Source organism: Bos indicus x Bos taurus, chromosome 11, assembly GCF_003369695.1.
Source record: "Bos indicus x Bos taurus breed Angus x Brahman F1 hybrid chromosome 11, Bos_hybrid_MaternalHap_v2.0, whole genome shotgun sequence".
Lineage (NCBI taxonomy): Eukaryota > Metazoa > Chordata > Mammalia > Artiodactyla > Bovidae > Bos > Bos indicus x Bos taurus.
Window position 1 is genome coordinate 103,029,820 of NC_040086.1, and position 127,183 is coordinate 103,157,002.

Consider the following 127,183-nt stretch of genomic DNA (forward strand, 5'->3'; position numbering starts at 1 on the left):
GGACGGAGGCGGTGGACGGAGGCGGAGGACGGAGGCGGTGGACGGAGGCGGAGGACGGAGGCGTGGACGGAGGCGTGGGCGGAGGCGGAGGACGGAGGCGGTGGACGGAGGCGTGGGCGGAGGCGGAGGACGGAGGCGGAGGACGGAGGCGTGTACGGAGGCGGAGGACGGAGGCGGTGGACGGAGGCGTGGGCGGAGGCGGAGGAGGTGGACCGAGGCGGAGGACCGAGGCGGAGGACGGAGGCGGTGGACCGAGGCGGAGGACCGAGGCGGAGGACGGAGGCGGAGGACGGAGGCGGAGGACGGAGGCGGTGGACCGAGGCGGTGGACCGAGGCGGAGGACGGAGGCGTGGACGGAGGCGTGGGCGGAGGCGGAGGACGGAGGCGGTGGACCGAGGCGGAGGACGGAGGCGTGGACGGAGGCGTGGACGGAGGCGGAGGACGGAGGCGGTGGGCGGAGGACGGAGGCGGTGGGCGGAGGACGGAGGCGGTGGACGGAGGCGGAGGACGGAGGCGGTGGACCGAGGCGGAGGACGGAGGCGTGGACGGAGGCGTGGGCGGAGGCGGAGGCGGAGGACGGAGGCGGTGGACCGAGGCGGAGGACGGAGGCGGAGGACGGAGGCGTGGACGGAGGCGGAGGACAGAGGCGGTGGACCGAGGCGTGGACGGAGGCGTGGGCGGAGGCGGAGGACGGAGGCGGTGGACCGAGGCGGAGGACCGAGGCGGAGGACGGAGGCGGAGGACGGAGGCGTGGACGGAGGCGGAGGACGGAGGCGGAGGACGGAGGCGGAGGACGGAGGCGGTGGACGGAGGCGGTGGACGGAGGCGGAGGACGGAGGCGGTGGACGGAGGCGGAGGACGGAGGCGGTGGACGGAGGCGGAGGACGGAGGCGGAGGACGGAGGCGGTGGACGGAGGCGGTGGACGGAGGCGGTGGACGGAGGCGTGGACGGAGGCGGTGGACCGAGGCGGAGGACGGAGGCGGAGGACGGAGGCGTGGACGGAGGCGGAGGACGGAGGCGTGGACGGAGGCGGAGGACGGAGGCGGAGGACGGAGGCGGAGGACGGAGGCGGTGGACGGAGGCGGAGGACGGAGGCGGAGGACGGAGGCGTGGACGGAGGCGGTGGACCGAGGCGGAGGACGGAGGCGGAGGACGGAGGCGGAGGACGGAGGCGGAGGACGGAGGCGGAGGACGGAGGCGGTGGACGGAGGCGGAGGACCGAGGCGTGGCCGGAGGCGGAGGACGGAGGCTGTGCATGGAGGCGGAGGCGGGAGCCAGGTTGTCCTGTCGCTTTGTGTGCGGTAGTGACGGTGGCCTCTGCCACCAGACTGCGCCCTCCAGGGTGGCTGGTGCAAACCAGGGTGGGCTCCAGGTGCAGAGTCCATGCCTCGGCGCCAAGAAGCGAACTGGCTCAGTGGCAGCCTTACTTGTTGAAATGAAAATACGTTGGACATACTGGGTTAAATAAAATACACTATTCAAATTTATTTCACATTTCCTTTTAATGTAGCTGCCAGGAAATTTAAAATCTCACCTTTGGCTGGCATTACGTTTCCTTTGGACAGTGCTGGTCTAGCAGTTGAGCACATTGTCAGGGGGTCAAGGGCCCCCCTCAGTATCCCCTGATGACCAGCCTACCAGGCAGACCTCACAGGGGCCCTTGGGCAGCCGTCTCAGGTGGTCCGTGGCCAGGAGCCTGTGCCCCTCTCTCTGCTCGGGGCATCAGGTGTGACCCGTGGGTTTTTGTAGGGCAGGCCAGTTGCTCTGCTCCAGCCCTGACCACACCCTCAGTCCTGGATGCTGCGGCTGAGGGCGTGGGAGGTGGCCTGCCCGGCTCGGCCTGGGAGAAGGGGCGACCTCTGTGAGACGGGGCTGGCTGGGTGGTCCAGGCAGAAAGCGTATCAGGGCCTCAGAGGTGGGAAGAGTTGCAGGGAGGGGTTCCAGAGAGGGATGGGGCTGAGGCAGACTGAGCGATTGGAGAGGAAGGGGTGGCAGCCGGTTCCTCGGGGAGGAGGTGGGTCCAGAGGCGGTGGCTGCGCCTGTCAGTTTGTTCTGTGGCACCTGGGTGTCGGGCAGCTGTCGGGGTGCCTGCAGGTTGGTTACTGGTGTGTGGCCTGGCCAAAGGTGAGACGTGGGAGACATCTCCTTGAGGCGTAAGGCCAGCACCATTAGAACCCTGCCAGAGCCCTGGAGGGCCTCGCAGGAGAATGTTCCGCACCCAGGCCAAGCCCCGACCCAGCCAGGCTTGGTGAATGTCAGCACAAGTGTCACTGTGGCCTGAACGTAGCTCTGTCTCTCACCCCCAGCATCTGGAAACGCATCTGGCACCTCGTAGGTCTCAGAGAACTTCTTTCATAAGAGCCAAGTACTAAGCATATAATGTTGTTCAGTCACTCAGTCCTGTCTGACGTTTTGAGATCCCATGGACTGTAGCCCATCAGCCTCCTCTGTCCATGGGAATTCCTGGCAAGAATCCTAGAGTGGATTGCCATTTCCTCCTCCAGGCGATCTTCCTGACCCAGGGATCAAATCCGAGTCTCCCACATCTGCATTGGAGGCGGATTCTTTCTTGCTGAACCCCCGGGGAAGCAATAAGGGTGAAGTAGAGAACACAGATTGGAGAAGGAAACGGCAACCCACTCCAGTGTTCTTGCCCGGAGAATCCCCGGGACGGGGGAGCCTGGTGGGCTGCCGTCTACGGGGTTGCAGAGTCAGACACGACTGAAGCGACTTAGCAGCAGCAGCAGCAGAGAACACAGGAAAATGCTGATCCCATGGGAGCCACAGGAAAATCTGCGTTGTGTTCTTAGCTGCAGTGGGAACCCGGAAATCCTGGGACCCCTCTGTCTCAGAGCTGAACACAGATGTTTGCCGGGCTCTCACCGAGCCCCGGGCACCCGGAGGAGCTGAGGCTGCGGCCGTGGGGCAGACCAGCGTGGCTTCTGCCCCTGGGGAGCTGGACACAGGGCAGCTGTGAATGTGCTCAGGGCAGGCGGGGGCACCTGGCAAGGCCTGGATCCCACCTGCTGGGGGGTGGGAAAGGAGAAGCATTTGTGGCAGAAGTGAAAAGAAGCTTCTGGAGGGGCAAAGGGCAGACCCAGAAGGCGGGCAATGGTGTGGGAGCCAGTGGGTGTGCATTGCGTACGGCTTTGCAGGCCCCGTGAGGGGATTCACGCTTGTTTTCTGAAAGCAAGGGAAGCCTTCAGGGACTTTCCAGCCAGGCGTGACATCATCTCTTTAACCTCCCCCGGGTTGTGTAGCGGAGCAGTAGCCAGAGCCAGGAGCCCAGGGTCCCCTAGGGACATGGCAAGGCTGCAGGGGCCAGGCTGGTGGGGAGAGTCGAACCTCAGATGACCTCCCAGGGCGGGACGTGGCTCTCTGGCTACCAGCTGCATCTGCACCCTCTCGGCACAGCACACGATTCACACACATCAGCCAAGGGAACAGATAGGACAGGAGGGCAAGACCCCGAGCATCAGCATTATGGTGACCTAAGTCACAGGCGTGCACCTGGAGGCCGGGGGGACTGGGGATCCCGATTGGAGCGGGCCTAGGGCGGAGCCTGGAGGAACTCCTACACCTGCGGGTTGCCAAGTGCCAGGCTGGCTGTGGCCTTGACTCCTGGCAACATGAGCTTGGCACACCCCTCCCTGAGCACGGGCTTCTCTGTCCGAACAGTGATGAATGAGCGAGGGAGGCTCTCCAGGCCTCCAAAGGGAGGTGGCCCCTCGAGGGGTTGAGAGGACAGTGCCTGGGGAGTCACACGCTCTGGCCTGAGTGGGCGAACTCAGGGGAGTGATCTTCCTCTTTGAACCTCAACTTCCTCATCTGTAAAATGGGACAACAGCACCGTCGCAGGCGATGGCCCTGAGCATCAGGTGAGGTGCAGACATATACACGGTAAATAGCCAAGACTCACTGGCCCTCACCAGGCCCTCCAGAGGTGTCCCTGGGGGTCATCTGCTCTGGAAATGGGACCCTGGCAGAGCATTGCCAGCAGGGGGAGCCAAAGTGCCGCCTGTGAGTGGGCTGTCTGGGCCCCGCAAAGCCACCGCCCTGCTGGATCTGGGCTCTGGATGCTGGCATGGCCCAGGCTCATTCAGGATCCAGCTTCGGGGCAGCCAGAGGAAAGAGTTTGCGTCAGGCCCAGACTGCAGCCGTCTCTGGAGGGTATTCACTGCTGGACGCCGCTAGGGTGGTGGGGTCTGTAGCCCCCAATACCTGCTCCATCAATCCTCCCGGGGTTGAGCTTAATCGACACCAGAGAACGTGGCTCTTTCGAGCTCTGTGCTCAGTGGTTGAATCCTCACAGCCACGCGGGCTGGACCCAGGTTCGGCACCCGCGGGCACCCACTAGGTCACTGGTTGCTTGGCAGGTCCTGAGCCCAGTGTGGCGGGAAGGACGTCGCCTGGGGCAGTAAGCTTCTCTTTCTTTCCTTTTGGTGGGGAATAACTAACCTCCTTAAGGTCACACACTCTTCTAAGGCTTGTTTTGTTGTTGTTTGTATTCGGCACGGCTTGTGGGACCTTTTCATACTGTTCATGGGGTTCTCAAGGCAAGAATACTTGGAGTGGTTTGCCATTCTCCTCTCTGGTGGACCACATTCTGTCAGAACTCTCCACCACGACTCGTCCATGTTGGGTGGCCCTACACAGCATGGCTCATGGTTTCCTTCAACTCACATGCTAGCAAAGTAATGCTGAACATTCTCCGAGTGAGGCTTCAGTAATACATGAGTCAAGAACTTCCAGATATTCAAGCTGGATTGAGAAAAGGCAGAGGAACCAGAGATCAAATTGCCAACATCCGGTGGATCATAGAAAAAGCAAGAGTGTTCCAGAAAAACATCTGCTTTATTGACTGCACCAAAGCCTTTGACTGTGTGGATCACAGCAAACTGTGGAAAATTCTTAAAGAGATGGGAATACTAGACCACCTTACCTGCTCCTGAGACGTCTGTATGCAGGTCAAGAAGCAACAGTTAGGACCACACATGGAATATGGACATGTTACGTCCATGAATCAAGGTAGATTGGAAGTGCTCCAACAGGAGAGGGCAAGAGTGAACATCGACATTCTAGGAATCAGCGACTAAAATGGATGGGAAGGGGTGAATTTAACTCAAATGACCATTATATCTACTACTGCAGGCAGGAATCCCTTAGAAGAAATGGAGTAGCCATCATGGTCAACAAAAGAGTTTGAAATTTAGTACTTGGGTACAATCTCAAAAATGACAGAATGATCTCTGTTCATTTCCAAAGCGTACCATTCAATATCACAGTGATCCAAGTCTATGCCCCAAACAGTAACGCTGAAGGAGCTGAAGTTGAAAGATTCTATGAAGACCTACAAGACCTTCTAGAACTAACACCCAAAAAAGATGTCCTTTTTATCATAGAGGACTGGAATACAAAAGTAGGAAGTCAAGACACACCTGGAGTAACAGGCAAATTTGGCCTTGGAATATGGAATCAAGCAGGGCAAAGGCTAATAGAGTTCTGCCGAGAGAACGCACTGGTCATAGCAAACACCCTCTTCCAACAACACAAGAGAAGACTCTACATGTGGACATCACCAGATGGTCAACAATGAAATCAGATTGATTATATTCTTTGCAGCCAAAGGGGGAGAAGCTCTAAACAGTCAGCAAAAACAAGACTGGGAGCTGACTGTGGCTCAGACCATGAAGTCCTTATTGCCAAATTCAGACTTAAATGGAAGAAAGTAGGGAAAACCACCAGACCATTCAGGTATGACCTAAATCAAATCCCTTATGATTGTACAGTGGAAGTGACAAATAGATTCAAGGGATTAGATCTGATAGACAGAGCGCCTGAAGAACTATAGACAGAAGTTCGTGACATTGTACAGGAAGCAGTGATCAAGACCATCCCCACAAAAAAGAAATGCAAAAAGGCAAAATGGTTGTCTGAGGAGGCCTTACAAATAGCTGAGAAAAGAAGAGAAGCAAAAGGCAAAGGAGAAAAGGAAAGATTTACCTGTCTGAATGCAGAGTTCCAAAGAATAGCAAGGAGAGATAAGAAAGTTTTCCTCGGCGATCAATGCAAAGAAATAGAGGAAAACAAGAATGGGAAAGACTAGAGATCTCTTCAAGAAAATTAGAGATACCAAGGGAACTTTTCATGCAAAGATGGGCACAATAAAGGACAGAAAAGCTATGGACCTAACAGAAGCAGAAGATATTAAGAAGAGGTGGCAAGAATACACAGAAGAACTGTACAAAAAAGGTCTTCATGACCCAGATAATCACGATGGTGTGATCATTCACCTAGAGCCAGACATCCTGGAATGTGAAGTCAAGTGGGCCTTAGGAAGCATCACTATGAACAAAGCTAGTAGAAGCGAATTCCAGTTGAGCTATTTCAAATCCTAAAAGATGATGCTGTGAAAGTGCTGCACTCAATATGCCAGCAATTTGGGAAATTCAGAAGTGGCCACAGGACTGGAAAAGGTCAGTTTTCATTCCAATCCCAAAGAAAGGCAATGCCAAAGAATGTTCAAACTACCGCACAATTGCACTCATCTCACACGCTAGTAAAGTAATGCTCAAAATTCTCCAAGCCAGGCTTCAACAGTACATGAACCAAGAACTTCCAGATATTCAAGCTGGATTTAGAAAAGGCAGAGGAACCAGTGATCAAATTGCCAACATCCACTGGATCATAGAAAAAGCAAGAGTGTTCCAGAAAAACACCTACTTCTGCTTTATTGAGTAGGCCAAAGCCTTTGACTGTGTGGATCACGACAAACTGTGGAAAATTCTTAAAGAGATGGGAATGCCAGACCACCTGACCTGCCTCCTGAGAAATCTGTATAGCGGTCAAAGCAACAGTTGGAACTGGACATGGAACAACAGACTGGTTCCAAATCAGGAAAGGAGTACATCAAGGCTGTATATTGTCACCCTGCTTATTTAACTTATATGCAGAGTACATCATGCTGCATCAACTTATATGCAGAGTACATCAAGCTGGAATCAAGATTGCCGGGAGAAATATCAATAACCTCAGATATCCAGATGACACCACCCTTATGGCAGAAAGAGAAGAGGAACTAAAGAGCTTCTTGATGAAAGTGAAAGAGCAAAGTTAAAAAGCTGGCTTAAAAGTTAACATTCAAAAAACAAAGATCATGGCATCTGGTCCCATCACTTCATGGGAAATAGATGGGGAAACAATGGAAACCGTGACAGACTTTATTTTCTTGGGCTCTAAAATCACTGCAGATGATGACTGCAGCCATGAAATTAAAAGACGCTTGCTCCTAGGAAGAAAAGCTATGACCAATCTAGACAGCATATTAAAAAGCAGAGACATTACTTTGCCAACAAAAGTCCGTCTAGTCAAAGCTATGGTTTTTCCAATAGTCATGTATGGATGTGAGAGTTGGACTGTGAAGAAAGCTGAGCTCCTAAGAATTGATGTCTTTGAACTGTGGTGTTGGAGAAGACTCTTGAGAGTCCCTTGGACTGCAAGGAGATCCAACCAGTCCATCCTAAAGGAGGTCAGTCCTGGGTGTTCATTGGAAGGACTGATGTTGAAGCTGAAGCTCCAATACTTTGGTCACCTAATGTGAAGAACTGACTCCTTGGAAAAGACCCTGATGCTGGAAAAGATTGAAGGCAGGAGGAGAAGTGGCTGACAGAGGATGAGATGGTTGGATGGCCTCACCAACCCGATGGACATGAGTTGGAGTAAGCTCCGGGGTTGGTGATGGACAGGGAGGCCTGGTGTGCTGCAGTCCATGGGGTCGCAAAGAATCTGAGCGACTGAACTGAATTGTGTGTGGATCCTTGGTTGAATCTGTGCCCTCGGCAGTGAAAATTCGTAACCGCTGGACCCCCCGGGAGTTCCCAAGGCTCTTTTTTTGAAAACGCAGAGATCAGAAACAGGGTGGCAACAGCTCTGGTATAAGGCTGCCTCACTCTGTTACACTTCACAGATACTGCGTTGTTTTTTTTTTAATTGAAGATTTGTGGCAAACTTGCGTGAAACGTCTGTCAGAGTCGTTTTCCAACAGCATTTGCTCACTTCCTGTCTGTCACATTTTGGTAATTTTTACCATATTTCAAACTTTTCATTATTATTATATTTGTTACAATACCCGTGGACAGTGATCTTTGATGTTATTGGTGGTAGTGCTGGTTTAGTCGCTAAGTCTTGTCCGATTCTTGCGACCCCATGAACTGGAGCCCTCCAGGCTCCTCTGTCCTTGGGATTTCCCAGGCAGGAATACTGGAGTGTGTTGCCCTTTCCTTCTCTATTGAATTTATTACTATTATACAACTCACTGAAGGCTCAGAGGATGGTTAGCATTTTTTAGCAATAAAGTGGTTTTTCATTAAGATGTATACATTTTTTTTTCCGGAGATAACGCTATTGCACACCTTATAGACTACAGTCTAACGGAAACATAACTTTTACATGCACTGAGAAACCGAAACACTCACGTGACTTCTGTTCACACTTCATTCACACTAACTTCCTGTGACATTCATTTGATTGCAGCCAAGTGCGTTGGAACCAAACGCATCCTATCTCTGAAGTGCGCCTGCATAGAGATTTGCAGTGAATACCGTGAATCTACACACAAGTACGAATTCAACTGCGGATGTGATCGATAAAACATCATCTGCCGTGTCGTTCAAGGGTGTGAGAAGACAGTAAAGAGTGTAGCCCCGAGGTCCTTCACACGTGGTGTCTGTCGTGTTACCTAGAAACAACGCTTCTGGAGCTCAGAGCATCACTGCGTCCAGCCTGGGTTTCTCGGTCCTAATCGGGATGGTGGCGTGTCCACAGAAAGTGGCTGCTGCCTGGCCCGCGCATGCGCATGGGTCCCCAGAGGCAGAACCGAGAACGCAGCTGTAGGACTCGATGCCATTTCTGAGTCCTGACCTCGTGCCACGAGCTTTGTGCCAGGGACCTGACAATTGCAGCCCCATCGCCAGCCCAGGAGGCTGGGTCGAAGCAGTTTCCACTTTACCCTGAGGTACTGAGTCTCCAAGACGGCACACCACCTCCCTGCGGTCCTCCGACTGTGACCGGGAAGGCGGAAACACAAGCAACACAAATCAGGAAGCTCAGGAGCAGCCGGCCTGGCCCCTTCGATGATCCTTAGGACGGAGTCACGTGGAGCAGCGCCTCCAGGCCCGGTGCAGCCCGCTCTGCACTGGCTTCTGCAGCAACGGTGAGTCGTTTGGGAGCCAGTGCACACGCGCTCCCTCCCGGAGATGCACGGTGCACACCGGCATTTCAGGGCCCAACAGGTCCCGAGGAAAAGGATCCCCTGACCCAGGGCCGCTTCCCAAACCCATCAAATACCCTCTGGGACACAGCGCTCTGGGTCTCTCGATTCTCCCCGGGGTCAAGCTGAACTACACCGTGCAGGTTCCTGATTGAAATACTTTGACGGAATAATCCTTTGCTGTTATGCCTGGGACCCCATCATGACAGTGAGCGTACGAAGGTCTCCACCCACTGTCTGCTGACAGCTCTGCCCCTCCAGCAGCGCTCCTGGGCACGGTTCCCGAATCTGGGCTGGCCCGCAAAGGATTCGTCATTGGCTGTGATGGGATATGAAGCCGCCGCAGAGTGGTCCTCCGCGCCGAGGCTAAGCACAGCCTCTGGAAGCGAGCCTTTCTCAGTGAAGAGAATGGCAGCTGCGGGCAGCCCCCCGAGTAGCACCAAGGCCTGAGACGCTCTGCTCACTTCTTGGCGTGTGTAGCCCTGCGGGTCTGTTTATTTGTGGGCCCTGAGGTTGTCCTTCCTGGCTCCCAGATCCCGTCTCCGCTCTGGCCAGAGGGGCGCAGAGCCACCTCTGGGGCTCGCTCTGGGACAAGGTGGAGCAGAACCTTGGGTTTTCCTGCAGGGCTGAGGGGCCGACAGCCATCCTGACCGCCTAATCCACACCGCCCAACGTGGTGGCCATGCACACGTGTGGCGGTCAAGTACCTGGGCTGTGGCCGGTCCAAACTGAGGTGCGCCGTAAGCCTGGAACACCCATGAGCTTTTAAAGACAGTCCCCCTCCTACCCCAAAAGAAGCTAAAAGATCCCATTAACTTTGTGTCAGTTACATGCTGAGGTGACAGTATTTTGGGTCTGTTGGATTAACTAAGATATATTACTAAATAAACTTCACCCATTTCTTTTTGCATTTAACGTGGCTGCTAAAATATTTGAAATTGCACACATGGCTTGCATTGCCTTTCTGGCAGACAGCGCTGCTCTAAATCACCCTGGAGGCCTCAGGGAAGGTGCCCCCCCAACCCCACCCCTGACGATGAGCAGCCGGGAGAGGAGGGCACGGCAGGAGGGTGGACTGGCCACTCCGTGTTGACCTCACGAGTTTTGCGTGTTGAAAAGCACAAGTCTCCAGACCCCTGGGGTAGGACACCCCGAGGAGGGGAGGGGACCAGGGCTGACAGCTGGGCCAGCTGGCCGTGGCCGTGGCAGCTGTGGGCATGCACGTGGCACTGGAATGCCTGGGATATATATCTGCTAGGGCTTCCAGAACAAGTGCCACACGGCATTCCCTGGTGCTCCAGTGGTCAGGACCCAGAGCTTTCACTTCCAGGGCCCGGGTTTGATCCCTGGTCAGGAAACTAAGATTCCATGGCTAAAAAACATAAGTGCCACAGGCCAGTGGCTTCACAGAAATTTCACTTGTCACAGTTCTGGGTGCCAGAAGACCGAGACCAAGCTGTTGGTGAGGCGGATTTCCTGAGGCCTCTGTCCTGGGCTGGGAGGTGACCGCCTTCTCCCGGGTCTCACGTTTCCCTCTGTGCGAGTCTGTGTCCCGATTGCTTCTTTTTTGAGGACCCCAGTCACATTGGCTTGGGGCCCCCCGCACTGACCTCACTTTCCCTAAATTACCCCTTTAAAGCCCAGTCTCCAGAGACAGCTATTCTGAGGTCCTGGGAGCTGGGGCTTCCACATACGAATTTGGGAGGACCAGAGCCCCAAGCCAGAACAAGCCAGACCCCCAAGCCAGGGCTGTCTTGGCTGAGTACAGCCCTGAGGGAGAGGCTGTGTCCTTTTCCTTGTGGGAGGTGCACCGTGGCCTGGGAGGTGTCCTTTCAATGCACGGCTGGTGGAGCAGGCCAGCTCAGACTGTGTGTCCAGGATGAGAACGGTGAACAGCAGAAATGCTGGTGGGCAGTGGAGCTGAGGCCGTGGGAGCAGGTTCAGGCCCCAGTGGGCAGGTCTCGGGCGGTCTTTCAGCCTGCAGTGGGCACCCTGGGGCCGGGGGAATCCATGCCGATGCTTTTGAGCCCGAGCACAGCTGGGGGTTGCGTCCCCTGGGCATCAGGGGAGGTTCAGGCAGGGGAGGGCAGAGCCCTCAGCCTGTGGCTGTGATTGGTCTGCCCCCAGGAACTCGCCCGCAAGGCGATGGGCAGGGCCAGGTTCTGGGCATGCCGAGTTTAAACCTGACATGGCATCGCTCTCCTTGTTGCTGGGGGCCCAAGGGTTTGGGGGAGCAGTGAGGTCCCCTGAGGCCCGTCCTGCTGCCTCTGTGGGAATCCCACAACCACCAGGAACTTCTTGGGAGGACAAACACTGCTAGGAGTTCTTTCTTTAAAAAAAATAATTCAGGTAAAATTCATAGAGCATGAAATTAACCATTTTACAGCGAATTCAATGGCATTTACCATGTTAAAAATGTGCAACCACCGCCTCTGTCAGCTTCCAAGACATTTCATCTCTGGAAGTAATGCCCCAGACCCACTGGGCATTCACTGCCCATTGCCCACAGCTCCCAGCCCTGGGAACCACTCATCTGCTTTCCGCCTCTCTGGGTTTATTTACTCTGAATGTTTCATACAAACGGAAGCACACAGCCTTTGCTGTCTGGCTTCTTTCACTCAGCGTGATCTTTCTGCATTTTGACTGAGCTGTAACTTGTGTTGGTAACTTCATTCCTTTTTATGGCTGAAAATAGTCCGTCCTGGAGGAGCAAATGGCAAACCACTCCAGTATCCTTGCCTGGAGAATTCTATGGACAGAGGAGCCTTGTGGGCTACAGTCTGTGGGATCGCAAAGAGTCAAACACGACTGAGTGACTAGCACACACACAATAGTCCATCACGTGTGTGTTTAGTCTGGGTTCTCCAGAGAAACAGAGCCAACAGGATGCTGTTGTTGTTGTTCAATCGCTCAGTCATGTCCAACCCTTTGCAACCCCATGGACTGCAGCACGCCAGGCTTCCCTTTCCCTCACTATCTCCTGGAGTTTGCACAAGTTTGTGTCCATTGAGTCCGTGAGACTATCCAACCATCTCATCCTCTGTCACCCCCTTCTCCTTCTGTCTTCAATCTTTCCCAGCATTGGTGTCTTTTCCCAGTGAGTCAACTATTCTCATCAGGTGGCCAAAATATTGGAGCTTCATCTTCAGCATCAGTCCTTCCAATCAGTATTCAGGGTTGATTTCCTTTAGGATGGACTGGTTTGGTCTCCTTACTGTCCAAGGGACTCTGGAGAGTCTTCTCCAGCACCACAATTTGAAAGCATCAGTTCTTCAGTGCTCAACCTTGTTTATGGTCCAACTCTCAACAGGGTGTATCAATACATAAAGAAATTTATTACAAGGAACTGACTCATATTATTATGGAGACTCCGAAGGCAGGAAGAGACAGATACCCCAACTCCAGTAGTCGGGCCCCAGGACGTCCCTCTTCCTCAGCCTTTCTGTTCTATTCATATCTTCTTCACCTGATTGGGTGAGACCCACCTGCATGGGGGCAGGGGAGGGGGCATCTGCTTTACTCAGCCCAGATTGCAATGCTAATCTCATCCCTCACGTGTGGCCAAATCTGAGCACCGCCCCCCCCCGCCCCGCCCCGCACCGCCAGCCACGGTGACATATAAAATTAGCCATCACAGTGTGGACCTACCCCACCTGGTTCACCAGTCGGCAGCTGATGGGCATTTGGGTTGTTCCCACCTCTTGGCTGCTGTGAGCACATGTGTATATGGACCGGTTATAGAGCCCGTTTTCACTTCTCTTGGTGTACACCTAGGAGTGTAATTTAGGGGTGCTGGGAGTTTTTTGGGCAGAATTCAGGCTGAGAGCCTCCTCCAAGATGAAAGTTCAGCCATTTGCCATATTCCATTTCCCAGTACCTCTTGTCCCAGAAACGAAGCATCTGCACTCAGTGAGGAAATCTTGGGTTCACCCTTGTGCCCAGATGGGCCACGCCAGGGACAGGTGGCACTTTGCAGCGGAAGGTGGTCAGTTCAGTTCAGTTCAGTCACTCAGTTGTGTCTGACTCTTTGCAACCCCATGCACACCAGGCCTCCCTGTCCATCACCAACTCCTGGAGTTTACTCAAACTCATGTCCATTGAATTGGTGATGCCATCCAACCATCTCATCCTCTGTCATTCCCTTCTCCTCCTGCCTTCAATCTTTTCCAGCATCAGGGTCTTTTTCCAGTGAGTCAGCTCTTCGCATGAGGTGGCAAAAGTATTGGAGTTTCAGCTTCAGCATCAGTCCTTCCAGTGAACACCCAGGACTGATTTCCTTTAGGATGGACGGGTTGGATCTCCTTGCAGTCCAAGGGACTCTCGAGAGTCGTCTCCAACACCACAGCGCAAAAGGTCAGTGGACTGTTAATCTGTTTTGAAGCCACTGGCGTGGAGGCGGGACCAGGTAGAGAAAGGGAGGAGCCAGGTAGAGAGAAGAGGAGCCAAGTAGAGAAGGGGTAAGGTCCAGTGGAGAAGGGGCGGAGTCAGATAGAGAAGGGGCAGGAGCGGGCCAGGCAGAGAAGAGGCGGGGCCAGGCAGAGAAGAGGCGGGGCCAGGTGGAGAAGGGGTGGAGTCATGAGAAGGGGTGGGGCAGGCAGAGAAGGGGCGGGGCCAGGTGGAGAAGGGGCGGAGTCATAAGGGGTGGGACAGGCAGAGAAGGGGCGGGGGCAGGTAGGGAGGAAGGCATAGGGAGGAGGGAGGAAGATCCGAGCCCTGTGCTTGACGGCCCAGTTTGGGATTCCTGAGACAGTGGTTCTGCCCAGCCTGCACCCCTTGGGGGTCACAGAACTTACCCCACTCACTATGTCACCAGCCCCGCCCTGCAAAGTTCCCCTGCTCAGATGTTCCTGTGGCTCTCTCTGCCCCACGCCAGGGCCTGGACTCTTCCCTGTGCCCCTCCTGTCTGCAGTGGTGGGCCCCAGGCTAGTAAGTGGTGCCTCACCCTCCGTGACCCAGACAGTTGAGAGACAGCTGAGAGCCTGGTTTTCGGGTTCTGTGTGCCCTGCTCCCTGTGGGGTCTCTGCCCCGCTGCACAGGGCCTGGCAGGGTAGATGGACACTGGATATCTGACCCGACAAAGTGACCCTGGCACCCAGGAGCCTGGGCTGGCATTCCCTCTCTATCGCTCTCCCTCCCTCTCAGAAAGCAAGCCAAGACCACAGTCGAGTTTAGCAAAATCTGGACGACCATCGGAATCATTTTTATTGCAATGTTAACAAAAAAGATGAAAAAAAATACATCATTTTAATCACCTACAGTTTTGTAGGTAGATAACTTTTTTAAAAAGTTTTCTTTTTATGTAAACTATACTCTATCTTATAAAACACAAAAAGAAACCACATCTTAGGAAGAGTCTGATCGTGCCCACTAGGGGTGGCCCCACAGCACGCCCGGCGAGGCTGGGACAGCAGACTCAGTGCGGTGGGCCGCGGGACCCCCCGGCTTTGCTCTCAGGAGCTACGGTTCGGCAGCTGCAGGTCGTGGGGCCTGGGTTCTGACATCCCTTATCAGCACGACCCTGACAGATTTGTCCAATCAGATTTCTTAAACAAAATCACCCTTTAAAAATGTATTTACAGATATGTATCTGCCACAGGCTTATACTTGATAACGTAAAAATCTGCTCTACCCTGGGCACACACCCACCCCCTGAACTGGGAGGGGTGGCCCGCGAGCAGGCTCCTGGTGACCCGAGCACCCCAGGGCACACCAGGCCCTGGCACCAGGGTCTCTGAGCACTGAGGCTGGACACACTCACATTTTTCCAAGTCTCCTATAAAAACCGGGCGCGTCGGCACTGGGCCCCAGGGGCGCCAGTTCATCTTCCGCTGAACCTGGGAGATGCAGTTCAAGTTGAGATGCCTCCAACAGGGCGGCCCGGCAGTGTCTTTCCCCAGGAAGGGGGAGGCCTCCCCAACGTGGGGTCCAAGGTGAGCACCACATGGCCACACCTCCGACTTCTCACATGATGCTAAACATCAGCAGGGGCGAGGGGCAGGGGAGACTCCAGAAAGAACAAGAACTCACAATGCCAAAGAACAGCTACGTAATACTGCACCTGAAACAAAGATTCATGATTGGTACCATGAGATGTACCCTGGGCATACCCCAAGAACACGTTCTGAGAGACATAGCTTTAAAAAGTTTAAAAGTACACCGAAATGCATGAACCACATCATTTTACACTTTACTTTCCTACTTCAGGTACAAAGTAACCCACGTGCCAGAGGAAAGGGCTTGCTTTTCTTTCTCTAGACGCATCTTTTCATAAGATGCAGGCAGTCCTGGGAGGAGGGCGGTCCGGGTTTGGAGGTGGGGGTGAGGGGATGTCTGGGGAAATCAAAGCAGGCCCCGGGCACCCCTGGAGCTTTCTAAACAATGCTGGCTCAGACCACCCTTGTCTGACATCATTTCTTTTGGGATTCAAAAAAGAGGAACTCAATAAATAAATGGCATTTGCACATCATGAATCTTTGTTTATATTTTACAAATACCTAGGAGTCTTTATCCTAAGTAGGAAAATCATGACTGAGAACTAGTTTATTTTCTTTGAGCAGATAAAAGTTTCTACCTGATGCCATACAAAACAGTACATATAAATAAAAAGGCAGTGTTTCCATGTAAAATAAAAGTACATAAATAAATACTAAAAAAAAAAATTTAAAAACCCTTGTCCTCTTATTTTGTATAAAAACACATTTGTTGAAAAAAAGCTCCTTTGGTCGGCCCCGGCATCCATGGAGCGCACGCACACGCCCCAGCAGGGCTTGGGAAAGGAAGCGCAGGGTCCTGGGGGCAGCCGGCTGTTTACTTGAATGCCTCCGGGACGTGGGCGATCTGGGACGGCACGCTGGTGGGCGGGCTGGAGATGCCCTCGGACCAATCCGAGATGTTGGAATGTGGCGAGGAGCTGGACCACTGGTCGGGGGACTCCGGGGACGGGGTGAGGAAGGGGTGCTCGGGCACCTGTAGCTGGTGGCTGGGGGTGTTGTCCACGGGGGAGGACGAGTAGCTGTGCTGGGAGGGGGGCGTCAGGAACTGGGCGGTGGTCATGGGCGGGGCCATCGTGGGCGGGGCCAGCGTGGACGGCAGCGATGTGGGCAGGACCTGGCCGTCCTGCGGCAGGACGGTGTGCGCCGCCAGGTTGCCGGGCCCCAGCGGCTGCATGTCCGCCTGGCTCAGCTCCCCTCCCAGGAAGCTCCGGCCCAGGTGGCCGCTGGCGGCCGAGCTTACGCCGAGGTGCGGCTGCAGGTTTGGCTGCGGCGGCATGCTCGGCGGCTGCATCTGTAAGTTCTGCTGCGGCTGCACCAGGTGAGGCTGGGAGGCCAGCCGCGTGCTGGGCAGGGCCTGGTAGGTCATCACCTGGGACAGGGCGGGGGCGTGCAGCGGGCCCACCGTGCCATGCTGGAGGCCGGCAGCCTGCGTGCTCAGGGTGCCCGGCGTCACGCCCCCTCGCAGCGGGTTGTACTGGTTGGGCACCAGGCCGTTCTGCAGCCGGGACAGCCACTCGCACTGGCCATTCAAGCCCGCAGCTCCACCCACGGTGAAATTCACAGCCCCACTGCCCCCACTGCCGCCCGAACCCAGGATCGTGCTGGTGCTGGAGGCCACGGGCAGGTGGGAGAGGCGTGGTGGCCCTGCCTCGAAGGCCAGCCGGCTGCCCCCGCTCAGCACCGCCATCTCGGGCTTGGCCGCCACGCTCAGGTGGCTGACGCCCAGGTGGGTCTCGGGCATCCCGGGCAGGTGGTTGAGGGGCACGGAGGGAGACGGCTGGAAAGGGGAGGGCAGGAGGGGTGGGGAGGCCACGTCTGACAGGTAGCCGTGGGGGGACTCGAGGGAGTCCACGGGCGACATCACGCTCCCGCTGTCCAGCAGACAGCCCTTGCCATCTTGGGACTTCTTCCTCCGAGCCTTGAGGTCCTTGGGCTCCTTGCCGCCGCAGGCCAGGCCCTTGGTGCTGGGCTTGCGGGCCTTCTTGCCCTGCATGGGGGGCTTGAGGTTGCCCAGGTAGCCGTTGGGCGAGCAGAGCGGGGGCGACAGGGTGGGCGTGCCGCCCAGGGTGGCGCCATGCAGCGGGGGGCTGCGCACCAGGCTGTACTCGTCCAGCAGCCGCACGATGTCGTGGTGCATACGCTCCTGCGCGATGTCGCGAGGCAGGCGGTCCATGTGGTCTGTGATGTCCCGGTTGGCAAAATGGTCCAGCAGCACCTTGGCGGTCTCGTAGCTGCCCTCCCGGGCGGCCAGGAACAAGGGCGTCTCCTCCTGGGGGGAGCAGACGGGGGCAGGTGCAGGGGTCACCAGTCACCAGATGGACCAGCAGTCAGCCCCGCCTCCGCCCTGCTGCGGAGGGGAGGCACCTCATCTCAACCCTCCCCCTAGAGTCCTACCATCACTGTTACGTCTTACAAACAAAAACACCTTAAACGCATCTTCTAAGACCCAGAGGACCTGTGGGATCCTATATTCTAAACCAGTGGGGATCCACCTTCATGGGGTCAGAGACCCCACAGGAAATCTAACAGACTGTGCCCCCCCTTCCCCTCCTCCAAAACCACACAGATGGAGACCCTGCCACGATTTCAGGGGCTTCAGGGTCACTAAAGTGTGTCTGTGGGCACCAGTTGGTCCCCGAGGAACCCTGACATCTTAGCTCTGTCCCCAGGGCGTGGTTTTCTCATCTGTACAGCGGACATGCCACGTATGCCCCATGAGGCTGCTGTGTGGGCTGAGGCCGGATGGTGTCTGCCTGGCATACATGTGGCCTTGGCCGCAGCTGCTGCCCTGCCACGGCAGTCCTGTCACCCCAGTCACGCCAGTCACCCTGTCTCCCCAGAAGGAGGTGGGATGATGCCTCTGCCCCATGGCAGACTCAGAAGTGACCGGGCCCAACAGCATCCCCTGCGTCCCTCCCCCAGGACAGGAGATCCCTTCAGGGGTCAGTGAAGGAAGGGGCGGGTTCGGGGACACAGGAGCCCAAAGACAAGTGCAGGAGACGCAGGGCCAGGCTGGGGTTGGGCAGGAAGGAAAGAGCACACTTTGACTGCAGGGACAGACTGCGGCGAGGCTGAGGGAGGCCGGAGGCGGTCCACGTGTAGAAGGTGGACACCCACCGTTCCATCTGGGGGCCTGGCAATGCAGAGCCCCCCACCTAGCCCACCGGCCTCTTGGCTCAGCATGCACCATCTGGGTCAACCCGCCCTGGCCGGTGACAGCCAAGGACAGAGGTGAGGTCGCAGGTCACAGTGACATGGGGGCGGGGGGACAGCTGCAGCTGCCCATGCCCTGGGCCCGGGAGGGGACTGATAATGTGGCCAGAGGGAGGCAGGGAGCGCCGACCACACGGGCACCCACTACGGGGTCCACGTCTCTGTTTCCCCGGGGCTTCTCCTGGGACTTTACGGGTTAGGGAGCCGAGGCCCAGAAGCTGAAGTCGTGGCTCGGGGTCCCCCGGTCGGGAAGGAGTGGCAGAGGGGAAGTGTCGCGCCAGCCAGCCCACCTTGTTGTTCTGCATGTCCTTGTTGGCCCCGTTCTTCAGCAGCACGACAGCAGCCTCCACGTTGTTCACCGCGGCTGCCCAGTGCAGGGCGGACTTGCCTGCGAGGGGAGCAGAGGGCGGGTCAGGAGTCGGCAAGCAGGTCCGAGGTCGGCAGGCGGGTAGGGGTGGGCAGGTGGCCGTGGTGTGCCCCGTCCCTCGGGCTGGCCCAGCCGGACTCACCCAGGTCATCCACAGCGTTGACGTCGGCGTGAGAGTTGATGAGGTCCTCCAGCATGCCCTCCACGGCCAGGCGGGCAGCGAGGATCAGCGGGGTCGTGCCGTCGTGCATGCGGGCATCCAGGTCGGTGGCTCGGTTCCGGATCAGGATCTGGACCACAGGGAAAGTCTCGGGCTCAGCAAGTGTGAGCGTGAGGCCCCCGCCCGCTCCGGGACACGTGCTTGGGACTCAACCCGATTCGAATGCAGCCCTCCTGGGGTCGGGTGGCCCCAGGGAGCCCGGACACACGTGGCATGGGAGCCTGGGGAGTGGGCAGAACTCCACCAGGCTCTGCCGGAGGGGTGGGGCTGGAGCATGAGAGAGAAGGATGGTCATTGTTCGCAGGCGGGAGGGGGGGACGAAAGGAGCTGGGGAGGAGCTGTGTGTGGACCGGCATCACCCCGAGAAGCGCCCAAGGGAATGTCTCTACGTGCCACAGAGACCGCCTGGGCAAACTCGGCCAGGGCCTGCCTCCAGGGGCTCGTTTAATTGTCCCCAATCTCTCATTTCCATAAAAGACAACATGTCGGAAATCATTAGACTTTTGTGACACCCCCCATTTGTGCCCCATTTACCTGCTCGTCTGTGCAGAGCAGCATGGCCCGGGGCCTGGGGGTTTGTGGCCAGGGGACCGGCTGGCAGCTTTCAAAAGCTGCTTCTGCCAGGGATGCTCCCCAGAGACCCAGGCACCCATGTCCCTAATCCATCCTCATCCTGGAAGCCCAGCAAGGCCAGAGCCGCCCCCCCACTGCTGCTTGCAGGCAGCAATCAGCAGCCTCTAGCCCTTCTCCCCATCGCCAGAAGCGATCGATGCCTGCAGCCAAAGCGGGGAGGGCTTGGGGGCCGGGAGGGGCAGGCGCAGGGGATGGGCCTGTCTTGGGTGACAGTGAGGAGGTCCTGCCCCTGTAGGTCCCTGTGGCCTCTCCTGCTTTAGCACCACCAGCCTGGCTGCCCCGAGGGGATGCCACAGAGGATTTGACACCCTCCCTGGCCTCACGCCCCCTCCAGGGTACAAAGGTTTGGGGTGCGGGGGGAACCCCAGCTGTCCCTGCTCTGGCCAGGCTTGGAATCAGGGCTCTGGGCCCAGACCAGGAAGGAGGGAAGGCAGGCGAGGGCACGCAGAAGGGCGCGTGATGGCTGCCCACCTGGAAAACGCCCTGTGCGTCGGCAGACACGGCCGCGTGCAGCGGGGTGCGCCCCATGTTGTCCTGTATGTTGGCGTCCGCGCTGGCCTCCAGCAGGCGCTTGGCCGCGTCGGAGCGCGAGTAGCGGGCGGCCAGGTGCAGGGCGGTCTCGCCGGTGCGGTCCGTCTGGTTGTGCAGGCTGGCGCCCTGGTAGATGAAGTCCGAGATGACCGCGGGCGCGTCCTCCTCCTCCTCGCTGTTGCCAGTCTCTAGGCCCCCTCCGCTGCAGGAGGCGATCATGAGGGGCGTGAAGCCGTCTGCAGCGGGGCAGGACAGGGACGGGGCCAGGTCAGGAAGGCTGGCCCCTGGCAGCTGCTCCCGGGGGTAACAGACCTCAGCGGGGGCGCAGCCCACAGAGGCCCAGTGCACACGGCCACACTGCCCAGCACCAGTGCAATCCGTCTAAGCTCCCCGAGGGCAGAACCAAGTCCAGCTGCCAGGTAGCTGGTGGGCTCCACGTCCTGACCTGCCCGAGACCTTCACCCACAGCCCCGTCCAGGAGACAGAGGAGGCAAGCTAACAGGCACTCTGGGTGTCTCAAAAGATGCATTTTGAAAGAAGAAATCAACTCTGAGGGCAAAGCACACTTTGAGACCTGTACTCCTAGAGGGGAGGCAGCAAGGAGGCTGACCAACTCCTGGGGGTCCTCACCCCCTCCAAGGCCTGGGGAGTTTTCAGGTACCGACCCTGAGGCTTGGGACAGGGGGGTGGGCGGGTCACCAGGTCAGGGAAGCGCGGGCTGCCCAATGCCACCAGGTGCCTGGGGGTGGAGCCCCGGGTGGGGGGCGGCGTGTCTGGCCAGCCACCTACCCGGCCCGCGGACGTTCACGTCCATGCAGTCGGCATCCGCCTCGCCCTGGGGAGGCGTGGGGGCCATGGCAGACACGCGCAGGTCGGCGGCGTCCAGGTGCTGCTGGGTCCACTGCCGGTGGTCCGTCTGGTCGTCCAGGTCAGGGAGGACCACGGGCTCCTCGAACTAAGGAAGGGCGTGGAGCAGAGGGTCACGCCGTGGCGCGGGGCGGGGTGGGGCAGGGACCCTGGAGCCCCGACTCACCCGGAACTTCTTGGCCTCCAGGCCCTCGTCGCCCCACTCGTTCTGGTTGTCGTCCATGAGGGCGCCGTCCGAGGAGTTCTTCAGGGGCCTGGGGGTGACGGGGCCGAGGGGAGGTGCGACTAAGCGGGGAGCGGGGGTCCAGGGAGATTCCCTCCCCTTCCAGGCCCCGCCCATGCCCGGGGCCGAGGCCGGCGCCGCGGAGGAGGGGAGGGGCAGCCCCGCCTCCCGCAAGCCCGGCCCCACCCAGACGCCCCGCCGCGCCCACTGACTTGAGGCCCACGGAGTCCTCGCCGAGGGGCTCGCGCCGCTTCTTCTTGCTGGCCTCCGACACCTTGAAGCCCTCAGGGAACCAGAGCTGGCCATGCTGCCGCCGGCGCTTCCGCGACAGCAGCACCCCGCAGCCCACGAAGAACAGCAACACGAAGGCCACCACAGCCACATACATGAAGTGCAGCGGCGGCGGCGGGGGCGGCTCCACCGTCTCACCTGCGGGCACAGCGGCCGCGGGCGGGCGCCCGGACATCAGGCCGCGCAGCCAGGCAGGCCGTCGGCCGGGGGCAGCGCGCTGGCTCCGCGGCCCGGCGCGTCCTCGCCCGCTCGCCTCCATCCCGCCCCCCAAAATAAGGTCATTTTCTACGCGATTAATCAGAATTGCAAACTATCGCTAAATTCTCTCCTGCACCAGCCGGCTATCTGGAGACAGCTTTTACTTTTTTCTCCTTTAAGGGAGAAGGATTAGGCAACTTCAAATCGCTGCACTCGCATCGAGCTGTTAAGACAAAGGATTTAGGGGGATTTTCCAGATACAAACTTCAACACTTCACATGACATCGATCAATTCTTTGCTTTCTCTCTCTTTAAAAAAAAAAAAAAAAAAACTGTAATGATTTTGAAATAATACCCAACAAAGAAAAATCGGGAGGAAGGGGTGGGGCGAGAAAAGTCTCCCCTCCAACATTTGCTGGTGGATGTGTGGACTCCCTTGGGCCAGCCTCGCTGACAGCTGTTGCTACGGGAGAGAGAGCGTGCCCGGTGGGAAACCCCAGAAAAGCGCTCCCCGAACTCTGGATGGCGTGACACACGCCCCCGTGGGTGGCAACTGGCGCAAAGAACAAGAGCATCCCGGGGTGGGGGTGCAGCTGGGAGACCGTCTCCCATGCACAACCCCTCCCAGGACAGTCCAGAGCTCCCGTGGGAGTGCAGCTGGGGGAGCAGGGCTGGCCACTCACTCTGCACAGCCTCGATCTTGTAGGGGATGTTAAGGCTGCCCAGCGAGGCCAGCGCGCCCAAGAAGGCGGCCACGTCCGTGGCGCTCTGGAAGCACTGGGAGGATGACTGGACGCACTGCCGGTTGTCGATCTCCAGGTAGACGATGGACCTGAGGTAGGGGGAGAGCCCAGGTCAGGGGGCTTGGGTGCCAGCCCCCTCCTGGCACCCACCCGGCCAGCCTGCCCCCAGGGACAGGCTCTGGCTCCTGTGGAGTCACCCTGATGGATGGGCGGGGAGAGAGGGTGCTCCCAGAACCCCAGGGGGGCAGCCTGTGCAGGCGGAGAGCTGGGTCTGGACAGGAACAAGCCTGGAGGTGCACAGTGGCCCTGAGGGCTCGCCTTGTCCAGCACCAGCAGGGCATGCGTGGTGCTCACACCGACACTCCTCGGAGCGCTCCCCTGCCGGCAGTGGGGCTCCTACAGAGCCACGGGCGGCCTTGGTCCCCAACTCGGAAGGATGGAGGTGTCCAGAGCCCAGTCCCTCGCCTCCCTGAGAGCTGAGCCCGGGCAGGAATGCTGTCTCTGCCGCTCGCCCGTCACGGGAGCTGAAATCCCAGGTCTCTTTCCCCATCTTGGGAGGACAGTGCTGCCCTCTCTGGCAGGGGGGTAGCCCTGAGGGTCAGGGCGTGGAGGCCGCTAGGAGGGGCTCGCTCACCCGCGGATGTCCATGGGGTCCAGCTCCCTGCGCTGGCGTCTGCCCGCGCCGCCCAGGAGCAGTGGGGCCCCACCGTCCACGGAGCGCCTGACGGGGTGCTTGTGCAGCTCCTCCTCGCGGCCGTAGTAGGGGAAGATCATCTGCTGGCCACTGGCATCACGCTTGAAGACCACATTGGTGTGCAGCAGGCGGCTGAGCTCGCGCAGGAAGTGCAGGGAGCGGTTGCGCAGCTGCTCGGGCGGCATGAGCACCACCAGCACCAGCGTGCCGGCCGCCAGCCGCTCGGGCACATGCTCCGCACAGTCCAGCCCGTCCCACTCGCACTCCGCACTGTTGCAGCCCTGGTCGCAGTGCCCGTCCCTGAAGTGGTCCTTGCAGTACTGGTCGTACAGGGGGCTGGGGGCACACGGCAACAGCTCAGGGCCCCCTCCACGCCTGGGTCCCCTGGGGCCACACCTGCTCCTGTCCACCCGGAGACCCTCGGCCAGCACCCAGCTGTGCACTGCCCTGCCCGTGAAGCCCAGTGTCCTCCCACCCGCTCCGCTCCTGCTGGTGAGCGGACGGCCCCCTCGCCTGCCCCCCACCAGCCCCGCGGGACATCACGGACGTGGAGTGGCGTCCCCTCACGCCTTACTTGCACTGGCCTTCTGCGCGCTGACAGTCGAAGCCGTCGAAGAGGCAGCCGGCCGAGTTGCACTGGCTGTCGCAGCGGCCGTTGCTGAAGTACTTCCAGCACTGCAGGGACTGCGTGCAGTTCTGCCAAGGGTCGTCGAAGTCGAGGGAGCAGTCGCCGCCGTCCCAGCCGCACGCGTGGCTGTTGCACTGCAGGCTGCAGACCTTGTTGCCGGCCTCCTCGCGGCAGCCAGGGAGCTCGCAGGTCTCCTCGATCTGTGGCGGGGGGATGTCGAGGCCCACGCCGCCCCCGAAGCTGTAGTCCAGGATGTGGCACAGGAGCCCGTTGAACTTGGCGGGGCAGCGGCAGCGGTAGAAGGGGCTCTCGGCGGTGGGCTCACAGACGCCCTGGTTGTAGCAGGGGTTGCCGCCCACGCAGGGGCTGCTGGCCGGGAACTGGCACTCGGGGCCGGTGAAGGGGCCCAGGCACAGGCAGGTGGGGCTGCGCGGGCCCGCGATGCACGTGCCGCCGTTCAGGCACCGCAGGCTCCCGCAGCTGCGGGCGTCGTTCTCGCACGTGGCGCCCTCGAAGCCCTGCAGGAGGGGCCACGTGGGTGTGAGGGGTGAGCCGGCACCCCCAAGTGCTGGGGACCCGCCTGGCTGCTCCATTGCGTCCCCCACCCACCCACAAGGGCTGGCGGGCTTTCCTTTTAAAGAAAGTCAACACGAAACACTCGGGGGTGGGGGGGTTCCCAGGAATCGGGAGGGAAGGAGGGAGGGGTGGGCACAGTAGGAGCCTGGGGCACTTCTGGGCAAACTGACGGCCTCCTGGGATCCTGCAACAGGGCTCTCATAGCACCGGGTGTGTCAGAGCCCAGGAACACACGACGTGGAGTGGACTGAACTGAGCGTGTCAGTGTACAGGTCATTTAGCAACATGTTAATGTTGGTCGTTGACGGTAACAGTGTTCCCCAAATGCAAAAGAAAGCGAAAGTGAAGGCACTCAGTCATGTCCGACTCTCTGTGGCCCCAGGGACTGTAGCCCGCCAGGCTCCTCTGTCCATGAGGGATTTTCCAGGCAAGAATACTGGAGTGGGCTGCCATTTCCTTCTCCAGGGGATCTTCCTGACCCAGGGATCGAAGCCTGGCCTCCCGCACTGCAGGCAAACTCTACTGTCTGAGCCACCGGGGAAGCCCACAGGCGAGCAAGATGTTAATAATGGGAAAGCTGGGTGTGCAGGGGGCGAGGGTGCACAGGAACCCTCCTGCACCAATTTTCTACTAAACCGCTCTAAACATAAAGACACAAGAAAAACTGTCTTGAGGGGAACGCGGAGAGTGGAGTCCAGACACACGCCACCTTTTGCCTTCCAGCTCACCCGCAGGCTGGGGGCGGGGGGCGGCGGGGCAGTTCTGGCCACCCCAGGGCACTAGGCGTGCTGAGCGGGGGTGTCCTCCTGCCCCCTTCAGACCAGAAGCCCTCCCCACAATCTGCTGCCCATGGCACCTACCGCTGGGCACTTGCAGATGAACCCACGGGCCGTGTTGGAGGCCACTGCACAGCTACCCCCATTCTTACAGGGCCTGTCTTTGCAGCCGTTGATGACTGACTCGCAGCGGCGTCCTGGGGACAAGAGTGGCGTGAGGCGCCGACCCCCCGCCCCCAGCGCCGCCCGCCACCCCCGACCAGGGCGGCACGCACCGGTGTGGCCGGCGCGGCACTCGCAGTGGAAGGCGTTGACGCGCTGCACGCAGTTCTGGGTGCCACGGGCGTCGCAGGGGTTGGACAGGCACTCGTTGACATCCCCCTCGCAGCGCTCACCCACGAAGCCGGGCGGGCAGCTGCAGCTGTAGCCGCCCACCTGGTCCACGCAGGTGCCGTTGTTGAAGCACTTGGGGCCCCGGGACACGGGGTCGATGGGGGGGTTGCAGTCGTCCACGTTGATCTCGCAGTGCACGCCTGCAAGCCGGGCACCATCAGACCCCACGTGGCCGCTCTCGAGCCCCACGCCTCCCACAGGTGTGCCCCGGCCGGGGGTCAGACGTCCAGGAGGTGGACGCTGGCGACCAGCCCCCGACGCCCTCCCCAGGTGTGGCCAAGCCTACCCTGTGTGCCGCGGGGGCAGGAACACTTGTAGGTGTTGGTGAGGTCGATGCAGGTGCCTCCGTTCCGGCAGGGCTGGGACAGGCACTCGTTCACCTCCTCGGAGCAGTTCACCCCGTGGTAGCCGGCCACACACTGCAGGGGACGGCGAGGCGTGGGCCTGAGGCTCAGTGGGCAGCCGGGGTGCCCCCTACCCCTGTGCGGGCCGACGGGGCCCCACGAGCTACCCTCTTGCCTCGCAAAGCCCTCCTACCAGAAGGACCCAAGTGGAGACCCTGGTAAGGGCCCTGGTAAGCTGCGGTTCACTGCCCGAGGTGGGAGTTAGTATAGAGGTGGGTGAACCTGGGGGAGGGGAAACCCTGGCCTGCTTCTCAGGGTCTCCCTCTTGCAGGTGCCCCCAGAGGACAGCTCCTCCAAGCAGTCTTTCCTGATCACCCAGCCCTCCCGATGAGTCTAGTCTTCCCTGCCGCATTGGCTCCCAGCCCAGGGCCTGGCCCTCGGCAGCACTCAGGCCAGACACACACACCCCCGCCCCAGGGCCGGGTGCCCACCTCACAGGAGTAGCCGCCGGGGTAGTCGGTGCAGGTGGCCCCGTTCTGGCAGGGGCTGGGCGAGCACTCGTCCACCTGCTCCTCGCAGTAGCTGCCCGTGTAGCCGGCCTGGCAGTGGCAGCGGTGTGTGTTGCCCGCATTCATGCAGAGGCCCCCGTTCCGGCACAAGTGGGTCACGTTGACGCCTGCGGGGGACGCAGCAGGCGGAGCGTGAGGCCCCAGCTCCCCTCCCCAGGGGCCACCTCGCGCCTTGGGCAGCACACCTCCTGACCTCAGAGGTCGGATGCCCAGTGGGCACAGAGAAGCCTGGGCTGCTTACCTTGCTGCCGCGCGGCCACCTCGCAGGAGACGCTGGGCACGTCACAGTAGAGGCCGGTCCAGCCGCTGTGGCACTCACAGCGGTAGAGCGCGTTGGTCTGCCAGCACCGGCCGTCATTCTTGCAGGGGGACGAGTCGCACCAGCGCACAAGGGTCTGGGGACGAGGGGGCAGCCTTGCTCACACCCCACCCGCCGCCCCCACGGGCCCAGCCCACCCGGCGGGGGACACACATGGGCGCCAGAAACCCTCGCGCCCAAGGTGGCCCGTGACCTCCCCCCAGTCCACAGAAATGGACACCGAGGCCCACGGGGCCCCCCTGCTCGGGAGCAACTGGGGCTACGGGGGCCCCTCTCTTGCTCTGGGCCCTTGGTGGTGAATCCAGACAACAGGCTGCCTTTCCTTGGAGGAAGATTTTTCTTAAGAAGGAAACAGCTCTCTTCTAATTGGTGTTTTGTGTGTGAACATCTTTAAATAAGATAAACCTCTGATACTTTTACACAGTCTTCATGCAAACACTGGCGTTCAGCCGCCTTCCCCCCCAACAGCTGGTCCTTGTTCTTGCTCTGTGGCCTCTGCTGCCTGAGCTGGAAACCGCCCTGCTCACCACCTCTGCCTCCTTATCTGGCCCCTCCTCGGCTCCCAGGGGTGGGAGAGCCAGCTGGAATCCAGGCGAGGGGCCCAGGCATGCGGCCGAGGTGCTCGGCGTGTGCCCGGGCCCCCTCACCCGGCCAAGGCACTGGGCATGTGCCCGGGCCCCCTCACCCGGCCAGGGCGCTCGGCGTGTGCCGGGGCGCCCCCTCACCCGGCCCGGGCGCTCGGCGTGTGCCCAGGCCCCCTCACCCGGCCGGGGCGCTTGGCGTGTGCCGGGGCGCCCCCTCACCCGGCCGGGGCGCTCGGCGTGTGCCCGGGCCCCCCCTCACCCGGCTGGGGTGCTCAGTGTGCCCGGGCCCCTCACCTGGCAGTTGAGGCCCGTGTAGCCCTGCGGGCAGGTGCACGTGTAGGTGCCGTAGCTGTCGTGGCAGGTGCCGCCGTGCAGGCAGGGCCGAGAGTCACACTCGTTGACGTCATGTTGGCAGTAGCTGCCCGTGAAGCCAGGTGGACACAGGCAGGTGAAGGAGTTGATGCCATCCACGCAGGTACCGCCGTTGAAGCAGGAGCTGGAGGTGGGCAGGCAGCAAGGGGGTGGTGAGTTGGGGGCAGGACCCTGCCCAAGCAGGTACATCCATGCCGGCACCCTCACCGCCGATCAGGGTGGCCACAGGGGTCTGGGCACCAGGACAGGCCGGCAACAGCCTGGCTGAGCTCGGGGAGGCCAGAAGGAGTCCCAGGGAACCCCAGGCTTTCACACCACACCACACTCCTTTCTCTGCCTTCTTTAGAACTTGTGCTGAGAGGAGCCTCATATCACACACAGGTGTGTCGCGATCAAGACAAAGATGAGCAGAAACCAGACCGCGTGGGAGATAAATGCTAGAAACCGGGGACAAGTGTGACGTTCCACGCCGAGCTTCCTGGCAGCCAAGGCAAATAAGGACACACGCCAGTTACGAGGTCCCCGGCTAATGGAAGGAGGAACAGCAGTTCCTGAGGATAAACCACAGGGCTCCTGCTTCTAATCCCCAAGGGAGAATGGACAACGGCCCTTTCAGGAGGAACGGTGTCTCACACTGGCACCAAGTGCCCGCCCCCAGGCGGACATCTGCTGGGTACACAGGTCTGCCGGTGCCGCGCGTGGCCCCGTGGCCGACCCTCGCACCTCTCCGTGCAGTCGGGCGTGTTGTTCTCGCAGTGGATGCCACTGAAGCCCGTGGGGCAGGTGCAGGTGTAGCTGTCCACACAGTCGGTGCAGTTGGCACCGTTGCGGCAGGGGCTGCTGGCGCACTCGTTGATGTCCTCCTCGCAGAAGGCGCCCTGGAAGCCGGGCAGGCAGTCGCAGAAGGCCGTGTTGATGCCGTCTGTGCAGGAGCCCCCGTTGTGGCACGGGTCTGCGAGGGGACCGGAGAGCAGGCCTGAGAGCTGGGCACCACCCCTCTGCCAGGGCGACCAAAGCTGCAAGCTCCTGGCACTGCCCCTGGGGTGTTCCGCAGGGAGCCCAGTCCAGCAGGCCGAATCATGAGCTTGGGGTCTATGCTGCCCCACAAGCTCCCAGTCCCCAGGCCATAAGGGTGGGCAGGCTTAACAGTGAGACCCACACAGGCCGTGGCCACAGGCCTCCCTGCCCTGCTGGTAATGCCAGATGAGGCACTCGGCCTCTCTTGGACTGCAGGTCGTGGGAGCCCCATTCCTCAGGGGTCAGGACAACTAGGTTAAGAGCCACGCTGGACGGGGCAGCTGCGGCCCCGGGGAGAGGAGCCCAGGAGTCCGGCTGGGAGATGCTAGGATGGACGAGTAGGGGGCCCATCAGCCTGGCACCACAGCCCCTGGAACTGCCCACGACCACCTCGCTGGTCGACAGCAGCCACCCAGCCCTGCCCCAGCCCTTCCTCCAGCCCCTTCCGAAAGGTCCAGCTGGATCGAGAGGGCTGCCAGCGCCAAGCGTGCACCCGGTACTGCCCTGCCCACCCTCCCACGTGACCCTGGCACGCTCCCTGCCCCGCGCCCGCCTGGGGACACGGGTCTGGGCGTCTCAGAGGCGGGGCCGGCCGGCCACTCACTGGGCCGGCAGTCGTCGATGTCCGTCTCGCAGTTGCGCCCTGTGTAGCCCGCCTGGCAGTGGCAGCGGTAGCTGCCGTTGGTGTTCTGGCAGGAGGCGCCCGCGCGGCACGGGCTCTTCACGCACTCGTTGATGTCGATCTCGCAGGTCTGCCCTGGGGAAGGGGACGAGAGTCGCTGGCTCGGCCAGTACCCACGGGGCACTGCCTGCCCCCCCAGAGCAGGCCCTCCAGTGCCACAGGACAACCCTCTGGGGGCGTCCGGGGAGGGGGGAGCTCTCCAAAGGGCTGCCCCCTGACTTTGGGCCAAGCAGGAGACAGACCTTCGAGCCTAGGAGGGTCCTGCAGCCCACTGGCTCATCCCCCAAGGACGGGGGCTCACTAGCAAGAGTCGCCTGAAGCCCCCGAGCCTCCCCACCCCCGTCCCCCCACCCTCTGGGCTGATCCTGCCAGCCCGTGGCCCCCGAGCCTCTCCGAGGCTCCCCACCCTATCCTCCTGGGCTCACCCTGCCAGCCCATGGCCCCCGAGCCTCTCCGAGCCTCCCCCAACCCAGTACCAGCGTCCCCTGGACTCCCCCTGCCAGCCCGTGGCCCCTGAGCCTCTCCGAGCCTCTCCCAACCCAGTACCAGCGTCCCCTGGACTCCCCCTGCCAGCCCGTGGCCCCCGAGCCTCTCCGAGGCTCCCCACCCTATCCTCCTGGGCTCACCCTGCCAGCCCGTGGCCCCCGAGCCTCTCCGAGGCTCCCCACCCTATCCTCCTGGGCTCACCCTGCCAGCCCGTGGCCCCCGAGCCTCTCCGAGCCTCCCTTTGTCCCACCACCCCGGACTCCCCCTGCCAGCCCGTGGCCCCCGAGCCTCTCCGAGCCTCCCTTTGTCCCACCCCCCGGACTCACCCTGCCAGCCCGCGGGGCAGGCACAGGAGAAGCTCTCATAGTCCTCTGACTCCCGACACTCACCGCCGTTTCTGCAGGGCCCGGGGGCACATGGGGCCAGCACCACCTCACACGTGGCCCCTGGGAGGGACAGGCAGGGTGGTGAGCCCCCCAGGAGCCCCAGCCAGAGGTCAACGCCCTGGGCACATCCTGACAGAGGCCACGGCAGCCACCATCAACAGGGGGTTCTACCGTCCAAGCACGTCTGGTTGCCCTGCGTGGGGGGCGGGGGGTACACACAGCGGGGCACCGGGCCCCTGGCTGTGTGAGTGCCTGAATGTGAACCAGGGGAACACTTGGGCCCCCACAGGCTGGGGGAATGGCCTGGGCCCCAGCCCCCGATAGTGCCAGGAGCAAGGGCTGGGCCGGGCCTGACAACCCCCCCACACACAACGTCACAGGGGCCCTGGACTGGCTCCCAGCCTCATGCTCTGCTGGTGGCAAAGGGCCCTGTACTGAGCCAGTGGCCTGGGAGCTGATTCCAGGGGTTCGGTGCCTTGGGCGGCTAGTGCCCATCTTGGGAGGCCCCTGAGCAAAGGCTGTGACTGCAGGGAACGTGCCAGCCTCAGCCCTCAGCATGGCTGCTTATCAGGGGAGCACCGGACACGGCGTCAGGACCCCGGGTGGGAGCGGGAGTCTGCCTGGACCCCGGCACTCTGGGTGACCTTTCCTCCCTGAGAGCCCAATGCGGGGTTTCCTGTTTACGGCCCACGGGGCTGTGTCCCGAGCCCGCGAGGAAGCGTTATCTTCCCGGCCGCCCATTATCTCCCCGGCCCGCGGGGGTGACCGGCCCGGGCCTTTCATTCTATCGGTTTCCACAGTGACCCCAGCCGGCAGGAAATTCGCCAGGGTTTCCGACAATTGTGCAGAGGGAAGCAGGAAGCGGGCGGACGGGAAGCGGGTCAGCACAGGCCGGCTCCTCCCCGCCGGCCGCCAGCCCCGATGGCAGCGTGTCCGAAAGGGACTCGGGTGTGCCCTGGGCGGCCACCGGGAGGGGGGCGTTTCCTCACCGGCCGAGGAGAGAAAGTCCAGGTCCCCAGCTTCAGTCAAAGAAAACACTGCTCGGACCACAGGCCGCCGGTGTCGTGAGAACCGCAGTCATGGGCCCCACCCCTGCCTATGGGGGCCTCTCAGGACCATCCCCAACGGCAGCACCCCCTGCCCCATCCCCAGGGGGCCTGGTGGCCTGAGCGTGTGTGAATTCCATTTTTTAGTACTTGCCAAATCTCTCCTCAGGAGGGGACCCACATCCCGCCTCCCCCGGCCGGGCCAATGGCAGCAGCTGAGATGCCAGGGACCCGTCTCCCGCCACTCTCAGCAGGAACACAGGGCTCCTTGTTTCCCCACACAAAGAGGGCCCGCCATCAAAGGACTCCCTCAGGCCTGGCCAGCAGTGGGGAGGGCAGCCTGGCCCCCCTACCTCCAGGGCAGCCTGAACAGCAGGCGGGGAGGCTGACAGACCAGGCCCAGCTCCCCCGCCAAGGGGGCCACCTCCCAGGCAGGTCCCCCAAGTAGGGACTTGCTTGTGCTCAAATTTTCTCCCAGGCACCTGGTTATTTTATGAGCAAAGACACCTGCAGGGCAAGGCCCTAACGCAGCCAGGCCTGAGGCTCGGAGCACAGAGCAGGGCCTTTGGGGTGCCTGCAGAGGCATGCAGACAAGGCCAGCCCAGGAAGGCCGCCCTGCACCTCAGCCACCTGCGCCACCTGCCGAGGCCCCGCCCCTGCCCTCCAGAGCCGCCCACACCACAGGCCCCGCCCCTGCCCTCCAGGCCCCGCCCACACCACAGGCCCCGCCCCTGCCCTCCAGGCCCCGCCCATACCTGTGTAGGGCAAGAGGCAGTTGCATTTGTACCCCGCCACGTCATCGATACACGTGCCCTGGTTCAGACACGGGTTGGATGCGCACTCGTTGATGTTGGTCTGGCAGTTGGGCCCTGGAGAGAGAGGAAACGCGGTCGGTGTGGCCGTCACCCCGGTGCTATGGCCAAGTTCTGCCTGGCGTGGAGGAAAAGCCCTGCCCTGAGCCTGGGACCTGGGAACCCACACCAGCGGGTCCAGGAGCCACCGGGGTTCTCGACAGCTGGCCTGTGTCCGGGCTCCACGTGGCCCCCAGGGCCTGCACCGTCCCACTCACCGCTGAAGCCCTCCCGGCAGGCGCACACGTAGCCGCTGGTCATGTCCTTGCACGTGCCCCCGTTGACGCAGGGGTTCGACTCACACTCGTCGTTGTTGACGTCACAGTTGGCCCCACTCCACCCGGGGTCACAGTCACACTTGTACCTGCAGAGGCGACCACACGGCGGCTCAGGTGTAGCCAGAGAGGGCGGGGCCTAGGCTGGGAGCAACCCAGACTCTGCCACCGTCCTACGACCTGATTAGATGGAGACACTGGCCCGCTCTGACCCTTGGAGTCCTTTAAACGACTTTAAATAGCCCACCTCGACTAAGACGGTGGTCAGGGTTTGGGACAGTGCCCAGTTCAGAGCAGTGGTCAGGAGACCATCCACTGTTCACCTGCTGCTTGACCCTGAACAGGCTGCTTACCCTCTCTGTGCAAAACGAGGGCGTGTGGTCCCTGCCATGTCCATCACCCCATTTAGATAGAGCCAATGCCAGGCACGTAGTGGGTGTCGGAAACTAAAAGTCAGCTTCTCTACACTCTAATGTTCTGGCACCACATGTATGGGCGGGGTTCCCACACCAGCTGGGTGTCCCGCAACCCAGTCCTGGCCCTAAGTGCCTGGAGTCAGCGCAGACTGCCCTCTACCCCCCAGCGAGGAATGGGACCCACTAGACTGGCCCCAGGTCAGACACTAACCCCAAGCCCCAAGTTGCCACCTCTACTTCTGACCAAACAGCCAGGAACCAGACCTCTTCCTTTGAAATTTGCAGAAACGGCTCACAAAACTCAGAAAAACTGTTTGACTTACTAGATCAACGGTTTACTATAAGCAGGGAAACCTGGAACAGCCCGACGGAAGAGACGTACGGGGCCAGGGATGGGGAAGGGCTCAGAGCTGGTCCCCACCCCATCCCAGCACCTGTTCGCCAACCCGGAAGCTCTCTGAACTCCCGCACTTGGCCTTTTTATGGAGGCTTCCTCACACAGGCGTGACTGAATACATCACTGGCAGTTGGTGATTAACTTGCCCTGCAGCCCCTCTCCCGTCCTCGGCGGGCAGGGTGGGACAGAAGGCCCCGGCCCCCAGCCTCAGCCTCGGATGACCTTCGCAGCCTCCTTACGGAAGCTCAGTGGTGGTTTGGTCACTGAGTCGTGTCCGGCTCTCGCAACCCCATGGACTGTAGCCCGCCAGGCTCCTCTGTCCATGGCATTTCCCAGGCAAGAATCCTGGAGTGGATTGCCATTTCCTTCTCCAGGGGATCTTCCCGACCCAGGAATCGAACCTGGGTCTCCTGCATCACAGGCTGATTCTTTACCGACTGAGCTGTGGCCCAAAGGGGCTCAGACATGACCCAAGACACCCCTTCCACTCTCAGAGATCTCACCTCTGGTCTGCTGCCTTGGCATAGACGCGTTCCCTGGTCATACTCGGAGCTGAGGGCAGTGCTGGGCTCAGACCAGGAGCCGAGCGAGCGCCCGTGCATGGCACCCTTCAGGGCTCCCACGGCAGACCCATCCTTGGGGAGCACCTGTCTGCTCCGCCCAAGACCTGCCAGCTCCCCCCACACCCCCCCCAGGGCGGGGCTCCAAGGACGCACCCGTTGAGGCTGTCGCGGCAGGCCCCATGGATGCAGGGGTTGCTGCTGCACTCGTTGACCTCAGACAGGCAGGTGGGGTCGTGGTAGCCCTCGGGGCAGCGACAGGTGAAGCCGTTGATGCCATCCTCGCAGGTGCCCCCGTTGTGGCAAGGGCTGTCCGCACACTCGTCAATGTTGATGTTACACATACTCCCTGCGGGCGTCCCAGCAGCTCAGACACCAGGAGCAGGAGAGGGGTCGGGCTCCCCGCCCTCGGAGCCTCAGTCTCCCTCTCTGTGAGCACCCCCCTCCCCCCGCTCCATCCCAGGCCCTCCCGAGGTTCAGACTCTCACCGATACAAGCTCTGCTCCCGGGACCCAGGGCCCACGCTGGACACGCTCGGGGCAGAGGGCAGCATGTGCACCGGGAGCCTGGCTCCACTGTGAGCCTGCTGGGCTGCTTCTCACCCAGCATGCCAGGTTCAAGGATGTCCATCCCAGCGTCAGCCAGACCCACCCCCCGCCCCCGGCCCTTCCAGAGCCTCTGCCGACAGCCGCCAAGGCTGCTGGCCCGAGAACTGGGCCCCCATAGTCCTGAGACCCTGATCTGCAAGTCAAGGCCCCGACGCAGGCGGGAGAGCAGAGCCCTGCAGGCCCCCGAATCCTGGGCGGCTCACCTGTGTAGCCTGGCTCACAGGCACACTCGTAGCCGTCAATCTTGTCCAGACACGTGCCGGAGTCGCAAGGGTTGCTTGCGCAGTCATCCAGGTTGATCTCGCAGTTGGGTCCTGGGGGTGGGAGACCGGAGGTGGTCACGCGCTCCTGCTCGCTCATCTGCAGCTGCCCCCCGCCAGCCCCACAGCTGCCCGGGGCCAGGCACCTGTGGTCCCCTTGAGGCAGAAGCAGAGATAGGCGTTGTCGCGGTCCTGGCAGGTGCCCCCGTGGCGGCAGGGCTGGCTGTGGCACTCGTTAATGTTGCTCTCACAGTGGTGGCCCGTGTAGCCCGGCTGGCACAGGCAGGTGAAGGTGGCCACGCCGTCCTTGCAGGACCCGTAGTGGCAGGGGTCGGGGTCACACTCGTCGATGTCCACCTCGCAGTGGGGCCCCGTGTAGCCTGCAGGGGCGGGGGGCCGCTCCCTGGGTTACCAGGCTGTCCAGGACACCATCGAGCAGACCCGGGGTCCTCTTGTTCCCGCCAGGGAAGCCTGGGGATGTCTGGGGCACCCCCCGCAACTGCCTGGGGTCAGAGACGTGCCCTGCTCTTGGCCCCCTCCATACTGAGGGGTCACCTTTCCAGCCTCAGCCTCCGAGCAGCCCCCTCCCCTGGACCCCACCGCCTGCTTCTGCCCCTCCGCTCTGCCCGGGGCCACGGCCCCGCACCTTCTGTGCACACGCAGGTGTAGGTGTTGGGCCCGTCCAGGCACTTAGCGCCGTTCTTGCAGGGTGTGCTTGCACACTCGTCCACGTCATACTGGCACAAGTGCCCGGTGAAGCCTGTGGCCGGGGAGGGGACGGCAATCAGACGCCAGGGGCACAACGGCACCACAGCCAAGCCCTGGCTGGCCAAGGTCGGGGGCAGGGGGCGCCCGGGAGTGCTTTGGCCAGGGCTGGGCAAACGGCAAACGCCCGTATCCTTGCCTCGCCCTCTTTCAGAGCCCACCCCTGGGGTCCTAGCCCTCCCGCCCTGCCCCCTCAGAGGAGGCTCAGCCCAAGACGGTTGCCATGGCTACAGCCGGGCTGGGCTGAGAATTCGGTTCCCAGCTCGGTGTCTGGGACAGTTGATTTGCATCGCAGGAGGTCCAGGGCTCTGACCCCCAACACCTCCCCGGGCCTGGCGTCCCCCAGCCGTTCCCTGCGACAGGCTCAGGGCCCCCACAGGCTCTATAGGCCCTCCTGGCCATCACATCCACTGCTGCCGGCAGACGCAGGTGGGCGTGGCTGGCCGGCCCTCCTCCCACCAGGGCACGACAGCAGGAAGGACGGTCTCTGGGCCCCGGGCTTCTCAGCGAGGTGGGGGCAAGGAACGCTGCCCGGCCCAGCTTTGTCTGCTGGGGGCTGAAAACCAACCCACCCCCCTGCCCACACTCCGGAGGTGAGGCTCTCACGCCCCCTTCCCGCCACGGGGACCTGACCCGGCTTTGACGCAGGGGCAGGGCGGGCAGCGGGGCCCAGTCTCACCAGTGGGGCACTCGCACACGAACTCGTTGATCTTGTCCAGGCAGCGGCCGTTCTGCAGGCAGGGGCTGCTGGCACACTCGTCCGTGTTCACCTCGCAGTGCAAGCCCTCGTAGCCTGGCAGGAGCGGGCTGGTCAGCAATGCCCCATTCTCTCCACACCTGCTCCCCAGGGCTGACCCATCTGCCCAGCGCTGGCCTGCTCTCCGCTGCGCCCCAGAGCCTAGCTCAAGTCTCCCCAGATAACCGTGGGGGGTCTGTGGCCTGGGTGGGCACGGAGGCCGGGGGCAGAGGCGATGCGACTTCCCCACCCCCAGGGTCAGGCGGGCAGCCGGCCGCGTACCGGGCATGCAGATACACTGGAACTCCCCGATCTGATCCAGACAAGTGGCGTCGTTCTGACACGGGTTCGATACACACTCGTTGACGTCGATCTCACAGCGCGGGCCGGTGTAGCCCTGCAGACACTGGCACTCGAACGAGCCCAGCGTGTTGATGCACTTGCCCGCGTGCTCACAGGGGTTGGCGCCTGGTGGGGGCGGGGGGGGCGGTGGATGCAGTACGGGTAAGGGGTGCTCTGGGAACCCTGGCCTCTGGAGCAGTTGGGGCTGTGCCCGCCTCCCCATCAGACCCGCTACCCCCATCGGACTACGTCCAACAGGTTCCCCAGCACCCCGGCGGCCCGTACCCAGCGAGCACTCGTCCACATCCTGGCTGCAGGCCGGCCCCGTGTACCCCGAGGGGCAGGTGCAGATGGCCTTGCCGTTGACGGGGTTGGTGTCGCAGTTGGAGCCCTCGTTGCAGGGGTTGCTGATGCAGGCGTCGTTCAGGTGGCACAGCAGACCTGGGCATGGCGGTGGGCATCAGCGGCGTCACTGTCCCCCCACCTCCCCGGGCTGGGAACGCCGACTGCCCACAGCTGGTGTCCGCTCCCACCCGGCTCCCCAGGGAGGGCCCCCCTGCCACGACACAGCCAGTGACCCTGTGGAGGGCCCTACGATGCCGGAGCTATTCCAGGAGGCTCACAGCCGCCCGCTTCACTCCAGGAGGCCCCTCCTGGGGTTCCCCCCTTATGGGCCCCACAGAGCTGCAGTGTGAGCTTCTGTGTGAGGCCCCTCACCCGGGCCTGACCGCCAAAGGGCCCTCCGCCCGGTGGCAGGCTGGGCGCTCACCCGTGCGGCCGTGGGGACACTCGCAGTAGAAGGAGGCCACGCGGTCGTGGCAGGTGGCGCCCTGGAAGCAGGAGGCGCTGGCGCAGTCGTCGATGTTCTCGCTGCAGTCCTCGCCCGTCCAGCCGTTGACGCACACGCAGTTGTAGCCGCCGTGGGTGTTGTGGCAGGTCCCGCCGTTCTGGCAGGCGTTGGGCATGAGCTGGCACTCGTCCACGTCCTCTGTGCAGTACTGACCTGCGAGGGGCCGGGACAGTCGGTGCCTCCAGCCCCCTCCGCCAAGCTGAGACCCTCACCTCCACCAGGAAGTCTTCCTGACTTCCTCCAGCCCCGCCAGCCAGAGTCAGCCTTTCCCCTGCACCCCTGGCACCTGGGGGCTCTCGCCTGGCTGCTCCGTGTCCATGCTCACCTGTGGGCAGGGCCTGCATCCTGCTGGCCAGAATCCCTGTGTCCTGGCCAGCAAGCTGGACTCAAACTGGGGACCTGATTGTGGCCAGGCCAGCCCGGGGCCAGGCTGCAAATGGCCCACACAGACGGGCTGGTGCCGCCCACGTCTGTGCTGCTCCATGGGGCTGGGGGGCCTCCGACCCTGCCGGGGGGGCGGTCAGCTGCAGGTCACAGCATCCTTCCCGCCCCCAGATCTCAGCTCCCTCCTGCCTGCCCCCCACGGGGACAGACTCCAGCAGCAGAGGTGCCCGCCCGAGCCTCCCGCTGCACGCACCTGTCCACTCCGGGGGGCAGCGGCAGTTGTAGGTGTTCACGCCGTCCACACAGGCGCCTCCGTTCTTGCAGCTGTTCCCCGGACAGTCGTCAATGTTTTCCTCACAGTTCTGGCCAGTGAAGCCTGCAGCAGGGGCCAGCCGCCCGGTCAGGCCTCCTCACGGGGCCAGGCCCGCACCCGTCCTGTCACGCTTGCCCTGGGTTCTGGCACCTTCCTGGCTGGACCCAGGACACCCTACTCTGGGCGGAGAGCTGCTCTCCACGGCCTGTCCTGTGATGCCCACCGCCTCGGAGCCCTTGGAGTCCCTGCCCCACACCCTGCCCTCCCCACTCCTGTGACCGGGCCCCACACCCCAGAGCCCACGGTCAGCACATTCCTAAGCAATCGTTTTGTAAAGGGCCAGCTGAACAGAGGGGACCCACAATCACAGGCTCCCCAGGGTTCTGTCGGAGAAGACGTCTGTGCTATGGCCTCTCTGACTGGGCACTGGCTGCGGGCCCAGCCCTGTGCTCAGGGTTGTCTGCACACCCCCATGTGCGGCCGCGGATACCCCATCTGACGGAGCAGCGCTGGGCCTGGGAGACCCTACGCAGGGAACTGGAGCAGGGAGACAGAGGGACCCCGGCAGGCAGTTGGGGGTGGGGGTGTGCGTGCAGGTGCGGCCCCCACACTTCCCAGCAGCAGAGGCGCAGGCAGGGTGGGAGCCCCCCACCCTCTCCCTGCCCTCTCCCAGCCAGGAGGTGGCCACGCACCACCTCCACGTCCAACCAGTTAGCTATTAATCCGTTCGACTCCCGCTGGTTCAATAATCAACCCAGAAAGGTGCGTCTGGCAATAGCCAAACCTGCAGCCGGTTACTAATTAATGCCCCTCCCGGGGCGCCTTTGGACCCCCTCCTGCCCCTCCCTCGGAGGCCCCCCCGACTAGAGCCTGGCACCCACACTCCAGTCCCTCCTGCGTGCGGCGGGCCTAAAGCGCCGCCTCTCCGCACCCTCGGATCACCTCTGGCCGGTGGGGCCACCCGCTGCACGTGTGCAGCCTCCTCTGCCAGGCCCATGCCTCCCACCACCCCCCGGCCCGCACCACAGCCCCGCCTGACCCGCGGGGCCAGACGCAAGGGCGCAGGCTTGGGGTCCCACAGCCTGCCTCCCTCAGGAAGGCATCTGAACTCAGACTCTCAAAGAGCCACGCAGCCCAGCTGGGCAGTGGGTAGTGCCGGGGCGGGCAGGTGGTGAGGGGAGAACCAGGGACCGGAAATGCACACGCCTGCCGTCTGCACGCAGAGGCAACAGGCCCGGGGCTTGCGGGCGGGAAAAGCACTTCCTCTTTGCAAGGGCCGGGCTGGGCCAAGGGCCGTGTGGGGGCCGGAGCGACCTTTGGGTCAGTCCTGAGTCAGCCAGACCCTGGGCCCTCCTCTCTCCAGCACCCAAACCCCACCGACCCCACCTCCTCGTCGCCCCACCCCAAAACACCCTCCCCTTCCCAGTTCTGCCTAACTGCCCCTATGCAAGTGATAGACTAGAGGTTTTCGAACCTCTTCGTCATTATTAGTATTTTTAGATCAGCAGCAGCAAATCAGACTCAGATGAAAACTACAGTGGAAAGTCTGGGACATGAAACAGGAACGCTGGAGCTGCTGGGGGGATGGGGAGGGCTGGGCCTACCCGTCATTCCTGCCCCGGCAGTGGGCAACGGGAGAGGCCAGGAGGAAGGCCACCACTGGGGGGAAGCACGCGTGAGCCCCGGCCCCCCCCGGCCCTACCTCCAGGAACCAGGGGAAGCCCCGCGGGCAGCACAGGCGAGGGTGCTCCCCGCAGCGGGGGAGAATTCTGTAACATGCACGTGGTCCCAGGGAACTCGGGATAAGGGGCCTCCCGGGGGGGCCTGAAGGAGGCTGGTATCCACAGCCCGGGAGACTCGGAGCAGGGGGCCAGGACAGCAGAGTGACCCCGGAGCAGACGGAATGCTCAGGCCCTCCCTGGGGGTGGCAGGGTCCCTGGCACAGGGGAGGAGCACTAGGGTGTCACAGCAGACCTGTCCTGGGGCGGCACTTGGTGGGTGGGTGCCCCCATCCCACAGCCTACCCTGCACCACCCCCAAGATTGCCCTCCAACCGCCCGGGCTCGGGTGATGCCCCCAGACCCAGCCTGCCCGGCTCCCCGCCCCCTGAACGCTTCCAGCGGGCAGTACCTGGCAGGCAGGCGCACTCGTGGGTGGTGTCCCCCGTGGGGCGGCAGGTGCCCCCGTTCTGGCAGGGGGAGGGACTGCAGGGCACGTAGGGCAGCTCGCAGTGGGGGCCGGTGTGGGTGGGGCGGCAGACGCAGCGGTAGGAGCCGACCTCGTTGAGGCAGGTGCCGCCGTGGTGGCAGAGCCCGGGGCTCTGGCTGCACTCGTTGACGTCCTGCCTGCACGTGGGGCCGTGGAAGCCGGGCGGGCAGTGGCAGATATACGACGCCTCAAAGGGCAGGCACTGGCCACCGTTGGCACAGGGGTTGGAGGCGCAGGGGTCGGCCTGCTGGCACGTCTTCCCTGGGGGGGCAGGGGTGGGGGGGTGGTTAGCCGGCCTCCCTGGTTCCTGTGAGCTGGGGGCAGCGTCCAGACCCGGACAGTGGGTGAGCCGGGCATGGGCCCAGTGGCATGAGCTCCTCACCGCCCGGGGACCCCAACCGCTCAGGGGCTAAGTGACCACTGTGGGACGCACAGTAGGCCAGGGCCCCTGGGGAGCTGACCCAGACTGCGTCCCTCCTGAGCCGGCGGTGACACCACGGCTCCTGCAGGGATTGCGGGGAGTCTCCCCTTTTCTTACAGAGGCTGCGGCATGAGGCCGGGGGGTGCCCTCGAGCCGGAAACTGACACCTCCAAGGCTGGAAAGCGGCATGGGGACCCCAGAGTGGGGACTCTGGGCAATTTCTGGATCGCTGACCCCCACAGCCGAGCCCGGTCCAGGACCGTCCACGGCACGCGGACGGGGGCCCGGCATCGGCTGTGTGGGCGGCTGGGGGAAGGCCAGCCCATCCCCGCCCCTCCGGGGTCCTCACCTGACCAGCCCGGGGTGCACAGGCACTTGTACTCAGTGAGCGTGAGCAGATCACAGGTGCCGCCGTTGAGGCAGGGGCTGGCGAGGCAAGCGTGGTCGCGGGGCGTCAGGCACAGCGGCCCCGAGAAGCCCAGGCGGCAGCCGCAGACATAGTCCACCAGGCCTTCTCGCTCCGTCGTGTGGCACGTCCCGCCGTTCTTGCAGGGGGCGCTGAGGCAGGGGTTGGGGGCCTGGCATTGCTGGCCCGCGAAGGCCCCGCCGCAGCTGTAGCAGACACGCCAGGGTGGTGAGCACCCACTCCCCACCTAGCCCTCCACCAGCCCCGGCATCCATGGGGGTCCCCTCCTGGGCAGCAGCCCCCCTCAAAGGGCTCGGGGAGGTTCTGGGACCAGAGTGGGGGTCATTGCCCAACATCACCATGGTGCCAAGCGCCACTGAGCTCTCCGCTTTAAAGTGGTTACTTTTACATCAAGGGAATTTCATGTCCATAAAAACAGTGATTATGTTAATTGGAGACATTAGAGACCAGAGTGTTTGGCGGGCCCCAGCGTCGGTTTCAGAAGCCACGGAGGCGTCTGTCTGCACCCGTGAGCCACTGAGAAGGGGCTGCGCGGGCCAGACCCAGCCATTCTCCGTGGAAGGGAATGGTGTTGTGTGCAACCTTTTGTTTCAGGGACCTGCCTACTCTCTTTCTCTCCAGGTTTTCTGTAACGAATATGCATTATTTGGGTAATAAAAGAGTTCACAGATGGCTCTTCTTTCAGTACAAACACGAGAGCAAACAGGGATGGGACTGCAGACGCCACGTGGCCGGGCTCCCCTGTTGTTGCCGACGTGGAATTCTTTCTCGGGGTCTGACGCGACAGGACTGTGCTGCTCGGCGCTCCACCCTCACCCACGCGTGGTGCCCGGACGCAGTCTCTCCCTTTCGGGGGTGAAGGCTTCACATCAGAAGCCCAGCCCGCTGCACAGCTGGAGAAAGCAGGGGCCAGGAGGACGGCCACTCCGGCAGGCCCTGTGCCGGCTCCCGGGCTGCGACGGTAGCAGGTGAGCCGGGAGTGGGGGGCGCCTTGCCCCCGGCCCAGCCCCAGGCCTGGTCCCCGGCGCTCCCCACCGGGAAGGGCTCGGCACCTGCCACCCCTGCCCCAGGGCCGCCCTTGGCCACCTGTTGCCTCGGCTTCTTGAGACGGGGCGGTACATGCCCCCCAGGGTCACCTCGCGGCCTTGAGCTTGAGGGAAAGCCCAGGAGAGGCTCTGGGACCAGCCAGGCCTCCCTCTTCCCAGCGGCAGAGCCTCTGGGGTGGAATGCGCCCACGGCCCCCAGCTGGCAGCGGCCTGGGAAGGCAGCCCTGACGCTGGGCCCACAGCCCTGGGCGCTGGTGGTTGGGGGCCCCTCCCCCTGCAGGGCAGCCAAGGGGACTCTGGGGGAAAAGAGGGCCCTCCTGGGCTCCGACCACCCCACCTTCCCAAGACCCCCCCGAGAGGGGATGCTCCTTGGGGTTCAGGCCTTCACTCCAGGACCCCTTGCCCCCGACAAATGCCAGCCGGCCGGGGCCCCCTCCCTCCCCTCCTGCCCAAAGCTGCACAGGGAGAGGGGGCGGGGGCAGCCTCCGTCCTGGGGGCGGGGGATCGGTGAGAAGCAGGGGCTTTCCTCTGAGGCTGTGGCTTGGGCAGGGCGGGCGGGGAGGACGCAAAATGGCCACTCCGGACCACCATCTGTCGCCTGAAGCCAAAAGTCCCAAACCAACTGGCTTAAAGAAAAACAGCTGCCCTTCTGGGAGGGGCGCAGGGGCGGTAACTCAGGGCTGAGCCGCGGCTCCCGCCCAGCCCGCTCAGGGAGGGGAGGAGGACGGTGTGGCTGGCTCCTCTCTGGGGGCACAGACCCCAGGACGCACCCCCTGTGCGACCGGCACCCTGGCACCTCGGGCTCCGGCAGGGCCATACCCTGGAGCCTGGGGAAGGTGGCGTGGCCCCCACTGAGCGTGGATCCAGTTACAGGCTGCCTGGTCCCAGCCTGAGTGGCACTGGGAACCCAGAGCCCTGGAGGGGAGGGGGGAGACCCAGGAGGTAGCACCTCCCCCACCTCTCAATGCCCTCCATTGTCAGGCAGGAGCTGGCCACCGCTCCCTATTGGAGAAAAGGCTCTTTTTTTTCTTTCCCAGCTACTAAAGAGCAGCAGAAAGTGGGAGCTGGACAGAGGACGCTTGGTCATCAAAGTGGGGCGGGGGGTGGGAGCCCGCCTGCCCTGTCCATGCCCAGCTCCAAGGCGTGGGAAGCCCACCCAGGTGGGCGAGTTGAGGCAGGCCTGCCCCATGGCCTGGGGGAAACGCACACAAGGCTGCCCAGCGCGTCCTCCGTGTGGGCTCCGCCTTCATCACTGGTCTGGTTCAGCAGCATTCCCAAGTGGACCAGAAAGGCCCCACCGGGGTGCACAACCCTCCAGCCTCCAGCCACGGGGCAGTGTGTCCCTGAACCCCACCCCAAGCCCGTCCTGAACGGGGAGCCTAACGCAGAGGACTGTGGGAGAACCCACCTGGACCGAGAGCATCCTGGCCAGGGAGGCTGCGTGAATTACAGTGGGAGGAAAAGCGCGCCCAGTAAATCAGGCGGCGGCAGCAGGGACAAAGGGCGGCTGGGGAGCAGGTGCGCCTGTGGCCGGGGACGCGGGCGGCAGCTGCTCCTGGCCAGCGCAGCAGCGGCTGCCAGCCCCGGCAGGCGGGGGGCGGAGCAGGAGCCAGGGAGGCTCCTCCGTGGGGGGATGGCAGCGGCTGAGGGGGCCCATTGTCCTCCCTGCTCCTGTCCAGGCCTGGCGGACGCTGCTGTGAAGGCACGCTGCCCATGCGGGCCGGCTCCAGGGCTGGGCCTGGCCGCCGTCCACCACAAGCACCCCAGCCAGGGGAGCGGCAGGGCAGCGAGGGAGGGACAGCCTCGGGAGGGGGGGTGCTGCTGAGGCAGGTGCTCCGGGGGGGTGCTGGGTACAACCAGGGCCTGGCTTAGCTCCATGGGAGGACGCCCGGGGCCAGGTCAGCCTGGCGGGGGCCAGGGGTGGGTAGGCAGGGTGGAGGGGCCTTACAACCCATCACAGAGGCCTGTCCCCGCTCTGGGCGGCCTCCAGCCATGCTCCCCCCTCGCCTAGACGTGTCCCCGCCTGCCCCCAACCCTGGCTGCAGTGCCAGGGTTTCCTGGGGAGGCGCCCACGGCACCCGCACTTCCCTGAGAAGGTAGAGAGCCCGTGAGGCTGCTCAGACGTGGCCAGTCCGCTGGGACCAGTGACCAAGTCCCTCGTGGCCATTCGGTCCTGAACACCTGTCCTGGCAGCTCAGCCTAAGTGCCTGGCAGGGACAGGGGCCTGTGCTTGGAGGGGAAAGTCGTGCCCGACACCTGCCTCAGGATTCCAGGCCAGGGGCCGTCGGGGACCCTGAGGCTGGACGAGAACCCCCCCCCCCCCGCCCCCGTGCACCGTGCCACTCGGCTCCTGGCGCCTGGGGGCCCGTGGCAGCTTCCCCTTCCTTGCTCCCCTCTGAAAGTGGTCCTTCAGTGTCTCCTCCTCCACTCGCCTTTCCTCCGGCCCACACATCGCCCAGCGGAGTGTCCTGGCCCACCACGGCCAACAGCAGCTGAGGGTCAGGTGGTGGCTGGGGGCTCCAGGATCAGAGCTGCAGAGAGGCGGCACCCGGGGTGGGGGGCGGCAGCGCCGAACAGCTGCTGGGACACCCGCTCACCCGCCCGCCAGCCTGGAGCTCATTGGAGCCTCCTTCAGTGTTTCCTCCGAGCCAGCTCCTCCCCCCACCCCTCCCACCCCACAGCGCGGCTCCATAGAAATGCAGCCCCAGAAGCGTCCGGAGGCAGATGCTGCCTTGACCTTTCACCCCTTCACCCGGGACTAATGCTAAATGATGCTGTTTTCCTTTCTGAGTTAAGCGAGCCATCTGCCACCCCCAGGGGAGAGATGACAGCTCTCTCTACCCGCAGTTCCAAGGCAGGACTCAGCACGAGGAAGGACTCAATGGGTTCTGCCCTCGAGGAGTCTGTGATTGAGTGGGGGGTTGAGCGGGGCAGAGCTGGGTGAGCACAGGGCCCTGGCCGGGTGGGGGTGCAGACGGGGGTCATCGGGGGTGTGCCGCCCCCTTCCTTCTGCAGGCCAGACAGAGGCGCCCCAGGGGAGGGGCATCCAGGGGCACCACCAATGGATGAGCGAGACAGTCCATCAGAAGAACTTTTGGGGGGCTCTGCGGCACAGATGGGCACTGCCTGCCAGGCCTGCGTTTCATGCGAGTTGGGGGATCGAGGGCACAGAAGCCCCAGTGCAGAGGTGGCCTGGGCATCTGGGGCACAGGGGACTCTCACTCTAGCCAACACCGCCGGACTGGATTTGCACACAGTTCACCGATGTGTCCCTGGGGACGGTGGCTCCACCAGGGCCCGGGCACCTGCTTAAGGAAAGCCGTGGGGGACACAGGGCTCCCCAGCACGGAGGGCCCCATCCGACCCTGCTGCCTGGGGCCTGGGATATCAGCGCAAGAGCCGGTAACCCATGGCTGGAGGCCACGTCTGCAGGCCCGGGGCCTGTGCCCCAACGGTGGGCAGGGACTGTGCCACCCAACGCAGACAGGGATGGATGCATGTCCCTGACCCCCAGCCATGCAGCCCGTATCCCCGGGGGGCTGAGTCAGGGCCTGGGGTCCTACCTGCTGCAGCCGAAGTCCCCTCCCACCCCCCACGCCCAGCCCCAGTCTGCCTGCAGTGGGGTGCCTGCTAGAAGACCCTCCCCACACCAGACTGCCTCGCTCACAGGCTTTCTGCCCAGGACCCTCCAACAAACACAGTGTCACTGCGGCCCCGAAGAGGGGGGCCAGGGAGCACGGATGGCTCGTCAGGGTACCCCCTCCTCCCCAGAAGTGGTCCAGGATGCCAAACAAAGACCACTATGGCCCACCACCAGGCAGGCAGGCCCGTCCACCTCGGGGCAGCTTGCCCGGGAGGTTCTCAGACCCCCAGCCCAGCCCGGGCGACTGGGGCCATCTGCAGACTGGGCAGAGGAGGCTCTTGCCGGCTTATGGAACAGGAAGACTGAGGCCAGGAGAGGGGGGGTGCATCGGACAGACTCTGAGCCCCCAGCTCCTCCCTCAGAGGGGGCGAGGTCAAGGAGTCCACCTGTGCTCCTGGACAAGGCTTGCCAGGGGTCCTGAGCCCCTCTGGGCAGAGGCTGGTTCAAGGGCCCCGAATCCCAGTAGGGAATCACAGCTTCCAGGATGCTGTGTTCGTGGCAGGTAGGGGGGTGCGCAGTGACTGCGGGTGGTGCTTAGTGGCCTCTGCTGGCCTCCCCCACTGTGCCCACCCACCGTGCCCATCCTGGGGTCCTTCCCCCACTGGGCACAACCAGGACAGCTCAGCTGTGAGGAATGGAGCCCCTGGGAGACACAAAAGCCAGGGGTGCCCAGGGACTCCGACGGCCCCAGGGTAAGAGCTGCAGCGGGCGGGGCTCCAGGTTTCTCTCAAACCCTCAGCATCCTTGGTCCAGACCACTGTCTGAGCCATGACTCTGCCGTGCCCGAGGGCACCTAGACGACGGCCCTCTGCCCTCTCCTGTCTCGGTCCCTTTCTGCTTCAGGCAGGGTGTGCCCAGGGCAGCCCGGAGCCTGGCCAGCCCTGCACGAGTTTGGAGGCCACACTGTGCGACAGCACCCCACCACCTGCAGCCCCAGCTGCCCCAGGAAGCGACTGCAGGGACCCAGCCGGCGCCTGGCTGAGCTGCGGTCTGCTTCCAGCCCGCACGGCCGCTGGGCTGGGGCGGCTCAGAGCTGCAGGGGAGGGCGCTGCCCTGGCTCCCAAGCTTCAGGGAGGAGGCGAGCAGCAGCCAGGGCTGCAGAGGGACAGGGGACCCCGGAAAAGGTCCAGCCAGGTCTGAGGCAGACAGACCCCAACCCCCAACAGCAGCTGACCCTCAGCGGAGAACAGGCAGCAGCTGCAGAGGAGGAAGGGGGTCCAGGCAGGGTGGGGCGTGGAGCCGCTGGGCCCAGCAGCTCCTCCCGGGTTCGGGGCTCTTTGTCTGCCTCTTTTCTCCCAAGTTGCACCTCTGGATGGTTTAGAATAGGCTGGAAAGAGGAAGTGCAGGAGCGCGGGGAAGCCCTTTGTGTTGTGTGTGGACGGAAGCGGTCCTCCGGGAAGCCACCTTTCCCACTGCGGGGAAAACAATGCTTGCGGCTCGCCACCCCCCTGCGGCGATCAGAGCTGCCCCACCCTCGACGTGGGAAGTGGCTGCCCGTCTGAAGGGATGGAAAGGCAGAGGTCAAGCGGCTTCCTGGAGATGGCCCAGCTGCAGTGGGCAGAGAACGACCCGGGCCCACCCACGGGCAGGCACACCGCTGCTTGGCCGGCCCCTCCGGACATTGCAAAAGGCACAGCCAACATGCTGTCCCGAGAACCCTGGGGGCTGCTGGGAGAGGAAGAAAAGCCTGCTGCCCACTCCTCCCCCGCGGTCCTGCTCTGCTGGGTTAATTCCCCAACCATCACCCCCAAAGATGGAGCCAGGAGCTGGACAAAGGTGGGAATGGGTGTCCTTACCCAGGGCTCACCCCAACAGCCCCCTGAGACCCACGTGGTCAAGCCTGCAGCCCCACCTCTGGGAGGCCAGGGAGGGGACCCCCCCCAGCAGCCGGGGAGCTCTGTTCGCCACAAGACGGAGCCAGACCCGTGCCCCAGACACTGGATACAACGAAGGGAAGGGATCGATGAGCGTGCGGCCCGCGCCATGGTGGGGGGGGAGGGCGGCGCTTAATCCAAAACTCGATTAATTAAGTCAGCAACCACAGACTGAGATCCGAGCCAAAGCCAGAAACGATCCTGCAAGTGCCCGCCTCTGCTCAGCTGTGCGGCGGTGCGGGGAGAGGGGAGGCCTGCCCGGTGGCTCCCATCCTCTCCCGCCGACCCGAGCGGACACTCAGGGCAGCCCCGCTTCTTCCCATTCTCCAGTTGAGAATGCAGCGCGGGAGGACACTGAGGACCCCCCTCGACACGGGTCCCCGAAGACACTGTGGACCCCCCTCCCTGCTCCCGGACCTGTACTCAGGCTTTATCTCACTTCTTTCTCAAAATGGGCCTGCAGGGACACTGGCCCACTGTACACATGAGAAAACCAGGGCTCTGGCAGGTTATGCCCACGGCACTACCTGTGTTTGAATGCAGCTCTTAACCTCTGCTGTCCCCAGTGGTGGTCAGACTCCAGGCCCTTGGTGTGAGGGTGGGGGGCGGCCAGAGCACAGCGCCCCCTGGAGGCAGCTGGGAGGCCAGCAGGAGCTCCCTGGGTGGAGGAGGGGGTGTGGGGCCTCCGCACCCCATTCCTTTTCCCCCTCCCCCACCCTGGAGGCCTGGGTTTCTCGCCTGACCGCCTGATCTCCCAGACCGGGAGGGCTGGAGCAGACAATGTGTTCTTACAACCCCACAAGATCTGCTGAAACTCAAAACCCTGGATTGGAAGTGGGGGCGGTGTCTGAGTGAGAAGCCTGGGAATCGGGGAGCTCCCAGCCGGCGGGGTGGGGCTGCCCTGGGCCCCGGCTTCCCCACACCCCTTCCGTGTGGCAGGAGGGGTCCCACCAACGCCGGACACCTGTCACCACCCTCAGCCACAAGAGCTCATGTGGCCTTCCTTCCTGTCTGTCCAGCTCTAGGGACAGAGAGGAAGCACGGAGCCCACAGCCGCCGGCCGCTGGGCGGGCCAGCGGAGAGCGGGCCCTGATGAGGCTCCCGTGAGACCCTCTCCCTGGACGCCTCTCCCAGCTCAGGCTCACCACCTGCCCAGTCCCCAACCCCTGTGCGAGGCAGACCACCAGGCCCCGTGTCCCCAGGCTTGCCCACAAGCCCGCAGCCGCCCTGGCCCCCACCCCAGGCTCAGCACAGTCACCAAGGCACGGGACCACAGCAGACACCAGGAGACACAACCCTGGCAGCTGCACCCAGGCTGGCGTGGACCTGCTGAGAGACAGACCCGCACTGTTCTGGGCTCAGGGGAGACTCTTCTCCACGGGGAAAGCAGGAGGTTCTTGGGCTGGCCACAACCTTGTGCCCTTCCGCGAAAATGAAAGTGAAGTCACTCAGTCTTGTCTGCCTCTTTGCCACCCCACGGACTGTAGCCTACCACACTCTTCCGTCCATGGGATTTTCCAGGCATGAGTACTGGAGTGGGTTGCCATTGCCTTCTCCAGGGGATCTTCCCGATGCAGGGATCGAACCCAGGTCTCCCGCACTGTAGGCAGACGCTTTATCGTCTGAGCCATGAGCGCCCTTCAATGACCTCACCCAAATCCGGGGCTGGGCTGGTCTCTAGAGAGCCTTCTGGATGAGGCCTGGGAGCACTGGGAACAGGCCTGAGAGTGGAGTGAAGCCACGCTGATATGTCCCATCGGGACTCACGTGTGTTACTGTTTACAGGGGAGCTCAGAGGGGCGGGTGAGCAGCCCCCGGTCACACAGCCCACCATGGCCTGTGCTGTAGAGTACAGCGCTCTCCCAGCCTGGCGGGAGCAGCAAGCTGGAACAGGGCCGGGCAGCTGACGTGGACCGTGCCTGCCTGTGGCCTGGAGGCCAGGCCTTCTAGAAACCCAGATGGGCTTAGCTGGGTCCAGCCCTGACCCAGGCCATGTCCCAGATGCCTGCCGAGCGCCGTGCTGGGCCGGGCCTGGGCCCTGGACCCCCGGGCAGAAGCCGTCATGGCCTGAGGCCCCTGCCACCGTGGACACCGGGACACACAGCCCTGCCTGGCCTCCCCCACCCCGTCTGGCTCTCAGTCAGGCCCAAGGCCACCCTCATCCTGAGCCCTGGAGGGGGAAGTGAGGGGAGCCCCGCCCTGTGCGGCCACCCCTGGGAGCCGGAACCAGCCTGGCGAGCGCAGGAGAGACCCTCAGGCTGACCCGGAAGGCCCAGAGGCAGTCACCTCCCTCAGCCCTCTCCGTGGTCAGAGGGGAGACGGAGGCGCTGGGGGCGGAAGTGGGGCCAGCACCCCCCACCCCCAGGCCCCGCCTCAGCCCGGTCTTAGCCCAGCATCTCTTGTACTGAAAAGCTTTCAGGGAAAAACACACACACTCAAAACTCTGGCTTCTCCCCTAGACCTGTCATTTCCAGTAACCGTGTAGTTTCCGCTTACCAGCAACCGAAACCAAGAGGAAACAGTGGGAGGCAGGTCCCCGAGCCCCGGGTCCCTGCGGGAGGGGGGGCACCGACAGAGCTTTCCAGGGGCAGCCGCCCACCTCCTCTCACACGGAGGGGGGCACCGACAGCTTTCCAGGGGCAGCCGCCCACCTCCTCTCACACTCATCCCCCGGTGGACCCGTGATGACCCGCCAGGACCCAGCTGCCTGTCCAGCAGGCCTCCTGGGGTCAGGCAGTAGGCTGGCAGCTCAGCTGACCCAGGATCAAGGGGTGAAGGAAGCAGGAGGCCGGCAGGGTCCCCGGAGGAGGGCCAGCCTGGGGCCCGCGTGTCACCCCGAGTGCCCGCCCAGCCTCCAGCGGCCTGTCCCCCGTGCGGTGCGGCTCAGACCCCCAGCCCCTCTCCCGGCCCGCTGCCCTGACCCTAAGGCCAACGTGATGACATGGGACCTGCTTGCCCCAGGCCTCGGCAGGGCTGGCTGAGGCTGGACTTTCATGCTGCCTGCGGGGCAAAGAGTTTGCTCAGCAAATCAGCAGTGTCAACAGAGGGACAAGGGATCGTTTACCCAGCGGAGAAGAGCAACCGATTCAAGCACTTCAGAGACACCCGATGGACACCCAAGCCCAGTGACTGACTTGTCCCACGAGGACTCCCAGGTTGAGGCTGGTGGGGACTGGCGGGCTGTCTGAGTGCCTCTCGTGTTTGGGAACCGCCACGTGGGCGTTGGAAGCGCGGCCTCCCCAGGGCACCCCCCGCCTCCACCAAGGCTTGCTGAGAACCAGGACCCCGGATGCACCTTCCAGGAAACGGAGCGACTCAGGTGCAGGAGGCTCACGTCAGACCTCTAGAGGCCGTCCCAGGCCCCCACCCAGGAGAGCCCGAGACAGCGCAGCAAGGGGCTGGGGATCCTGGGGGAGCTGAGCCACAGAAGGGGCGGGCGGGCGCCGCGTGGAAGGCGAGGCCGGGCCCTTGGAGGTGTCCACACGCCACCCGACGGGCTCCCATGCAGAGCAGCAGCTCGGTGTCAGGAAGGGAACGGGCAACGATGAACCTAATTCACTTGAACGTGTGAATGCCGGTATGATGATGACCCCTGCGCCCGAGCCTCGGCGGGGAGTGGATGGCGAGGTCAAGGCCCCCTTTCCCAGGACGCTTCCATCCCAGGGGCAGCGAGGGTGCAGGTGGGGAGTAGAGCCCCAGCCAGGAGGGACCACTCAGCGGTGAAACCCTGGGGAGGGCGTTCTGTTCTCAGAGTTCCACGCGTCTCAGAGACGCACAGAGAGCTGCAGCCCACCTGTGACGGGGGGACCCACTCAAGCCTCCCCACTGGGGCCGAGCAAGTGTCCAGATGCTAACATTGCAAGAGCACCCCTCTGGTGCCCTGCAGGAAACATGGAGCCTCCCTGAGCCCCGAGAGCCACTGGGAGGTGATCGGCTTGTGGCTAAGAGCGAGGGCCCAGGCCCCTGACCCTCGGCCCTCTCACACCAGGCGGGGTGCCTCCCACCAAGGGTACACCCACTAACTCCGAGATGAGCCCTGAGGGTTCAGGAGAAATGTGCTCCAGGCCAGGGCAAGGCTGGGAAGCAGGCAGACGGCGTGGGTAGGGGCTCAGGTCTCAGACTTGCCCCCCAGCTGCCCTTCTTCCTGCTGACCTGTCTGCAGCCCATCTGCCTGAGTCTCCACAGTGGACTCCCTCCAAAAGGCCCTAGTGGGCCTGGGGCACCCCGGCGGGGTATTCCCACAGCACCAGCCTCGTCCTGCAGGAGGTGAAGGCATCTGCCCTCGAGTCTGGTTCTCAAACAACGAGCCAGGCATGCGTTTGCCCTGCCCGCCTTGCCCCAGCACCTAGAGAGCATTCAGTAAACGCCCGCTGCCCCTCGCATTCCTGATGCCCCGAGCAGGCGGTGGGGTGCCGGCCGTGGAGCCCTGTGCGCTCATCCCCTGGACCCGAAGGCACGCCACCCCACTTTAACAGGTACCCCTGGATGTGCCAGGCCCCACTCAAGGGGGTCCCATGGCTGGCCATGCGGACACAGGAGTGAGCGCCGCCTCTTCCAGGGAGCCTTCCGGACACCCCCCACCTCTGACACCCACCGCCTCTGGACTTCTGCCCAAGGCCATACCAGGATGACCATGCTGGGCCACCACCATCCACCCCCCGACGTTCTCAGGCAGGTCGAGTCCAGCGAGCGCCCAGAGGAGTGACGCACGGACATGCACCCCGGGCGAAAGAAGCCAGGCGGGAGAGGCAAGCAGTGCGAGTCCACGCATGTGAACCACGCAGATCAGGTAGAGCCAGAGACAGAAAGCAGGTGAGAGCACGCAGGGCTGCGGGGAGGGCAAGGGGGGACGCCTGTTTAACGCCTATGGGGGTTTTGTTCAGGTGGTGAAAACCTGGAACTATACAGACATGCTGGTCCCACAACGTTGTGAATGTACTAAACGCCGCTGAAGTGCAGACTTTATTCGGTTATTTATTTTGCTGTGTCGCACAGTTCCCAGGTGGCGCTAACGGGAAGGAACCCGCCTGCCAATACAGGAGACGTAACAGATGCGTTTGATCCCTGGATCGGGAAGATCCCCTGGAGGAGGGCATGGCAACCCACTCTAGTATTCTTGCCTGGAGAATCCCCATGGACAGAGGACCCCGGAGGGCTATAAGGGCACAGGGTCGCACAGAGTCAGACACGACTGAAGCAACTAAGCTCCCCGACCAGGGATGGAACCTGTGCCTTCTGCAGCGGAACCTGAGTCCTAACCGCTGGGCCACCAGGCAAGTCTCCCGAAATGTACATTTTAAACATCTAAAATCATAAAACTTACATTACGTGAAACCGACCGCCAAAATACAAATATCAATCCTCCCTTCCCCCCGCCCCGCCCCAACCCCACATCTGGTCTTCAGCAACCTGTGACCTCAGCGGAGCGAGGTGGGCGGGGCCTTGAGGAAGGAGATGCCAGGGAAGAAGCCAACAGAGGCCACTTTGGCAACGGGCTCTTCTCTGCCCAGCGGCCCTTCCTTTGCAGCAGCACCTGTCAATCACGGCCCCCGTTCCAGTGGGTGTGTCCACGGCCCACCAGCAGGCCCAGGGGGTAGGGGGTAAGGACACCGAAGCCCAGAGCTGGCCCCAGGCAGGCAGAAGCTGCCCTACCGCACGGCCAGGCCTGGCTCCTGGGCCCTCCTCCCCCGACCACGCTGCAGCCCACTGCCGCCTCCTGGGCATCTGCGGGCCCATCCCAGGGTCCTGCCAGGATGCCGCTGGAAGGGAGCTCTGGGCGGCCACCTAACCCTGCACTCTCAGGCACAGAGGAGGAGCCAGTCGCTCTGTACCTGCTACAGTCCATGGGACTACGGGGTGCGGCCGCCAGAGACAGCCCGGCCGGGAACTTCAGGACCCATCAAACGGCCCCTGACCCACAGGTCGCGATGCCCCCAGGCCAGCCGCTCGTTAAAGCCTCTGGGAAGAGTCTGCCAGGCTCCGGATGTGCCCGGACACGAAGGCAGAAGCTGAGGCAAGCTGGCCCCAGGTGCCCTACTCCCGTTCCCAGCCTCTTCATCTCTCAGCCTCAGCCGTTCCCACCTGTAAAGCGGGGACTGAGGATGAGATGCAGAGCCGGCCGCCACCCTGAGGGGGTGTGAGGCCGCCGAAGAAAACGTCTGCCGCACTTGTACGAGACCGGATGAAAGGGGCTGTCTGTGCATGGAGCGACTGTGGGCACTTTATTGAGGAAAGCAATCAGGACACTCAATCGACTCTGCAAAGCCACATCCTTTCACTATTTATAGGCGAGACATGAAACAGGAAAGGTGCCCTCCTCGAGCCCAGCCTGGCCCGGCCCTGCCCAGCGGGAGCCCCATCTGCCCGCGACGGCCATAGCCACCCATCAGCGTCACTGTCAGCGAGGGATGGAGCCAGTGCCGGCTTCCGCGGGACCCCTGGGCGGCCACCCAGCCCCGGGGGAGTGGAGCCGTGCCGCCCTCTGGACCTGCCCCCACCGCCCGCCACCTCGGGGAGGGGGCCCCGCACCCGCCCTCTCACTCGTGGCCCCGGCTGCCCTGACCCAGCTCAGCTGTCCTGACGAAAAGCGTTCTCTCTCAGCTGTCTGCCCGGCCCCACCCTCTTCCAGCTAAGGGCACAGCTTTCTTTTTTTTCTCTCTTTTAAAAAAAATCCCTATTTTTTTTCCCCCAGTGGAAAAAACACTGGCCGCCATAGAGGCAGAGCCAGGCCCGAGGAGGGCACCTTCCTGTGGGGGTCGCGTGCTCCCTGACGTCCACCCCCCGTGGTCAGAGGCAGCAGGTGATGGTTTTGGGCTGCGGCTGTGCGTTCACTGTGTTTTTCTAACCCTGCGTCCTTGGCGCCCAGGCGCTGACAAACAGAGGAAGTCCTGTACAGACCTGGTTCGGTCTCAGCCTGGGGTGGGGGTGGGGGTGAGGGTGAGAATTAACCTGTTCCTCCCCCAGCCTCGCCCGGGACGCGCAGGTGACTCAGTGGAAACGGGCGGGCCAGGTGACACAGATGTAGAGTGTTCCTCTGCAGCCGGGTGGCCGAGTCACTTCCACTCGGCCCCTGACCCTCTTCTTCTAAAGGGAAGTCGTTGTCCCCGCCCTGCTTCCTCACAGGACGACCAGCGAGGGCCCCGGGGGCAGTACAGGCAGGATGCGGCCGTGGTTAGGAACACACGTCCCCGGACAGAGCGAGGCGGGGCTGGGCGCTACGCCGGGCTGTGTGACGCTGGGCCTGGCGCCGACATCTCTGGGCCCCACTACACGCCTGATGCCCACGGTTCCGGGGTTGCTGCCAGCCACGTGGGGCCGGGCCGCCCTGCCCACGGCACTCCCCTCCCTCTGACGTGTCACGTGTTCAGGCCGCCTCTCCTAACCCCCACACTGGAAAGCGGAGAGACCATGGGGGCGGGGGCTGCATCGGACCTGGGCCCACATGCCCACGACCAGAGCAGCGCCCAGCACACAACAGGTGCTCAGAATTGGGAAGGAAGCAAGGAGGGTGTTCACGGGTGCCCCCGCGGGTGAGAAGTCCTCGGAGTCGCTGGCCGGCCCCTCCCAGGCGGTGCCCCGGCTCGGGCCCACCAGGCCGTATCTTTCGGGTTCTCTGAACTCACTCATTAGACAACTAAACTCTCTCGAATGGGGATCCTGAAACCAGCGCTGTCAGCTCAAAAGGAGAAGGCAGCAAGGGAGCGGACACTCGCCCCGCGCCTGCTGCGTGCCTCTTACGTAACCTTCACGCACCACCAAGAGATCAATCGCAGATCAAGCGCAGATTACAGACTGGGGGAATCTGGGTTCAGGCGACCCGATGACCTGAGGTCATGAGGACACTGGGCACGGGAGAGCCTGGCCTCAAGTACAGGATCGTCCAAAGCCGAGGTCCACCACCTGCCCAACTTCCCTCCAGCGTACTCTGGGCGCCGAGGCGGCAGAGGGTCCCAAAGACCCACCTGAGGCCACCCCTGGTTCACCAGCCTCCCCAGGCACCCCCAGCTGGGGCCACCACACACAGCCACCCTCCTGGGGCAGAGCACTCCGCCCCCAGAGGCTCACGGCCATCGGGTGGCCCGGCCCCGCTCTCTGGGACTTCCTGAAGGGCCTTCGCAACAACACGGACCTCTTTTTCCGACCCCGAGCCCCGCAGACACCTGACGGGCGGCTTCTGGGGAAGGCTCCCTCTCTCTGGATGGAAACGGATGAGTCACCTGGCGTGAATGCGCCTGGCACATGATAGCACCGATTCCCACGCCCTGGCCACAGGGGAGCAGCAGGAAAGTCACAGAACTTTCTGCAGGTCCCGGCTGGAGGCTGCAGAGCCAGAGCTCACACCCAGGTCGGCCTGAGACCCAGACACCCTGGAGAGAAGAAAGCAGCTCTCCCCTTCAGCCCAGAGAGCTGGGCCGCCCCCGCCAGCAGAACCTCCGCAGACCAGTGGGTGGTGGGTGAGAGCAAGACGGCGCGGACCCTGGGGGGGGCCACAGTGCCCCCACCCTGCCCCGCGAGCCTGGACTGGGGCCTGCCCACGGCTGGCCCTGGCCAGCCGTCATGGCTGATCCCTTGCCTCCGGCCCGAGGCGCCCAGAGCTGGGGCCTGCAAGGACGGCACTTCCGTTCAACTTCCCAGTGGGTCTGCAGGATGCACACAATGGGGTCTCTGTGGGCCGAGTGAGGCGGGGTGCCAGGCCAGACAGGCAGGCTTCCCGCCAAGGTGGCGGTGGGGGGTAGCACCAGGCCAAAAGGAGGAAAAAGGCCGGCACCCTAGCCCTGATCCAGGGCCTGGCTTGGGGAGGCAGGAACTTGCCTGCCCAGGTTTGCCCAGGTTTGGGGGTGGGAGAGCCTCCCCCAACCCCGTCCCTTTGAAGCGCCTCACCCGGAGGCCAGTGGGTGACAGCTGCAGCAGCCAGGGCAGCGTGTGGCCGGAGCGCTGGCCCGGGGTGGGGGGCCCCAGGCTGCCCCGTCCCAATTCCCCAGTGATGGCGCAAGAAGAGACGGCTCCTACTTTCCCCAGCCCAGCACTGCCCCTGCCCTCCCCAGAGCCCTCTGCAGAAATACGGAGACTGCCCCCAGCCCTACACACACACACATCCCAGTGAGCGGCAGGGAAGGGAGTGGGCATTCTGGGAAGCCACGCATACTTAATCACCCAGCATTAATCCGCCTCCCCAACAATAGCCCCTGCACTTCCACTGAATCCCAGCTGTCGGTCTCTCAATGAAAGGAAACAAGATTTAGGGCATCAAGCGTCGGTGAGGCTTCTGCAGGAGGAGAAAAAGGCCCCCAAAAAAGCAAAGAAAAAAAAAAGTAGTGCGCATTCATTAGTGTCCGACAAAGACACAATGCGTTTTGTCCATTAAACTGCTCACAGTCCTGCTTAATTGGCTTCAGTCTGGGGCCGGGGTGGGGGGAGGAGGGGCTGCTTGCCCACTGGCTGGGCCGGCAGTGAGCCCGGGCTGGGGGTTGTCAAGGGAATGGGCCCTCAGCAGTTGGAATGAGGGCGCGCCAGCCCGGCTGGGGACCCACTTCTGCAGCCTGGGGAGGGGGCGTTTCTCCAGCCGCCAGGAACCTGCTCGGTATTCCCATCAGGGACGAACTCAAGTTGAAGGGCATCGGCCACAGGAGAAAAACTTCCTGAGAGGCTGACCGGTACTCGCAGGCAGGCAGGCGATAGATCCTAACCAGGTTCCCTGACTCCGGACACCACCGCCACCCCCGCCCCCCACCCCCGTTCACAGCTGAGGACCCAGGGCTGGGAAGGCGAAGGGCCACCAGGTCAGGAGGTCAGAGCTGGGGACAGAGACAGAGCTCCTGGCAGGAACTCCCACCCATACCCCTGCGGAGACGGGCACAGCCACCACGATGAGTTCCAACCGCCTTTCCCCAACCTCACCTGAGGCCAGAGAGGAGAGGCCAGGGAAGGCAGAGGGCGGCAAAGGGTGGGTGTGCCTTTGAACTAGTCAGTTTCTCGCTCAGAGGCACCTCCTGTCCAGGAGGCGCTCACCCGCCTGGAGCAAGCCTCACCTGCCCCCAGCAGAGGCACTCTCCCTGGCTGGCGGGGCGGGGAGGGCCTGGCCTCCATCCAGATGCTCTGGAGCCTCCCTGCAGGCCTCAGGGACTTTGGGAAGAAATAGGGGAGCAGGGATGCCCACCCAGCACCCCAGGAGCCCGAGGTGGTCCTCAAAGGAGCGCTCGAACCCCCAGCGGCCAGGCTGGGCTCCACACGCAGCATAATTGCTGGTGATTAAGTAATTGCCAGACTTTGTCCAATAAACTAGCACGTGACCGCGCCCAGCCGTCTGGGCCATCTCCAGAAGACAATGGCCCAGTGTTCTGTCCCCGCTGGCCCGCTGCAGAAGGCAGGGGCTCCGCTCCGACAAAGCAACAGGTCCCTGCAGGGGCGCGGGGCCCATACTCACATGCAGGCCTCGGTGCCGTTGGGGAACACTTCACACTTCCCACCGTTCAAGCAGGTCTCACCGGGCTGGGAGCAGCGCAGGCCTGGGGAGGGGCAAGAGGAGAGGTCAGCTTGGCCAGCACCCCCAGGGGCACTGTCCACCCTTCACCTCCTGTCATGGGGTTACTGGGTGCAGGGGGCCCCCAGGAAGCCCTGCATGAACCCCAAGGGGACTCAACATTCTGCCCAGAGTTCTGGGGTCAGAGATGGGGCGGGGAGGAATAGACTGGCTGGGTGGCAGGTGGACAGGTCAAGCTCAAAGTGGGTGGAGGGGTGGGGAGGAGTGGCCTGAAATGCATTGTAGACAGCAGGAAAGAAACGCTGGGATGACCCTGGGCCAGTCTCCCAAACTTCTCACCCCTCACCCCAGCTTCACTGGGGACCTTGGCTGGGCTGAGGCCCCTATCCAACCACCAGGATTGTCTTGCTGTTCAAACAAGTTCTTCCAGGGGGTGGCGCTGGGGGGGTGGCAGTGCTGGCCACACTCAGCTCCCCAGCTCGTGGGAAAATGCGACAGCTGCAAGAGCCGCTGCCCCGCCCGCCAACAAAGCGCCCGGCGGAGGAATCAGAGCAGCCCATTGTGCGCCAGGGCCACCTCCTGGGGCACCAGGACTGCACCCCAGGGACCTGGCCACGCCTCCACCGAGACTCAACACCGGCTCCCCAGGGTGGGCATCTTCAGTGGCAGCCTCCCCCCCCCCCCCCACAGCCAGGGGCTGGGGGTGGCAGTGAAGATGCTCCATTTGGAAGGAATTTGACTTCATTCCCAGGAAGGGATCAATTAATTCACTACCCCCCACGCCACCCACCCCCTGCCTCCTTCTTACCAGGGCTGTGTAAATTAAGCCCCCTCTGGGGGTGGGGACGGGGGTGTGACATGGAACCCCATCTTCAGGAAGTAGGGAGCTAGCTCTCCCTCCAACTTTTAGGGGAAGAGAAGCATTAATCACCATCCGATTCCTTGGAGCTCCTCTCCACGGGAAATGGAGAGGAATGACCAACCCCCCCACCCCTGCCCCGCCAACCCCTGCAAGGTTTCCAAATGTGAACTCCACAAAGTGAAAGTCCATCCGTAGCAGCTGAATCTTCCGCACACACGAACCCCACCCCGCCCCAAATTGTGAGCCAGGATAGGAGTAGCGACCGGGTGTGGGGAGGGGACACCGCGGGCGGGGCGGCCAGGAGCCGGGGGACACCTGGGTCTGGGGCCCTCGCCCGGGTCCTGCGCGAACTCTCCTACTCCGAAGGGAGGCCGGGCCGGGCCGCCTGGTCCACCCTGCTCCCCTCTGCCCACCACGCTGGGCAGCCAGGTCCCGCAGTGCGGTTCTGTAAAGACGATCACGGCGCCCTGGACCCCAAGCTCCGCGCCCCAACATCCGCCCCCGGCGCGGGCAAGAGGCGAAGAAAAAAGATAAATGGCCCCAAAGCAACAGGAAACCAAAACCGACTCGATTCAAACCGAAAAGTAGTAGGCAGCTCGTCCGCCCGCCCCGGGAGCGAGCCCCACGCGCGGCTGGTAAAGGGCGAGCCCAGAGCTAGGTCTCCCAGGCCCCCAGATGCCCACGCCCGGCTTCAAAGCCGACTTCAAACCCGGCGCCAAACTCGGTTCCAGGCGCGAGCGGCGCCAAGTCCATCCCGATCAGGCAAGCGGCGCGGGGGAAGGTCAGTCTTTCTCCCCGAGCCCGGGACTCTGGCTCCTACCCCGCCCCGGGTCGCCGGGTCCCCCTCCCCACCCTGGCCGCCCGCTCCCAGACACCCGAGGACGCGCGCCTAGGGAGCCGCCAAAAGTTTCTGAAGGCGCGGAAAGTTGCGGGCTCGCGGCGGGCAGTCGCCTACCTCGTGCGGCGAGCGCAGGCAGCAACGCCAGGCAAAGCAGGGGCGCCAGGAGCGGCGGCATGCCTGCCCACCGGCTGCCCGCTGCTCCCGGGGGCGGCCTCCTGCGCCCGGCCGGCGGGGGCTCGGGCACACCCGCGCGCAGAGGGACTGTCCCACGGGCGGTGACGGCCCGCTACTGCCCTCTCCTTCCGGGTGGAGAGCGTCCCTGGGCTCTCGCGGCCTCCCCGGCCCGGTTCCGCGCCCACGATCGTTCCTACGCTGCGCCCGCGGCCCGCGCCCCGATCCCGGCGCCCGTGCGCTCCCTCCCGCGGCCGAGGCACTAGTGAGGCTCCCGGCCGCCGCGCGCTCCGCCCCCGCCCCGTCGGCCCCGCCCCCGGGGCCCGCCCCCGCCGATCCCTCCGCACCCCGCGCCCCCTCGCTGGCCGCGCCCCTCCACTCTCCTCGACCAGCCCCGCGCCTCCTCAGGCTGGGGCGCGGGGTCCCAAGCCCGGGTCCTCCGGGGATGGGGGCCGCGGCCGTGCGGAGCGGGGTCGGGGCCCATGCCCTAAGGGACTACTTCTCGTTCGAAAGTTTTCGGAGACCCAAAGTTTGCTCCGGGGTTGCGGAAGGATCCGGCTGTGGGTGCCGCCGCACTCTGCGACAATTGGCAACGATTTACATCTCAATAGCGGAGGAGGCGCAGGCGGAGCGAGAAAAGGGGCGCCTTTGACAGGCCTGTCCCCGAGAGGACCTGGGCCGGGCAGGCGAGTGTGGGGGTCCCTGGGACAGAGGCTCTGGGAGAAGTCGCGCCATCGGCAGCCCTGAGTGTACCCCTGGCCCGGGGCTCCAATCCTAGAAGCCCCCCTGGTCGCAACTTAAAACCTCTGAAAGATCCAGCCCAGACCCGCCCCCACCTCCGCGGCTGTGAAGATCGGGGCATTTGACCCTGAAGGATGGTGGTGCCGCGGCTGCAGCCTCTGCCAAAGGGACCCTGGGTACCCCTAAGGAAATAGCCTGGGGCCAGCTCCTGGCCAGAAAGATTGCGCACCAGCTCCCCCACGAGGGACCCCCTCCGGACGCTCCTTGGTCACCGTCCTACCCCTTCTCCCGCGCCTCCAGCCTAAGGTGGCCCGCGAAGCACGCTGTGGGTCAGGCAGCCCTGGACCCTCCCCCGTGCTCCTTCCGGGTGACTTATTTCTGCACCACAGCGCCAGATTTGGGCATCCTGTGCCAGCCCGGGTTAAGTGCTGGGCGTCCAAAATGCCTGCCATTGACCCTGCTAAGCCGGTTTACAGCCTCACACTGGTACAAAACAGCACCCCCTCTCAACACAGGGTAGTGAGCCGGCTTGCGGTTCCCTGGCAGGAGAACCCTCAGGACCGCAGAAATCCCAGAGGCTGACTGAGAAGCCGCCCTTGCCAGGGAGGCCCAGAGAGGTGGGCAGTGTGGGGCTTGCCTGCTGGTGGGCAGGTCGCTCCAGCCCCCCTCCTTGGTGCACCTGTTGCAGGGCACCTGGGGACAGCTAGGATGCACTTGTGAGCACCAGGAGGGACAGCTTGTCCAGCTGCTGCTCAGACTCCCTGGCCTGCCTCCTCCAGGAAGCTGGCGGCATGGCACTTCTCAGAGCCTGGGGTAACTCCTCTCAGGGTCAGTGCCCGGGAGAGGAGGCGCCTGGAGGCAGCAGAGATGTTTATATAACAGCAGCCAGGCGGCCTGGAGGAGCAGATTTTCCTTAGCAGGAAGGGGGTGGGGGGTGCGGCTGCGAAGTCCCTCCCCTGCCCACCCACAACAACCAGCTCACAGTCTCAGGGCTCTGCACGCCACAGCCTCTCCTCTCCCAGGGATGGACAGAGGAGGGCTTCAGGGCCGGCACTCCTCTGGGGCCACTGCCCGTGTGCCCTTCCATTGGAGCCCAGCGTCTCTGCCAACAGGCCCCAGATCAAAAGCAAAGGCCCATCCAGCCCTGGCTTGGGAGCAAGTCCTCAGCCTTCCACCGAGGAAGCAGTCTTGGAGGAGGGACTTGGGACTGGGGGAGTCTCACCTGACTCTGCCAGCCCTGCCAGGCCTACACTGGGCCTCTGCCCAGGGGCCGGATACTCTCATTAGCCAGTGATAACAGAGAAGGGGGCCTCCCAAGCTTCTAACCCCCATGCCAGCCACCTGCTTCCTGGGGTATCCCGTGGGCGACTGGGGCCCCCAGGAGACCCTGGCAAAATCAGAAGTGCCTGGGACTGGGGAGGGGCTTGTGTGAGGCCAAGGTCAGGGGCTGGGCCAGGCCTCCCTCCCCTCCAGGCCTGGGAAGGAGGTGGGCCAAGCCCTGGCAAGTGGGCACCAAGTTTTTCCAATCACAAATTAGGCCCCTTCTTATCTCTCTTTAACAACCTTCCCAGGCCAAGGGGTTTGAGGCGGGGAGGACTGGGGGTCCTGACGGCCCAGACCCTGGAGACCTCCTCTTACAGGATGGGCAGCCTAGGGGCAGCCCTGGTTGGGGGTGTTGGGGAGAGGAGGGGAATTTGGGGTGCGGGTCCTGTCCAGAGCCCAGTGGGAGAGTGGGGCCTGGGGTGGCCAGCACTGAATCTGGGGGGCACAGCAATGGAACATGGTTTGGGGCTTCCTGCCTCCTTGTGGTGGGCACTGGGGCCAGGTTTGCCGGGCGGTCCCTGCACAGGCCCCCAGGCCGCCTGGGGAACCTGGGACTGGTGGGGGTGAGGCTGCAGGCCCGGCTCGCAGAGGGGTCAGTGTCTTGTGGCCACGCTCTTCTGCAGGGTCCAGCTTGCTGGGCCCGAAGAGGAGAAGGCCCTCAGCCCCCGCATCCCAGGCTGAGCTGGTCAGTTTCCCCTCTTCTGCCCCCAGGGATACCATCGCCAGGATGGGCAGGGGAGGTCTGCTGGGGAGTCCATTCGTGCCTCCCAAAGAAACTCACCCCAGCCCCCTCCTCCAGGGAGTCCAGCATGATTTGGCTTGCTGGGTGGGGGGGTGCTGTTTAAAGCTCCCCTGCCCTGATTCTAAGGTGCAGCCAGACAGAGACTCCTGGTCCTGGGGCCCCAGCCCCTCTCCCTCCTGCAGAGGTTGGTCTTGGTGCTTCGGATGCACCTGGAGGGCGTGGGGTGCTCCTGGTTTTCCTGGTCGTCCTGAGAAGACTGATTCTAGGTTGGCCAGGTCCCTGCCTTGCTCCTCAGCAGGCAGATGGGCTCCGGAAGCCTGGGGTGAGCTGTCTGGGACCACAACAGGGCTGCTGCCCGCCCTGGCCTCGTGGGCTGCTCATAGCGTGGGGGCAGCTGGGCAGCTCGGTGCAGGTGACGGTGGCCCTGCGGCAGAGGGGACAGAATGTGGGGAGAGGTGAGGGTGGGGGCGGGGGCCATGCCCGCCAGGGCAGCCGGGGGTCGAGCCCAGAACCCCAGGGGTGGCGCTTGTCCACCTTTTGAGCTTAATTGTAAAATGTGTCTGACCCGCTTGGGAAGAGAGGGCCTGGGCGCCTGAGACATGCCCAGCCTCCTGCCCCACCACAGCCAGGCCTTGACCAGCAGGCTCACTGAGGGCCCATGCTTGCCGCCCTGGGCTTGGTCTCCTCCTCTACCAACAGATTCCTAGAGTCCTGTCCACGCTTTTCGTCTTGAAAGCAACCCAGAACATTTCCAGAGGTTCGAGCGTTTTTCTGGAGGTGGTTTTGGTGGCGACGTAGCATGCCTCCACCACGACGGGCTGCACCCGGGCCGGGCACCCCCGTGCGTGTGTGCCTGGGGCTCCGCCTGCTCCCCGCTCCTCTTCCCCAAGCTGGACTCCTGCCAGCACCCAGAAGGGAAGGGGTAGGCTGGGTCTCCAGTTGGCTCATCTGCCTGCACTCACTCCCCACGCAGGGATCCACAGTCACCCGGGTCTGTCTGTGCTGGGAGTGGGCCGGCCAGGGCCCCCCTGCGGGTGCTGGCAGACCTCCTGGGCCAGCTCCGCCAGGCCTGGGGACAGCCCCTCGTGCCCTGAGTCCCAGGCGGTCTGCAGTGGGTCGGTCCCTGCTCTGCTGAAATAACGCCTCCCTCACTGGCCTCACCAGCTCCAAGATGCTGTCCCAGGGCTTCCCTGGTGGCTCAGTGGTAAAGAAGCCACTTGCCCCTGTAGGAGACATGGGTTTGATCCCTGGTCTGGGAAGACCCCACCTGCCGCGGGATAACCAAGTCCACGGGTGTGCGCCGAATCGCTTCAGTCGTGTCCGATTCTTTGCAACCCTCTGGACCGTAGCCCGCCAGGCTCCTCTGTCCATGGGATTCTCTAGGCGAGAGTACTGGAGTGGGTTGCCGTGTCCTTCTCCAGGGGATCTTCCCCACCCAGGGATGGAAACTGTGTTTCTTGTATCTCCTGCTTTGGCAGGCGGATTCTGAACCACTGAGCCATCCGGAAGCCCCTGCGCCACGACTGCTGAGCCCATGAGCTGCAACTATCGACCCGTGTGCTGCAACCACTGAAGCCCTTGTGCCCAAGAGAGGCCCCCACGATGAGCAGCCCGGAGCTGGAGAGCAGCCCCCACTCAGTCGCAACTGGAGAAAAGCCCGAGCAGCGACAAAGACCCACCATGGCCAAAGATAAATAAATAAAATAATTTTAAAAAAGAAGCTGTCCCAGAACCCCTGGGCCTCCCAACTCTCACACCTCCATGCGGTGTTCCTCAGGGGGTGGGGTGGACGCAGGGACCTGTCACTGTGGGTCCTGCCGCCCCCAACAGATGCATACACTCTGTGACTTCCAAACGGTGCCATGCTGCAGGACCCTGCACCAGGCCCTGCCCTTCTGAGGGGCCTGTCCACCTGTCACACACAGCGGTCACTCCCTGAGGGCACAAGGCCTCTAGACAGCTCAGGGCCAGGGAACGGGGTTGACTGTGAGCCCCCCGGCCTGCCCCCTGCTGCCCAGGAAACCCAGGAAGGAGGGTCAGCCTCTCAGAGGGAGGCACAGAGCCTAGGGAGTGTTGCCCAGGCAAATCCCCTGACAGGTAGCTGCCTCCCTGAGCAGGTGAGCTGATGAGGCCTGGCTGGTGTGGGCTTCGAGAGCCGCATAATTGGCCCTGGCGCTTGTCATGGAGGCATGGGCTACGGGGCGTGCCCAGGCCCTGACAGACCACCTGCTTCTCCGTAGGGACCCCCCTCCCCAAATGCTCAGAGCTTGACCCAGCAGGAAAGGACTCTGGGCCTGGTCTCCCAAGCTCTGAAAAGATGGGCCCGGCCTGGACCTCTCCAGACCCCTGACCCCTAAGCTGCCCAGAGGGCCAGGGCAGAGCTAGACTCGGGGTTGGGTCACTCAGGGCTCAGTGGCCCATTTCTGGGTATCCCTGGAGACAGCCAGCCTGAGGAGGAAGGGCCCACCTAGTACTGGGGGCATGGTGTGGAGCAGGGTTGGCTGGCTAAAACGTGGGGCGGTGGGGGGCAGGTTGGGGCGGGAGGTGGGGGTGTTCAGAGAAGGCTGTCCAGCTCAGAGGTGACACCCCTGCAGGGCTGGCTGAGGGGCGGGGTTGCCCACCTTTTGGACAGGACACTGAGGCTCTGAAGTCATGGAACCCAGCCTGGTGTCCCCATCCCAGCCCCCACCTGTGGGTCCTGGGACCCCTGCAGAGCCTGCTGGGAGGTGGGGGCAGGCTGGCTCTAGGGAGCTTCTACCCAGCCCAGCCCTGCTGGCTGCAGCTCAGAACTTTCTCCAAAAAAAAAAGAAAAAGAAAAAAAAGGGCCCCGGGGGATGAAACTGCCTGGCCCCACCCCCAGCTTTGGTAGGAGCCTCGGCAGGCTTGAGTCACTCACTCACGCGGGAACAACCGGGCTGGGCTTCTCCTCCCCCAACTCCAACCTCTCCCCTTCCTTCTCTCTTCCCTTCCTTCCTCCCTCCGTCCCGCCTTCCTTCCCTTTCTTCCTTTCTGAAGTTAAAAATAGCTGGAAATTGCCTTCTTAAAAAAGTCCATCTTTATTTTCACAGGGAAGACACAGGCTTCCCACAGCAAAATCTTTCTGCCCCAGAGGGATTTGCTGAAGAGGAGCCTCTGCAGACATTTTGCCCCCCACCCACCCTGCGAACCCACCCCCCCACGCCCACCGCCCCCGCCCCTCCAGCTGCCCGACCCCACCGTGGGCCCATGGGGAATCTCCTGCTTTCTCAGGGCTGCCTGGGTTTCCTCCCATTTGCTCCAGACACATTTAAACATGTCTAGGACGTCCGCCCTCCCCTGCACTCGCCCGCCCCCCACCACTGCCGCGGCCCCCTGTTAAAAAGAAAATGGGCCTGGACATCGGGGTTTGGGTTACACGGAGCCCAGGGAATTCTCTTCCCGGACTAAACGGAGCGCAGACATTAGCAGGTACTGCACATCTGTGAGTTATTTTCATGTCTCCAGGGGCAGGGGAAAAAAAAACCCCAACAATCCTTAAGTAAGACCAGAATTCTCTATATTTCTGCCTTGACAGCTAAGGAAAAAATTTGCCAAAAACCAGAGGCGCTGCTGAGTGTTGGCGTGGGAATGTTAGTTTAGTCAGAGACTTGCTCTGGGCCGTTTAAATAAAAACAGGCTCTTTGGTGGCAAATGCCAGTGGTCCATGCCTGCGATGGGAGCTCCCGCGATCCGGAGGGGGTTCTGCAACCTCCCGCTCTCTTGTCCCTTTTTCCTTGGCCTCTCCAACCTTCTTCTTTTCATCACAATCAGCATCTCTCAGGCAAACATTTGGTGCAACAGTTCTCAAAAACCAGCAAGGAAAGCTGTGTTTCGTGTGGCGATAATTGTGTGGTCCCCACTGGAGAGAGGACTGCTCAGCGCTGTCCAGCCCGCCAGAGGGGCCTGCAGCCACCGAGGGTCTTAGCACAACATAAATCAGACCAGCTATTGCCCGGGCACAGGGAGGATAAAAATACTTGAGCGCTGTGGGAGCCAGCAGGCTGTGATGGGATTAGGGTGCCTGTTCCCGGGGGCGCGGCCGTGGGGCGGTGTTGGGGGCGGCGGACCTGGGAACCCTGATGGTGACCCCTCCTGGCCTTAGCCTCATGCAGGAAAGTCCAGGGTGACTACTGAGCCTTGAGCAACCCGCCTGGGCACCCGTGAGGCTGGGGGGATGGGCCTCATGCGTTTTCTGCCCCGCGTTCCCTCTCATCTCACAGAAGGAACGCTGGTTCCCACGCCTGCGGGCAGGACCCGGAAGGGCCGCCAGCCCAGGGTTCTGCTGGCGCCAGGGTCAAGTGCCCCTGTGCAGGGCGCTGGGGAAGGTGGGCTGTGGTGGTGAACGTGACAGGGGCCCCTCACCCCTCCTGGGGGCCCTGGCTTCTGAGGGTGGGTATCCACCCGCGCTTCCCCAAAGCTGGGGGTCCTGAGTGTGTTTGTACTACCGTCTGCTCCTCACTTAGAACAGCAAGGCTTGGCTGTTAATACGCGGGAAGAGCCATGAAGCAAAGCAGATGCCATCTCTGCCTGGAGACCTCTGCCCACCGTGGCCCTGCAAAGCTGGGAGCGGGGACAGCCCTGCACTGCCCCACCCCGGCTGCCGCAGGGGGCCCAGCTAGTCCCAGAGAACGTGATGCGGTATGCCCAGCAACCAGCTGCAGCGGCCTGCCGTCCATCCATCCATCCATCTGTCTGTCTATGTGCCTGCACATCTTGCCAGGCCGGGGCTGCAACCCCCGGGCAGCAGTGACCTACCCGGCCTCTGTGTTAGGAGGCCACCTGAGCCCCGACCTCTTCTATCGGCTGAGTCTGCTCTGAACCGACTGGACCCCGAGCTGAGAAATGGACTGGTGCCCAGAGTGCAGGGAGGCGATGGCAAGGCAACAGGGGGTTGAGTAGGGGTTGGAGACCTCCGGCTTTGCTTTGAGCAGGACGAGGGTCCTGGCTGGGTGGTGAGAGAGCCTTTTGTGGACTCAGGGGACATCGCTCCTTCTGTGCTGCACGATGGGGCAGGCGGGAGGCAGGGCCGTTGGGCGAGGTCAGCTCGGGAGGCTTCTCTGGGGAGGCGTCGGGGGCAGAGACCCCAGGAAGTGAAGGGAGATGTTGTGCAGGCAGACTGGCCCCGGCACATCCACTCTGCTCCCAGGGGAACCAGCCACGGGTGCCAGGGGGCTCTCCTGAGCCTCTAGCCTGGCTGCGCCGAATGAAATTGGGTGCATTCAACAGGATCCGTGGGCCCCGTGTCCCTCACCATGCCGGGCCCTGCTGGCCAAGAGCAGGTCCTGGTTTATCACTTGCCACCACTCCTGGGTGTTACGAGCTGAGCTGTGTCCCCAGAGATGCAGCGGATGGTTTCCTCTGGGAACCTGTGAATGTGGCCTTCTTTGGAAATAGGGTTTTTGCAGATGTGATCAAGCTGAAGTGAGGCCAGGCTGGAGAACGTGGTCTCCCATCCAGTGACCCGTGTCCCGAGACGAAGGGATCTGGGACCTGGGAGCAGGCTCCGTGACGACGGACCCAGAGATCAGGGGCATGTGGCCGCAAGCCAGGAATACCCACCGAACTGCCCACCGCCGGCGGGAGCCGCAGAGGCTGGGGGAGCCGGGAGACCGTCTTCGGTGCCTCTGACACCTTGATCTCGGACTTCTGGCCAGGAAACCAATGCAAGGGGTTTTAATGCAGAGAAAGCTGGTTTTTGAGTTTCACAAGCTTTGCACCAGGGGGCTGCGGGTGTTCGCAAGGGGGCGGATCGAGGGTAGGTGGGATCTCTCGGGGTTTGCCTATACCAGCCTCCGTGCCCGCCGGCTGGCACGCGGCAGCAGCAGGGCCTGCGTTAGATGAGACGACCTCGCGAGATGCCCTGGTGTCGGTCCACTCGTAAAGTGGGACTCGGCTCGTCGCGGCCTGCGGGGAGAAAGCTGCCCTGGTTTCCGTGCTTGGCGGCTGCCGGCCCCCAGTGCTGGGCCCTTCCCTCCTTGGGCCAGGAGACGACCCGCCGCCCCACGGGGCGAGGACGCTCTGCCAAAATGCGACGACGACGCTGAGACTTGACCTTGCCCTGCCCACTAGACGCAGACTCCAGCTGGCAAGCCATGCTGTGTTTGCGCCCCCGGGTACGTCCCGCGTGTGGAGGTGGGGGGGCCAGCGCCATCTCCCAGAGGCCCTGTCAGCCCCCACACCACTCATTTATACCCCCCCCACACACACGTGATGCTCAGTCCCAAGCTGGGCCCTGGGACCCACAGCGGCCGGGGCCAGGGACCCAGGGACCCAGAGGGGACGTGAAGGTGGGGAGGATCCCCAGAAGGGCCCGGCTTCCTGACCGCAGCCAACCTTACAGGCTCTGAGCTTCCCGAGTGGGGAGACCAAGGCAGAGAGGCTCGGGCTGGCACCGCACTTCGGGTGAGCCAGGGAGGCCTGGGCCTCTCTCCCTCCGTGGGAAGCAATTTTTTTTTTTTACTTCAAGGCCAATTGAGGAAAAAGAAACATGTTTGTGTTTACCGGTTCCACTTTTTTCACATGAATGAAAACACTCCCATCGACCCCCATTATAAAAATTCAGACAAAACCAAGAAGCGTAGAGAAGGGAGTTATGCCGTGGGCAACCCCAGCCAAGGCCGAGGGTTTTGCTTGTTTAACTTTTATGGGAGTGGAGTTGACTTACAGCGTCAGAAGCCGTGTTTAAAACACATCTGGGCGCTTTTTCCCGCCTTTGTTAGAGCCCGCAGGGTGGACTGTCTCAGAGGTGGAGGCTCCTCCTCTCTTAGGGTCCCTTCCCAGGAGCCTCCCCAGGCCCGCACCCCGACCTCTGGGCCATCTTTATGGTTAGATGTCATGTGACTTTCTTGAGTTTTCACCCATCGGGTCAGGACTCGTTCCGTTGAGGACAGGACTTGTGTGGGACAGTTTGCCCGAGATCCGCAGAGCCTGAGGCTCGCAGTAGAGACACTCAACCCGGGGGATGAATGAAAAAGTACAAGCCAGGGACTTTCTGAGCCGGCTCATGGCAGTCCCCTGTCTCCCACGCTGTGTCCGCTCTCCGGCACCTCGCCTGGGGTCACCCCACAGCCCAGGGTCTCTGCAGCTCAGGTCTGCATCTCAAGGTCAGGAAAGCTCTAGGTTCTGTCCTGACCAGGAGCCCACTATGGCTGTCCCCTTGCACGAATGCACGTGTTCACATTTAAAATGAGTTTGCATTTGTTTTAGAATTCAGGTGCATCTCATTGTATTGCACTTCTTGAGCACTGCGATCTTTACAAATTGAAGGTTTGCGGTGACCCTGCATTGAGCGGGTCAGTCGGAGCCATTTTTCCAGCAGCATTTGCTCACTTCCTGTCTGAGTGTCACATTTTGGTAATTCTTTCCATATTTCAAACGTTTTCATCGTTACTACATTTGCTATGGTGACTGTGGTCAGTGAATCTTCGTGTTACTACTACAGCTCTTGCATTTTTTAGCAATGAAGTATTTTAAAATTAAGTTCTGTACTTATTTTTCAGGCATAACACTATTAACCGGTTAACTTAAAACGCTCAGTTGTTTCCAACTCTTTGTGACCCCATGGACGGCCTGCCAGGCTCCTCTGTCCACAGAATTCTCCAGGGAAGAATTCTGTAGTGGGTTGCCATTTCCTGCTCCAGAGGAATCTTCCCGACCCAGGGATTGAACCCATGTCTCCTGCACCTCCTGGATTGACAGGCAGATTCTTTACCACTGTTACCTCCTGGGGGCAATAACACTCTTACACACCCGATAATGTAGTATAGAGCTATTGCACAGGCAACAGACTCTATTCTTGTGTAAACATGACTTCTTGAGACCCTGGGACTAACCCATCTGTGCAACTCTCTCGCTGTGACTTCCTTGCTTTATGGAAAGGTCTGGAGCTGGATCCACACCATTCCTGACATCTACCACCTGCCCCTGAGTAAGACCCAGCTCAGAATAAACAGGCTGTGTTTTGTCCCATGGGTTTCAGCTCTTCTCGGGCCTCACAGGTACCCAGTTTGAGAGGCTTCACCTCAAGTGTCAACCCCAAATAAGAGGCGCCCCCAGAAGACAGGCCCTGGTACAGGGATAACTGACTTCTGCGCTGCCAAGGGCTTCCTGAGTCGTCCCTAACGCCCGAGGGAGAGCTTGGGGGGTGCATCTTAGACTCTGGGGTCAGGACCCCCTGATCCACATTTCTTGGCCACAGTCTAGCAAGCTGAGTGGCCTTAAGCAGGTGGCTTTCCTGCTCTGAGCCTCAGGCTCCTCATCTGTAGAGTGGACTCACTTCTGGGACTTGTGAGGGGATGGAATGGGCTAAGTGGACGCTCAGGGCTTCTGGGTCTGGCTCGCAGTCAGCCTTCTGGGTGGACATCTACTGCTGCTCCCTTAATCATCCACCCGTGTGTCTGGACTTCTGTGTCCACTGATGGGCATGAGGCCCGAGTTGCCCGTGGCAGAGGTCCAGGCTTTGTGCAGAGTCCATCTTCCACAGGAGTTGCTGAGTGGTGGGGACACGAGCCATCTTTGCCGCACGGTGGGGAGCAGAGCCCAAGGGGCCCAGAAATGGACAGAGACAAAACTTAAATAGATGGCATCGCTGGAGCCCCTGGATTCAGCCACGCCTGGAGCTGTTCTGAATAAAACCATTCATCCTTCCAGGGCTTTACTACTTACAAAGCAACTAAATATTTATCTTTCCCTTTTACTGATAGCAACCCTGCTGAAGGCTGGGCCAGGCTGTCCTGACTGCAGGACCACTGGGTCATTGAGGCCTCAGAGGCAAAGGTAGCATTCAGGATGGGCACAAGGCATTGGGAGCAGAGCCCAGATGAGAGTCCAGGCCTGTATCCCCGAGATGCCCGGTGGCTGGGCAAGCTCTGCCTGCCTGTGAGAATGGCCGCTCGGGGCTCCTTGAGCTGCCCTGGTAACCGGCCAGAGCCGGGGAGGCCTAGCTGCCAAACAGCAGCCAGAAACCCTCCAAGGCCTGCCCCCCCGCCAACCCCCGGTCTCCGTGCCTTTGCCAAGCCAGCCTGAGAAGCCCCTGTGGCCAGTGACCTCAGGGCTTGGAGCAGACCTCCTGGCGCGATGCCTGTCCACAGCAGACACTGCATCCACCCACTTCCTTCCCAGGTCGCCCGGCCCGGCTGGGGCTGCGCCACGGCCACTGGGTGCTGGAGCCCCCTTCCCACCCGGGCCCAGGGTGGGCACCCTCCCTCCAGCCGCCCCGTGCCCACTTCCTTCCTCTGCCCAGGCTGGACGGCTGGGCGAGACGGGGGTGCTGGCTCCGCTCAGGAAGCGCCTGAGCCCTGCGTTCTCCTGCACGCGGAGCCGTGCCGGCTGCCTCCATCCCAGGGCGAGCAGGTGTTTCCGCACCTAGGCGCTCAGGGGAGCCTCCCAGCGGGAATCGGAGGCCCCCGGAGGCCCCACAGCGAGGCCGCAGTTTGTGCTAACTCTTGGGAGACGTTCCCATCACCCCGGCAGGCGCTGGGCTTCGGTGTGTCCCCCCAGGAACCAGGCAGGCCGGCCCAGCCCTCACTGGGCGAGTCTTGTGCTGTCCTGAGACCGTGAGGGCCTGGTGTCCGGGTGGGAGCCCCGGAGCTGGGCTGCCCCCGGCTCTGCGGGTCCTCACTCTTCCTCAGGCGGGTCCAGCTCTCCCGCATCGACCTTCCCATCTGTAAAGCAGGGCCAACAACCTGCCCCAGAGAGAGCTACAGTGAGACATGCGGGGGACAGGGGCAGAGGGGTGGCCAGAGGTTAGATGTGGTGCTAAAGAGGAGCAGACGCAGGTCACAGTAGGAAGTGACATGGCTGATGCCAGACCATGCAGGTGGGGCCCCTTCTGGGCCTGACCTGGGAGGGTGCCCGGCTCCAGGGCAGAAGCCTCGCCTGGCACCAGGGTCTTCAGCTTGCTGTCCACAGGGAGGGTGCCTGGCCCGGGGGTCTTCAGCCTACTGTCCACAGGGGCTCTTTTGCACCCTGGCCTGGCCCCACCCCAGGGCCCATCCCCTCCCCAACCTGAGAGGAGAAGGCCTGGCTTCAAGGCTTCATCCTGACTGTTCTGGTCACCAGCTTTGTGACCACAATGAGTCACCTCACCTCTCTCCTCTGGAAAATGGGAATATTTCTTCCTACCCTATTCACCCCGTGGGATGGGCCAAGGATTAGAAAGCTAATACAGGGTGAAAAATGCCCCCTGCCTGCCCAGCGCTGCAGGGAGAGCCTTGGGATGCTCAGCCCACAGGTCTGCTGGACATGTGACCCACACAAAGGAAGGCGGACACATCATGGTTTGTCTGCACTCTTGCACAGAACGCTTCCCCACGACACTGCGGTCTCTGCGACACAAGTGCCCCCAGCACTGTCCCTCAGGCTTGGTTCTTCCTGGAGTAGAAAGACGAGGGGTCAACGCACTGAGCGCTGAGCTCAGTGGCTGAGCTCCTAGGCTGAGCTCCTAGGCGCGCTCAGCTCCTAGGCGCGCTCAGCTCCTAGGCTGGAGTCACACTGGGTTGGGGTTAACCCTAACCCTCCCTGTATGCACCGAGCTGAGTGCTGCGTGACCCCAGAGCTGGGTTTTGGCCTTCCAGGGTCACAGCCTCGGAGGCCATGGGTAGCCAGACAGCCCGCCACAGCTCTGGGGCCCCAAGCCCACAGCAGGGCCCTGCTTGGCTGCATGGGTTGGGGACAGCGTGGCCTGGCGTCAGTCCCAGCTGTGGGGTGTCAACCCTTGGGCCAGCCCGTCTGCCCTGGACCTGCCGGCCTGGGCCAAAAATGGAGTCGGACAGTCCTTTCGGGAAGCAGCCCCAGAGGAGAGAAGCCAGGTCAAGGCCAGCCTCTGGGGTGCAGTAAACAGGAAAATCCAGGGGCTGGAGGCCCAGCGGGAAGGGAAAGGGCTGGATCATAGGGCTTCACAGAATGTTTGAAACAGGCAGGAAGTGATGACTTCTTGGCGTCTACACCCCCATCCCCGTCTCCAGCTGCCGAGTCAGCTCGGAGGTCCACCAGGGGCCCTCGTGGGAATTTCAGGGAGCCCACAGCGTGGGCCGAGGTTGGTGCCAGCCCGACACCCCACATGAAGTCCAGGCCCCCATCTCAGCCCCCGGGGATGTGCCGGGGAGCTGCCGGTTCCCGGGCAGCCTGGCCCCAGGGGGCGGCTCAGCACGGAGTCCCGTCTCCGTGCCAGACAGGGTCCCAGATTTATTCTGACTTCTGTGTGTAGCAACAAGCATAAAGTGTTCATATTTTTGACCCAGTGATTCTGCTTCTGGGAATTTAACCTGAAGAAATAATGCGAAACCCAGAAAACCAGCCGCCCGGAGACTCCTCTGGCTGTGTTATTTATAAGCGATAGAACCCGGAAGCGGCCCAGATGTGCGTAGAGGCCGGCTGAGAAACCGTCCGCGTCTGTCTAATTGAATGATGTGCAGTTGTTAGAAGTCAGGCCTGTGGAAAGTTCCAACATCGTGGGAAACGGTTCCTACGCGATGGGAGGAGGCGGCGGCGGCAGACTCTCCGGGCCACGGGGACGAAGCCTCGAGCACCCAGCGTTCCGGGGGCCCCAGCATCCGCCCTGGTTCCAGGTGGTAGGAAACCGTGGTTTGGGCTCTTGCCATGCTCTGCTCTGCTTTGTGGCCCGTGCAGGGGGCGGGGGGGACCTTCTCACAAAACCCTGGACTTGGAGACCCACCCCCCACCCCGGGGCCCCCAGGGGCTGAGACTGCAGGCTCTGTCTCCAGCTCAGCAGCTGCAGGGCAGGAGGCTCTCTGGGGGCTAGTGTGTGCGCCCCTGGTGTGGCCTAGGGTGAAGCCTGTTCTCACAGCCGGGACCTGGCCCTGTGCACTTGGTGTGTGTGTGGGGGGGTGGTCTCTGAGACCCAGTCCACTAGGATGCGTGGAGTGAGGGGTCTTCTCCCAGGGAGACTGGCTGGGGGCCGACACCATCGAACCCTGAACCCTCTACCGGCCGCCTCTGCTCCCGCTCCTGGAGCCTGCTGGGGTCTTAAACAGAACATGGACAGCAGTCAGTGTCCCTGCCCCATGAAGGGCCTGGGCTCGGGGCGTGGGGAAGGGCCTGGGCCCCCTGGACGTCTGGGAGAGCGTGAGCTCCAGGCCCGGGTGTTGGCAGTGCCTGGCGGGCAGGGAGCCCAGCCAGGCACAGGGCAAAGACTGCGCAAATGGAGGAGGTGGGTAAGTGGTCAGGTGTCCGACCGGGGAACGGTGCCACCCCACCCAAGGCACACGCTGACCCTGGGGTGAGACGCAGGCCTCCTCATGGGAGGGCAGGGGCGACAAGGACCTGGCCCTTGAGGGCTAGTGGGTCCCAGGGAGCAGAGGAACCCGCGGCCCATATGCCAGGCAGCAGGCCCCGGAGAGCAGCCAGCTGCGGCCACTCTCCTCCTAACCTTCTCGTGTCCAGGTTTCTGCGGCTGGGTCTTCCTCCTGCAGGTGGCAGGCGTAGTAGCCTCAGCGGCAGGGCCTCGGGCAACCAGGGTTAGGTTGGGACTCTGGCCGGAACGGCAGTGGCCCGCATTCATCCCAGCAGGCCGCACTGTTTCTTTCTCTAATGGGTTATCTGACCATCTGGTGAGGAAGGCCGTGCAAAAGTGGAGAGCTTGAGTCACGTGGCGGGAGAGAGGCAAGGTAGGATGGGATCTGATGACCCCGGCAGTGGCCGCAACGCTTCTCCACAGTTCCCAGAACACCCTGGGGCCTGATGCAGGATTTTGAGCTTCCAGTTTTCCTGGGGAGAGGGTCTGAGCCTTCACCAGGCTCCCCAGGACCCCTGGGGCCACGCAGAGGGGTGGGGGGAAGCCTCCCACGGTCTGCCACCATCAGGCTGGCACTTGGCCACACACACTCCCCACTCTTTCTGTTGAAGACCTAATTTCAGAGTGACCCAGGAGCCTAACAGGGATGTGAACAGGCTGGGGAAGGCCACGCAGATGGTGAGCGGCACACCCCCTGCCCACAAGGCAGCCTTCTCACCGTCAAGCGTCTCAAGGCTCACAGAGATGCGGATCGCTTCCGGGCTGAGTGGGGGCATTGCTCTTCTCTGCCAGGAGCCGGGACCGGGACGGGCCCAGGCTGGCTCCCTGTGGGCGCCTGCTGCTCCTTCATCCCCTCCACACCCCAGATGGGGAGCCAGCCCAAGACCGAGTGGGGAAGCCCCGGTCTGACTTCAGACCTTCCACCCAACCCCTCCTGGCCTTTGCCCTCAGCCCTCATGCCAAGCACCCCCCACTTCGTGCCCCTCCCTAAAAGCGCAGCCCGGGGCCTGGTCTCTGGGAGGGATGCCAGCCCGCCTAACCTTCCCCCAGCCTCATTGTCTCACCGGGAAATCAGGGCAGCGCTGCCTTCCTCAGGGACTTCAAGGCGACATGGGCGGCTGCCACGTGGCCTCCTGGGGACCTCGTGGGGACAGACTGAGTGCTGCCCTTGGCACGAATGAATGAAGGAAAGAAGGAAGGAAGGGGCTGGAGTCCTGGCACGTCCTCAGGCCCATGTGCTCAGTGAAGAAGGTGAGACAGGAAGGCAGGTGCCACAGGCTCCCGTTTCTGCGAAGAGCCTGCAGGCGGTAAATCCTTGCAGGTACAGTGACCCCGCCAGGACGGGGCGGGCACGGGGTACGAGTGATGCCCGTGGGGTGGGGTCTCCTCCGGGGGCGACAAGGAGGCTCTGGGACTAAATCGTGGTGATGCTCGCTCACTGCAGAGAATGCATGAAATGCCGCTGAATGGTTCAGTTTAAAGTGACTACGTGTGTGTCGGGAACCCCTGTGTGGCTCAGACGGTAAAGAATCTGACTGCAATGTGGAAGACCCAGGTTCGATCCTTGGGTCAGGGAGATGCCCTGGAGAAGGGAATGCTTACCCTCTCCAGTATTCTTGCCTGGAGAATCCCATGGACAGAAGAGCTGGCGGGCTATAGTCTATGGGGTCGCAAGGAGTTGGACAGGACAGAGCGACTAAGACGCACGCTTCTGTGTCATGTGAGTTTCAGCACCACTGCAGAAGCCTGAAGCGTGGGCAGGTCGGGGTGCTCCCCCCAAGTAGCTGACCCCTACTGGCACGACACCAGTCCCAGGGGCAAGGGCTGGCACTGTGCCCCCAGGTGAGGAAGGCCCTGCCCTTCCCAGCCCTTCCCCCCCTCACCCCAAGCCAGGCCTCCCCTTCAGCCAGAGCCAGGGCCCTGCGCCAGGGACCAGAGCTGAGCTGGACCTGCTGGCTGGCAGGCCCGTCTGGCACTCAGACCCTGAGATGGGGGGACAGGCCCCCAACACCGCTGCCAAGGATGGGAGGGTGAGATGCCCTCTCTCTGCCCTGAACCCATGCGCCCCGGCCCCTCACTGGAGGCCCGGGAAGACCCGAGGCTGGGAGCCACCTCAGTTCCTTGCAACCCCTTGAGGCTCTTCTGATGCCGCTTCTCAGGTTTGCAGGTGGACAAGATCCTTGTTTCCAGCCGTCGGCCCAGCCTTCCAGCCCCGACCCCCAGGTTTGGCCCACACCATGAGATGCCTTGAGAATGCCCAGACCTACAGGCCTGGCGGTCAGGGCACCCATCTCCATTCCTGGCCTCGAGGTGCCTCGTCCGCTGTCCTCCCCTAGAGGCTCCTGAGTCCGCCCCGCCCAGCCCTCCCTCTGCGTCCCTGGCAAGCCCCTGCCACTCCCAGAGCCTGTTCTTCATCCCCACTTTGGGAACCAGTGGCCCTCCCAGCACTGGGAACCTCGGCCCACCTGCCTCTGGTCATGTTCCCACTCCCAGTGCTGCCTCCACCACGGAGCTCTCCTGGCTTGTTCAAATGCCGACAGGAATCCCCTCAGCCAGCTCCATTGAGCCAGTCGGAGTTATCACTCAGCCCTGGCTGGTGAGGTCAGCGGCCATCCCCATTTGACGGATGGGCTGCCGAGGCTAGGAAAAGGGAGCCACTGGCCGTAAACCGCACAGCAGATGTGGGGCAGAGTGGGGCTGAGTTCCCTCGGAGAAGGTGAGAGCATCTGACCCACCCTGTCTAGTTCCCAGGGGCTCCAGGGGGTGGCAGGGGACAGAGGGGGCCACCCTCCTGCAAGGCTGGGCCTCCCGGGGAGCCTGGCCCCAGCTGGCCTGCTGACTGCCGGTGTCCCCTTGCTGGGCTGTGGATGCCAGCTCAGGGCTGGTCAGGGCCCTGCCACCCCCAGGCTGCCCATGACTTCCACTAACCCCCTGCTTCCAGGATGGCACGTCCCTGGGCTGGGGTAGACAGGGGACAGGCCGCCACTCCCGGGGCCTCCTGGCTGCCCCTTGGCCTCATTTTCCCCCATCCCCGGTGACCCACCTGCTCCGTGCCAACCTCCCCGATTACCAACGTCACCGACAGCCCTCCTCCCTGCGCCTGGCACTCCCCAGGCCTGTTCCCACCTCTTAACCTCTGCCCTTGCTCTCTCCCCGAGGTACATTGCCCCCCGCCAGAAAGCACACCCCTGGACCTGTCTCTGGGAACAGTGCCGATCAGACTGGCCGTGCTTTCTGGGTGCTGACTCTCGTGTCCTCTCTGATGGGTACCAACCCACTCACCTCCTGCTCCTTGGGAGGCAGACCCCATCCCTAACCGCCTCCCCCACTTCCCAGACAGCGGCAGGGGCTGCTTCTGAACTACCAGCCGTCACTCCAGATCAGCAGAGGGGAACCCCCCCAAGGCATCCATGACCCCGCACGTCCCACAGCAGCCCCTCATGCTCCTGCGTGGCCCACAGCCTATGGGACAGGGGCCTCTCCCATCTCACAGAGTTAGCAGATTTCCTTCCCTCTGCCCCCCCGCTTCTGCCACACCTCCCCTTCCCACCTTCGGCTGAGAGCAGATGCCCTGTCAGGGCAGGGATGTCCTGTCCCCTTTCACTGCTGAGATCCCTGAGGTCAACAGGGAGACTGCAGGGCTGCTGGTAGCTGTGGCCGCCCGGGTGAATGGGGTGCGCTGGCGTGGTGCAGCGCGCAAGCTGAGCCACTGTGCTTGGTGGGCCCGGGTCACTCCCACCCGCTGCCGAAACCTGGCCCCTCTCATCCTTGTCCGCCCTGCGCCTGCCAGGTGTGAGTGGCAGAAGGACTCGGAAGCTGGGCGAGGATGTGCCTGGCTGGCCAAGAGCTGGAGACCGCAGGCCCTCGGAGCTCAGGCAGCATTCCTGGGATGCCTGTGCCCCATTCAGCAGCCAAGGCACTTGCTATGCAAACACTCGGGGGCCCCGCACACAATGGTTCCCGCCAGCCTGGCTGCCCAGCCAGACCTCGCCTCCGCCTCCTCCCCACCCCATTGTCCTTCCCTCTGGAGAGGGGCAGTGTCGGGGGCACTGGAAGGGGGACCCAGGCCTGGTCCCTTTCTCCAGGGCAGGAAGGGGCTTCTGGGGTGGCTGGGAATGCCCCAGAGGATGAATGGCCATGCAAATGAGATGCTGATGAGCCTGGGCCAGGCCTCCCCAGAAAGCAGTCTTGGAAGCTGCCCCTCAGCAGCTCGCAGGGAGGGGTCCTCCACCCCGGCCCTCCCCCTTCTGTGGGCCGACCCTCCAGCCCCTCCACAGAGACTTTCTTGGGTGGAAAGGGCAGCTCACTGGGCCTCCCGCCTGGGCCTTAGGCATTCTCTTTCCTCTGTTTGGAGTCCCAGCCTGGTAGGCCCCCCTCCTCAGGGTCTGACTGTCCACAGCGTGGCCCTGGGCCCCAGGGATTGTCAGTGCCCCTCCGCTCCCCGCTGCAATGGCGCTGTGTCACCGCTGTTGAGGTCTGAGTCCAGAGGGAAGAGCCTGCTTGGTCAGGACTGAGTTCTGCAATCAGCAGCCTGCTTAATGAATGAATAAGCGACCTCTCCAGCCTTCCACAGCTCGTCCCACACCCCCAGAGTCCCGACCCAGATCTGGAACAGGGGGCCGGGCTTTGCCAGCACCCCAGCCCCTCCTTCACTCGCATTCGCCTGGTCCTGAAACCAACAGGGATCCAAAGAGTGCGCTGAGGAAAGCCTTCTGCACATGCCCTGGCTCTCACGCAGCCAGTCTTGAGGGCCAGCAGGTGCCCTGTCTGTGGGGCCTTCCCCAGACCAGGTTCTGCTGGCATGTCTAGTGCACACGTCTCTGCCAGCCCCCTCTGTTCCCTGACACAATCGGAAGCCCATTCCACACACCGCTGGGCCTCCTTTTTATCACATACAGTCTGCAGACACGGCCTTTTATTAAAACTGGAAGGCTTTCTTCCTTACTCTCTGCCTTCCTATGTGGTTTATATTAGTACATTCCACTAATGGGCATTTAAGGTTTTCTTCTGGCTGGCTCAGGAACCATGCTGCCATGACCTGGTACCCAAGGTGACTGTGGGCAGGATGCCCTCCTAGAGGTGGGACCACTGGGTCGCAGGATGTGAGTGTAATTCTGAGGCATTTTGCCAAACGCCTGCCTGCTGAGGCTGTAACCATTTCCAATAATCTACAGTAATATGTGCGAGTCCCTGTATTCTCATGGCAATGCCAGGAGTGTGCGATCGGAGTCTCTGCCGGTCTGAGAGGCACACATGCCCTCAGCGCAGCCGTCATTTGCGTTTCTCTCACCAAGAGTGAGCCTGAGTGTCTTTCATCGCTTTAGGAGCCATTTGCTTTTTCCTTTCATGAAAAAGGAAGAGTATTGAGACTCCTGTTCTCGCCCTTTGCTTTTTCATTTTATCCCCCGCTGTGTTGTGGCCCTGTTGTTGATTTGTTGGAGTTCTTTACATATGATAGAGACAAGCTCTTTGTTTGACACAATTTGCAAATATTTTCCCCAAGTTGCTTTGTGTGGCTTTTGCTATGCAGAAATTTTATTTTGTGTATTTGAAATGATCCAAACACTCCTTTGTGTGTTTCTGGGTGTTTTTGTATTTTACATCCTGCTTAGGAAGTTCTCATCTCAAGTTTATAAAGAAATTTCTACTATTTATTGTTAAGACTTTGTGGTTTCAATTTTCCCCTTTCAAATCTCTGACCCATTTGGAATTTATTTTGGTACGAGATGTGAGATATAGCTCCAACCTTACTCTCTTTATTCTTTCCAGATGGCTTCCCAGGTATGGGTGGGTCTCAAATGAGCCATCTTTTCTCACTGATTTGCAATTCTGTGTTTGCCATGTGCGAAATTCTCTTACGTGTTTGAAACCGTTTGAGGTTCTATTGTGTCCCATTAATCTACTTGTTTATTCTCGCACCAGCATCCCACTGTTTGAACTATTCTAGGTTATAATGGTTTTGATGCTTGTGGGGGCTAGTTTCCTCTTCCTACACCGGCAGAGAATGCAGGAGCCATAGCCTTCGCCTTTCCTCCTTTGTAACCTGGTTCTATCTGAGCAAAGCGCTGAGAACATGCGTGCCCCAGCAGCAACGCAGAGGACTGTGGCTACAGCGTTCCGCTCCAGACGGGGGATGACAGGGGTTCTAGAGAGGAAAGTAGAAGTGCGGTTTGGTGCTTCCAAGGACTTTCTCTGTAAAGGAGTGCTCCTCCTCCTTTTCTCCTCCCAGCTGCCTGGAATCTGAGGTGATGGCTGGAATCCAGCAGCCATCTTGCACCACTAGACAAACTTGGAAAGGAAATCACGCAAAAAGGTAGAGAGATGGAAGGATCCTGTGTCTTGAATACCACGGCGCCGCCACAGCCAGGCAGCCCTGTGCTGCCTGCCTCACTAGGGGCTCCTTTTATCGTAGAGAGAAATAAACACTCATCAGAATAAGCCTCTGAGTACGGGTTTCTGTTATAGCAACCAACCTAATTCTTACTGAAATATACTTCTTCTTCAGAATTTTCTTGGCTGTTTTTGCTTGTTTAGTTTTCTACATGAAACTTAGAATTAGGTTGTTTAATTGAAAAATGTATCTCATTTAGCTTTTCAGAAAGTGAACCATCAATATATTTATGGATTTGTTAAGGAGAATTGATTTCTTTATGGTATTGTCTTTATATTTTAAGTTAGGTCTTTCCATACGTTTAAATATTGCTTTATGTCCTTCAGTAGCATTTTAAATATTTCTTAATGTGAATTTGGAATATCATATTGATCTCCAAATATTTTATAATTTTACAGCAATCCTATATATGCAGAGCACATCATGAGAAACGCTGGGCTGGATGAAGCACAAGCTGGAATCAAGACTGCCGGGAGAAATATCAATAACCTCAGATATGCAGATGACACCACCCTTATGGCAGAAAGTGAAGAGGAACTCAAAAGCCTCTTGATGAAAGTGAAAGTGGAGAGTGAAAAAGTTGGCTTAAAGCTCAACATTCAGAAAACTAAGATTGTGGCATCTGGTCCCATCATTTCATCCAAATAGATGGGAGAACAGTGGAAACAGTGGCTGACTTTAGTTTTTTGGGCTCCAAAATCACTGCAGATGGTGACTGCAGCCATGAAATTAAAAGACGCTTACTCCTTGGAAGGAAAGTTATGACCAACCTAGACAACATATCAAAAAGTAGAGACATTACTTTGCCAACAAAGGTCCATCTCACCAAGGCTATGGTTTTTCCAGTAGTCATGTATGGATGTGAGAGTTGGACTATAGAGAAAGCTGAACGGTGAGGAATTGATGCTTTTGAACTGTGGTGTTGGAGAAGACTCTTGAGAGTCCCTTGGACTGCAAGGAGATCCAACCAGTCTATCCTAAAGGAGATCAGTCCTGAGTGTTCATTGGAAGGACTGATGTTGAAGCTGAAACTCCAGTACTTTGGCCACCTGATGCGAAGAGCTGAGTCATTTGAAAAGACCCTGATCCTGGGAAAGATTGAAGGCAGGAGGAGAAGGGGATGACAGAGGATGAGATGGTTGATGGCATCACCGACTCAATGGACATGAGTTTGGGTAAACTCCGGGAGTCGGTGATGGACAGAGAGGCCTGGTGTGTTGCAGACCATGAGGTCGCAAAGAGTTGGACACGACTGAGTGACTGAACTGAACTGATAGGGAGTATTTCATATATCGCCCAATGGGTTAATATTTGTACATGAAGGATATTGAGATTCCTGTATTTATTTAGCTCCCAGACACCATAAGGAATTCTTTAATTGTTTGAAAGAGTTCAGTTTTTTAAATATTCAATAAAATTGTCTGCAAATGGTGACACATTTATCTCCTCTTTTTCCTATAGTCATAACTTTATTTCTTTCTCTTTTTTAATTTCAGTAGCCAGTACCTCTAGAACAATGTTAGATATTGGTGGATCCCATTGTCCAATTCTGACTTTTATACATGTGTTTTTAAAGTTTTCACATTAAGCAAGGTGTTGCTTTGGGGTGAAGACAGATATTTTATCAAGTTAAGAAAATATTTGCCCAGCCCTATTTTATTGAAAGTGTTAGTTGCTCAGTCGCGTCCGACTCTCTGCAACCCCATGGACTGTAGCCCACCAGGCTCCTCTGTCCATGGAATACTCCAGGCAAGAATATTGGAGTGGGCTGCCATTCCCTTCTCCAGGGGATCTTCCCGACCCAGGGATCAAACCTGGGTCTTCTGCATTGCAGGTGGATTCTTACCATCTGAGCCACGAGGGAAGCTTGTTTTATTATGATTTTTTAAAATCCAGAATATTGATGCATTTTGTCAAATGCCTTTTTGGATCTCAGTGGAAATATCTCTTTTCTTTTAAGCTATTCAAAGGTGAGGTACAATCATATAATTCAGAGTGCAGAAAGTCCACAGACGGTGTGCTCAGATGAGGTAATTTGAAGGACTTTGTAAAGGACTATTTACAGAGGTGGGGGCGGGGATTGGGGAAATAGCAAGCAATCCCACAGCCTGAGGGCCATATGCGCTCCAGTCTTTAGGGCTGGGACAGGTCAGCACAGGACGTGGAGAGAGATGCTCAGGTGAGGGATGAGGCCAGGCAAAAAGGGAGGCCACGAGGTGGAGACTCCTCCCACCCCCATCCCTGCCCAGCCTCACCTGCAGCCTCCGAGGGCAAGTCCATGGAGGATGAAGACGAGGGTACAGAGGTGCGGGCCGGAACCCTGGCTCCTAGGGCCCAGGTGGGGGTGGAGAAGGGGGGCGTCATCTTTTTAGGACTGCTAGGTTCTGCCAGCTGATGCCTGCCTAGGAGTTCTGCCTTGATTTTCAAAAGTGAAATTTGTCTACAGTTTTAATATATTTTAGTGCAATTTTACAGTTGCATTTGATATTCATATTATGCTGTTCCCATAAAATAAAATTGGAAGCTTTTCTTTTCCTTCTTTTTTTCCCCCCTTCCTTTATGGGCTGAAGCAGTTGAAACCGCGCTTGAGCAATCTCCTTCCTGACACTTTGGCAGAATCCTGCTGGCGACCTGTGCTTTGGTGGGTCATACGATTGCTTTTCTTCTCTGATCACTGGTATGTTTACATTTTCGATATTTTCTAGTGCAAGTTTTGGTTAAAAATTGCCCATTTCATCCAAGATTTTAAAATCCATTTGCATATAGTTGAGCAATGTGGACATGGAGGATCCCTCGGCATTGGCCCCCACATCCCGCTGTTAGGGTGTTTCCACCTTCACCCTTTCAGAAAAACCTGGTTAACAAACGTGCTTTGCAGGAGGATGTCAAGATTAGGCTGCTATGCCTCAGCGTCTTGCACAAAATCTTGCACCTCGGGTTTCCCTGGTGGGTCAGGGGTAAAGAATCCGCCTGCCAATGCAGAAGATGTGGGTTCAGTCCCTGATCTGAGAAGATCCCACGGGCTCCAGAGCGGCCAAGCCTGTGAGCTACAGCTATTGAGTCTGTGTTCCGGGGCCCGGGAGCCACCACTTCTGAGCCCACGTGCCTAGAGCCCACGCTCTATAGCAAGAGAAGCCCCCATAGTGAGAAGCCCCCTCACCACAGCAAGAGTAGCCACTGCCCACCGCAACTAGGGAAAAGTCCGGGCAGCAACCCCCTGCTCCCAAAGGCACTTCACGGGTGTTTGCTGGACGACGGACACGCAGCAGGGCGAGACTAAAGCAGAGAAGCCGAGTGAGCCCACCCGAGCGGAGGCCCGCTGACCCCGGGCCGTGAGGCTGTGGGAAGCCGGGGACTCTGGCGGCATTGGCGACGGGGCCGTGAGGCTCCGAGACCCATAAAACTGTCCCCGGGCTTCAGAGACAGCTGGGCCCCATCAGCACGCACCTAGAGAAATGGTCCCAGACCCTGAGGGGAACCCGCGTGGGAACAGAGGGCCTCCGTGAGGGGCTGAGGTGGTCGAAAGGTCGTGACGCGGAGCGGGCAGAGGGGACGCGGTGGCCGCAAGGGGGTCCTTCTTCCCTCCGTGTGACCGTGTAGGTGTGTGGTTAGTACCGTGGACCCCGGGGCCAAGCCCGGACGCCAGCCTTCCACTGGGACCCCCGCTGACCCGGGGACACTGAGCCTCAGGGGGCGGCCCGGGGGGCCACAGGGCACTGCGTCAGGCTCCCGGGCCTTGGCCAGCCCCACCCGCAGGCCGGCAGGCTCTGTCCTTAGTGATGTGGTGAAGACGTTCTCCGAAAAACCACAAGCACCCCCGAGCCCACCTCCCCCGGGGGGCTGAGACGGAGCACCCCCAGCTGCAAGGCCCCGCCCCGTGGGAACCATTACTTCCCTGGGTGAGGGGTGGGGGCAGTGGCTAGGTTTTGTATGAAGACCGTTTTCCCAACCAATAAAATAAAGATTCTAAATGACTTGGCAAATGGTCTTAACGACAGAAGTCATTTTCCTTGGTAAAAAACAGACAGCATCAAAGTCTACAATATCATAAGGCTGCCCCCAACCCTGACCCAGAGACTCCTGGTATTACCCCCACCTTTATAGCCCCGAACACTGGGTACTTATAAACAAACCCAGCCTGGGTGTTTCTGTTGGTGAAATTCTCTAAAGACAACTGCGGACAGCCCAGTGTTCAGAGGGACCCCATCCTGGGCCGGGCTTGTCTGCCAGACCCCCTCAGGCAGGGGGGCTCAGAAGGAGGCGGCCAGGGACTGTCATTCCCAAAGAAGTTATTTTTATGCGCAGAGATGTTTGTGGGAAAGTCAAGGGGAGTGGGAGGAGAGGAAATAGAGAGGCCCGCTCACAGGCGGGAAGGGGACCGGTCTCTTCAGTGGCTGCTTTCTGACCCTGGGCTGGGGAGGGACGGGGTGTGTGGGGGGAGGGCCCGGGGTGGTGGTGGGGGAAGCGGGGAAAGAGGGGACGTGGCTGCCCTTTGCTCGGCCTGGCCAAGCTCCAGGGGCTCAGGCTGGGGGCTGCAGGGGGCCTCTGTGCAGCAAAGCCCTGGTCCTCCCAGGGCCCAGCTCCAACTAGGGCCTAATTATAGCTGGGAGGGGGCGGCCCCTGCACCCCACAGAGCACGCTGAGATAAGCCTCTTTAGACAGGGCCTGCTGCTGGTCTCGCCCGTTCCCAGTCCTTCTGAGCCGCTAGGACAATTTTCGGTGGCCAGGCAGCTCCCAAGGGGTCAGGGAGGGTGTGGGCAGGGTGTCTGCTCAGCCCGCATTCACTGAGCCAGGAAACTACCCCCTAATCCACCAACCCCCTACCCCCTTACCCCCCACTCACCCCCACTCCCTCCTCCAACCTGCCGGGATGCCCTGCCCCCCAGCCCCGCCATCCTGCAGCCCTTGGAGGGGAGGGTGGGCACCCAGCCTGAGCAGCTTCACCCCTCGGTCTTCCGGAAAAGCCTTGCATCTTCTGGGCCTGATGAGAGAACTTCCTGCCGGAGACACCCTGCATTCCCGGGCTGGTGGGCCTGCCCGTTTCCTCTTATTCTCTTATTCTCATCCACTCGTTCACACATTCATCTGTTCAATACACACAGGGGCGAGAAGAGAGGGGACCGAATGCCCACGTCTGCGTCCAGTGCCTTGCAGGCCATGTGGGTGCCAGGCCGCCGAGACATAGCCTGCCTGTTGAGGGTGTGGGGGGCAGGTGGGCAGCGAGCTGTGCCGCCGACTGACCCCACCCGTTTCCCATCTTGGTCCTCCACTGCGCTCTCTCCTGGGGACCCCACCCACCGAGGCGGCCCGATGTGGGTGCTCAGACAGCAGGGCAGGGCGGCCGAGTCTCCCTGGAGCCCTGGGGGTCCTGGCACAGATGGGGAGATGGAGGCCAGGGTGCCAGCTGACCACATGCCTGAGGCCCCCCAAGCTGTCCTGACCCGACCCGTCCCCGCCACATTCTGGCTGGCGTCCCGCCCCACCCTCGCCGCCTGGGTGGGCCTTTGAGCTCCCTGGGACCCTGGGGGGCGGCTCGGCCAGGTGCAGGGACCCCTGCAGGACACACTTCCTGGCCCTGCCCTTGAGGTACCCAGAGTTGGGGGCTTTGTCTTCAGAGGGACCCAGGCATGGGCCAGGGAGCAGCCCCTGACCACTGGGACCCTGCCACGGAGCGGGCACCCCACCCTCATCCAGGCCAGCCCGTGTCCACTGGTGTGTCTGCCTGTGACACCTGGGTGTGTCTGCCTGCTCTGCCCGCCTCTCTACTTGGGCCTTATCTGATGGGCCTGCTCCATCCCTTGTGAGCCCACACGGGCCCTGAAGAGCAGGAGACAGCCCACCCTCTACCCCCTCAGCCCCTTCCGGCCGCCCTGCCCTGCCCCTCCTTCAGGGGGGTGGGCCCTGTCCAGGCTGGCCGGCTGGCTCCCGCCTGGCTCGACGGAGCCCCATCTCACTGCACCTGAGATAAGGGCCCGGCTCAAAGCTGCTTTGTTCGGCCAACAAAGGGACATTTCTGCGGTGCCCTGGGAGCCGGGCCCTGGGCTGGCCCGGGCTGGGGACACCCCAGCCCAGCCTCGGCACCAGCTCAGGAAACCTTAGCCCGGCCCTGGCCGGGCCCCGGGAGCTGGGGACGTACCTGTCGCAGGCTTCCCAGGCCCTCCGGCTCACAGCGGGTGTCTCCTTTCTGCTCCCCAGCCCGGCCTGCCCACAGCCCAGGCCATCCCCGCCCAGCTCCCAGCTACGGGGCCCACAGCCTCTACCTCCAGGGCCAGGAGAGCAGCCACCTGCGGGCAGGGGGGTGCCGGGCACACTGCCAGGAAGCCGAGGCAGCTGGCCGTCCGCAGAGAGCAGGGAGCGCGCCCCACCCGGGCCTGGGCCCCAGCGCCCCAGCCCAGCCTCCAGGCCTTTGCCCACGCTGTTCCCTCTGTAGGAGTCCTTCCCGCCCCCCACCAGCTAACTCTGACTCAAGGGCGCAGGGACTGAAGATAGCACCTGGGTAGGGGCCCCTTGCATGTCCGGAGCTGGGCCAAGGGTTCACGGTGTTTGTGGCAAGTCGGATTGCATCCCCCGCAAGGGTAGGTTCACGTGGACCTTCTGAAGGAGAATTTCTCTGGACTCGGGGTCCGTGCAGATGTAATTCAGTCAGGATCTGGAGATGAGACCCTCCCAGGGTAGGGTGGCCCCACATGCAATGACAGGCGTCCATGGCCCCACGGACATGAAGAGGGCAAGGCCGTGTGACGGCAGGCTGGGATAGCGGCGATGCTGCTGCCAGCCCGGGAGCTGCGAGGGTCGCCAGCCAGACGCCAGGGGCTGGGAAGGGCAGGGAGCGTACTGTCCCCTGGAGCCTCCGAGGGATAGCGGCCTGCAGGCAGACTTGCCTCCAGAGCTAGGAAGCGGTTAATTCCTGTTGCTCTAAGCGTCCCGCCTGTGGTCCTCTGTGACAGCTGTCCTACCCCTTGGCAGGGCCACCTGGAGCCCTCTGGACCCCCGCCGCCCAGGGCGCCCCCCTCCCAGGCTCGCAGGGTTCCCAGCAGGGCGTCTCCTGGAGCGCGGCGGGTGTGTCCCTTTCTAGCTGACCGCGGTGCCTGCCTCCCCTCAGGCACACAGCAAGCACTCAGCGACCGCCCCGTCCCCAGGGAAGCAGCCCAGCGGTGCTCGTCTCCAGGGGCGGCCTGGGTGGCTGGGGAGCCGGACCTGGGGCCATGGCAGTTCCCACCCACCCCTCTGCCTCCCTGCTTGGGGTCTGCAGCCCCCCCAGCTTCCTCCTCCTTCCCCTGCAGCCCTGGTCACAATGAGCGGCCCCGGGGCGTCCCTGCAGTTGCCCTCCCCCAGGCTGGCTGGAGCCGGCCTTCCTTCCCCCTCACCTCTGCTTCCCACGGGCTGGCGGGAGGACAGGCCAGCTGCTCACCCGGGCCCAGCCTGCACGCCTCGGGTCACGGGGTCACGAGCAAGTGCAGCCGGGGAGCCAGGGCCCCCTCACCCTGCTCCCAGACCGAGGGGCTGCCCCTCAGAAGGCTACAGGGGGGGCACAAAGGCCCAGCAACATGGGCCCACTCACTGCCCTGCCACCCGGCCCCTCTGCCCACAGGCCCTGCTGGAACCAGCCAATGGGGGTGCTGACCCCACCCCCGGAGTAGAAGGTGTGAACCTGAGCGACCAGGGGCAAATACCTCCAGTTCTCCAAGCCTTGGTCTTGGCACCTGCAGGATGGGACCCCGGGACAGGGTGGTGAGGGGGAGGGGCAGGAGAAACGCTGGGCAGGGCTCCTCCTGGGCCCCAGCGGCTCCCATGCTTCCTCTCGCTCTTCCCAGCCAGGCAGAGGTTCATGCGTTCATTCCCATATTCACCCTCCACGCGTCTGCAGAGCGCTCACTGCGAGTTGGGCCCATGGGCCCCTGGGAACTCGCCCTCAGGAGGGGTGGCCCTGCTAGGGGTCCGCAGAGACGCCTGAGGCGGGGACTGAGGCCAGCAGGGTCAGTGGGGGTATCACATAAGCCAACTGAGAGGGCAGGCGATACTCCAGGGGTCAACTCAGGCACAGACCCAGAAGAAGGCCTGGGCACTGCAGGAAGGCGCAGACCCCAAAGCAGTGCGGCCAGGTGCCCGGAGGACCACAGGGCCAGACCCCAAGGCTGAGGGGGCAGCCAGGGCCTGCCTCCAACCCAGCCCCCCAACCCTACGGGCGGGAAGTGGGGCCAGCGCAGGGCAGCGCTCCCTCCAGGGCCGAGGGGCCGGCTCCCCGCACAGGTGCACATTCGCATCGCCACACTTTCCCACACACCCGGCCTGCACACTCACCCCCTCCCTCGGCCCCCATGCTGATGGTGGGGACAGGCACTCAGGACTGGGGCCGGGCAGGAAATATCCAATAAATGTTTATCCGGTGACACACGGGCTGAGTCAAGAGCCCGGGGTGGGCCAAGAGCCGGGACTCCAGACGGCGGGAGGTCCCGGGACAGGGGGTCTGGTCACCCCGTGCAGGGAGCTGTCCTGGCTCTGCCCACGCAGGGGCCCTCTGGGCAGGTGCCCTGTCCTCCTGGAGAGCGTCTCCCTGCCTCCCTGCGGGCATCACACAGCTGCAGGTTCCCCCTAGCCCCGACCCTGCCCACTCCTTGCCCAGGGCCTAGGGCCTTGTAGACTCGGGTTTGGGTGAGGCCTGGTGGCTGAGAGGGGGAGCCGGCTGTACCCCATGCCTGAGTGCACGCGTGAGTGTGCACACAGGTGGGCTCCGTCTGTGTGTGAGTGTGTTACCACATGCTGCGTGGGTGCTCCTGTGTGCGCACGTTTGTGTGCATGTACTTGTCCTCAGGCATGTGTGCTGGGTGGATGCCTGCGAGTGTACATGTGCATTCATATGTGAGGACAAGCATGTGCAAATGTGTGTGGATGAGCATGTGCACACGTGTGAGGACGAGCGTGCACGCACACACGTGTATTGCTGAGCGTGTGCACACATTGCAGCGTGTGCACGTGTGCACACACGTGTGTCGAGTGTGTGCACACCTGTGTGGACGAGCGTGTGCACACATGCACACTGTGTGGGCTGCTGAGGCACAGCGAGGCAGAGACCCCAGAGGAGGCCTGTGTCCCCTGGCCTGGGCGGGTCAGCTGTGGGCCTCCGGGTCCTCGTCGCCCTGTCTGATCAATGGGGCTGTTATGGGCTCTTTCTCTCTGATGTGCCCAAGCCCCACCAGGCCCTGCTTACTCTCCAGGTGGACACCCCCCAGCCACTTCCTCCCCACCACCACGGGCCACTGTCCCAACATCTGGTCGGTGTTTCCAGCTAGCCGCAGGGCGGGGGCTGGGAGCCAGGGGGGTGACTGCGGAACAGCGTGGGAGTGGCCTTGGGACTGTGAGAACCAGCGTGCTGGGGGCAGTGTCTAGCCTGGCTAGTTGGGGGAGGGGACCGGAGTAGGCGGGCCATTGGGCCCCAGCCTAGCAGGGGCCAGAGGCAGGTGGGCAGGAGACCACCTCTCCAGGCTCTGCCAAGGAGGGGGTCCTGGGCTGCAGAAGCCCCCGCCTCCAGACCGTGGGAAGTAAGGGGTGCGTCCAGCCCAGGCCTTCCCCGCAGGCTGCCCCCACCCTGGGTCTTGCCCAGCAGGCTGCCCCCACCGCAGGCCTTCCCCAGCAGGATGCCCCCACCCTGGGTCTTCCCACAGCAGGCTGCCCCCACGCCGGGTCTTCCCCAGCAGCCTCAGTGTCCTCTTTGGTTGGGTGCAGCCTCCAGGCTGTAGGGAGGCCTGGGAGGTCAGACGGCCCCTGCCCGGCCCAGAGTGACCTTCCTCGCAGTGGGGCCACCTGCCTCCTGTTGCGTGAACCCTGCCCCCCAGCTGTGGGTCTACCCATCGGCCTTCATGAATTTCTGCATCCAAGCCTGCAGAGTGCACTGTGAAGGGCTGAGCCAGGATGTGGGTCTGAGCCCCTGCAGGGTCTGCCCCCCACCCCAGGCCAGCCTGCTGCCTGGCAGGAGGGTGCCAGGGCAGTGGAGGCAGGGACCCCCGGCACACTGGGTCTGCATCTACCTTGGGCTCAACGCAGCCCTGGCTGCAGAGGACACAAGGACACCGGTCCAGAGCGCCGGCCTGACAGTGGCTCCAGGGGGGCGGCTCACCCCACTCTGGCTCAGCCCTTCCGGGTGAGGTAATGGGAAAAAGTTGCCGCAGACGAGCCCCCCACCCCAGGATCCCCGAAGCCACCCGCAGGCTTAGAGAGGCTCCTCTGGGTCAGAAGCCCCAGGTTCCCGGCCCCGCATCCCCGGCTCTGGGGCCGACGCGGGGGCGTTTCCGGGTTCTCAGACTCCACAGGCTGGGGGCTCATTTATTGCTGAGGCTTTGATTTGTGTGTGTGTTTGCAGCCCTTCCCCTCCCCCTTGGAGTACAGGAAAGCAGTTCCCCAGGCTCTGGGAGCCTCAGAGGAGCGCCAGCCGGAAGGAGGGACAATTAAATCCAGAGAAGAAAGAGTTAACCCCAGCTCGGCTCCCTCCAGCCTACTGGCCTGGGCACAATTCACCAGGAAATAAACAAGAAGCGGTGTTTCCATTTGTCCTCAAAAATACAAGGATTTCCTCTCTGGCTGGTCTGGCCTGGCCCCCAAGGCCCCTCTGAACCCCAGGGGGCAGCGCAAGAAGGGGGCTCCTGGGATGGGCAACCCCTCATTGGGCCCCTGCCACCCCATGACCCTCAGGCCCTGCAGCCGGCAGGGGTGTCCTGGGACCCCTGGCTGGATGGAAGGCCCTCCCTGGGTCTTGGCAGGTGAGCCAGCGCCTCCCCGAGTGGGGGAAGGTGGGTCGTGCCCCTCTCCCCTGCCTTGCTCACTCACTCCTCGAGGACCTGCTGTGCCCACACAGCTCTGCTCCCAGGAGCTCAGCACACAGACTGGAAAGCAGCTGCGTGCATCCACTCGGATGCCCAGTCAGTGTGGGCGGAGCGGCTGGCCAGGCAGCGGCTTGTGCAAAGGCTCTGTGGTGGGTGAGTACTTGGAGCCTCCAAGAAACAGGGAGGAGGGCGTGAGGCTCAGGGAGCCAAGAGAGGAAGGCACCAGGGCAGTGACAGCCCCCCACACACACCGCCCACTGCCCAGGCACAGGGAGCTCTGATCTCGCCACAGTGGGGAGTCCTGCAGGGATTAAGCCTCGGACACTGTTTCATGATCCCTCCTTAGAAGCTCACACCAGTGGAGGGGGACCTGGGGCAGAAGAGGGGCCGGCAGAGCCTGCAGATTCTGGGGCACCACTGCTGGGAAGCGGCAGACGTGGGGGTCCAGGGTGAGGGGCCTGCCTTCTCCTGGCAGGAAGGTGGGGAGGGAGCAGGTGGAAGTGTAGCTCTGGGATTCAAGATACAGGTGCCCTTCCAACCTGGAGACCGGCATGGCCTCCCTGGGAGCTCAGAGCTGAAGGAGGCTTCCGTCTGAGCACTGGGCCCTGCGGCCAGGCCTCCGGGGGAGGGCCCCTGAGGGCACGAAGAAGCCGGAGGAGGGGAAGGAGGAGGCGGTGGGTGGCCCCTGTGGCATCCCGTTGCCATCCTGGGCTAGATTTCCTCACCCAGAGAGTAGGGCCCCAGGGGGTTGTGCCCTTGAAAGAGGTAAGAACAGGCTCATTTAGTGGGAGCTGGGCCTCAAAGGCCCGTGCTGTCTTAATACAGGAGCCTCCCGGGTGAAGCTTGGGTTGGCCACACCACTGCCTGAAAGTCCTCCTAGATTGCCTCACCGCACCGAATCCCCACCAGTCCCCAGGCTGACTGTTTGCTCCGCCTGACGCTCCCTCCTCCCACCCCAATCCGTGGGTGCTGTGCCTGCATCGCCTCTCTTCCAGCAGCTGGCGCCTGTATTATCCACTTTGCCCAGGAGTGACAGCATTTGGGGGCCGGAAATGTCAATACATGACCCCCGCTCCCAGGGAGTCCTGGGGTGTGTTTCGTGTGGTTCCCCGGCTTCTCCAAGGACTGAGCCGGCCTGGACTTCGGGTCTGCTCCTGAGAGAGCCACACCAGGTCTGCTGGCCCTGGCGTGGCTCCAGGGAGGGGAAGCTCAGGGTGGGGTTCTGGAACCCAGGTGCTGTCCAGCCAGGTGGCGGAACAGCCCCGGCCTAGAGCCACAGGTGTGTACCCTCCTGCCAGGGCGATCTGGGAGGGGGGGCCGGCTGCGGTCCCCCCAGACCCAGGGGCTGGGGGACGATCACGTTACGGCTGGGTCTGGCGGCTGTCAGCCGAGCTCCCCTCCATCCACAGGAGGGGAGACTCACCCAGACCCCTGGCTTTACCCTGCAGCCAGAGCTGAGGCGGGCGATGTGGGGCTCCAGGACCTCAGTGGACACAAGGAATGCAGGGGAGGCAGGCACGGCCCCCCGGGATGGGTCGGGGCTCTGACCTGGCAGGAGGGCACTCTGGGCCCTGGGTGAGGGAGTCCAAGGAGAGGACACCCCCAGGAGTGGCCACTCCTTCTTCTAGGGGTCTGCAGCCCTCTGTTCTGGGCACCTCGCAGATGCCCCATGGGACCCCCGCCTTCCCCTTCCCTTCCGTGCCCCTCCCAAGGCCAGGCTGCTGTGACCATCGGGGCAGGGGCGGGGGGACTAGTGAGGGGGGGACCACAGGACCCTGGGGGGCCAGGGCGGGGCCATGGTCATGCTGCGTGGGGAGAGTTCTGACGGTGGTTCTGGGGCGTGGGTCAGGATTTGACCCTGGAGCTGGTTCTGGGGCTCAGCCCACATTAGCTGAGGGGCGGGGGCAGCACATGTGAGCATTGGAAGGACGCAGAGAACCCTCTGCCCACCTCTGCCTTCCCGGAGGACAGCCCAGCCTACGCGGCAGGAAGCACGCTGCAGCGGAGGCTCCATGGTGGCCGGGCCGTGGAGGCCAGCTGGATGGGAGAGGGTGCGTCCAGGAGCCGCCTCCCAGCTCCCGAAGCCTCCGTGATGGGGAATGTCAGAGGGCGGAGGCCAGAATCGCCCCGGGGCAGCTGAGCCAGGACAGCAGCCAGCCCCGGAGGCCCGCGGCAACGGCGGCAGGGCGCGCTGGTCTCTGTCAGCCGTGGGGCAAGGCCGATGGGAACATGGGCAGGAGCTGGCCGGGGGGACTGTCCTGCAGTGCGGGGACAGGTGAGCTGGAATGGCACCAGCTGCTGCGGTAGAAGCATTTTCACCTGGGCCGGCTTTCAGACCCGGAGCCCAGCACTTGAATCAGAGACGGGTCCCTTGAGGAAGAACCCTGTGAGGACAAAGCAAGGTTTGCAGAGGCAGTTCTGCCGGAGCCTCCTGGAGGGGTCCGGATGTTTCCCAGAGCAGCGGCGTACCCGAGGGAACACACCGGGAGACCACTGTGACTTGTACCTGACCGTCCAGCGGAGCACGGGGGTGAGGTCATAAGTGGTGCCTCTCTGCAGAGCATCCTACAAGCTCTCTGTGTTGATGATATTGAGGGAATCTGACTGGTGGCCCAAGAGGTGCCAAGTGGTTGACAAGCCCAGCAAAGACTCAGGGGCTTCTCCACCAGCGGGCGGTACCTGATGGCAGAGACCAACGCCGCCCTCCAACACTGCAAGGGGCCGCTGGTCTCCGACGGTTGTGGCCCGATGGCGCCTCTGCACCTGCCCCAGCTGCCTCAGTGGTCCAAGAGGCAGCTCCAGAGACCCCCCTGGGCACTGCCCCACCTCATTTGTTGGGTAGCTCAGAACGCAGTCAGTTTTGAGTGGAACCTGGAGCAAGAGAGCGTCCGTAGTGAGTTCGGGCTGTAAAGCTGCCCTACTCCATTTGTCCAGGACCAGGAGACCCCAGGAAGCCAGAGTCATCATGGACAAAAGAACCAGGTAAGCCCAGCCAGGGGCTTCCCAGGTGGCTCGACGGGAAAGAACCTGCCTGCTAATGCAGGAGACATAGGTTAGATCCCTGGGTCGGGAAGATTCCCTGGAGAAGGAAATGACAACCCACTCCAGGATTTTTGCCTGGAGAATCCCATGGACAGAGGAGCCTGGCGGGCTGCGGTCCGTGGGGTTGCAAAAGCGTCGGACACGACTGAGCGATGAAGCAACCACAGGCCCAGCCAGAGGGCTCCGGCCACGGGTCTGATCACTGGGCCTCACTGCTGCGGGAGAAACTGGGCCCGGTGTGCCGGGCGGGTGAAACCGAGGGCCTGCGGGGGGCTGAGCAGGGGCCCCCAGTCATGGGGATCAGGAACTTCAGAAAGGGATCTGATTTGGACGCATGGTCTTCGCAGGTGTAATTAGCTAAGGGTCTTGAGATGAGACCACCCTGGCTTGAGGAGGGAGCTGAAGCCACTGACAGGCGCCCTCCAGAGAGAAGAGGAAACAGACCCAGTCACAAACGAGCAGCCCCATGAAGCCAGAGCAGAGGCTGGAGCGACGCGACCACAAGCCAAGGGGCCCTGGAGCCCCCAGCAGCGAGAGGAGGCAGGACGGACCCTCCCCTGCAACCCTCACAGGCAGCGTGACACTGGGACCCTTGATTCCAGGCCTGTGGCTCCAGAGCTGTCCAGCTGCTCAGTCACGTCCAGCTCTGTGACCCCATGGACTGCAGCACGCCAGGCCTCCCTGTCCATCACCAGCTCCTGGAGGTCACTCAAACTCATGTCCATTGAGTCGGTGATGCCATCCAGCCATCTCATCCTCTGTCGTCCCCTTCTCCTCCTGCTGTCAATCTTTCCCAGCATCAGGGTCTTTTCCAATGAGTCGGCTCTTCCCCAAAGTGGCCAAAGTATTGGAGCTTCAGCTTCAGCATCAATCCTTCCAATGAATCTTCAGACTTGATTTCCTTTAGGATTGACTGGTTTGATCTCCTTGCTGTCCAAGGGACTCTCAAGAGTCTTGTCCCGAACCTCAGTTAGAAAGCATCAATTCTTTGGCGCTCAGCCTTCTTTATGGTCCAGATTTCACGTCCATACATGACCACTGGAAAAACCATAGCTTTGGCTATACGGACCTTTGTCAGCAAAGTAAGGTCTCTGCTTTTTAATACCCTGTCTAGGTTTGTCGTAGCTTTTCTTCCAAGGAGCAGGCATCTTTTAGTTTCATGCCTGCAGTCTCCGTCTGCCGTGATTTTGCTGCCCAAGACTCCACTGCTCCCATGTTCCCCCCTCCATGTGCATGAAGTGATGGAACCAGATGCTAGAAGGCGGAGACCCTATTTCCGTTGTCGGCAGCCCCAGGTCTGTGACCCTTTGTCATGGCGGCTCCAGGAAAATCAAACAGTGCTGACGACGGGACAGAAGTGACATGGCCAGGGCTGCCCATCCTGGCCACCGAGTCCTAACTTTGAGCAGTAATGTGCCAGGTTCTCAGTGGAACTGAGAACTGGAATTGGAAGCCAGCCTCCCTCCTGCTTTGGATCAGCGTCTGTAATGGGAGGGCTTGGGAGGAAGCCTGTGCCGGGGCCCCCGAGAGCGGGCGCCTGTTGGGAGGACCTGTGCTGCCCAGTGCCTCGCCTGCCCCCCAGGACAGGCGATGCCCCTGTCCTAGGGCGGGGCTGGATTCACGGTGCGCCCTCAGCAGCCATGTGCCTCTCGTCGCCTCTCACCAGTGCCCAGCCCTGTCTCCTGGGGGAGCCCAGAGCAGCTTTCCCGGCCACCTGGTCCCAGGTGTGCCCAAGGAGAACCTCAGGGAAGGGCCCCCACCCCGGGATCTCCCCGGGGAGTGCTTTTTCCAAAGAAGCTGTACGGGAGACTTGGATGCCCCAGAATCAAATGTCTGTGCTTTGAACACTATCAAGGCAGTGGAGAGGCAGCCCAGGGAATCATATACATGACAAGGGGTAATATCCAGGATTCACTAAGAACTCCTACAGGGACTTCCCTGGCGGTCCAGCGGCTAAGACTCTGCAATCCCAATGCAGGGGGTCCAGGTTCAATCCCTGGTCGGGGAACAAAATCCCACGTGCTACGAGTAAAGATCCCACAACGAAAGCTGAAGATCCCGCGTGCCACAGCTAAGACCCAGTGCAGTCAAACAAATTAAAAATAAAAAAAATTTTTTTAAAAGAACTCCTACAACTCAACAACAAAAACAAGAATCCGACTCCAAGGTGGACAAGAAGACAGGCGTTTCTCCAAAGGAAACATACAGGTCACCAGGAAGCGCATGAAAAGAGGCTAAACACCAGGGGTCATTGGGGAAAATGATCGTTACCACAGCAAGGTACCGCCTCACACCCATTTCATCATGCTGCTGTCAACATAAAAACAGAACCACCAGGAAACAAGTTTTGAAGAGGATGTGGGGAACGTGGAGACTGTGAGCACTGCTGGTGGGCTGTAAACGAGTGCAGCCGCTTTGGGAACAGTGTGACGGGCCCTCCAAACACGCAACACAGAATCATTCACACCGCACGGGGACTCCCCAGGCGGCCCAGCGGTTAGGACTCCGTGCCTTCATTATGGGGCCTGGGTTTGATCTCAAGCTGAGGGATTGAGATCCTGCAAGCCTCCTCAGCACGACCGAAAATAAATAAATTAATTAAAAAAAAAAAAAGAATTACCGGACGATTCAGCAATCCCACTTCTGGATGTTTACCCAAAAGAATTGAAAATAGAGACTTGAGTAGGGATTTGCTGGTGCACGTTCACAGCGGCATTATTCACAACAGCTGAAACGTGGAAGCAACCCGCGTGTGCCCTGATGGGTGCAGAGCGGAAGTGAGTGTGGGCAGTACTAGCTTTGGAATACGACTCAGCCCCAAAAAGGAACGGAATCTCCATGCAGATGGCAGCGTGGAAGAACCACAAGGACATCACGCTGAGTGAAATCGGCCAGCCACAGAGGAACGATTATCCTATACAACTCCAGCTTGGTGCGGTCCCAGGGGGTCACGCTTACGGAAACAGTCCAAAGACGGCTTGACTTTATCTGTGGGGAGATCCGGGCTGTGGGAACAGGAGGGGCCAGTTCATCCCGGCTTCTTTTAGGGAAGCCGGGAACCACCGCACCCCGATCCAGCCCAGCCCTCCCGAGCTGGGGTTTCCTCCTCTGTCTGATGGGTGACGGCTCGGTGAGCCCTAATGGGGGTGGGAAGCTCCTGAGATGATGCCTGGTCCCAGAGCCTCACTGCCACAGCCCCTGGCTAGGCCCCCAGAGCCTGGCGGGAAAGAGGTGTCCCAGACAAGGCTGACTCTGTCGAGGGTCAGAGGAGGGACAGAGAAGTGCCCCACTGGAGGCGGGGAGGGGACGTCAGCTGCCGAGTAAAACAGCCCCCGTGCTGTCCCTGGTGGGCTCAGCAGGGTACCTCTCTGACCCTCAGTCTCTTCATCTGCACAGCAGCGTTCACACAGCACCTCCAAAACCGCACTCAGCAAGCGCCTGGCACGCTAACAGCAGCTTCACAACTAAGCTGCCCCGAAAGCATGTTTGATAAACCGCGGAACAACGCTTTCCGTGAGACCCAGTCCCACGACCGGCAAGGGCGTTGCAGAAACATGTCCAGTGTCCGGGTGAGCGCTCACCATCCAGCGTCAGGTGAGAGCGTGATTGGATGACAAACCAGTGTGTTTACCCCATGGCTATCTCTCCCTCGGGAGGGGAAGGCTGGGCCCCAGGGCGGCTCGTTTGCAACAGCCCCTCTGGTCTAGGGCGAAGCTCCGGGCCCTGAGCTGCTTGAGGGTTACCCGAGGAATGAATGAACGAACGGAGCCTCCAACTTTGTGAGGCAAGATGTGTTATTATGAGTGTGCAGGGCCAATCTAGAAGGACATGCCCCAGGTACTAAGAAACTGTCCCTGCCAGGAGGAATTACTGCTGATTTTTATCTTCTCTTTTTGTGTGATCCTCCCCTTATTTTTTGCATTCCCAAAGAGCTGCGGTGAGTGTGTGGGAGAAAAGGGTAGAGCTGATGGGTTGCTGTGCAGGGTGGGAGTGGGATGTGGGAGTCACAGCTCTGTGCCCTCTGGCCCTTCTGCCAGGCATGATGGACAGTCGGACGGATGGACGGACAGATGGACAGACGGATGGATGGATGGACGGATGGATGGATCGTAAGGAGGAATGGTCCTAACCCCACGGACAGGGCAGTGGGTGCTGGAGGCCCGTGGGCTTCAAGCCCTGAGGAATGTGTTCATTTCACCTCCTCCTCCCCCAGGGAAAGATGGAGGGGAAGGGGCAAGCTTCAGCTCCCCACCCTGCCCCCCGCCTTCCACGCCCCTTGCACAGGGCATTTTGCAAAAGATGAGAAGGAAAAACCGGGCCCTCCCCACTGCCATGCGCTGGCCCTCGGTAACAAAAGTGATTCTGTACTTGAGAAAAGGAGAGGGTTATGAGAAAAACTTCCCGTTACAGGGCTTTACATTTGGAGGGAAAATGCCAGGCCTTGCCGGGTCGTACCAAGGGGGGCTGTCACAAAAGCCCCTTTGTTCCCCCCACCAGTGCCCGACAATGGTACAGAAAGAAATTATCTTTTCAGCAAAAGATTAAGCGGGCGTCCCAGCCAGGCTGGCTTGTTTCCATGTGGCTGGGAGTTGGGGGTGGGGTGAGGGGGTGGACTCCTCTCCAGCCCCAGGTCCTGGCGGGCCTCTTGGAGGAGGCAGCAGCAGCTTCCCAGGAGCTGATGGCACAGCTGGGAGCAGGGGTGGGGAGACCCTGAGGCTGGATGAGACCGCTGTTGCCCCTAGTTACAGATAAGGAAGCCGCCGCTGCCCCACCCCCGCAGCAGCAGGCTCTCTCAGGGTCCCTGGCGGGCCCTCCCTGCCCTGGGAAAGGGATGATGTCAGAACAAGGGGGCTTGGGCCACCCAGGCGGGCACCAGGGGCTGAGCCTCCAGGAGGAATTAGGAAACCAGTCTGCGGCGCTCACCTGCCCGCCCGGCTCACCTGCCGGCCTGGCCCTCGCCCAGCCTCGCACCTGAAACTCCCAGTTTCAGTCTCCGCTGTGTCCAAGACTGCGCCCCACCCGGCGTCAGCCTGCCCGCCCCCCACCCACCCAGCACTCCTGAGAAAGCCCCTCCTGAGAAAGCTCCCAGGACAGGGGCTGCCGGAGGCTGGGCTCCTGGGTTTGCAGGGCTCCTGGGAACACGTGTGCTTCCGGGAATGGAGATGAGTCTGGACGGGCTGGGACCACCCTCAGCCCAAAGCCCTCAGTCCAGTCTGGGTGCCAGGGGGCAGGGGGCATCTGTGGAGAGGGACCACCTGCAGCCCATCTCCAGCAGCACCAGTGAAAGCGAGGAGCAGGTCGATGTGTGGAGGAGACCCCCCCCTTCCCCAGCCCCTCTCTGCCAGAGGGGTCTCTGAGAAGGCTGGAACCAGGGCCGTCTGCGGGGGCAGGGTGGTCCTGAATTGGGAGGGTGGGCTTAGGAGGCCCTGCTCCCGCCCTGCACCACCCCTCAGCAGGCTCTACTCAGGTCCCTCCTGTCCTGGGAAGGAATGGAGTGGAGGTACAGCTGGCAGGAGATTGGGGATCATAAAGGCTTCCGGTTGAGAGGGCAGGCTCAGAGAGCAGGGGTGGGCTAGAGGGAGAGTGTGAGCCCTCCCCCGGGCCTGGGGCTGCCCACCTGGACCTTCTTCTCCTCCTGCCCTCCCCTGCCTTTCCCCCTCACTTCTAGGCCCAGAAACTTCCAAGCAGACTCTCGGGGGTGGGGGGAAGCAGCCTGGGTGCTGGGCCCCCACTGCCTCATGACGGATGGGAAGCTGAGGCCCAGAGGGGAACTGGCCAAGTGAGCTGGGCAGCTGGGGGCGGGGGGCGTCTGATGACCATGGCTTCCCATGGCCGGCTCCCAGAGTGGCCACGGCGGCTGGCGAGGGGAGGAGCGGCCCCAAGCTGCCCAACGTCTTCTTGCTCATAACTCGTAACTCCGACGGGGCCTGTCTCCAGGCAATTTTGCAGCTTTGCTGAGCTGTTGCTCAGCTTGGGTCCCGGCTGTGTAGCCCTGTCTGCAGCCCTAAGAGCCCAGGACAGGGCCCCTGGGTGCCCAGGGCTGCTGCTCACATCCCAACATGGATGGAGCCCTCCCAAGTCCCAATTGCTCAGAGGAGACGCAGCTTGTGATGTGAGGTGCCCACGTGCACGGGCAGGGGTGGGTGTGTGGGAGGGGCAGGTGCCACCCAGGCGGGGTGTGTCCCCCAGATGCCCGGCCATGTGGTGAGTCACACCCTGGGGATGCAAGGCGCTCAGCTTGGCCCCGACGCTGCACAGTGGGCCTTGTTTCAGCACTGGATTCACAGAGCTTGAGGCCCCTGCCGTGGCCACAAACCTGGTGGGCCGGAGCCCAGCTTGGCTGCAGGGGATCTCCACTGCCTGCCGACCTCCGGGGTCTGCGGGTGTCCCTGCTGTGCTGCCACTCGGGGGTCCCCGCCCCCTGCTCGGGGCTGAGCACTGGGGCGGCTGGGTCTCCCTGCTCACCACCGAGGGCTATGCCCGAGCCTTCATGACCCCGGCTCCCTGTGAGGCCCCAGGGCTGGGTGGGGGGGCCCACCCCGAGGGCCTCAGCGAAGTCTCCGGGGGCAGCCCGAGCCCCGGCGTCTCAGCTCGGGGGCCGCGACCCACATGCCCTGGGCGCTGCCGCCCTCCAGGCCCAGTGGAAATGGGGCAGTGGAGCCAGAGGGCAGCTCCGTCCCCTCCCTGTGGGTCCCTGCCTCATCCCGCCCGGCCTGCTCTGCTCAGCCTTATCCCCCGACCCACGTCAGTGTCTGCACTCAGGGGACTGGCCATGAATAGAGGAAGAGGTGGGACCCGGGGTCCAGCCCCCCGCTGCTCCTCCCGGCAAGCGCCCATGCCAGAGGTGCCCGAGGGTGGCGGGCAGGGACTCTGTGTGTGCATGCACACGCCTGTGTGTGTCCAGGGGAGTGTGTGCATGCCGGGAATGTGCCTCAGGCTCCGTGCGGAGGCGCACCTGTCCCCGCACCCCGCCCCATCCTCTGCGCACTCCTCCCGTCCCGGGATCCCCATGTCAGGTCGAGCACTGCCCGGGCATATTCCCTCCTCTCCCAACCTCGGCCTCGAGCCCCTTGGGGTGCCCTGGTCGGAAGGGAGCTCACCGACCGCTTGGCCCCGTGTTGAAGGGGGCGTCCGTGCTGCCTGCTCTCAGGCCCTCCTGAGAACCCCAGGCGGCCCCCAAGCTGGGGACCAGGAGATGTGGCAGGAGAGGCCTGCTCTTGACAGGTGTCCTGGACTCCGTGCCAGGCGGGGGGCTTCAGGGCACCCTGCAGCGCCTTGGACTTGCCTCTAGGGTGGGCACCAGGGCAGCGGGGACACAACTTCCCCAGGAAGCAGTTCCCTTGCAGGGGGAGGCCCTGGGAGCTCCCATCAGCTCTCCCAGGTGGATGCAGGGGCTCAGTGACCCGGGCCAGGCGCCCTGCACGGCCCTCACTTCCTCCGTCCACTCTGTGCGCTGGCAGGGGCCTGCAGAGTGCCAGCGCCGGGGCCTGCCGTGTCTGGTGTCTCCGGGGGGTGATTTTGGGGGTGTGGGTGGGATGGGGGAGGGGAGAGGTCCCAAGGGCCCTAGTGTGTGGGGGAGGCGGGCAGGGAGGGGCGGGCCAGGTGGACAGGAACACCTGCCACTGCAGCCTGGGAACGTGGGAACCGAGCGGCCGGCTTGGTCCCGCAGGGAGAGACAGGGGTGGGCCGGGGTCCCTCAGGTGGGCTCCCTAGCTGGTGCTGACCCTCCCCTCTAGCGAGCACAGCTGCTATTCAAGCTCCGATCTGCTTCGGGCTCCGCTGAGTCCTGGGCCCCAACCCGAATCTGTCCTGGGAAAAGGGTGGTGGCCACAGAGCCTGGAGGACCACAAGGAGGGGGTCCAGCCCCCCAGGGCTGTGCCTGCACGCTGCCTGCACCCCGACTGCAGCAGAACCTCTCTGCCTGAGTCCACCCACCAGGGGCCTGGCACACCTCCACTGCCCCCCTCCACCCAGTCTCCACTGACCACTGGGGGTTGAGCTGGAGTTTGAGTCCAGGAGCCAGGCTCTTGCCCAGGCAGGGCACCCTGGAGGGCAGTGGGTGGGTGGGGAGGACTGAGCCCTGGCTGGGTGGCCTCTGGCAGGCCTGCCGGGTGGAGGCGGCCCTCTGGTTAGGAGTCTCCTGGCCCAGGACAGTGGTTGTGTGAGTTTAGCCTCTCAGCAGCCTGGGGAACCCTGTGGCTGGGGTGGGGGCCATCTGCAGGGAGCCGCTGTGCCTCCAGCCCCTGTTGTGGGCTCCCCGGGTGCCAGCAGGCCGTGGCCCAGCCAGCCCAGCTCTGCACACTCAGACGTCCTCTGTATCTCCAGCCCCCTGCCCCGGGCTCAGTTTCCCCACCTGTCAGGTGTGGGGGACACCTCCTCCCCTGATGAGGACTCAGCCTGAGGCCCACAGACTCCCCGGTCTGAGCTTGAGCCTCCTGGGGTCTCTAGTCCTCTGACTCTGAAAACTGGGTGTGCCGTTCTGCTCTAAGGTGCATTTTCCCCAGGGGGGGTGAGAATCAGATTGTGGGGTGTCTGGAGCCCCTAATGTAAAGTGGCAGCGGGGGAGGGCAAGGCTGTAGTTCCCCAGACTTGGCTCAGAGGTGCAGGCTGGGGATGTGGCTTGGGGAGGCCCCGTGGAAGGGTGCTCATGGCAGGGGTCACTCTGGGGTGGGGAAGGGGGCCCATGCTGCAGGTGACAGGGGCCTGCAGTGGGAAGGCAGGATCAGGAGGGCCGTGGGCAGATGGGAGCATGCGGGGAGGGGGCGGTGCAGTGGCACTGGGGCCTGATGGACGAGGACCACTGGACGTTTCCCCACAGGCTCACCCCCCGGGGCTCTGGCCTCCCTGAGCCGGGGGCCGCCCCGGAGCCAGGATTTCCTGAGGGAGTGTGTGTCAGAGCCGGTGGCTGGCTGGGGCCCTGGACAGGGTGGCTCCTGGACAGGAAGTGTGCGTCCCTGATCCCACCACTGAGGACTCTCCTGAGCCCTAGATCAGCAGCTGGGCGGGTCCTGGGAAGGGAGAGTGCAAGCCGTGCCCACAGGACCCGACCAGCCTCACGCCCCAGGCCCTCCCCAGCTCAGGAGCCCCTCAGGGCTGCCCTTGGCTCATGAGATTCAGCCACCCCTGCCCCAAAGTCAGCGTCTCCCCCAGCTCCACGCCTAGGACCACGTCTTCTAGCTTCCTAAATGGCCAAGGAAACGTCTCCTCCTGCAGGAAGGCGGCAGGGATAGAACTTCCACCAGTGGGCATGGCCAGGCCCTTCTTCCCAGGGTAGGGTTCCGAGGGTTTCCCAGCAAGTCGGATCCCAGGCCGAGCTCCTGGACTGTACCTGGCCTGCTCTGCTGCCCCAAACAGGCTTAGAGAGGGCCCCCAGGGGCTGGAAGGAACAGGGCGTCCAGCACTGTTGGGAAGCCTGGCCTGCCCTGCCCTTCCTGGGTACCCCAGCCATCTCTAGGTTCTGTTTGCCCTGACCGTGGCCACACTGACCAGTTCCTTCCCCTGCCTGCTGCCTGCCGGGGGCTCCCCAGTTCCAGGGACCTGTCCCTTCAGGCACAGACCCCGCATGGATTACAAGCCTCAGGCTGGAGGGCTGGGCAGGGCCCACGAGTCCCAGGAACGTGCAGTGCTTTGCTGCTCCTGCTCACCCAAGGCGTGGGGTGGAGGGGTGGCTGGGGCACCCACAGGCAAGGTGCTCGGCTCCCAGGTAAAGTGGGCTCAGGACGCCCTGCCTCCAGGCTGCTCTGAGACCCCCAGGACCTGTCTTGGTTAACGGTGACTGTGGGCCTGGCTTCGAGTTCTTCTGGCTGCATTCATTCATTTAAATGAGTATTTATTAAGCTCCACAGGTCCTGGCCCCTGCCACCGTCGGCCCCTCCTTGGGGAGCCCCAGGCAGGAGGGATTTCGGGGATTGGAGTCTGGGTGTGGGAGTGTCTGCCCAGAGACAGTGTGGCCGGAGTCGTGGGGTCAGGCCAGTGGGGGAGCCAAAGTCAGAGAGGGGGGTCATGTTCCATGCCCCTCACCTGCACATCTGTTCTTGGAAGTTAGGGCTGGACCACTGGCAGGACCTCTGGCTGCTGACAGCTATCCAGAGGCATAGAGGGGCCTTGGTGGGCAGCTGAATGGGTGGCTGATGCAGGTGCTTCAGGGGTCAGCGTGGGGACCGTGTGCTGCTCCGACCTCCAGGGACACGGCCCTCCCAGCTGCTTGTGGGGGACCTCCGTCCCCGCTGCCTGGGGCCGGTCCTCCTGCTGAGCTGCGCTGTCCGCCTCCTCCCTCCACCCCGCCCGGCTCCCCGCCTGGCTTCCTTGACAAATTTCTGTCCCTCTTTAGACCTTAGCCGGGACAGGCCCCACCAAGGCCTTCCAGACACGTTCTCCACCCTCTTCCTAGGGAGGCCGTGCCCCGTGCTGTGCACCCCTCTGTCCAGCCCCTCTCTGTCCGTGCTCTCCTGGTCCATGCTGGACCCTGAGCCTGGAGATCATCACTGCCATCCAGCGAGCCCCCCGGCCCCGCCCTGTGAGAAGCAGCAGTTTGATTCCAGGGCGGCCGAGGAAGTGAGGAGAGGTGGGGGCAGCCTGCCCTCAGGGCAATGTCCCAGTGCAGGGCTGCAGGAGTTGCACCTGTCCTGGCTGGGCCCCTTCTCCCCCACCCGCCCCCAGGGGCCTGAGGCTGGATGGACTGTGGGCCACACGTTTCTGGATGCCTGACGTGCCCTTGCTCTGGGGTGTACTGCCCGCTATTCCTGGCAGTGCTTCTGGAGCAGGCCTGAAGGGCCAGGAAGGAAGGTGCTATCAGAGGAAGGGGACCCACCTGGTGACATGCCCACAGCCGTGGGGGCAGCCTCAAGGGCACAGGACTCCCAACCCCAGCCCTTATCCTGCCCCCACACTGACCCGAAGGGCACTGTCACCAACTGCATGGTTGGACTCCTCCCTGAAGCTCTGGACACTCAGTTCTTGAGTCTGGGAAGGAGGAGGAACAAGAAATTAGGGGTGTGTGTGCGTGCATGCATGTGCGTGTGGGTGTGTAGGTGTGCTTCCCCTCCCACGCCCATAGTTGGGTCATTCCCTGAAATGAAGTACTGCAGGTGACCTCACACTCTGCTGGCAGGCGTTGCTGTCCCTGGAACAATGGCCCGGGCCCGGCATCTCAGAGCGTGGCTGCAGGGACAGGCGGGCACCTCTCCCCTGCCCTTTCTCCAGCCCCTGCAGAGACCCAGCTCAGATGGCCTTTTTAGGAAGGGCTGCCGCAAGGCCCCTGATATAATCCCTCCCACAGTGCTGTCTCTGTTCTCTCCTCTGTGTCCTCTCCCCAGAGCAGATCCCGGCCTAGAGTAGATGCCCCATGAGCCTGTGCTGAGTGAGTGGAAAAGGGGAGGAGTGGATAGATGATGCATGGATGGGTGGGTGGATGGACGGATGGGTGGATGGATAGTGGATGGATGGATGGATAACTGGATAGATGGATGGATAAATGGATGGATGGATAGTGGATGGATTGATGGATAAGTGAATGGATGGATGGATAGTGAATGGATGGATGGATAAGTGGATGGATGGATACATGGATGGATGGATAGTGAATGGATGGAGGGATAAGTGGATGGATGGATAAGTGGATGGGTGGATAGTGGAAGGAAAGTTATGACCAACCTAGATAGCATATTCAAAAGCAGAGACATTACTTTGCCAACAAAGGTCTGTCTAGTCAAGGCTATGGTTTTTCCAGTGGTCATGTATGGATGTTAGAGTTGGACTGTGAAGAAAGCTGAGCGACGAAAAATGGATGCTTTTGAACTGTGGTGTTGGAGAAGACTCTTGAGAGTCCCTTGGACTGCAAGGAGATCCAACCAGTGCATTCTAAAGGAGATCAGCCCTGGGATTTCTTTGGAGGGAATGATGCTAAAACTGAAACTCCAGTACTTTGGCCACCTCACGCGAAGAGTTGACTCATTGGAAAAGACTCTGATGCTGGGAGGGATTGGGGGCAGGAGGAGAAGGGGACGACAGAGGACAAGATGGCTGGATGGCATCACTGACTCGATGGATGTGAGTCTGAGTGAACTCCGGGAGATGGTGATGGACAGGGAGGCCTGGTGTGCTGCAATTCATGGGGTCTCAAAGAGTCAGACACGACTGAGCGACTGAACTGAACTGAACTGAACTGAATGGATAGATGGATGGATACGTGGATGGATGGATGGATAAGTGGATGGGTGGATGGATAAGTGGATGGATGAATAGATAAATGGATGGATGGATAAATGGGTGGGTGGATAAGTGGATGGATGGATGGATAAGTGGATGGGTAGATGCATAAGTGGATAGATCGATGGATAGGGGGGTGGGTGGATGGATAGATGGAAGGAAGGAAGAATGGGAGGACGAATAAATCACCACCAGGCTCTGTTGTGTCCTCTGATTACACAGTAAGGAGAGGGTTAGACACTGGGATTTATGCTCAGTGTAGTCAGTGCTGAGATAAAGATGCTCGGAGCATGCAAGAGTGCAGATGAGGGACTTTCACTATAGGGGGGCTTAGGGAGGCCTGGCTGGAGATCCAGGTTGAGACCTGAAAGACAGATAAGAGGCAAAGTTAAAGTTGTGTTCCAGGCAGGGCACAGCATGGCCAAAGGCCAGAGTTTAGGTGGAGAAGGTGAGGCAGGAGTGGCCAGACCCATGGGTCAACAGCCCAACCTTTTGCCCCATTCTCCTTGTCAACCCAGGATGCCCGAGAGCAGGGGGGTCCTCCTCCTGGCACAGGCTCAGCTGCAGCAGCAAAGAGTACAGGGAGAGAGCACGAGGAGACAGAGTATGGAGAGAAAGGACAGAGAGACAGTACCAGGAGAGAGAGTACAGGGAGAGAGTATGGGGAGAAAGTACCAGAAGAGAGAGTACAGGGAGAGAGAGTACCAGGAGAGAGTACAGGGAGAGAGAGAGTACCAGGAGAGAGTATAGGGAGAGAGTACCAGGAGGGAGTACAGGGAGAGAGTGTGGGGAGAGAGTACCAGGAGAGAGTACAGTGAGAGAGTACCAGGAGAGAGTACCAGGAGAGAGAGTATGGAGAGAGAGTACAGGAGAGAGAAAGTACCAGGAGAGTTTGGGGAGAGAGAGTATAGGAGATAGTACCAGGAGAGAGTACCAGGAGAGAGTACACCTGGCCGGCACAGCCCTGGTGCCCTGGTCTCCACCAGGGTCCTGCTCTCTGGGGATGACACTCAGCAGGGTTTGACCATGACTCCTGCCTGACGCCCCAGGGCTCCCCCAACTCTGTTCTAGAAACAGGATCCGGGCCCCAGGTGGAAAGACCCTGAGAGATGAGGGCGGCGCCCCCTGAGCTGACCCCCGCAGCAGGGAGGGGAGCGCTGCCAGGAGCCCCCTCCGCCTTCTGCCTGCTCCCTTCTCCATCACGAGGCAGGTAGGTGGTCCTCAGGGAGCAGGTCCCACCACCTGCCCTCTCAGGGATGGAAGCCAGGGTGGCCGTGGAGCCGGGAGACCCTGCCCAGGCTCCTGTATGAGGAGCCAGCCTCTGTCCTGGGAGTCCGGCTGCTTTTCCCGTGAGTGTGAGAGAGTGAAACCTCCGTCTCTAATTATACCCTGGCCCTTCTCCTGCTGCCAAACCTTCCCACTTCAAAGGCTGCTGGCCTCTGGGCAGGGAGGGAAAGTTTCTGGGTGTCCTGATGTCTTCCCTCCCCCTGGGGTGGGGTCCCTCAGCAGCAGCCATCCCAGGCTGGGGGAGGGGGTGCAGCCCAGGGCACCTCATCCTTCCATGAGCCCTGGGGGCTCCGGGCCGTAACCTAGCTCACTGGACCGCCAGCCCGTGCAGGTGGGTAGGCACTCAGCCCAGGACCCCAGCCCAGCCGCACCCCCAGCTCCTCTGGCCCTAGCTGGGTGGAATGCTGCGACCCAGAGAGGTGGGGCTGGGAGCCTGGCCTGCTCCCCACACCCGTGCCCAGCGCTTCTCCAGCTCCAGCCCCTCTCTGGCCCTCCGTGCCCACCTGCAAGCAGCCGCACCCACTACACAGCCTCTAGAAGCCCAGCCCCAGGCAGCGGGCCCCCCACCGCTGGGGCTTTTCTGAGCCATGGCTCATTCCAAGTTCGCTGCCCTGGGCTGCCCCTTCCCCAGGCTCTGCCTCCAGACACTCTTGCCAGAGACACACAGAGTTGGCACCTCTAAGACCATGTGGCCACCTTAAGCTGGTGGCGGGTGAGGGGGGCGGGGGCTGGGGATTGCTCTCCAGGCCAGAACTGCACCAGAGAGGGAGGCAGGGGTCAAGGGGCAGGGGCAGGCCTGGCCCAGGCTCAGGGCACGGTGCCCAGAGATGCCTAGAGGTGTGGGGGAGGCAGAGCCCGGGTTCCCAGGCTGGGGATCAAAGCAGCTGGAACGGGCGGCTGGTGAGAGAGGGAGGCAGTGTGTACCTGGGGAGGCCCTGTGGGCAGGGCCAGGACGTTAATGACCCTACCCCGGGGGTGGGGTGCGGGCCAGGCACCCACCAGCCATGCAGCTGGATGGTTCCCACAGGGCTGCAAGGGAGTAGATGCCAGTGCTGGGCCTGGGGCGGCACGCCGGGGTGCGGACGCCAAGCAGAGCTGGCTGTGTTGGGGGAGTACCCGGGGGCGAAGGTCTGCTCAGTGATATTAATAGAGGCTGAGTGTTCAGAATGAGGGAGGCAAGTTCCTCTCTGCTCTGCACTGATGAGGTCTCCCAGGCCGAACTCCCAGGCTCCATCCCAGGAGCCCTGCCCTAAGCCCCGAGCCATCACCCCCCCCTGCAGTTTCTGAGTCCCGTTGCTCCCAACACCTTTTTGTCCATCCTAGAGCTACTTGCTGGCCTTGCCCTGTGTGTGGAGGTGCCAGCTGCCTCCAGCCTAGTGGCCCGCAGGGCCAGGGTCGGGATGCCCATGGAGGTGGTTGAGGATGCCCGTGGAGGTGGTCAGCCAGCGCTGGCTCAGTTAAGATGAGATATTCTTCCCTTGAGGACTCCTCTTCAGGAAGGAGGGAAGCAGCGGGGAGGGGGGAAGAGGAAGGAAGGGAGGAGGGATGGGAGGAGGGAAGGGAGGAGGGATGGGAGGAGGGAAGGGAGGAGGGGTGAAATGGGGAAGGAAGAAAGGGGGAGGCAGGAAGCTCCCAGGACCCCTCAGGCCTCTGAAGCGGGCCTCCTGCCTCACCTGCCCCCCCACATTATACGGTGAGGCTCCGAAACTCACTGCCTCTTCCCAGAGCATTTGATCTCGATTTCAAAGGGGTCTTTGTGCCGTGCCCGCTGGCATGTGGGCCTGGCCGCTCCTGACTCACCTGTCCCTCCCTCCCCCGGGCCGGGCAGCTGAGCCAGGGAGCAAGTGTGGCCTGGCCCTGCCTCTCCCCGCAGCCGGCCAGCCTCCTGGGGATTGGGGGTGCGGCCCGCTGGCCCTCTCTTGGCCCGCCCCAGTCTCTCCCCAGCCCCTGTCTCCTTCTCTGTCCCCGCTCCCTGGGAAAACAAGCCTCTGGTCTCCTCGGTCAGAGGGACAAATGCCAAATGGGCCGAGGTGGTTCCCCGGGGGCTGGGCAGGGGGGTGAGGCCTCGCAGCTGGGCAGCAGCCTCAGCAAATGGTGTGTGTGGTCAGGCCTCTCCGCCCACCCCTCTGGGGCCCCCAGCCCTCCCACAGGCTCCTCCTGGGGGGCAGGCCATAAAGACTCGTTGGCGGCTTCCCCTTGGGCAGCCGCGGGCAGCAGGCACAGAGACAGAGTCACGCCAGGTGCTGGGCAGGCCTGACAGTGCCCACGCCCTGAAGAGGGGTCCTGAGGAGGGGCAGGGTCTCCTTGACTGCACGGATCCCAACCCCACCACCACTGTGGGAGCCCCAAGGCCTCGGGGGCAGAGCCACCCCCTCCCCAACCCCCACCCCCGCAGGCTGGCCTAGTTCCAGCCCCCCACCCCCCCAGTTCTCCTCCCTCTGCAGGCAGTGGCCCCAAACACCCCCCACCCCTTCTTGGACCCTTCTTCCCTCTATAGGGGCTTTCTCTGCAGGGACACCTCCCACCAAACACCCAGGGGCCCCTGAACCACATGCTGGCCCCGGGGCTTGGGGGTGATGGCACAGGGACCACCCAGCTCTGCTGCAGGGAAGCCACCTGTGGGGACACAGTGGGTAGGGGCCTAGCCCTGGGCACTGGACGTCTCGGCCCTTCACTCGGCAACTCTCTTCTGAGCGTCTGCTCTGTTGGGCATCTCGTGAGGTGTAGGGGAGCCGAGTGGCCCATGCACCCTGTCCCCAGAGAGCTCCGAGTTGGGGTGGTTTGGGCCACCCCAACAAGCCTGGAAGCAAAGGGGTGGCGGGGTGAGACGAGCAGCGGTCTGCACCCCCAGGGGTCTGCTAACTCCACACACAGGCGCCCGAGGGCTCTGGTCTCGCCTTAGAAGGAACTGATGGCGTTTGGGGTTTGCACCTTCCCCTCGCCACCCGCCCTGAGGTGTAACCCCCCGCAGCAGACGCCTCCTCCCAAAGCCTTGCCCAAGGAGCTGTTGAAACCTAACCCGAGGGGCAGCTGAGGGGCAGGGTGCCATTCCACCCTGAGCCTGCCAGAAGGTTCAGCTGGTGCTCGGGTGACTCTACCCAACCTCGGGGGCTTCTGGGGATCCAGTAGGTCAGGGTGCCTAGCATGTTCATCTGGCTGTTTGCCACCTCTCTGGGGACCACCCAGGGAAGGGACAGTGGTTTCTAGGAAGCAAGTGGGCAGACAGTGCTGCCCAAATGGTCACAGGCATTCCTACGGGGGCGGGGCCGCAGCTGAGTCAAGCCAGGCAGGGCCTCTCCCTGTGAGCCCAGCACAGGGCCGGGGCACAATCATCCCAGGGCTCCTGGCACCCACCGGCATCACCCAGGGGCAGCAAGTGGGCAGGGCATGGACCACCAGGGGCCGGGGCTGGAAGGGGGCTCCCACGGAACAGGAGTGCTCCAAGCGAGAGAAGACGGCAGGGGAGCAGGGCCCGCAGCCCGTGGGCATCCATGGGTGCCTAGGCGGAAAGAGGCAAGCCGGGGGTGGCGGGCCAGGCTGGGCACCGCTCACGTTCTGGCCACGGTGCCCAGGGAGCTTTGGGAGCCAGGAGGGCCCTCCAGGTCTCACGCCTGGATGTTCTTTGTTACGGGCTCTCTGGCTTCAGACCCACTGGCCAACTCTAGGTCCCGGGCAGGAGAAGCGTGGAGCTGGGAGACAGAGAGCGGCCCTGTGCTCCCTGCATTCTTGTCTCGCCAAGAAGCCTGGCGGGCACCGCCCAGGGAGGGGGTGGGCCAGGCGGCCTGTGCCCTCACAGGAGAGCCCCTACTTGAGGCGGGCTGCTCTCTCTCCCAGCCGCACTCTCGAAAACAGTGACCCTGCCTGCCTCCAGGGCTGAGCCCCCTTGGACCAGCCCCCGGGTGCTGAGTGAACGCCGGTGCGCCTGCGTCTTGGGCCCTCCTCACGCTCACACCTGCCGCCAGCTCAGCTGTCCATATCTGGAGAGGAGCCCAGATGATCCAGGGAAGGCTGGCAAGCGGGTGGAGAAATCAGAACCTTAGACGCTGGGAACGTGAAATGGGGCAGCTGCTCGGAAATCAGGCAGCAGCTCCTCGAGGGATTAAACCCAGAGCTGCCAGATGGCCTGGCCGGGCCACTCCTGGGGGGACACATACCCAGGAACAAGGACTGCATGGCCACATGACGCCCGGACACACAGGCTCACGGCAGCCAAGAGCCGAGTGCCCATCAGCAGGTGAAGGATAAGCTACTCGTGGTCCATCCGGTCCGTGGACCGTCACTGAGCCGTGAAGAGGACTGAGGACAGACACGGCTCAGCCTGCGTGAGCCTGGGAGGTCATGCCCGGCGAGAGGCCGGCCCCAGAGGCCACGTCGCTTATGATTTTCCCTTACGGGAAACGTCCAGAACGGAGGAGTCCACAGAGGGCAGAAAGAGGCTGAGTGGCTCCTTAGGGTGGAGGGTGGCGTGGCGGGTGGGGGACCCCGACCTGATGAGGGGTTTCTTCTGGAGGAGATGAAGAAGTCCTAGGCTTGACTGGTGACGGCCGCCCTTGTTTGTGAATAAGCTGAAGACCCCGAACGGCGCACTTGAAATGCGCAGACTGGATGCCATGTGAATTCCACACCAATCACACTGCTAAGATGCAGACATGTGCTGGGTCCCCAGCCAGGCCAGGTGCCCAGCTCCACGCAAAGGCGCAGGGGCCACGCCTCCTTGTCACCACTCCATCCCCTGCCGCGGGCGAGGGCGGGTGGCCGCTGGAGCCAAATGGGCTTGGGAGGGGGGCCGGGCCCAGCTCCAGCTGCCGTGGGTCGAGAGCTGTTTGTTCAGGAGGCTTGGGCCCTGCTCCCGACCTGCCCAGAGCCCTCCTAGCCCGCCTCTGCTGGCCCCTCTCAAGCCCTCCCAGAAGGATGTTTTTCCAGGGACCTGCTGAGCAAACGGCATTTAGACGGTGGCCTGGAAGCCTGGTGGGGACCAACCTCTCGTCCCACCCTGCTTAGCAGCCTCCTGTTTCCTCCGGATGGTCCAGGCCTGGCCAGAGCCTGCCCAGCTGTGTTGCAGCCTCTCTGAGACGCAGGACCCAGGAGGGCCGGCCCCACAGGTGGTCCTGGGCATTAGAGAGGCTGAGGGCAGGGCTTGGGGTCCCTCCACCCTCAGTGTGACTGGGTTTTTTGATCCTCAGGATAAAAACATCTGGGGAGGCCCGGGCAGCTCAGCCTCAGCCTGGCAGCTCGGGGAGCCCAGCCCAGTGGCCGAGGAGGGGGAGGCATCTCAGCAGGCATCTTGTCCCTGTCCCGGGGGCCCCCACTTCCCTCCCCCCAGGCCCTGGCCCCAGCCCCTAATCACAACCACATTCCCCACACTGGCCCCCATGTGGCCGGGCCCTGCCCTGGGACCTGGTCGGGGTGGAAGGGGGTGGGAGTTTTTCCAGAAACGGGACCATGAGTCACCAGCCAGCCCAGGAAGTGGCTGCCTCCTGTCCAGCCCGCCAGCTGACCACTGGGCCTCGGTTTGGACCACAGAGCGAGCCATTCCCGCATGACCTCAGTGTTGACCGAGTGCCTTCTGCACCCTGACCCAGGGGGCTCCAGGCTTGGGGGGGCAGGACCCCTGTTGGCAGCCAGCACAAGACCCCCACTGAATTGGAGGGGTGATAGGCACTCTGGGGAGAAGGGGGTCAGTGGGCCTGGGACATGTGTGGGAGGAAGGGCCTTCCCAAAGGGAGCAGCTCGTGGGGAGCGCAGAGGTCTGAGCAGACAAAGCAGGAGGTGGCAGGGGAATCTATCAGAGGGGGCGGGCCGGGGCCTCGGAGGTGGAGAGCAGGGGCTTCCCTGCTGCCAAGGGTATGTCCCTGGGGACCAAGAGGGGACCGCTTCAACTCCCCTGACCGGCCTGCCTGGCCCCAACTGCAGGCTTGGGCCCGAGCGCAGAAAGGGCCAGAGAGGAGAGGCAGGTGGTCTAGGACCAGGCCCCCGAACCTAAACCCCATTCCATTAGCTTCCAGGCCCCTCTCCTGCCAGGGTGCTGGAATCTGCAGGGAGCAGAAGGTGGCAACTGAGGGGTCCTTTCTGGGTCCTCTGACCCCGGGCTGTGAGCAGGGCCCGGACACTGCGCTTAGCAGGCCGGGTGCAACCCGCCCTGCCGGCCCCTGAGACGTGCAGAGGCCTGGAGCTTGGGCCTTGGGGACGTGGCAGGGCCGGCCGGCTCCATCAGGAGCGGGTGATGTGTACCCAGCTTCAGGTCCTGCCCCCACAGTCAGGGCAGACGGCAGAGGTCCTCGCGTGGCTCCGCATCATACGCGAGGGAGGGCCTGGCGGCCTCATCCCCAGACCGGGGAGCCAGAGGTCACAGCGCTCACGTCTCCCCTCCCCAGGGACCTGGCCCTGCTGTGGCAAGGGGAGCCCCCGGGTCCCCACAGAGGCCTCCAAGCCTACAAGGAGCCCTGTGTGCCCCGGGGAGACCGAGGCACAGCGGGCTCGAGCACTTGTCACAACATACCCACCCTCCAGACTCTAGACCGACTCCACCCGCCTCACCAGCCCAGGCACGGATGTGTCCTGAGTCCTGGCTGATGGTGGGGGAATGGGGGAGGGCTGTGTGCATCTGCCCCTGAGCACCCCACCCCCGCCGCTTTCCAGAGCCCCAGCCCCAGGGAGCGAGGCCAGTGGGGCACCGCCCAGGAGCCCCCTATCCGCCCAGGCCCCCAGGCCAGGAGCAGGAAATGCTCGGTCACAGCTGTTCACATGTTGGGGATGGCGGTGGGGAGGATGTGGGGGGGGACACGTTCTTCCTTGGGTCACAGAAGCTCCGCCTCCCCTCATCTTCGGGAAGCCTGGAGGAGGGAGTTCTGGATCCCAGCCGGCCGGACAGCAGATTCCAGAGCCTTCTCCGGAGCCCCTCCTCCCCGCTCCCCACCCTCCGCTGCCCTGCCATGGCCCCCCGGGTGAGGGGGGTGCTCCCCCACCTCCAGCTGAGTTATCCTCCCCGATGGAGGTGATTTCCTCTGCTCGGCCTCCTCCCCACTTTTGCCTCCAGAAAGACTAATTAAAAATGAACCCAGGCCAGGCCAGGGGCCGGCCCGGGCCCTCCCAGCTGTCAAAACACGCTGTGCCTGCAGGGCGACCTGGACGGGGGAGGCTGCCTGGCCTAGCTCGCAGGCCGGGGGGCTCCGGGACCCCTCTCTGCTGCAGTAGCTTTGACTCCATCCTGCTTGCCAACCCCCTCCACCAGCCCGGCAGTGTCAGGGATTCATCACCATTGTTGCATTTTAAGAGGCAGCCAGAGAGGATGGTCTGGGGAGACCCTCGGGGCTGCGGGGGGTGGGGGTGCTGAGAGACATCAGGGGTGCAGGGGGAGGGTGTGGGGGCTTGGGGTGAATCTCGGCCTTAGGGTCCAATGGGCTTGGAGGGTGGGGGGTATCCAGACAAGTCAGGAGATATGAAGGCCCAAGTGGGCAGGCCAGAAGTGGTGCGGGTGTGGCTTTGAGCTTGGGATGGTCCCTGAGGCAGAGAGTGGACACGTCGGTCCACGGCTGTGGGTTGGAGCTGGTGAGAGGTCTTCGGGAGGGAGTCCTCCCCAAGGGCAGTTGGTACAGAAGGACCCTCAACAGGTGCCGGGGCCAGAGGGCTTGTCTGGGCTGGGAGGGGCAGTTTGGGGCGAGGAGCGGTGAGCCCAAGGTGCCAGGATGGAAGGGTCCCATAGCCAGAGCCCAGGGAGGGGACAGGGGCGTTCCAGGGTGGGGTGGCTAGGAGAGGCAGCCAGGCCAGCTGGGCTCTGCCACAGGTCTGCTGCATGACGGCCCCGTACCTGACAACCCAGCCGCAGGGGCGAGCCCATGGTCATAATCTCCAGGGCCGGTGGTCAAGGTGATCTTTGGGGGAGGCTGGGACAGACTGTCGGGCTTTGCTGGGAGCCTCACTGCGGAGGTAGGGAGTGGGGAAGGGCCCCAAGAGGAGGCAGCCCCACCCAGTGAGGGGACCTCAGGTGAATTTCTGCCTCTCTGGCCCTGAGAGCCTCGCCCGTGGGCTGGGAACAGAGCGTGGAGCTGCTGCAGGGTGAAGGAGACCGTGGATGAGAAGAGGCACGTTTGGGAGCAGCTGTGAGGGAGCTGCTGGATTTGGGGCAATCGGGAGCCTGGGAGCCGACAGTCAGCCACTCCAGGGGTGCCCTGCGTGGGGAGGGTGAGCAGGAGGCCTCCTGGACAGGTGCAGGGAGGGGCAAGCCAGGGCTGGAACCTGTATTTCAGGGCAATAAACTCCCCACCAGCCGAAACCAGGAGAAAGGGATGAGAGAAAGGAGGTGCGAGGTCCGGGCCTGCTCAGGCCCAAAAGGAGGCTTTTCTGGGGCAGCCCCGCCTGCACCTGGAGCCCACGGGCAGCTGGGGAGTGGGGGCGGGGGGTCTGCTGGGGCCCCTGGCGGCCACCTGGCTAATTTACTCTGCAGAAGCGTGGAGCAGGGCCTGGCCTGAACGAAGCTTCAGTCTTTTAAAGGACAAGGCAACGTGAACTTTCCTTTACTGTCAGGCACCACGCGTAGGCCGACTCAACCGACATAATTTTGAGCAAACTCCGGGAGGTGGTGAAGGACAGGGAAGCCTGGCATGCTGCAGTCCATGGGGTCATAAAGAATTGGACACAACTCAGTGACTGAACAACAATATGTATGGGGGGCTTCCCTGGGGGCTCAGATGGTAAAGAATCTGCCTGCAACGCAGGAGACCTGGGTTCAGTCCCTGGATTGGGAAGATCCCCTGGAGAAAGGAACGGCTACCCCTCCAGTACTCTTGCCTGGAGAATCCCATGGACAGAGGAGCCTGGTGGACTGTCCATGGGGTTGCACAGGGTCGGACACGACTGAGTAACTGACACACAATGAAAACAACATGTGTGGGACCTGCCGTAAGACGGGCGGAAAGGCCGCAGGCTGCGAGGTGTCCACCCAGGGCGGCTCTGGCTCCGTGAGAACCGCACGGCGGGGGCAGGGCTGGGGGCTGGGCGGCCACCAGCACAGAGCTCCAGGCCGCCGCCGCCTGTGTTTTTTCCTTTCTTCCCTCCCGTGCACCTGCCGGTTTGTCTGCGCCGAGCAGCACAGCCTGTTTTGTCGACGAGCGCCCTTTGGTTGAGGTCAGGCCCGGCCCCACACGTGCTACCTGCCCTGCCTCAGCCACAGGCCAGCACCCCCCAACCCCGAGGGCTCGGAGCCCAGGGTTCGGGAACCAAGGCGCCTGCGCCCTCCCAGGGCTGGGGCACTAATAGGTCACAAATGAGCCAGCTCCCCCATCCTCACTCCTTGAGGGAAGCCATCACCCTTCCTGCAGGTGAAGAAAAGGAGGCAACCAGCAGGCATCTAGGGACGCTGCACAGTGCCAAGGCCAGCCGAGGAGGAAGGGGACACGGGGTCCCCAAGGGGCAGAAAGGGCCCCTGCGGGTGGGCGGGGCGCGGGGCGGCTGTGAGTGTGCGGGGCGTAGTAGCAACAGGCAGGACGCCCCGTCGCCTAAGGAGGCTGAGGGCCCGGCGAGGCAATGTAGTCTGGGAGGACTTTTTGGAGGAGGAAGAGGAATTTCAGGGCACTTGGAGGCTGGGCACTTCTTTTGACTCCGGTTCTCCCCCTGTGAGGAGGTGAGAGGATGCTTGTCCTATTGGCTGATTGGGTTTGTTTAGCTTCAATTTTTGGAAAAGAGCAGATGAGCTCACGGACAAGAAGTTTCTAGGGCTTCTGCTCCCTCCGTGAGGGTCTGTTTCCGTGTGGGTCTGTTTGCACAGTGGGTCCAAGAAGCTTCATGTCCCAGGGTTCACCGGCGAGCCCCAGAGACCTGCAGGCTGAGCCCCAGGCAGACCGAGGCCAGTCCGGGCTCGGCACGCTCCCCACCCATCTCAGGAGCCCAGGAGGCAGCTTCTGGGACTTGCCAAGGGCTCAGAGGTCCACACCCCCCCAGCCCAGAGAGCCACTCATGAGGTCGTCAACAGAGCAAAGAGGAAGCTGGCCTGGGAACTTGGTGGTGCAACCCGGTCCTTGGTGCTGACGACCTCAGGAGCTTGTGCAATGAAGCTGGGGTCCGGAAAGCTGGCCGCCTGTGGCCGCACGCAACGGGCAGGCCAAGGGGTCACGCAGGAGGCAGCCCACTGGTCCTGGTGGCCCCAGGCGAGCCACGACAACAGGTCACTCCCACCTGAGCTGGCCAATGGGGTCCCAGCCCCTGCTCCGGTCACCGAGGCCTCACTTACCACCCCCAGCTCCAGGGCCTTCTGCCCTGGGGGCTCCCAGGGCACAGGCTATCCCCCACACATGGTTAAGTGGCCACTGTCCGTCCCGGGGGACCTGTCCCAGCCTAGTTCCTGTCATGTTGCCCTTCCGGCCCTCGATCCCCCGGGACAGAGCAGGAGGTCTGGCCAGAGCCAGGCTCTGCTCTTAAAAACAGACCTGGGTTCAAATCCTGACTGACCCTCCTCTGAGTGCACCCTGCGGCAAAACCCTTTCCCCCTCTGTGTACGGGGGTCATGATGGGGGCCATGAAGGGGTCCACTTGGGGCTCATGGTGGGGTCCACTCAGGGGTCATGGTGGGGTCTACTCACTGGCCGGGAGCCCCCTGAGAGGAGGCCAGAGTCCTCCGTCTGGGAGGGCCCTCAGGGCTCCTTGCTGAGAGGAGAGCCCGAGGTGGGCTGGGAGGCTCTGGGGGAACCGCGCAGGGGAGAAGCCGAGGGAGGTCACTGCAAGCCACGGGGGCCCAGGCCAGGGCAGCAGGAGATGGGCCCAGGGGAGGAGCTGGCCGGCCCGGCCCAGCGTGTGCCAGGAAGCCTGGCCCAGCAGGGCACAGGAGCAACAGTCTGGTGCCCTCATGCCGGCTCCTCCCACAGCTCCTGGCTGGCGGGACTTTCCCCCAGCTTTGCCCAGCACAGGGCTGGGAGGAGGAGGTGGGGGTTACGACGTCCCCGGCGCCCCCCAGCGGCGACAGCCCCCAGAGGACAGCCCTAGAGTGAGGGGGAACGGGGCCTGCAGGCCCTCCCCCAGGACTCCCAGACCCAGGGCTGGTCAGATCTGGGTCGGCTGGACCCTGGTTATCTCAGCTCCCCCGACAGGGCGCTAGATACAGAGCCCAGAGGCCCTGGCCAGGCAGGTTATCAGGGGCCACGGAGATCCTGACCTCACCAGACCCAGGCTGGGCATGGGGGTGGGGGTGCCCGAGGCGTTTCCAGCCCGCCCAGTACCCGCTATCTGGAGCAGCCTCGCCCAGCCCAAGATAATTGCCCAGAGCAGAGATAGACGCTGGGAATAAGGCCAGGGGGCCAGCTCCCAGCTGGGGAGGGAAGATCTGCCAGGCCAGGCCAGGCCACAGCAAAGGGAGGTAGGCCCCTGGGAGGGTGGCCCAGCCTCAGAGGAGCGGCTCAGCCCAGTGCTCACTGGCTGGGGGATGAGTTGAGTGTCCCATTGCAGAAGAGGCCCAGGGCTGGGTTGCCAAGGGCCCAGGTATGTTGAGCAAGAACCCAGACTGGGGCTCACGCTCCAGGCTTCCTGCCCCAAGGACCAGCTTCCCGCGATAGGCCACACTGTCTGTGGGCCTGGCTGGGTGCTCTCCCCTGGGAAGAAGGCTTCAGGATGGAAGGGGTGTGCCTGCCCCGGCCCGGGGCTTCCAGGGCAGCCCAGCTCTGCCAAGGACCTGCCAGCCAGAGCCCCGCGCCCCAGGCAGGGCCTCCCCCGTGCCAGGCCCAGCGCGTGACTCCTGGCCCGGGCAGGGGAAGGAGACACCCGCCCCACCCACCCGGGGCGCCAGGGGCTCGTGAGAGCGGAGAGCGCCTGGAAGAATGGGATACACAAAGCCCCTCTTCCCACGCGAAGGGCCTTCCAGGGCCCCCAGCCCGGACCCACCCGGCGCCCAGGGCCCGTCTTCCTGCCCGCTCTTGCGACACGCAGTGAGGGCTGCCCAGAAACCCGATCTCAGGCTCAGGCCCCGACGTGCCCCCGCCGCCTGTGTCGTTCGGCTCTTCTCATGGCAGGCAGCCAGTCCAAGGCCCCGTGGAGAAGCTGTGGTCCTGCCCGCAGGTTCTCCAAGGGGCAGCAGTGGGCACTGCCTCTCAGGAAAAGGGGCTCTGAGACAGGACCTTCCACAAAAGCCTCCATCCCGCCAGCTGGCCAGCACGGTAGACGAAGCCAGCCCCTGACGCTCTGGCAGCCTGGGGCGAGTCCACCCAGTGCCGGCCCCTCAGCGTGCCCACCTGGGCATGGACCTCTGCCTGGCACCCTCGTCGGGTCCTGGGGCTGGGCCCCCACGCCAGCCTCCTCCAGAAGTGGTGCCACACTGGCTGCTGCCCTGTGAGAGGGGCGGGGAGCCCCTCCCCTAGGCCGCGGGCTGCCCCAGGAAGCCCCTCTCTGTCTCCTGGGAGAAGGGGCTCCGTGCGGCCTGTGGGAAAGGGACACTGAATGCCTTGGGGAGGTGCTAGGTGCTGGGTGGGCAAGTCCGGGTCTCGGGGGGTTCTCCAGGACCTGAGTGATCAGAGCTGGGCAGAAGCAGCAGGTCTGCCTGGGGAGAGGGCACTGGACACCCCAGGACCCTCCAGCCTCAAGCCCAGCCTCCGTCCCCCACCCTCCTGCTCCTCTTGGGTGGTGGGGGTGGGGCAGGTCAGGACAGGTGGGCAGGTGGGCAGGCGACCTGATACCCTGGCTTCCTGTTCCCAGCAGTGGCCCCCGCAGGTGGTGCTGGTGACAGGGGCCTTCCTTCCTCCGCAGCAGATGGCGAAGGAGCTGCGGTGGCAAGAGATACACAAGCTGTGGGCCTCCTCCCCGTGGTGGAGTTGCTGGAGCAGGGTCCTCACAGTGGGTTTAGTGGAAGAGAGGGGGTTGGCCCGGCAGCCAGAAGCCTCCTGGAGGCAGGCAATCCCCTCTCTGCACGAGGCCCAGGCTCCTCCGGCTGCTCTCCACACTGAAGCCGGCAGGCCTGCCCTGCACGGGTGTGCAGGTTGGGCGCTGCGCAGGGGACCGGAAGCCATCGGGGCAGCGGCCCTGCCTACACCAGGCATCTTTCTAAACCTCAAATCAGAGCCCCTCCTCAAGAGCTGGCTTAAACCTGGAGCAACGTGCCCCCCACTCCCCACCCCAAGGGATGAAGCTTGACTCCTCTGCCCCCGCCACGCCCCTGCACGGCTCTCAGCCTGAGTCTCAGCTCTGCCGTGAGCTCCGTGCTCCTGCTGCCTCCGCTGTCCCTGTCGGCACCTCGGTCACCCCGTGCTGCCACCTCCTGGTCCCAGAGACATCTTTCCCTCCCCATGTCCTGGCCTCTTGGTCTGTGGGCTCTGTCACTCTGCAATCCCACAGACGTTTGGAGGAGGCAGGGGGGCGGGAGGGGCCTGGACGTCAGGTTTTGCTGGGGAGAGGACCAAAGACTGGGGCTGAGAGTGGAGCTGGGAGATAGGGAACAGAGGGCCCGGGGAGCCTCTGGTCAGGGGGACAATCCATGGCCAGGCCCAGCGAGCTCAGTGTCCCTCCCTCCTGTACCTCTGCTCCTATGGCTGCCCACTGCCCACTGCCCACCACCCACTCCAAGTAGCGCTGACATTCAAGGGCCTCCCCCAGGGCTCCTGAGAAGAGCCTGTATCTCCCCCAGTCTTGAGGGGGTCATGATGGGCCTTTGTGGGGCCTGGCCGGGCCCTCGGGACATCTGAAGCCCAGGTGACTTCGGAGGCTCACTGGGGGTCCCAGGCCCACTGACGGCGCTGGGCAGTCCCTTCTCCCCCAGCCCGTCCCCACCAAGGCGGCTCCGGGTGCCGAGGGCGGCACATGCCTGGGCAGGGCCACTGCAGCTGGCGGCTCCCAGGACACCAGCGCTGCCCCTTGCTGGCTCGCGCCCCCTTGGGAGTCAGGGTTCAGGGAGGTGCCCGCCCACACCCTCCTGGCTCTGGGCCCCCACTGTCTTCCTCCCTGCTTCTTTCCAGTGAGCCAGGGCTCCAGATACCAGACTTCCATGAGCCAGAGGGCTCAAGGGCCCTCTGGGGTCTGGGGCTCCCCTATGCTCCCCCACGTTGGGGAGCAGCAGCCTCTCAGGCCTCCACACCGGTCCCCAAGGGCCACCACAGCTTGGATTTCAGAGACCCCACTGGGAGGGACGCTCTCTGACAGCCCGCCTCTACAGACCCCCACCGGCCACATGGCCCGACTGCCCCACTGAACCTCCTGCCGGAGACAACCGTGGCCACCAGCTGCGTGCAGCTGTGCTCTGCTTCGGGGGCCAGAGTCGATGGGGTGGAGAGAGCTGCAGCAGGGGGTGTGTGCTGGAGGGGCCCAAGCTGGGCGTGGCCTCCAGGCCAGTCCAGGAAGGGCCAGGGAAGTGGCCAGAGCTGGCCTGGCCTCCTCTTGGGTGCCAGGAGGGTGGACACCAGCTGGCACTCACACTCCCACCTGCCACACCTTCCTCCTCAGCTCAGCATTTTCTCACGCTCGGAGCTGGCACAGCAGACCCTGCCATGCTGGGACTTGTCACCCAGATCCCAGGAAGGTGGGCGAGGCCTTCCTTTGGGCCTGGAGGCAGGGGCCGCTGCAAGTCAAGACACGGCCTGGAGAGGGGGACGCCGGGTTGCAACACCGGCTGAGCAGCTGCAGGAGGCCCAGCCCACGCCTGGCACGTGTCCCAGCCCGTCTGCCCACCTTGGCACCCACCTCCCAGCTGGGGGGTGCAGAGAGCATGGGTGGGCAGCGGGAGGCAGGTTCCCACCCTTCTTCGAGTGGGACCCAGGCCCAGGGGCCAAGGCCCTGTCCCTCTCTGGTCCCGTTTCCCCCCCTTTGAGGTTGGGGATCCAGCTCATCCAAAGAAGTGAGCTGGGACACCTGTGTGCATGCACGGCGCTCAGCGCTTTGTCGGAGCCCGGGGCAAGGTCTGCGTGTGACCTCACTTTGCAGAGTGGGGTGACGGGACAGATACCCCAGCTCCAATAGGAAGTCCCCACTGTGGGATCTCGGGCCCTGCAGCGCCGAGGCTGTGCCTTCGAGGCAGCAAGTCAGAAGTTCCTAAGGGCCCCTGAAGCCAGTAGGCTGGGGGGACAGAGGCCTGGGGCCCCCGATTCCCAAACCTTGCTCAACCCCGGGACAAGATCTCGGGTCTCTCTGGCCAGAATTGGAGGGGCTCATTCTCTGGCTGAGTGGGGAGGAGGGTTCCCCTCCTTCAGGGGCTCCTTCAGGGGCTAATCCTCGGGTGCCAGGCCCTGACCCCCAAGCAAATCCATCTCACTTGAGGTCAGGCTGGCCCCTGGGTCTCATCAACCCACAAGTCCCGAAGCAGACCTATGGCTTGAAAGACAACAGGCTTCTCTGGGCACGAGCCGTGCAGGCTAGGGGGCCCCCGAGGAGGGTGGCGCCCAGGACTGCACGCATCCCTGGCCTTTCCGATTCTCCACAGCAGGATGGGGGTGGGGAGTGGAGTGGGACACGGGACAGGCTGGAGGGGGTGACCTGGACAGACCCCTCCTCTGTTCTGTTGTCACGTAGGGAACTCGAGGCCAGGGTGGGTGCAGGCCCTTGGCTCACGAGTCACGCTGGGCCCTGGGAAGCACCGGGCCTGCCTGGCCTTAGTCTGCAGGCCTCTTGCTGGGCAGGAAGGAGAGCCTGGGGCACTGGGCTCTTAGGAAGGGCCCCCAGCGGACGAGCTCCTCCCGTGAGTAACGGGCTGCTGTCAGAGGCTGGGGAGGGTGAGAGGCCGGTCCCCCGGGAGGCAGCCCCTCGACACCCAGCCGCTCTCTGGCAACCCCCCAGGCAGGCGTGGGAATGTGACTGGCGGGAACAAGGCCTCTTCCCCCGGGAATCAGCAGCTGGGTGCCAGCCAAGGCCAGTCTGATCCAAAGAGGAAGCAGAGTTCAGCTGCTGAGGAGCAGACGAGCCCCTGGGGGCAGATGCGGCATGGAGATGGAGCCGCAGCCCCTGCAGGCCGAGCCCCGCGCGCAGTCATACCCCAAACCCCGAGCCCAGCCGCAGACCAGCTTCTGACCCCAGTTACTAGTCTCAACCCCGGACCATGCCCTGACCCCAACCCAAATTCAGTCCTGACCCAGGTCGTAGACTGATCTCTACTGCTGGGTATGGACTGGAGCCCTGACCCAGGCGGGGACTGACCCCTGATCCCAGGCAGACGGGCTTCTGATGCAGGCGTGACTGACCCGCTCCAAACAGACCAGCCTCACGTCTGCTGATCTCAAACCCCAGCTCCACCCACCCCTTTGCATCCTCAGCTCCACACCAGGACCTCCCTGGGTTGCATGAGCAGAGGCCAACCACCAGGATGAGGAAGGGGATGGTCCATTCTGCTGAATATCGTGTTCCCTCCTGTCCTGCCTCCAAAGGGATGCAGAGCAGCTACAGCGGAGGCGGGAGAGAGAGCTGAGTGCCGGCCTGGAGGCACCCGGGGGGCAAAGGCGGGCTGGGAGGCCTGGTCAGCCTGGTGGGACCCATGTCGCCTCCAGCGTGTTTACCAGTGGGTCACCTCCACCTCTAGTCCTCCAGCCCTGGAAGGAGGAACACGCCAACCCCGCTTTGTGGACGAGGAACCCGGCAACACAGGGACAGCGATTCCCAAACGCGGGATCCAAGTCAGTCTGACCCAAAGCTCAGTCCAGCCACTTGCTGGAGACTGACCTCAGCCTAACTCCAACAACAACTCCCTCCTGTGGGGCTGGGGGTGCCTTCAAGGGGGTGCGGCAGCTTTTGGGTGAGGGGTGGTGTAGGAGGGGATGCCGGGACCTCGGAGCTGGGGAGTCACAGCCCAATCTGGGCCCCCAGGGTGCAGGGGAGGAGGGCCAGCCTGGTCTCTTGGGCCCCTGCAGCCACCAACTCAGGCTCCCTGAGCCTCCCAGGGTCCGAGGCTGGGACTCTGAGCTTGGAGGGAAGGAAGCTGCGTGTATTCCGAGCTCTAATCTCAGCGCCTTATCGCCACCTGTTTGCCCATCGAGAGTTCAAACATGGGCTGGAGGTCACAGGGCTGTGGGGAGGGGCTGCAGTGTTTGCCTGCTTCTCCCGGGGGTTATAAATAGCACAGAGCTTCCCAGCACGGAGGATTCTCCTGTGGGCACCACAAGCCAGGTGCCGTGCCTGCGGTGTTGACATTCCCTGGCTCTGAGTTTGGCTTCCGATAGTGACACACGAGGGTGTGGCCGGAGGGGACTTTTCTCATAGGAAAGCCTGAGAAACAGCTGGGCAACCCCCAACCCACCCCCTGCCCCTCCCCGAGGGACTCGGCCGCCCCCTACTCTGTCCCAGCCCACACCTGGGGTGTGAAAAAGTCCTCTTGGAGTGGGACTGGCAGCAGCACAGCCCCAAGTCGGTGGGGCGGGGGGCCCAGGGTGCCCAGGCTCTGCCGGAAGGATAGTGCAGCCTGCTGCTGAAGGAACCTCCACGTGCTTAGGCAGGGTGCGACTTGGGAGCCCCAGTTTCCAGCTACTAAATGAGGTGCTTGTGGGTCCCACACCCAGTCTCCAGACTGGGCCCCGTTGGGCCATCACCCCACCTCATCCAAAGGCTGGCACACACACCCCACCCAGGCACTAGGCTGTGGGCCTAAGGGGCTGCTGGTTGGCCGGCAGGCTCAGCAGGCTGGCACCCCTTCCCTCCCCGGCTGCTTCCAGGGGGGGCCCTTTTCCTTTCTGGTTTATTGGGGTTTAATCATCCTCATCACCCAGTTTACGGGGCCTCCGGTGGCTTCTGAGCCATGGAGGAGGGCATGGAAACCCACTCTAGTACTTTTGCCTGGAGAATCCCGTGAGAGAGGAGCCTGGCGGGCTCCAGTCCATGGGGTCACAGACAGTCAGACACGACTGAGCGACTGAGCACGCATGCACACAGAGATATACTGACACATGAAAGCATTTTCTTAAAAATTCAGTGTTTTTCTCCTGATTTTAAAAGACATTAAAATACTTCCCTGAGCCCCTGAAGGCGTCCTGGGCCCTGGTCTCTGGGTCTGAAGAGGGAGTCTGCCTCCGAATTCAGGAGCCCAGAGGAGGGACCGGACTTGGGTTGGGGGGTCAGGCACGCGGCTCAGATATGACACAAGAGCCCAGACCTGGGCACAGGAGGTGCCAGCCCAGAGAGGAGGGGCCAGGGGAAGAGGCAGGAGGAGCCCAGGCTCCTGGAGGTGGATGCAGCCAGGGAGGGGTCCAGCGGCCTCCAAGCTGGAGGCCAGGGAGGCAGCGCCTCCAGGGAGGCCCCCATTTCGGTGGGGCTGGGGCTGGTTCAGGGCG

The 127,183-nt window shown here is 62.4% G+C and overlaps 1 protein-coding gene and 1 long non-coding RNA gene across 2 annotated transcripts; one reads left to right on the top strand and one right to left on the bottom strand.

The window, feature by feature from the left end:
• Positions 1 to 3,292: 3,292 nt before the first annotated feature.
• Positions 3,293 to 10,177, top strand: LOC113900808. The gene is made up of 2 exons (XR_003513254.1): positions 3,293 to 3,879; positions 8,534 to 10,177. It is a non-coding gene; the product is annotated as an uncharacterized LOC113900808 (long non-coding RNA).
• A 4,259-nt stretch (positions 10,178 to 14,436) lies between these two features.
• NOTCH1 (notch 1) lies at positions 14,437 to 60,402 on the bottom strand. Its single transcript, XM_027556773.1, has 34 exons — positions 60,094 to 60,402; positions 58,220 to 58,301; positions 41,156 to 41,418; positions 40,308 to 40,646; positions 38,118 to 38,240; positions 37,400 to 37,633; positions 36,916 to 37,071; positions 36,571 to 36,756; positions 36,232 to 36,345; positions 35,434 to 35,547; positions 34,934 to 35,167; positions 34,731 to 34,841; positions 34,076 to 34,268; positions 32,490 to 32,635; positions 32,176 to 32,289; positions 30,315 to 30,434; positions 29,425 to 29,577; positions 28,527 to 28,755; positions 27,726 to 27,927; positions 26,770 to 26,923; positions 26,451 to 26,635; positions 25,902 to 26,034; positions 25,498 to 25,755; positions 25,307 to 25,419; positions 23,817 to 24,388; positions 23,183 to 23,578; positions 22,489 to 22,637; positions 21,529 to 21,745; positions 21,260 to 21,347; positions 21,016 to 21,181; positions 20,167 to 20,462; positions 18,985 to 19,132; positions 18,766 to 18,863; positions 14,437 to 17,531 (listed from the first exon to the last, which is right to left on the bottom strand). The coding sequence occupies exons 1-34, from the start codon at positions 60,152 to 60,154 to the stop codon at positions 16,077 to 16,079; spliced, it is 7,602 nt and encodes a 2,533-aa protein (XP_027412574.1). The 5' UTR covers positions 60,155 to 60,402; the 3' UTR covers positions 14,437 to 16,076.
• Between the last annotated feature and the right edge of the window lie 66,781 nt (positions 60,403 to 127,183).

Coding starts and splice junctions, on each gene's coding strand:
- NOTCH1 (XM_027556773.1), bottom strand. CDS start 60,154: ATGCCGCCGCTCCTGGCGCCCCTGCTTTGCCTGGCGTTGCTGCCTGCG. Junction 58,302..60,093: donor GCCTGCGCTCGCCGCACGAG/GTAGGCGACTGC, acceptor GCCCCTCCCCAG/GCCTGCGCTGCTCCCAGCCC. Junction 34,269..34,730: donor CTGTGAGCCAGGCTACACAG/GTGAGCCGCCCA, acceptor GGACGCCCGCAG/GGAGTATGTGTAACATCAAC.